The sequence below is a fragment of the Oryx dammah genome, unplaced genomic scaffold (genome assembly GCF_014754425.2).
Source record: "Oryx dammah isolate SB20612 unplaced genomic scaffold, SCBI_Odam_1.1 HiC_scaffold_29, whole genome shotgun sequence".
In the NCBI taxonomy this organism is placed as follows: Eukaryota; Metazoa; Chordata; class Mammalia; order Artiodactyla; family Bovidae; genus Oryx; species Oryx dammah.
The window spans coordinates 22,957,292-23,101,470 of NW_024070213.1; the positions used below are offsets into that span (position 1 = coordinate 22,957,292).

Consider the following 144,179-nt stretch of genomic DNA (forward strand, 5'->3'; position numbering starts at 1 on the left):
GAGGAGCCTGGTGCAGGGTACTGTCCATGGGGTCACAAAGAGTCAGACACGACTGAGCGACTTCACTTTCACTTTTCACTTTCTCCCTCTTATTCCTGATTTTGTTTATTAGTTTTTTCTTTCTCTTCTTTTTGTTATTGTAAGTGAATGTTTACCAATTTTGTTGATCATTTATGTGAACCAGCTTTTGGTTTTCACAGATTTTCTGTATTGTTTTTCTGATTTTTATTTCACTTATTTCTTCTCTGGTTGTTATTGTTTCTTTCCTTTTATTTACTTGAGGTATGAAATGCTCATATTTATCTAGATTCTTGAAGTGGGAGCTTAGATTGTTGATCTTAGATCTCTTTCCTCTCTAATATAAGCATTTAAAGTGGTTAAGTACCCCTCTAAGTACTGCTTTACCTACATATCATTTAATATTTTGATATGTTATTGTTTGATATGTTAATAGGTTTTCATTTCAAAGATCTGTAAAAAAAAAAGTCAAGCCTACCAATTGTACTTCTAATAGCAGTCCCAGGAAGAATGGAGAAACACAAAGGGAAAATGTTTATTGAAGAAATAATGACCATAAACTCCCCAATTTGATGAAAATCCTCAATCTATATGTTCGAGAAGCTCAATAACCACCAAGTAGACTAAACATGAAGAGATCCACACATAGACCCATGATGCTAAAAGCTCCAGAAAGCTGAGACAGTCTTGAAGCAGCAAGATAACAATAACTCATCATGTATGGAGAGCAATACAAGTAAGGGCTGACTTCTAACACAAATGTGGAGTCTGTTAGTAATGGAAGAACATATCTAAAGTTCTAATAGAAAAAAATGACCAATAAAGGCTGTTAATCAAGAATTTTCTATCTAGCAAGATCATCTTTCAAAATGAAGGCAGAATAAAGATCTCCCCAGATAAAAATAGACCACCCTATAAGACCACCTAAAGGCTATCCTTCAAGCTGATATGTTAGGTTTTGATATGTTAGGTTTTCATTTAAATCCAATTAAGCACATTTTCTAATTTACCTGTGATTTCACCTTTGACTCATGTTTTTTCAAAAGGATATTGTAAAATTCAAAATATTTGGGAAATTTCAAATTACCTTTGTTGCTGGTTTCTTATTTAATTTTGTTGCAGTCAAAATAGTTTGACTCATTTTGTTTCCAATAATATAGTTAATATGGAAAGACTTCCCTGTGCACTTGAAAAGAATGTTTATTCTGTTGTTGGATGGAACATTCTGTGTCACTTATATCTAATTGCTTGCTTGTGTTTTTAAGTCTTGAATATTCTATCTAGTTCTATCAGTTACTGACAGGAATATTGAAATTTTCAACTACTATAATATTGAATTGCTACCTATCTTTCAATTCTGTCATCTTTGCTACAAGTTTTTGGTGCTCTGGTGTTAGGTATGTATACACTTATAATTGTTACTTCATCCTGATGTATTGAAAATTTTACCAGTATGAAACGTTTCCATTTGTCTCTAGTAGTATTTCTTCTCTGAAAGCCTATTTTTTTATATTAATATAGCCATTCCAGTTCTTTAATAATTATTGTTTGCTTTTTCATCCTTTTACTTTGAAACTATTTGGGTTTTTAAATATAAAATACATTTTTATAGATGGTATTTAGTTGGATCTTGCTCTTTCCTCTAATAATAGTTTAGAAAAACTGTGAAAACTGTTAGTCTGACTCTTTGAGACCCCCATGGACAGTAGCCTGCCAGGTTCCTCTGTCCATGAAATTCTCCAGGCAAGAATACTGGAGTGGGTTGCTATTCCTTTCTTGAGGGAATCTTCCCAATCCAGGGATCAAACCCCAGTTTCCTGCATTAAAGACATATTCTTTACTGTCTGAGTCACCAGGGAAGCTCTATTAATGATTTGCCTGTTTTTTTCTTAATTAAGAAAAAATTAAATTAGCCTCCAATTAAAATAGGAGGCTAATTACTTTACAATATTGTGGTGCTTTTTGCCGTACACTGACATGAATCAGCCATGGATGTACATGTGTTCCACCATCCTGAACCCCTCCCACCTGCCTCCCCACCCCATCCCTCTGGGTTGTCCCAGAGCACCAGCTTTGAGTTCCCTGTGTAATGCGTTGAATCTGCACCAGTCATCCATTTTATATATGGTAATATACATGTTTCAATGCTATTCTCTCATATTGTCCCACCCTTGCCTTCTCCCACAGAGCCCAAAAGTCTGTTCTTTACATCTGTATCTCTCTTGCTGTCTTGTATATAGGGTCATTGTTACTGTCTTTCTAAATTCCATATAGATATGTTCATATACTGTATTTGTATTTCTCATTCTGACTTACTTCACTCTGTATAATAGGCTCCAGTTTCATCTACATCATTAGAACTGATTCAAATACATTATTTTTTATAGCTGAGTAATGTTCCATTGTGTATGTACCACAACTTCCTTATCCATTCCTCTGCCAATGGACATCTAGGTTGTTTCCATGTCCTGGCTATTGTAAACTGCTGCAATGAACATTGGGGTACACAAGTCTCTTTGAATTCTGGCTTCCTCAGTGTGTATGCCCAGCAATGGGATTGCTGGGTTGTATGACAGTTCTATTTCCAGGTTTTTAAGGAATCCCCACACTGTTCTCCATTGTGGCTGTACTTGTTTGCATTCCCACCAACAGTGTAAGAGGGTTCCCTCTTCTCCACACCCTCTCCAGCATTTATGGTTTGTAGACATCGTGGTAGTAGCCATTCTGACCGGCATGAGATGGTACTTCATTGTGGTTTTGATTTGCATTTCTCTGATAATGAGTGATTTTGATATGTTTGTTAGCCATCTGTATGTCTTCTTTGGAGAAATATCTGTTTAGTTCTTTGGCCCATTTTTTGATTGTGTCATTTATTTTTCTGGTATTGAGCTGCATGAGTTGCTTGTATATTTGGGGGATGAATTCTTTGTCAGTTTCTTCATTTGCTATTATTTTCTCCCATTCGGAACCTCAAGAAACAAGAGAAACATCAAGTAAACAACCTACCTTTACAGCTAAAGCAACTAGAAGAAGAAGAAAAGAAGAACCCTGAAGTTAGTAGAAGGAAAGAAATCATAAAAATCAGAGCAGAAATAAATGAAAAAGAAATGAAGGAGACTATAGCAAAAATCAACAAACTAAAAGCTGGTTCTTTGAGAAGATAAATAAAATAGACAAACCATTAGCCAGACTCATCAAGAAAAAAAGGGAGAAGAATCAAATCAATAAAATTAGAAATGAAAATGGAGAAATCACAACAGACAACACATAAATACAAAAGATTTAGCTTTATTTTAAAATTTATTTTCTTAATAGTTCATCTAAATATTACAATACATACCTTTAACTCATTACAGTCTGCTTCATAATAATCACAGTAACAACAAGAATAGTATAGCAAATTTTCTCTGATATATTTTCATTTTCCCTCTCATTTTAATGCTAGTATTGTTATACATATTACATCTATCCATGCAACAGCTCCACAAAATAAAGCATTATAATTGTTGCTTCACAAAGTCTTTGTTTTTAAAGAAATTAGGAGGAAGCAATAAGCATTCTTTTATGTTTACTCACATATTTAACATTTTCAGTGCTCTTCATTCCTTCCTGTTGAGGTGAGTTGAGTCATATCTGCTATCATCATTTCCTTTCAGCCTGAAACAGCCTTTAGGATTTCTTAAGGGTGGTCTATTTTGTTTACCTGGGAAGATCTTTATTCTGCCTTCATTTTGAAAGATGGTCTTGCTAGATAGAAAATTCTTGACTAACAGGCTTTTTGGGTCATTTTTTCCATGAGCACTTTGGATTGTTCTTCCACTACCTTCTAGACTCCATATTTGTGTAAGAAGTCAGCCCTTACTTGTATTGCTCTCCATACATGATGAGTCATTTTTATCTTGCTGCTTCAAGACTGTCTTGGCTTTCTGGAGCTTTTAGCATCATGGGTCTATGTGTGGATCTCTTCATGTTTAGTTTACTTGGTGGTTATTGAGTTTCTCAAACCTACAGATTAAGGCTTTTCATCAAATTGGGGAGTTTATGGTCATTATTTCTTCAATAAACATTTTCCCTTTGTGTTTCTCCATTTCTCCTGGAGCTATTATGAGTACATTGATAGGCCTGACATTGTTCTACAGGTCTTTGAGTTGCTATTTTCCTTCAATCTTATTTTCTCTTTATTCTTTGATTAGATGATGTCTATTGATCTCTCTTCAAGTACACTGGCTGTTTTCTTCTGTCTTTTCAAGTGCTCCACTGCCCCTTCTTTACTTTTCAGTTACTGTACTTTTCAAATATAGAATTTGTTTCTTTTCTGTAGATTCTATCTCTATTTAGATTTCCTATTTTTTGAGTCATATTCACTATATTTCCCCACTTTGTGTGTAGCTCCTTTCTACTTAGGTTTTTTAATTATGTTTTTAACATGATTATTCAGCTTGTCTCATTAGGGTTCATCCCTATGTCACTAATACAGCAGTGGTCAGCTAACGATCTATGCAGAGGTTTCCTAAAGCACCTCAGGTCCCAAAGTACTTCCACCCTCTGTCAGTCAACCTGTGTATAGTTTGGGAAATGCATTCGACATTCAGTTACTTCTCAAGTAAGCCTTTGCTTTTACTTTCCACTACATTCTTTTTGGGCTGCTCTGGCATGAGCTCAGTCGTGTCTGACTCTTTGTGACCCCATGGACTATACAGTCCATGGAATTCTCCAGGCCAGAATACAGGAGTGGGTAGCCTTTCCCTTCTCCAGAGGATCTTCCCAACCCAGGGATCGAACCTAGGTCTTTTGCATTGCAGGCAGATTCTTTACCAGCTGAACCAGCCTACATGGCCCATATTGGAATTTCTTCCTCCTGGGGTTTTTGTTGTTTTGTCTCCATTTTGAATGCTGGGGGCCCCCTTGGGTCGAATTTTCTGAAGAGGAAGCCATGTGAGTTCGGTGGATCCATCTGGGAAAATACAAGCATACCCCTTTCCCTGTAAGATTAATTTCCCAGATTTCCATTGTTTATTGAACACATCTTGATACCAAATGGGCAGAGGAAGAGAAGTGTCCTTCAATTCCTCAAAATGTTTTTCTGCTTTTGTCAAGATTTTTCCTTGTGTTTTCGCACATTGAAGGACAGGAAGGGTGGCGATGAGGAGATATCCCTCATCCAAGCTAAAGAACAGTGGCTGCACTTTGCTGGAGCAGCCATGAAGAGATACCCCATGCCCAAGGTAAGAGAAACCCAAGTAAGATGGTAGGTGTTGCAAGAGGGCCTCAGAGGGCAGACACACTGAAACTATACTCGCAGAAAACTAGTCAATCTAATTACACTAGGACCACAGCCTGTCTAACTCAATGAAACTAAGCCATGCCATGTGGGGCAACCCAAGACGGGCAGGTCATGGTGGAGAGGTCTGACAGAATGTGGTCCATTGGAGAAGGGAATGGCAAACTTCAGTATTCTTCCCTTGAGAACCCCATGAACAGTATGAAAAGGCAAAATGATAGGATACCGAAAAATGAACTCCCCAGGTCAGTAGGTGCCCAATATGCTACTGAAGATCAGTGGAGAAATAACTCCAGAAAGAATGAAGGGATGGAGCCAAAGCAAAAACAATACCCAGTTGTGGATGTGACTGGTGATAGATGCAAGGTCCGATGCTGTAAAGGGCAATATTGCAAAGGAACCTGGAATGTCAGGTCCCTGAATCAAGGCAAATTGGAAGTGGTCAAACAAGAGATGGCAAGGGTGAACGTCAACATTCTAGGAATCAGTGAACTAAAATGGACTGGAATGGGTGAGTTTAACTCAGATGACCATTATATCTACTACTGCAGGCAGGAATCGCTTAAAAGAAGTGGAGTAGCCATCATGGTCAACAAAGGAGTCTGAAATGCAGTACTTAGATGCAATCTCAGAAATGACAGAATGATCTCTGTTCGTTTCCAAGGCAAACCATTCAATATCACGGTAATCCAACTCTATGCCCCAACGAGGAATGCTGAAGAAGCTGAAGTTGAACAGTTCTATGAAGACCTACAAGACCTTTTAGAACTAACATCCAAAAAAGATGTCCTTTTCATTATAGGAGACTGGAATGCAAAAGTAGGAAGTCAAGAAACACCTGGAGTAATAGGCAAATTTGGCCTTGGAGTACAGAATGAAGCAGGGCAAAGGCTAATAGAGTTTTGCCAAGAGAATGCATTGGTCATAGCAAACACCCTCTTCCAACAACACAAGAGAAGACTCTACACATGGACATCACCAGATGGTCAACACCAAAATCAGATTGATTATATTCTTTGCAGCCAAAGATGGAGAAGCTCTATACAGTCAACAAAAACAAGACCAGGAGCTGACTGTGGCTCAGATCATGAACTCCTTATTACCAAATTCAGACTTAAATTGAAGAAAGTAGGGAAAGCTGCTAGACCATTCAGGTATGACCTAAATCAAATCCCTTATGATTATACAGTGGAAGTGAGAAATAGATTTAAGGGCCTAGATCTGAGAGATAGACTGCCTGATGAACTATGGAATGAGGTTCGTGACATTGTACAGGAGACAGGGATCAAGACCATCCCCATGGAAAAGAAATGAAAAAAAGCAAAATGGGTGTCTGGGGAGGCCTTACAAATAGCTGTGAAAAGAAGAGAAACAAAAAGCAAAGGAGAAAAGGAAAGATATAAGCATCTGAATGCAGAGTTCCAAAGAATAGCAAGGAGAGATAAGAAAGCCTTCCTCAGCGATCAGTACAAAGAAATAGAGGAAAAGAACAGAATGGGAAAGACTAGAGATCTCGTCAAGAAAATTAGAGATACCGAGGGAACATTTCATGCAAAGATGGGCTCAATAAAGGACAGAAATGGTATGGACCTAACAGAAGCAGAAGATATTAAGAAGAGGTGGCAAGAATACACAGAAGAACTGTACAAAAAAGATCTTCATGACCTGGATAATCATGATGGTGTGATCACTCATCTAGAACCAGACATCCCGGAATGTGAAGTCAAGTGGGCCTTAGAAAGCATCACTACGAACAAAGCTAGTGGAGGTGATGGAATTCCAGTTGAGCTATTTCAAATCCTGAAAGATGATGCTGTGAAAGTGCTGCACTCAATATGCCAGTAAATTGGGAAAACTCAGCAGAAAAGGAAAAGGTCAGTTTTCATTCCAATCCCAAAGAAAGGTAATGCCAAAGAATGCTCAAACTACCGCACAATTGCACTCATCTCACATGCTAGTAAAGTAATGCTCAAAATTCTCAAAGCCAGGCTTCAGGAATACATGAACCATGAACTTCCTGATGTTCAAGCTGGTTTTAGAAAAGGCAGAGGAACCAGAGATCAAATGGCCAACATCCACTGGATCATGGAAAAAGCAAGAGAGTTCCAGAAAAACATCTATTTCTGCTTTATTGACTATGCCAAAGCCTTTGACTGTGTGGATCACAATACACTGTGGAAAATTCTGAGAGAGATGGGAATACCAGACCACCTGACCTGCCTCTTGAGAAATCTGTATGCAGGTCAGGAAGCAACAGTTAGAACTGAACATGGAACAACAGACTGGTTCCAAATAGGAAAAGGAATACGTCAAGGCTGGATATTGTCACCCTGCTAATTTAACTTATATTCAGAGTACATCATGAGAAATGCTGGACTGGAAGTAACACAAGCTGGAATCAAGATTTCTGGGAGAAATATCAATAACCTCAGATATGCAGATGACATCACCCTTATGGCAGAAAGTGAAGAGGAACTAAAAAGCCTCTTGATGAAAGTGAAAGAGGAGAGTGAAAAAGTTGGCTTAAAGCTCAACATTCAGAAAACTAAGGTCATGGCATCTGGTCCCAACACTTCATGGGAAATAGATGGGGAAAACAGTGGAAACAGTGTCAGACTTTAGTTTTTGGGCTCCAAAATCACTGCAGATTGTGATTGCAGCCATGAGGTTAAAAGACGCTTACTCCTTGGAAGAAAAGTTATGACCAACCTAGATAGCATATTCAAAAGCAGAGACATTACTTTGCCAACAAGGTCCGTCTAGTCAAGGCTATGGTTTTTTCAGTGGTCATGTATGGATGTGAGAGTTGGACTGTGAGAAGGCTGAGCACCAAAGAATTGATGCTTTTGAACTGTGGTGTTGGAGAAGACTCTTGAGAGTCCCTTGGACTGCAAGGAGATCCAGCCAGTCCATTCTGAAGGAGATCAGCCCTGGGATTTCTTTGGAAGGAATGATGCTAAAGCTGAAACTCCAATACTTTGGCCACCTGATGCAAAGAGTTGAGTCATTGGAAAAGAGTCTGATGCTGGGAGGGATTGTGGGCAGGAAGAGAAGGGGACGACAGAGGATGAGGAAGTTGATGATGGACAGGGAGGCCTGGTATGCTGCGATTCATGGAGTCGGAAAGAGTCAGACAGGACTGAGCGACTGCACTGAACTGGCATGAGCATAGTTCATAGTCCCACTCAGCCAGGAATGTGTGGAAAGCTTATAGAGTCCTTTTATGTCTCTCTTACTTCTAAGGATTCACAATGGCAGGTGGATTCTTTATATACTGTGTCACCTGGGAAGCCCCACCTTGGATGGTGCTGGCCTTTAAATAAAGAAGCAGGTAGTAGATATACATTCAGTCTTAAGCCTGAAGCCAAGCTCAGCTGAGCTCAACCATGTTCAGCCAAACTCTAGCTGATACCCTACTGACCCACAGACACATGAATAAGAAAATAAATATTTGTTATTAGGAGCAACTGAAAATTTTGACATTACTTTTCATGCAGCAAATGTATGCAGTCACCTAATAACAGACAGCATCCTATCTAACCTGTTCCATATGACCAATAAAGGAGTGTAGTGCCATGATCTGCTCTGTACAACCTTTTCAAAGGATCCCAGACTGAAGGGTAATGTTTAGGTTACAGGCGTCATCAGATGACATGAGGAGATAAGGAAGCAATTGGCCTGGATTTATCATGAAATTCCTTACAGAGTTAAGAAAGAGCAATGAGCTGGTGTAAGCCTAAAGAAGCCATTTACTTCTAAGGGTTACTGACAAAGAAGTAGAGAAATATATGAAAATGCCATTGTGTCTTTTTGAGCCTGATAGACCAAGTTGAGAGGTAACCCAGCATTACTCTCTTATTCTGCATTATGAACTGAGAGTTCATGAGCAAGAATGCATTTAAACCTGCTTTGTTGAAATCTGTGCATTCTTTGCACACCTTACAGAGCCTCTTGAGCAGTTTCATTGGTTCGGTTCAGTTCAGCAACATCTACAGCAGAATACCTACAATACTCTGAGAGCAGCCCAAGGCATCCTAGAATCCTTCACTTGACTGATAGAACTTACCAATAAATAGAGGTTTCTAATAGGATGTTATATGGGTTATAAGATTAGATGTCTATGTGTTAGGGAACAGTACTATATTCCAGATCTAAGAATGTTAACTTAAAAATCCGATCTCTCACCAGTATCCTAAGAAATATTGTCAGTCTTGGCACTGAAATAATCCTCATATTGACATGCCCCTGGAATGTGTGTATGCAGAGAATGCAAGACAGCAGGATGCTCAAGGACCTATTGTGTATGATAGCTGAGGCTGGAAAAATCACAGGCAAGGAAAGCAGGATAAATGCTATAAGTACACATCAGAACACAGCATCAAGCAATGCAACAGAGCTTTGGACTGCTGTGAAACAGCAGCGACACACAAAACAGCCCTAGCTCAGCTGTAAGGAATGAAGAGAAAGCCTTCAGCTGAATAGCTAAACAACAATAGGCTACATCCGCTAACAGGTTCACATTTCACATGAACGTGGTTCATTCTGCTTAGCCACACTTGAACACAGCAGTTGTGGTTTGGACCCACAACACTGTCTAAAAAAAAAAAAAACAAACAAACAAGTCAACAGAATAATTCTAGCTATTGCCTATCAATCCCTTATATATTTTATATAGTTATCTCAACAATTGTATACATAAATTCTAAAGTCATCTGAAAATGCCACTGGTCCATGGGATTCTCCAGGCAAGAATACTGGAGTGGATTGCCATTTCCTTCTCCAGAAAATGCCACACTGCAGGTAATAGATTAGTGGGAAGACTTCTGGCAGCCACCGATATCTCATCCAGAACATGTAATCCAGAAGCCAAAAAGATCAGTGCCTTGCAAGAGAAGCAGCTGAAATAAAATCCATAGACTTTATCTATAGAAGAAGCAGACCTACGATGGGCACTCAGACCTACAATTCTATAAAAGTTTACAGACCTCATAAGTTGCTTGTCTGCTTTTTCTAGAAAACTGTTCAGTTCAGTTCAGTCACTCAGTCGTGTCTAACTCTTTGTGACCCCATGAACTGCAGCATGCCAGGCCTCCCTGTCCATCACCAACTCCCAGAGTTCACTCAGACTCACATCCATTGAGTCAGTGATGCCATCCAGCCATCTCATCCTGGGTCATCCCCTTCTCCTGCTGCTCCCAATCCCTCCCAGCATCAGACTCTTTTCCAATGAGTCAACTCTTCGCATCAGGTGGCCAAAGTACTGGAGTTTCAGCTTTAGCATCATTCCTTCCAAAGAAATCCCAGGGCTGATCTCCTTCAAAATGGACTGGTTGGATCTCCTTGCAGTCCAAGGGACTCTCAAGAGTCTTCTCCAACACCACAGTTCAAAAGCATCAATTCTTCGGTGCTCAGCCTTCTTCACAGTCCAACTCTCACATCCATACATGACCACAGGAAAAACCACAGCCTTGACTAGACGGACCTTTGTTGGCAAAGTAATATCTCTGCTTTTGAATATGCTGTCTGGTTTTCTTAAATTATAAGGGACATACAGGTTGCATTAGAAAGGGCATAAATGTATCCTTAAGAAGCACTAACAAGCACTGGGGAAAACACAGCCAACATTCCTGACTATGATCATACATGAATCAGGGGCCATTTTATATGAGAGCAATAGCCCTATAAGCTTAATTAACTCATAAGGGCATCAATAAAACACAAGATAAAAAAATATTAAGCTCCATAAATGATGATATTGACTTATCAAGGAAACGTTATATTAAGTTGCTTTTTCTGATTAAGAAGATGTAGAAGTGTAGTATGTGTAAGAAGACTTTCACAAAAATAATTGACACGGTGAACATTTAAATGTATCTGGAAAATATAAACATGTGAATCACTTCAACACACGATGGCTCTGGATAACCACTGCTCAGCAGAAACAAAACATTGAGCCAGCAGTGGAAGCCACCTATGTAATTTTAAGTTTCTAGCAGATATATTAAAAGAGTTTTCAAAAGAGTAAAATTAATTCCAATAATAAATATAATTTAACCCAAAGTAGTCAAAAAACTACGTTATTATAGCACTTCAATATACAAACAACATAAGAATTATCAAGGACATTTTGCCACATTTCGTTTGTACTAAGCCTGTGAAATCTGGTATATGTTACACTATGGCATGTCTCAACCCAGACTAGACACATTTCAAGTACTCAGTGGACACACTTGGCTGATGACCACCATACTGAACAGCACAGCTCTCAACACATGAAGCTTTACTGAAGAACAACTGAAATTAATGCAAATGCAACTGGAGCATTTCAACCCAGTATTCAGAACTACTAGAAGAAATGCAGATATCAAGCCACCTATGTTCTCTCAGTTTCTCCAAAGATCCATAAACAAAGTCAGAAGAATTGAATATGTGTCTCTAATAACCATTATCAAGGCAAAAAAAAGGTTAGTACTAACTCCTAGTAAGAGGAAGGAAAGAGTCATAGACTCTTCAAAAATGAGATTTATGACGAAATTTTCTTTGTCAGATTTCCTTGAGCACTCAGAAATGAAGTGTTATCTTTGATACCACAGTCCTGGCATCTGGAGAGGAGGAAGGAGAATTGTAAACACCCAAAGCTATTTACATAGTCACTTCTGAGATTAATAAGTTCAATCTTCAAAGCTGTAACTTTGAACTTTCAAAGATTGTTCCAATGTATGTCTAGATCACAGTAAGAAAGGCTCTATTAAATACATCTAATAAAAATATTTTAAGTAAGTCTTTTTTTTCACGTGTCTATCAATATAGGGTCATTTGACTGTATATAAGTTTATATTATAGTTCGGTGCTATTAAAAATCACATGTAAATCTCCTTGTGTTTCACTGCACTTTCTAAAATAAAAACAAATTTTAAAAATCTTACTAATGCAACATTAAAATTAAACTTTTTAATGATCAAATGACAACAAATGCAAAGAAAATGTATCTTAGGGAAGTAGGCTTTCAGATCTTGTGTCATTCCACATTTTTCTACAAGTCCTGGTCCACAGGACAATGCCTTGTGAAATTTTTTGCTTAGCCACCTCCCTCAAACCAAAAAGGTGGAGGGAATGTCTTTTTTTCTCATTGGATGAGAGCTAGGGCAAAGTTTAGCAAAGAGCCAGGTGAACTGTAGGCTTCCACTAGGACAACCCTGTGTGAAGGAAAATTCTTCAATGTCAGGTCCTAAGAAGGAGATGGAGAATAAATCTGTACTCTTTACCCTACAAGGTGGTAATTAAGAACCATTGGAAGATGCAGAGGTTTGGGGAGGCAAGGTGTATTGGTATGGGAAATGATGCTCGAGTTAACTGAGGACTCAGAGGAAGAAGGATGGCAAGAATAAAGCTTATAAGACTATTGCCTATAAGGTTTTATGTACTGTGGACTTTGTGGGTTTAAGTGTATTGATTTTGAATGAATTATAAGTTTATTATATTTTTATACAATAATTATGTAACCATTTTCTACAAAGGTCTGCTGATTCTGCATCTTTTCATCTTTCTTCACGATTTTCATCTGATACTTGATTACTCTTACATGAATTTTCTCAACATTTTCTTTTCTCTTCTGAGGTGTTGAGGATTTTAATACAACTCACAGTACATATGAAGAGTCTAACTACAGCTGAAGTGCAATAAGTGGAAAACTCATGGTCCTAACATTAACTAGCTCTTACAAAAGATCTTTGCATCACAGTTTGATTTTTAAAAATCAGACTATTAATGCATGCTCTTTTTGATCTGTCTTTGGCCCTCCTTAATCCCATATTCCCTCCTAGCTTTGGAGGATCCTTTTACAATCAGGATGATGAATGCACTTTATAGTAACCATGTGTAATAGATTTGATACTATTATCCATCAGTTAGTTAATAGGAAAAAAACTGAAGTGATTGCTTAAGGACAGATATATGAGGTAATCTTAGGCTTTCACTTTAAGGTTTAGCTTCAAGATCCACTCATCACTCATCTCTCAAAGTCCTCCAGGCGACTCTCATGATATCCGACCACCAGAACAAGTACATGGTGTCCAGAATTCATTATTATTTTCCACCATCACTCAAGTAGTAAAGTTCTGGCTACCCTTTCCTTTATAGATGTTGGTGAGTAGACAGGCATTCAAAAGTAAATGGAAGTTTGGGTGACAAATAGATCAATTCACACTAACTAACTAAAAGCCACATGAAACAAAAGTAAACATCAAAGGCTGATGTGTTAATTTACAGTGAGAAATATAACACCGCATGCACAAGAAATACCATGTTGGCTTGATCAAAGCATTTTTTTTTTCTTGGGGTCCAACCACATGAAAATCAAAAGATGGTTTCGTGAGCACGGACTCAAAACAACAGGAGGTAGAGAAATCAAGTCTTCAATGCAGCCTTTCCCAAATGTGCTGTGTGCTGGGAGACACTTTAATAGATCTTTCAGCAACAGAAGGTTCAGCGATCAAGTGAGGTTGAGAAGCGCTGGATTAAACCAAGGAAAACAGCTTTCATAACTGCACATTTCCTTTGGTCTGCAGATGTACATTGTGGAGTTGTGAGCTCAGATAGGCAGCTTTTCTGGAATAAATTTAGCTCCTGTCTTTATAGAATATCTCAGAGAACAATATTATTTTGCAGATACAGTTTAGGATTAACTGACCAAATTCTTGCCATAAGGACAGATTTTCAGTGGTCTTAGTGTACTTGGAATGCAAGGACTAAAGTCCTGCATCATTCACCCTTCATGGACCACACCATGAAAGTGAAATGCGTTAGTCACTCAGTCGTGCCTGACTCTTTGAGACCCCATGAACTGTAGCCTGCCAGGCTCCTCTAACCACAGAATTCTCCAGGCAAGGATACTGGAGTGGGTTGCCATTTCCTACTCTAGGGGATCTTCCTGACCCAGGGATCGAACCTGGGTCTCCTGCATTGCAGACACATTCTTTACCATCTGAGCCACCAGGGAAGTTTTTTTAAATAAAAAATTTAAAAATGTTTTTAAAATAACAATTTAAAAAATAAATAAAAAAGAAAAGAGAGACTCAGAACCAAGAGAAATGAATAATCAATACCAATATCTGAGTCTCCCTTTTCTTTTTTCCTTTTAAATTTTTATTAAAAAACAACAACAACAACAACAACAAAACATTTGCGGCAGCACTGTACGGCATATGCAGTCTTAGTTTCTCAGCCAGGGGTCAAACCCAAGCCCTCTGTATTGGAAGTGCAAAGTCTTAACCACTGAACCACCAGGTAAGTCCCATCCCTTTTCCTTTTTAGTGTTTGGGTGAGTGCTGCCAATACATATCTACATTATTGTTCTTTTTCTTCAATTTTATTTAATTCTACCATTGATATTAAGACATTAAAGAGGTTACAGTGAAGGCACTTGCCTACAAGTAATTTCATCTTCTTCAGATGGTTTTTCTCTATCTTTGTGGTAAATTATATAATCTTTAAATGAATCCTTTTTCTTTATTTTCAATTTTTAGAGTCCCACCACACTACAACCCCTAAGTGCTTATAGAAGGAACTTTCCTGACACTCCAGTGATTAAGACTTCACCTTCCAATGCAGGTGGTGTGGGCCCAATCCCTGGCTGGGGAGTTAAAATCCCACATGCTTCGGGCCTAAAAGACCAAAACATAAAACAGAAGCAATATTGTAACACATTCAATAAAAAGGTTGTGGACCTTTTTAAAAAGAAGGTCCAGAAAAAAAATCTTTCTTTAAAAAAAGTATATAATCAGAAAATAATACAACCATGGGAAATAGATTAATACCTTCCACTCAAAACTCTATCTCCAACCTCTAGAACCTGCAAACATGTTAACCTTGTATGATAGAAGGAACCTTGCAAATGTGATTAAGTCAGGGATCTTGAGATGGAGAGATTATTCTGGATGACTTGGGTGGGCCAGTGTAATCACAAAGGTTCTTATAAGTGGAAGAGGGAGGCAGGAGAGTGAGAGGAGGAGATGTGATGATGGAAGAGAGGTCAGAGTGACACAACTGCTAACTGGAAGGGGGCCACAAGCCAAGAAATGTGGGCAGCCTCTAGAAGTTGGAAAGGTCGTGAAAAGGAACTTTTCTCTTGCTGGCACCTTGATTTTATATTAATTTTTAAAAATTCCTTACTGAATTTGTTGCAATATTGTTTCTGCTTTATGTTTTGGTTTTGTGGCCACAAGGCATATGGGATCTTAGCTCTCTGACCAGGGATCAAACCCATACCCCACTGCACTGGAAGGTGAAACCTTAACCACTGGACCACCAGAGACGTCTCACTGACACCTTGATTTTGAACCCATGTAATGGATTTCAGGTTTCTGACCTTCAGAACTATAAGGTAATAAATTTGCTTTGTTCTAAGCCCCTAATTCTGTACTGATTTATTTAAAGCAACAACAGGAAAGGAACAGAACAGCCAACATTTTGAAGTCACTTGTCCCCTGTCCACTTGGTCTCAATTACCCATATGCAACATGTAACCCTCTGTGTTCAACCTTGAGTGATAACTAATACCCTGAGCACAGTGTCTATTTGTCCTCTAAAACTTAGCTGGAGACTCATGTGAATGTCATCCCATAGTGCTTAAGAAGTTTCGACAAGCATGAAATAAATCATTGAATGCTGCAGAAAGAGACCAATGTAGTTAGAGAGTAAAAAGCTGAAACTTTTAACTGAAGATGACAACTACTTGAGAAATGTGTTTTCAGAGCCCCGACAGTAGAATGAACTCAGAACTGACCCATGTTAAACAAACTCACAAGACACTTGAAATAACTGTCAGGGTTCTCCAGAAAAACAAATCCAATAGGATGTGTACGTAAATAGCAAGAGGTTTATTTTAAGGAATTGGCTCACATGATTATGGAGGCAATCTGAATGGTGAGCTGTCAGGCTAGAGACCCAGGAAAAGCCAATGTTGAGTTGAAGTCCTAAGGCTGCCTGCTGGCAGAACTCCTTGTTTGGGGAAAGGTCAGTATTCTGTTTTATTCAGGCCATCAGCTTATTAGATGAGGCCCACCCACATTATGAGGGCAATCTGCTTCAGACTCCACCAATTCAAATCTAAATCTCACCAAAAAAAAAAACAGTTCCACAGAAATATTCTGAATAATGTTCAACCAAACATTTGGGCACACAAAATTAACCATCACATAAACCAAAATGTCAATTTATTAATTTAAATTTGGGACATTTCTTCCCATTGATTAAAGTATCTATGTCTTCTAACCAGACAACTTTAGTGTCAAAGCATCTGACAGAGTAAATTTAAGCCCTAAACTACTTGTTGGGTGTGAATTAGAACAAAGTTAGTAGGACAGCTGTGGGGAATAATTCACTATACTGGTCAGGTTCTGGCAGGTTGCTATAATTTTACCATCCTTCAAAGAAGCCTGCAAGTTCTTGGCTTTTTGAAACTTTCCTTGTCAATAGATTTGTATCATTTGTTCCACGTGATGGAAAACCATCTAGAAGAACTACCATCTAGAGGTCTAAGAGCTGGCCTTGTATTGATTGCATGTAACTTAATAGGTTCATTTCTCCTTGAGATTTTGATTATGAAACATACGGAGAGAGAGAGAAAGAGAATAAGTAAAAGCTTTAAAACATAAGAAACCACATCTTGGTAGAAGCAATATAGAAAAAAAAATGGAGATATATTGTTGTTCAGTGGCTAAGTCATGTCCAACCCCATGAGCTGCAGCACACCAGGCTTCCCTGTCCTTCATTATCTCCCAGAATTTGCTCAAACTCATGTCCATTGAATCAGTGATGCCATCCAACCATCTCAACCTCTGTTGCCCCCTTGTTAGTTTGGCAAATATAAAACAAGTACAAGTAGAAAAAGAAGTAAAGTCTGAAGTGCTGAATCATGGCTCTTCAGCCAGTGAGAGTTACTCAGGTGCTCTGGTTATACACCACTTTCTAGTTCTCCCATGTATCTTACAACAAACCCCATTTGTGAAGCCCAACAGTAAACACATTCACCCTGGGCCCCAGGAAAAGTCCATAAACATTTACTATCTCACCATAAATTGCATCTCTCCCAAGACCAGAGAATTCCTATGCCCTGGTCTGGTATCTAGATCCTAGGTTCTTTGGATAGTGTTGGAGACTTAAAACCTCTGTAGGCTTGTGACCTCCATCTCAACATATATTACAACATACAAGATGCATATGTTTGATGTATGGTCAGGTCAGAGCTCTGACCTTGTTATTACCGCAGAATACGATCTTATTGTTTATCTGTTTCTAGTTCTAGGTGAACTAGAAAGAACACATTTCTAGTTCTCTCAAGCTTTCAAAAATTGTGGTACCATCTCATCTTCCTAAGACCATACCCCAGTCTTGGTCTATATACCACGCTATTGTCCTCTAGACGCCAAGTTCTTGATTATTCCTGAAGGTGTGTACATTTTAAGGATGGCTGACCTCATCCACTCTATGTGGCCTTTCTGAGGTTTATTGTCGCAAGTCAACCTTATTTTCTGATTCCCATGTGACATCTGTCATTTCCCCTCTTTGTGCTGATAATAGCATCACACTTATTCAAATCTATCAGTGAAAAATTAAGAGATTTAAGATTAATTACACAGTAAACCTTAGGCAGGGGCAAAATTATAATGTGAAAATCCAGGCTTATTTAATCAATTTTAGTGGACTCATTTTCCAGGGAGGAGCAAGGAATCTAAAAGCTGATGTCGGGGGATTCTCTGACCTTCTGGTAAGTTCCTTACTCTGCAGATAGGTGAATGATGACAGAATCTGACTGTCCAGAGGAGGCAGGAATGGGGGTCTCTGAGTTGAAACAATCTGGCAGCTGCTTCTGGCTAAGGCCCACAAGCCCTTAAGACCAAGTGTCAAGTCGTAGCAGGAGGATTCAGCAGATGCTGTGGGCTCAGGCAGCTAAGAGGAATCTTGACTAAGAGCAGAATGAGAGCCAGTGGCAGAATAAGACAGTACGGCAACTCTGTCAAACAGGCAGGGGTCCTCTGGTCCCAGCGCAGTGACCCTCTGCCCCCTGCCCAGCCTTAGGGTTGGCTCGGTAGCCTGTGGGAGACTCTGAACTTCTAAGGCTTGTTTCTAACTAGCAAGAAAGCGTTGGTCTACAGATGCATCGCAGGCCTGGATGATGCCTGGGCACAGAGCTCAGCTTGCCCCACTTTCTTGTCACAGGAAACAAGCTGCCGCAGAAATGCCTTAGAACAGTGGTGATTCTTTTCCTAATGGTTAGTAAAACAACCTTTGTTCAAGTGAAATTTTTCTGTGGGATGTTAAATATATAAAAATAGTTGAAAGCATATCAGCTAGGAACAGCGCAGAACCCAAACACAAGGCTTCCCCACTGGGCCCCGCCCCCACGGCAGCCTCTGTGGCCCCGCCCCCAGTGGGCCCCGCCCCCACGGCCGCCTCTATGGCCCCGCCCCCCACTGGGCCCCTCCCCGACAGCAGCCTCTATGGCCTCTCCGCAGATCTGTTGGCACTGGCGGGACACAGTTTGAAAGGCGCTACTTCAGAATGCCACGTGGTGTGCCTCTGAAAGCCTGCAAGCATAAATTTAGGCAAACATGAAATATAAAAATCATGCATCACGCCTACAACTTAGAAAACCTATCAAGGTTGAATCAACTGGTCCCTGGAAAACTCTGTGTCAAAGGCATCTTTGAATTCTACCACAACTGCAGTCTGCTGCTGAAACACCCTTACTGGGAAGGCTCCTGAAAGGCCATGCATTGCATGGAAAGTGTCACTTGTGGTCCTAAACCTTAGATATGAGTCACAGCTTTGAGACTTACTAACTGGGTGACCTTGAGAAAATGTTCTAAACCCTCTGAGCCTTGATTTTCTCAACAAGAGAAATATCATGCGTTTTTTACTCACCTTACATTGTTATGATGATCAAACAAAACAATGCATTTAAGAGGTCTATAAACTGTTAAACTTTGTTCATGAAGATTGTTGACATTATAAAAACCTGCTGCCTGCTGTGTCATTCTTTCACTCTGCAAATTTTTATTGAATAATATTCTAGCTAGTGTAAGACTAATAAATTGAGCTAATTTGGGTGTGACTTCTCTGTATCCCATGGACAGAGGAGCCTGATGGGCTACAGTCCATGGGGTAGCAAAGAACTGGACATGACTGAGCACTAGCACTCTCTCTCTTTGTATATCCCACTGAACAGGGCAATGCTCAGGAGTGGCAACTCCCTTCTAGGAGCAATGATGGGATCCTGCTGCTGAAGAGGGTCCCTCCCCACTCTCCAACCCCCCTCCCCCATCAGGAGCTCCCTGAAGCGAGTGAAGCTATCTCATGGGAGAGTCTACTCCTGTCACTCACTGTCACCTCCACGGGAGCTGGGGCCCTGAGCTTCCTGATCTCCACCTCTATACAGAAAATTCAGAGCTAGTGGACTAGCCTGACAGATAAACCTCACTTTCGGCAACCCCTGAGATTCTGGCAGCACTGCCCAACAGAACTCTGTGGTGATGGAAATGTTCTGTATACGTACCGTGTAGAAGACAGCTGCCAGTCACATGTGGCCATTGACCCCTTGATTAGCAATCCTGAAGGAGTAACCTAAATAAATTTTTTTAGTTAAAAAGATATATGTATTTATTTTATTTGGCTGCTCTGAGTCTTAGTTGTAACATGCAGAATCTTCAGTTTCAGCATGGGAACTCCTAACTGTAGCATGTGCGGTCTAGGTCCCTGACCAGGGATTGAACCCTGCAGGAGCCCCTGCATTGGAGGAGCACCGAGTCTTAGCCACTGGACCACCAGGGAAGTCCCTTAACTTAACCAATTCAAGTAGCCCAATTTGGATAATAGGGCTTCTCTGGTGGTTCAGACAGTAAAGAATATTCCTGCAATGCAGGAGACCCAGGTTCGATCCCTGGGTCAGAAAGATCTCCTGGAGAAGGAAATGGCAACCTGCTCCAGTAATCTTGCCTGGGAAATCCCATGGATGGAGGAACCTGGTCGGCTCCAGTGCATGGGTTCACAAACAGTTGGACATGACTGAGTAACTAACATTCTCACACTTTCATTTGGATAGTAAACAGCACAGTACTAGAGGAATGGAACAGAGGTCAAGCCTGATCTTTCCAATAAAATTTTTTTAAAGTGTAGTAGTTACATCCCTGTTATTTTTAAAAATAAAAACATTGCTAAATAAACAAGTAATGATGTCACCATATTCATGTGCTCTTGTGAGGAGCAGATTGAGTTCCCTGTCCTAATTCAATCTCCAGTAGTGCTTCTAATTATTGAAGGTGGTGAGCAGAGGCCAATGTCAGACAAGAAGACAGCATGCATCTATGAGACTTAGAACTGTGATCAAATAAAACTTACAATAGCCTTCATCTGACACTTATTAATGATGTGCATAATAGCTGTGGTGCATGCTGTAATTAGTTATAAAGGGTAAGCCACTCTCATAAATTACTAAAATTAGCATAATCTTTATACTATTTGTTCTCTGGTATTAACAAATTACACCAATATCCCCAGCTTTCCTCAATTCTCTGTACATGTTCATAGATGGCCCATCCCCAGCATCACTAAAAGAACAGTATTTCAACTCCAAAGCTGTTGCTCCATGTTCTGTCTCCATGTTCATTCCCTTCCCAAATAGTCCACAGTTGAGGGGTTGGGTGCTCTTGGCCCTATTGCCAAGTTCTCCCCATCCCAGCCTTGAGATACTGGTAAACAGGGTGATTTTCATCCTTCGCATCTTAAAGTTTTTGCTCTGGAGGACAGTGGCAGAAACTCTGAGGCAGATTGTGGATGGAGACCTCTATTTGGTCACCATGCAGCAAAGAAAAGGGAAGGAAGAGAGGAAAGAACAGAGGCCAGGAAGGAAGTCAGACACTGGGCAAAGGTGCCTATTGGAGGAGCCAGAGGAAGTGCTGGAGGTGGACTCTGGGTACTGGATGGATCGCAATTTGGTGGGCGGAGGGGAAGAGCATGGAATAAAAGAAGACAGTGCAGCAGTGAGGTGAGAGGACCTGTGCTTGCAAATGCCATCCTGGTCCTGAAGCCACATCCAACAGAAGCCAAAAGACATGCAGACCAGGTGGCTTCTGGACACATGCAGTGCTGAGCGGTCCTGGTAATGTGCTTCTAGTGATTCTCGTTCTGACACAGTTTCCACACTGAAGAACACAACTAGCATCACTGCAGTCTTGACCTCATGGAAGATAAGAGGCAGCACAGGGGTAGTAGGTAAGAGAGAGGATGGGGGGAGGAGAGGGGTTGCAAAGCCCCGGAAAGAGAAAGACTGCATTCCTTCATGACTGGAAAAACCTGCAGGAATCCTGCCACATTCACAGGAAATAATCATGTCCATAGAAAGCATGGACATGGATTATAAATGTCTCAAATCAACCCTAGCAAGCCCTACGGGCAGACTACCTGCTTTCCAGGAGTCTGGTTTCCAGACTACCTGCTTTTGCAGAAGCCAGGGCTTTGAGGGGAGCTAAATGGTACAGCTTCCCTGGTGGCTCAGTTGGTAAGACGAATGCTCGCAATGGGTTCAAACCCTGGGTCAGGAAGATTTCCTGGGGAAGGAAATGGCAACGTGTTCCAGTATTCTTGCCCAGCAGAGCCCATGGACAGAAGAACCTGGTGGACTACAGTCCACGGGGTCGCAAAGAGTCAGACACAAGTGAGTGACTAAACCGTAAAGGGTCCTGATGTCATCCTGCTCCATGTGCTTTCTCAAAGGCAGAAGCTGTCAAGCACTGGTTTGTTTTTCCAAGGTCCAAAAACACAAAGGAGTCGGAGGAGCTCAGCAAGGCTTGTACTAACCACATCCTTTTCTCTCCAAGGACCCTCTCTGTCTTCACAGTTGCCAGTTGTTTACTTTAAAACAAAATACCAGTAACAACTACAAACCCATCATGGAAGCCTTTATGTGAGCTGCAGGCAGTGTTCCCACCTCGGCTCGGCCTCCCTCTCTTTTTCTCTCTCTCAAGACTACTGTACAGCTCTTAACACCTTCATTCACAGAGCCAGCTCAGATAGAAACCAGCAATTTCTGTTCTCAATTTAAACTCACTGGGAGGAAGAATTACCTAGTTCTGCTTGAATTAAAAATCCATCTTGGCTGAATCAATGGATACCAGAAGCTCGGGTAAGTAATGGGGTCCCATTTGAGGGAGAGAGAGGTTGACTGCCCCCACAGAAGAGACATGTGAGCTGGACAGACAATTGGGAACGTGTTTATTGCAGTGCAGCACTTGAGTGTTGTTCATCTTAGACTGTCTTCGAACTTTAGGAACTTGTCATCACCGGAGGTGAGGAAATTCTGAAATGCAGTATGCAGTAACTTCTAACTGCAGCATGGTCTACCTAAGACTGTCTCAGTTACCTCCAACTGACCATGTAAAATGGGTTTAGGTAAGGTAAGGTAAGGTGAAGTCGCTCAGTCGTGTCCGACTCTTTGCGACCCCGTGGACTGTAACCTACTAGGCTTCTCCGTCCATGGGATTCTCCAGGCAAGAATAATGGAGTGGATTGCCATTTCCTTCTCCAGGGGATCTTCCCGACCCAGGGATCTTCCCGACCCAGGGATCGAACCCAGGTCTCCCACATTGGAGGGAGACGTAAAGAACACTCCTGCCAATGCAAGAGATGTAAGAGAGATGCTGTTTTGATCCCCAGGGACAGAGGCGCCTGACAGGCTACAATCTATAGGGCTGCAAAGAGTTGGACAAGACTGAAGTGATTTGACATGCACACACATAGGACCAGATAAATAAAAGCTGTGTCCAGAGAAATCTAGCCTTGCCCGATGGCAAGTACAAGGGAGGTACCGTCACAATCTTTTGGAAAAAGTGCCTCGGAAGGGAAATACTACTGAAATTAAAGTCCTTGAGCTGGGAGATTATTGTGCCCCCTTCCTTTCAGAGAGTCAGAAAACCTGGCTGGGGACAAGTGGCTGAGGTGGCAGGACATGGGGCAACTGTGAGACTATATGGAGAGAATGAGCTTCTGTTCCTGTTCCAGCGATAGGTAATTAAGATGTCTACTGCAGTTAGTATTAAGGAGTTACCTTTATTAGGCTCCAGCAGAGGAAATAAGGATCAAAGACCAGATGATCAGGCTTACCTTTGGCAACCGCTGATTGAAAGTAATTCTGAGCTGCATCTATGATGGTGAACCCCTTATGACTAAGAAGAAGACACCAATGCAGAAATCCTTCTGTGGAAAAACTTTAAATACTTATCTCCTAGGAAACCAGTTCACTCCTCCTCATTTTCTGTTCAGAAAGGTGGCCAGCTTTCCCTTTTCCCTTCCCCAATCCCATCCCCATTTCCTTCTTCAAAAGCTCACAGTTTATCAAAGCAAGCAAGCATCCTAGATTTATATATATATAAATCTGAATTGTATCCAGCTGTATTTAAAGCTGAATTGTATACAGCCAAGTTCCAACATCATTTCCAGATTCAGAATCCGTTTTAAAAAGATATTCGGGATATAAACTCACAGGCAGGTGCTGAATAATCACTTAGATATGACAAGGAAATCAGGCCTTGAATCAGAACACAGCTAGAACCTACCTATATAACCTTGTTTTCCATAGGGTAGAAGTTAGTGAGTAGTATCTCTATTATAAAGGACCTGGTTCCTTATATCTCTCATAATTTTAGTGGCGCTATGGCCTCAAGGCACAGTGCCTTATAGAAGCTTTCATCCACTCATTCATTCCATGTGAACTGAGCACCTATTATAAGCGAAACACTAGGCAGGGTACTAGGGAGGTAAAGGTTAAGAAAAACAAGGAACTCAAAGTGTCATAGACGAGGCAAGCACAGAAATGAATATTGCATCTACTAAATAAAGACGCAAGCACAAAGCACAGTGCTGGTACAAGAGAGGGTCAGTTCTATTAAGGATAATCTAGGAAACGTCACAAAAGAAGAGCTCTTTGCATTGAGGGTCTTAAGGATAAATAGAATTTTGCCAAGAAAGCTACTGCATGGGAGGGTAGGAAGACCTCCAGATCTGGGAAGGTATGAGACATGAAACTCTAAGGAAGTAATTCAAGAAAATCAGCACCAAGGAAGACAGTGGAGTGCAGGGAAGTGACTGGAGTCAGGAAGGCTGTGTTTGGTCATGGCTGAGGGGAGACTGTACCAGATTGCCTGTGGTCCTCAGAACCATTCCCACTCCTCCTAAGCACTCTCCTGTATCTCAGGAGTTGGAAACCTGGGAGTACACTTCCTGAATCTCTTGTCAGCAGTATTCCAGTTTCAAGTCCACTAATTTAGAATCCTGCCTAATTTAGAAGATAGACTGAAATCAAAGGCCACCATTCCTCCTCCAATAGTAGCACAGATGTGTGAGCTTCAGTAGATTCTAGGTTTTGCTGCATGTTCAGTACCCACTTTGGCGTGTCAGACAGCTCTGAGCTTCAGCAGTGGTTTCTGAAGTCCTTAACCCAGGTGACAATGGCTGCTTTCTCATCCCCGAAAGCTTGCTGTCACATTGTAGACCTACTGGTAAACTGCAGAGCCATCGACGACCTTCTCTGACCTACAGTCCAACAACTTTTCCAGTGTTTTATAAGCATCATTTAGTGGTTTTAAATCCACCCTTGCTTAAAATACTTCATGTGGTTTCTATTTCCCTGATCCAAACCCTGACTGGGGCAGTTTAGTATGACCCTCATGGCTTCGTGAAGAAAGCACTGAAAGAGGAAAGGACTAGGGCCAGGGAGATCAATAGATGGATTATTTCAACAATATAAAGGAGAGTTGATGAAACAAAATTATTAATATGGCAATAGATATAGAAGAGGAGAATGACTTTAAAAATATTCAGGACATATAACCACTTGGATGGAGGACTAAAATAAAAGGAGTTTAGGAGGCACTCACTGCAGTGTTCTTGCCTGGAGAATCCCAGGGATGGGGTCACACAGAGTTGGACACGACTGAAGTGACTTAGCAGCAGCAGCAGATTTCTGGTGTAGGTGATGGCACTAATGATACAGAAGACAGAATATAAGACAGGGAAGAGGGGGAGGGTGATACTCGACCAGCATTATAGATGATGAGTTCAGTTTAGAATGTATTAAATTTGTGGTCTGGATATTAAGTAGGCAGTTGGCTTAGTAAATCTGAGGGTGAGGGGGCTGAGGCTGAAGGTATTCATTTTGAAGACTAGGAGCACAGAAATGGTCATTAAACCGCGAGAGCAGGTAAAATTGATTAAGGGAAATGTGTAGCGTGAAAAAAGTGGAAAGTTTAAAAAAAAAAAAGATCCCTGGAAAACATCAAAGGTTAAGAGCAAATACTAGAAGAGAATTTAGCAAAAGAGATCAAGAAGTAACCAAAAAAGATAGAATAATCCAGACGGTATGGTATTAAGCAGGAAGAGGTTATCTGAAATCATGGGTAAAGACATGAAGATGACATAAATGATAACTGATGGGAGACATCCATTTAAAAACACAAGAAGGATTCCAAGTGACTACTCACATTCATTCAAATGTCATTATTTAATGCTTTTCCACATGGGTGTGGTTTTATACAACGAGAAGAAGAAAGGATGTCTTTTTCAGCTTCATCTTTTCACTGGCTTTCATCTCTTCTGCTATCTTCCTCCTCCATCCTAAAGGCAACTTTCCTTTTCTTCACTGTTTTATCTCCTCATTTCATTCCCTTTTTTCTCATGGAGCTTCCCTGGTAGTTTAGGTAAAGAATCTTTTTCTTCTCATGGTGAAGCCAATACATTTCTGCTTTTACAGATGAGTTCATATCTCATATCTCCCAGATACCTAATCTGCATTTGTTTAGCCAGGAAATCTGAATCAAAGACTTGTGGATCTGATGCCCATGCCAAGTTTGGATGTGGCCATTCACAGACTTATGGGTTCAAAAACTGTAAATAGACTTCTAGTGCTGTGTTGAAATCAGTTTAACTGGTCACGACCAGACTGCTTTTTAAATGAAATATAAGAGAGTAAAATGGAATGGAAAACACAAGCATATGTTACTGGTAGTGAAGATAAATATTTTCTCATGGAACATTTGTGATAGGTTATGTGTGTATTTCATCTTTATGCACGGTATGTGTGAAGAGTCACAGAGTAACAGCCCAGAGCAAAGCCTCATAAATGTAAGACAAAAGAGCTAGCAAGGAGAACAGAGTCCTGTCTTAGTCTTAGACTCCCTTTACAGACAAGGTCCCAGGCGCAGATAGTTTCTTTGGAAAGTAATCCTAGGAAACAAAAGGGAGGAAGTAGGGAAAAGAGAGGAAAGGAAGGTCAGAGCCCATAAAGTGTGCGTAACGTACTGGCTACCACTGTGGGCAGCCCATCTCCATCTTCTGGTAATCAACTGAGGAACTGTCTCAGAACTGTATGCCTCAGAACTGACCCACTTAGAGGGTTATTTTCAAGTATCTTTTGATACTTATTTCTAACATAGTCTGTAAGAGAACAGACTCTGTAAGATTTCAATACCTTTAGACCATGAAAAAAATTTTTTAATCAAGGTGGGGTTTTTTCTTTTTTTTTTTTTATTGAAGGATAATTGCTTTACAGAATTTTGTTGTTTTCTGTCAAACCTCAGCATGAGTCAGCCATAGGTATACATATATCCTCTCCCTTCTGAACCTCTCCCATCACCCAACCCATCCCACCACTCTAGATTGATATAGAGCCCCTATTTGAATTTCCTGAGCCATAAGCAAATTCCCATTGGCTATCTATTTTACATATGGTAATGTAAGTTTCCATGTTACTCTTTCCATACATTTCAGCCTCTCTTCCCCTCTCCCTCTATGTCTATTCTCTATGTCTGTTTCTCCACTGCTGCCCTGTAAATAAATTCTTCAGTACTATTTTTCTAGATATCATATATATGCATTAGAATAAGATATTTATCTTTCTTTTTCTGATTCACTTCACTCTGTATAATAGGTTCTAGGTTCATCCACCTCATCAGAACTGACTCAAATGTGTTCCTTTTCATGACTGAGTAACATTCCATTGTGTATATGTACCAGAACTTCTTTATCCATTCATCTGTCAGTGGACATCTAGGTTGCCTCCATGTTCTAGCTATTGTAAATAGTGCTGCAGTGAACAATGGGATTCATGTGTCTCTTTCAATTTTGGTTTCCTCAGGGTATATGCCTAGGGGTGGGGTTGCTGGGTCATATGGTGGTTTTATTCTTAGTTTTTTAAGGAATCTCCATACCATCTTCCATAGTGGTTGTATCCATTTACATTCCCACCAATAGAGCAAGACTCTATAGAGCAAGAGCATTCCCCTTTCTCCACATCCTCTCCAGCATTTATTGTTTGTAGACTTTTTGACGAGGGCCATTCTCACCTGTGTGAGGTGATATCTCATTGTAGTTTTGATTTGCATTTCTCTAATAATGAGCAATGTTGAGCATCTTTTCATGTGTTCATTAGCCATCTGTATGTATTCTTTGGAGAAATGTCTGTTTAGGTTTTTTCCCACTTTTTGATTGGGTTGTTTGTTTTTCTGGCATTGAGTTGTATGAGCTGCTTGTATATTTTGGAAATTAATCCTTTGTCAGTTGTTTCATTTGCTATTATTTTCTCCCATTCTGAGGGTTGTCTTTTCACCATGCTGATAGTTTCCTTTGCTGTGCAAAAGCTTTTAAGTTTAATCAGGTCCCATTTGTTTACTTTTGTTTTTATTTCTTTTACTCTAGGAAGTGGGTCATAGAGGATCTCGCTTTGATTTATGTCATTGAGTGTTCTGCCTATGCTTTCCTCTAACAGTTTTATATTTTCTGGTCTTACATTTAGGTCTTTAATCCATTTTGAGTTTATCTTTGTGTATGGTGTTAGGAAGTGTTCTAATTTCATTCTTAAACATATAGTTGTCCAGTTTTCCCAGCACTATTTATTGAAGAGACTCTCTTTGCCCCATTGTATATTCTTGCCTCCTTTGTCAAAAATAAGGTACCCATAGGTGCATAGCTTAATTTCTGGGCTTTCTATCTTGTTCTATTGGTCTATATTTCTTTTTGTGTGTGTGTGCCAATACCATACTATCTTGATGACTGTAGCTTTGTACTATAATCTGAAGTCAGGAAGGTTGATTCCTTCAGCTCCAATCTTCTTTCTCAAGACTGCTTTAGCTATTCAGGGTCTTTTGTGTTTTCATATGAATTGCGAAATTTTTTTTCTAGTTCTGTGAAAAATGCCATTGGTAATTTGATAGCGATCTCATTGAATCTGTAGATTGCATTTGGTAGTATAGTCATTTTCACAGGATTGATTCTTCCCACCCAAGAACATGGAATATCTCTCCATGTGTTTATGTCATCTTTGATTTCTTTCATTCAGTTCAATTCAGTTCAGTTGCTCAGTCGTGTCCGACTCTTTGCGACCCCATGAATCGCAGCATGCCAGGCCTCCCTGTCCATTACCAACTCCCAGAGTTCACTCAGATTCATGTCCATTGAGTCAGTTCTGTGTAAGTTCTTTTGTCTCCTTAGGTAAGTTTATTCCTAGATATTTAATTCTTTTTATTCCAATGGTGAATGGGATTGATTCCTTAATTTCTCTTTCTGATTTTTTATTGTTAGTATATAGAAATGCAAGTGATTTCTGTGTATTGATTTTGTATCCTGCAACCTTGCTAAATTCACTGATTAGTTCTAGTTATTTTCTGATAATATCTTTAGGGTTTTCTGTGTACAGTATCTGGAGAAGGCAATGGCACCCCACTCCAGTACTCTTGCCTGGAAAATCCCATGGATGGAGGAGTCTGGTAGGCTGCAGTCCATGGGGTCACGAAGAGTCGGACATGACTGAATGACCTCACTTTCACTTTTCACTTTCATGCATACCATCTGCAAACAGTGAGAGCTTTATTTTTTCTTTTCCGATCTGGATTCCTTTTATTTTTTTTCTTCTCTGATTGCTGTAGGTAGGACTTCCAGAACTATGTTGAATAATAGTGGTGAAAGTGGACACCCTTGTCTTGTTCCTGATCTTAGGGGGAATGCTTTCAGTTTTTCACCATTGAGAATAATGTTTGCTTAAGCTTATCATATATGACCTTTACTATGTTGAGGTAGGTTCTTTCTATGTCCATTTTTAAAAAAGTTTTAATCATAAATGGGTACTGAAATTTGTCAAAGGCTTTTTCTGCTTCTGTTGAGATGATCATATGGTTTTCATCTTTCAAGTTGTTAATATGGTGTATCACATTGATTGATTTGCATATATTGAAGAATCCTTGCATTCCTGGAATAAACCCAACTTGATCATGGTGTGTGAGCTTTTTAATGTGTTGCTGAATTCTGTTTGCTAAAATTTTGTTGAGGATTTTTGCATCTATGTTCATCAGTGATATTGACCTGTAGTTTTCTTTTGGGGGGTTGTCTTTGTCTGGTTTTGGTATCAGGGTTATGATAGCCTCGTAGAATGAGTTTGGGAGTGTTCCTTTCTCTGCAATTTTTTGAAAGAGTTTTAGAAGGACAGGCATTAGCTCATCTCTAAATGTTTGATAGAATTCTCCTGTGAAGTCATCAGGTCCTGGGCTTTTGTTTTTTGGGAGATTTTTTGATCACAGCTTCAATTTCAGTGCTTGTAATTGGGTCATTCATAATTTCTATTTCCTGGTTCAGTGTTGGAGGATTGAACTTTTCTAAGAATCTGTCCATTACTTCCAGGTTATCCATTTTATTACCGTATAGTTGTTCATAATAGTCTCATGATCTTTTGTATTTCTGCATTGTCTGTTGTAACTGCTCCTTTTTCATTTCTAATTTTGTTGACTTGATTCTTTTTTCTTTATTTTATTTTATTTTATTTTTTTAATTAATTAATTTATTTTTTATTTTACTTTACAATTCTGTATTGGCTGCCATACATTGACATGAGATTCTTTTTTTCTTGATGAATTTGGCTGAAGGCTTGTCAATTTTGTTTATCTTCTCAAAGAAACAGCTTTTAGTTTTATTAATCTTTACTATTGTTTCTTTCATTTCTTTTACATTTATTTCTGCTCTGATCTTTATGGTTTCTTTCTTTCTACTAATTTTGGGTATTTTTTGTTGTTCTTCTTCTTCTTTTTCCAGTTGTTTTAGGTGTAAAGTTAGGTTGTCTATTCAATGTTTTTCTTGTTTCTTGAGATAGGATTGTATTGCTATAAACTTCCCTTTTATTTTTTATTATTATTTTTTTAAATTTATTTATTTATTTATTTTTAATTTTTTACTTTACAATTCTGTATTGGTTTTGGCATAGATTGACATGAATCCACCACAGGTGTACATGCGTTCCCAAACATGAACCCCCCCCACCCCCCTCCCCACAACATCTCTCTGGGTCATCCCCACGCGTCAGCCCCAAGCGTGTCATATCCTGCATCAGACATAGACTGGCATTTCGATTCTTACATGATATTATACATGTTTCAATGCCATTCTCCCAAATCATCACACCCTCTCCCTCTCCCTCTGAGTCCAAAAGTCCGCTATACACATCTGTGTCTTTTTTGCTGTCCTGCATACAGGGTCATCATTGCCATCTTCCTAAATTCCATATATATGTGTTAGTATACTGTATTGGTGTTTTTCTTTCTGGCTCACTTCACTCTGTATAATCGGCTCCAGTTTCATCCATCTCATCAGAACTGATTCAAATGTATTCTTTTTAATGGCTGAGTAATACTCCATTGTGTATATGTACCACAGCTTTCTTATCCATTCATCTACTGATGGACATCTAGGTTGTTTCCATGTCCTGGCTATTATAAACAGTGCTGCAATGAACATTGGGTTACATGTGTCTCTTTCAGTTCTGGTTTCCTCTGTGTGTATGCCCAACAGTGGGATTGCTGGGTCATAAGGCATTTCTATTTGCAATTTTTTAAGGAATCTCCACACTGTTCTCCATAGTGGCTGTACTAGTTTGCATTCCCACCAACAATGTAGGAGGGTTCCCTTCTCTCCACACCCTCTCCAGCATTTATTGCTTGCAGATTTTTGGATCGCAGACATTCTGACTGGTGTGAAGTGGTACCTCATTGTGGTTTTGATTTGCATTTCTCTAATAATGAGTGATGTTGAGCATCTTTTCATGTGTTTGTTAGCCATCTGGATGTCTTCTTTGGAGAAATGTCTATTTAGTTCTTTGGCCCATTTTTTGATTGGGTCATTTATTTTTCTGGAATTGAGCTGCAGGAGTTGCTTCTATATTTTTGAGATTAGTTGTTTGTCAGTTGCTTCATTTGCTATTATTTTCTCCCATTCGGAAGGCTGTCTTTTCACTTTGCTTATGTTTTCCTTTGTTGTGCAGAAGCTTTTAATTTTAATTAGATCCCATTTGTTTATTTTTGCTTTTATTTCCAGAATTCTGGGAGGTGGATCATAGAGGATCCTGCTGTGGTTTATGTCGGAGAGTGTTTTGCCTATGTTCTCCTCTAAGAGTTTTATAGTTTCTGGTCTTACATTAGATCTTTAATCCATTTTGAGTTTATCTTTGTGTGCGGTGTTAGAAAGTGATCTAGTTTCATTCTTTTACAAGTGGTTGACCAGTTTTCCCAGCACCACTTGTTAAAGAGATTGTCTTTACTCCATTGTATATTCTTGCCTCCTTTGTCAAAGATAAGGTGTCCATATGTATGTGGATTTATCTCTGGGCTTTCTATTTTGTTCCATTGATCTATATGTCTGTCTTTGAAGTTTTAGCCACAGCAATCAGAGCAGAAAAAGAAATAAAAGGAATCCAAATTGGAAAAGAAGAAGTAAAACTCTCACTGTTTGCAGATGACATGATCCTCTACATAGAAAACACTAAAGACTCTACCAGAAAATTACTAGAGCTAATTAATGAATATAGTAAAGTTGCAGGATATAAAATCAACACACAGAAATCCCTTGCATTCCTATACACTAATAATGAGAAAGTAGAAGAAGAAATTAAGGAAACAATTCCATTCACCATTGCAACAAAAAGAATAAAATACTTAGGAATATATCTACCTAAAGAAACTAAAGACCTATATACAGAAAACTATAAAACACTGATGAAAGAAATCAAAGAGGACACTAATAGATGGAGAAATATACCATGCTCATGGATCGGAAGAATCAATATAGTGAAAATGAGTATATTACCCAAAGCAATTTACAAATTCAATGCAATCCCTATCAAGATACCGGCGATATTTTTCACAGAACTACAACAAATAATTTCAAGATTTGTATGGAAATACAAAAAAACACGAATAGCCAAAGCAATCTTGAGAAAGAAGAATGGAACTGGAGGAATCAATTTGCCTGACTTCAGGCTCTACTACAAAGCCACAGTCATCAAGACAGTATGGTATTGGCATAAACTTCCCTTTTAGAACTGCTTTTGCTGCATCCCATAGATTTTGAGTTGTCATGTTTTCATTGGCATTTGTTTCTAGAATTTTTTTGATTTCTCTTTTGATTTCTTCAGTAACCTGTTGGTTATTTAGAAATGTGATGTTTAATCTCCATGTGTTTGTGTTTCTTACAGTTTTTTCTTGTAATTGATATCTAGTCTCATAGCACTGTGGTCAGAGAAGATGCCTGATACAATTTCAATTTTCTTAAATTTACTGAGGTTTGATTTGTGACCCAAGATGTGGTCTATCCTGGAGAATGTTCCATGTGCATTTGAGAAGAAGATGTATTCTTCTGCATTTGGATGGAATGTCCTGAAGATATCAATGAGATCCATCTCATCTAATGTATCATTTAAGACTTGTGTTTCCTGATTAATTTTCTGTTTTGATGATCTGTCCATTGGTGTGAATGGGGTGTTAAAGCCTCCTACTATTATTGAATTACTGTCAATTTCTCCTTTTATGTCTGTTAGTGTTTGTCTTATGTATTGAGGTGCTCTTATGTTGGGTGCATAGATATTTATGATTATTATGTATTCCTCTTGGATTGATCTCTTGATCATTATATAGTGTCCTTCCTTATCTCTTGTAATAATCTTTATTTCAAAGTCTATTTTGTCTGACATGAGTATTGTTACTCCAGCTTTCTTTGGCTTCCCATTTGCATGGCATATATTTTTCCATCCTCTCACTTTCAGTCTATATGGGTCTTTAGGTCTGAAGTGGGTTTCTTACAGACAGCATATATATGGGTCTTGTTTTTATATCCTTCAGTCAGTCTGTGTCTTTTGATTGGAGCATTTAATCCATGTACATTTAAAGTAATTATTGATACACATGTTCTTGTTGCCATTTTCTTAATTGTTTGGGGTTAACTTTGTAGATGTTTTTTCTTCTCTTATATTTCTTGACTATATAAGTCCCTTTAACATTTGTTGTAAAGCTGGTTTGGTGGTACTGAATTCTCTTAACTTTTACTTGTCTGAAAAACGATTTTGAATGAGATCCTTGCTGGGTACAGTAATCTTGGTTGTACATTTTTTCCTTTCAGTACTTTAAATATATCCTGCCATTCCCTTTGGCCTGCAGAGTTTCTGCTGAAAGATCAGCTATTAAATGTATGGGGTTTCCCTTGTATGTTACTTGTTGCTTCTCCCTTGCTGCTTTTAATACTCTTTCTTTGTGTTTAGTCTTTGTTAGTTTGATTAGTATGTGTCTTGGCATGTTTCTCCTTGGGTTTATCCTATAGGGGACTCTTTGTGCCTCTTGGACTTGATTGATTTCCAAGTTGGGGAAATTTTCAACTATAATCTCTTCAAAAATTTTCTCATATCCTTTCTTTTTCTCTTCTTCTGGGACTCCTATAATTTGAATGTTGGTGCATTTTATATTGTCCCAGAGGTCTCTGAGACTATCCTCAGTTCTTTTCATTCTTTTTACTTTATTCTGCTCTTCAGACGTTATTTCCACCATTTTATCTTCCAGCTCACTGATTCGTTCTTCTGCTTCAGATATTTGGCTATTGATTCCTTCTAGAGTATTTTTAATTTCAGTAATTGTGTTGTTTGTCTCTGTATGTTCATTCTTTAATTCTTCTAGGTCTTTGTTAATTGATTCTTGCATTTTCTCCATTTTCTTTTCAAGCTTTTTGATCATCTTTACTATCATTATTCTAAATTCTTTTTCAAGTAGTTTGCCTATTTCCTCTTCATTTATTTGACTTCTGTGTTTCTAGTTTGTTCCTTCATTTGTGTAGTATTTCTCTGCCTTTTCATTATTATTTTTTTTAACTTATTGTGCTTGAGGTTCTTTTCCCAGGCTTCAAGGTTGAACTCTTCCTTTTGGTTTCTGCCGTATTGAGATTGGTCCACTGGTTTGTGTAAGCTTCATGTAGGGTGAGATTTGTGCTGAGTTTTCATTTTTTTGTTTTTCCTCTGTTGGGCAAGGCTGAGAGAAGTGGTGATCCTGTCTGCTGATGATTGGGTTTGTGTTTTTGTTTTGTTTGTTGTTTAGATAAGGTGTCCTGCACAGGGTGCTACTGGTGGTTGGGTGATGTCAAGTCTTGTATTCAAGTGGTTTCCTTTGTGTGAGTTCTCACTATTTGGTATTCCCTAGGGTTAATTCTCTGGTAGTCTTGGGTCTTGGAGTCAAGACCCAAGGCTCCAAAGGCTCAGGGCTTGATGTCTGAGGTTTTTTCACCTTAATAATCCAGGTGGGCAGAACAATAACAGCAGTGTGAGCCCCCAGGGAGCAGGATTCCTCAAATGTGATGCAGCATGAAGCAGGTCAGCTTATTGTGAAATGCCTGCTTGCACCAGAAGAGCTGATAGCTACAATCTCTCTACTCTGGAAGGAGAAATTTTGCTGGAAGTCAACATAGAAGGAAATTTTTCCCATTGGAGCAGATCTCAAATTAGACCATGAAAATTTTGCACCTTGTTTTATGTCCCTAGATATGTTCCACGGAGGAGCCTGGTAGGCTGTAGTCCATGGGGTCGCTATGGGTCAGACACGACTGAGCGACTTCACTTTCACTTTGCACTTTCATTCATTGGAGAAGGAAATGGCAACCCACTCCAGTGTTCTTGCTTGGAGGATCCCAGGGACGGGCAAGCCTGGTGGGCTGCCGTCTATGGGGTCGCACAGAGTCGGACAAGACTGAAGCAACTTAGCAGCAGCAGCAGCAGATATGTTCCAATGTCTCCTGGTTTATAGTCTATGGGAACTTGAAAAGAATTTGTATCCTGCTATTGTGTGAAAATTGTATAAATCTTAATTATGTTGAATTGGTTCATAGTGCTTTTTAGGTCTACTATATCTCTCTACTTTTCTCTCTATTCATTCTGTTAGTTTTTGAAAGTTTGATATTGAAACTCCAACTAAAAATCATTATCTGCTTAAAAAATTGTAATATATAGTAGAACTATTTGTAACTTAGTTCTGTATTTTACAAGTTTCCTGTAAATGTGTTATCATACTTTTATAATTTAAAAAAGAAAGAAAAAAAAAAAACAAGAACTGAACCACTAAGACAGAGATTGGCAAAGATTTCCTGTAAAGAGTCCAATATTAAATATTTTCCTCTTCACAGACTGTGCAGTCTCTGGTAACTATTCAACTCTGCCACTGTAGCATGAAAGTAGCCATTGACAATATGTAAACAAATGGGTATGACGGCATTCCAGGAAAACTTTATTTACAAAAATAGACGAATTGGATTTTGCCCACAGGCCAGAGTTTGCCAACCTCTACACTACAGTGATAGCTTCTTTGGTGGCTCAGTGGTAAAGAATCGCCTGCAATGCAGGAGATGTGAGTTTGATCCCTTGGTCAGGAAGACACACTGGAGGAGGGCATGGCAACCCTCTCCAGTATTCTTGCTCAGAGAATCTCATGGACAGGGGAGCTTGGCAGGCTACAGTTCATAGAGTCACAAAGAGTTAGACACGACTGAAGTGATTTAGCATGCACACACCCACACTAGAGCAATAATCTTCTTTCCATTGCTGAGCTGGCATAGACAGTAAGAAACCAACACAAATGGATACCCCATGTGTTTGATGGAGAACCTTGGCCTGCAAGGATAGATGGGAGTATCCTTGTGTGCTGGAGTCAGACAGACTCAGGGGATGTGATAGAGTGCCTCCCAGATGCTGCAGAGAACCAGCTGAGATCACAAAGTTCTAGACAAAATATTACCATACTCTTTGCTGAAATGGCTGCACAAGTCTCTCCTAAGTCCTAACGCATCCAGCCATACCACTTTTTTCTCTGGAAATGATAAGACTTGGTGTTTTTATATTCAATATGACCTATTCCCTAAGGAAATGAGTAGCTGCATTTCAGAAAAGTTCTTTTTCTTTTACTTCTTCAAAGTTAACTGTGTGTTCAGCTCTCATACCTAGCTTAGCACACACTCTACCATTTCAAATCATTTTCTCTTAAAATTGGCCACACAGAGGGGTTTCACCTAATTATGCTTACACAGCCTAAAAGACGCTGTCTCTTTATGCTTTTAAGCTCATTTTCTTTCCACACACTTTCCTTTTTCCCCCAAATGGATACATCCAATTATTCTCCTCTTGGGTGTTTTAATTTCACACATTTTTGTACACTTAGAAAGACCATAGATTGCACTACATTCACTGGTAAATCATCAAAAAAACATTTAGATGAAAGAAAATTCTTGTAAAAACATATCTTTTGTAGCAACATAAGCAGAAGATCATTCCTTGTTTTAAACTGCATAACTAGAGATGAGGAGGAAAACAAGATTCCATGATTTGAATTCTTTTTTAACAACTTTTTCATTTATATAGCATTTTTACAGTTCACAGAGCTCTTTCTCATTGAAGTTGTGTAATTTATACATTTCTTTATTTGACCTGTAGCAAAAATGAGACTCAGAGGTTAAGTGCTTTGTAAACTTTACACAGAAAATCAGTAACAAGACTGGGTCTACAATTCAATATCCCTTTATCTCAATTCAGTATGCTTTTGGATGGGAATTATTTATAACTTTCCTGTGAATTACAGAAATTTTAAGTTATTTATTTATTTATTTATGACTACTAACTTCTCACAGAGGCTTTATAATGCCGTGTCATTCAACTTTCTCCATGTCCAGATATTGGCTGTAACTGCTTGATTTTTTGTTTGTTTGTTTCTGTTGTAATGCAGATAGATCCTAAGCATGGTATGTGTTCACTCACCCATGTCCAACTCTCTGTGACCCCATGGACCATAGCCCACCAGGCTTCTCTGTTCATGGGATTCTCTAGGCAAGAATACTGGAGTGGGTTGCCATTTCCTTCTCCACTAAGCATGGTAGATTATTTGCAAAGATGGCTACAAAGCCTCTTACCCTTATATGCTCATGACTTTGCCATTCTTTCTAGTGAGAGATGGCATCTATTCCCCTGCTCTTGGGTCTGGGCTGACCTTGTGATTTGCTTTGAACAGTAGAATGCAGCAATGTGACATAGTGGAACTTCCAAGCCCAGACCTCAAGATGCCTCTTGGAACATGGTGATGCCATGTGAAAGAGTGTGGCTCTCTTGCTTGAGAATTAAGGGTCATAGGGAGAGAATTCCAGCTGAATGGCAATGCTGAATGGCAGGTGAATGAAGCCCCCTTGCACTATCCAGCCCTATTCAAGCCTCTAGGAGACTGAACCACACAAGTGATTCTAGATGACACCAGTAGAAGTAGATAACTAAGCTCATCCCAAATTGCTGATCCAGAAAATAAGGAGTGAATAAAAACTATTGTTGGTTTAAGCCATTAAGTTTGGGGGTGATTTGTTATGCAGAGTATACATAACTGATAAACAAGGGATGAGAGATTTCAGGGCTGTTATTTTGAGGAGGCAGTGGAGATTTCCCAAAGATTGGGAGCTACATTTAATGCCTCAGGGAATGAGTTTCCTCCATTTTTGCTGTATCAATTTCCCAGGCTTATTTCAGAGTAATTCTCATGCATACTCAGTTGTGTCTGACTCTTTGCGACCCCATGGACTGTGGCCTGCCAGGCTCCTCTGTTCACATAATTTTCTAGGCAAGAATGGGTTGCCTAGAAAATTGCCTGGAGTGGGTTGCCATTCCCTTCTCCAGGGGATCTTCCTGAGCCAGGGATCGAACCTGCGTCTCCTGCATTGGCAGGTGAATTTTTTTACCACTGAACCACTGTGGAAGCCCTAACAGATAAAAAGCATATGCCTATTATATTAAGTTCTCACAGACCTGCTCAAGCTCTCCATAGGAGTGATCTCTGGTAGCAACTTTCTGTTGCTTGACTCTTCGCTATCAGCCATATCTAATTTATCCATGAGTGAATATCCAAGAACGGATACTATTACAAGTTGGGCAAGTTTATCTCTCTGTGGTGAGTCTGAAATACTGAATGGAAATCTAGAGACTAGAAAACTTTGAGAAATAAGTATCTTTAACACTATGGCTCTGGAACAAAGGCTCAGACTACTGAGGTCCCCAGAGACACACCAGTCCCCACCCTTCCTAAAGAAGTGGCTGTTCAACTCTTCATTAGACTCTGTGACATATTTTAATATTCATCCAATAAACCCCCTTTCTCACATAAGCTTCCTTGAGTTGGCTTTTGTTCCAAGTAAGTCTAAATGCAAGTCCCAATCCCCGCTTTGCTGAGTGGAAGCTCAAGGCTGGGGTTCCTGTGGGTTTCTTAGGGGGTTGTGCACCTCTCCCTGCTCATCTGCTGTGTGGGAGATAGAAGGAAGCAGCTGCCTAGGAAAATAACCTCATTGTATAGTGAGATCAGGGGAGCTGGTATCTTACCTTTCTTCCCAGTTCCACCTACTGCTCAGATCAGTACTGACATCAGATACAAGCAAGTCTCTGTCAATAATGATTTCACTGATGAAAGCTCTCCCTGTCCCAATCACTGCATGCTCCTATCACATGGACATCAACCCTGTGCTGTCCAGTTCAGCCTTGGTGATGGCAGTAGGAAGAAGCAAGTGTAGATGATGACACCTACAACTAGTTTCTCAGGAACCTGGGTTTTTGGTAGCTGGTGGTGCCAGGTACAAGGTCTTTCTCCACTGCCCACCTGGGCAGCTCAGACCATTGTATCCCCTTGTTCCCTGTGGCCTCTATAAATTACTATAATATACTAATTTTATTTAAGAAATCTTAGTTAAAAGAGCAGGGATCTTACATAATTACCACAATTCAGGGCCCAGAAAAAAGACTGCAGGTTACACAGTCATTTTCTATTATATTTGTTCAGGGAAAGGTGAATGCTGCCAAACAGCTCCTGAGGGCATCTTGTTTTCAATAAGAGCTCACAGTCACGTGGCTAAATTTCACCTATTTCATTCAGGACAAGTCTTGGAATTGATTCAGTTTTGTTACTGAAAAGGGAAAACGGTCTTAGTAAATGTCCAGCAAATAAGGCTTACCAAACTCTACAACATCATGACAATTTTTGCAAAGGCTAAATCAAGGATAAAAGTTAGACAACCCGTGGCCAGATGTCCTAGTACCTGGGTCTCTTTTTGATTCTCTGAAAAATATGAATAAGGTCTTCGAGTGAATTTAAATCTGAGGAAGTTGGTATCTTTTAGTAAACAGTTTTGGTCTTCTCCGATGGCTCAGCAGGTTCTTTACCTGCTGCAGTGCAAGAGATACAGGAGACACAGATTCAATCCCTGGGTCAGGGAGGATCCCCTGGAGAAGGAAGTAGCAACCCACTGTAGCCTTCTTGCCTGGAAAATCCCACGGACAGAGAAGCCTGGCGGGCTACAGTCCAAAGGGCTGCGAAGAGTTGGATATGACTGAGCACACACACGCATGGTTGACAGTTTCGGGTTGTGGTCTGAAACCACAGATTGATTCAGTTTCAGATTGATAGTGATGACTCCTGTTTAGATAAGACCAAAATCCTTGGTTCTTGATCATATTCAAATCTCTTCCTCCATTTTCAGAAACCAAAGAGTTGAAGTTTCAACAAAAGTTAGTGGTCTAAGAAACAAGTCAGTTGATTCCAGTTTCTTGTGACGTGGAAAAAGGAAAAAAGGGGCAGAATTATACAATGTAAAAATGGAGATGATCTCTTAATCCCACTCTATAAATACCAACTGGCCTAGGTGGTTCTAGTTTTAGTAATCCTAGAGAAAACACATTGCCTATGTAAAACCTCTATTCAAATTAAAAAAACAAAATTTTTTTTAAAATCCCTAAACTAAAGCTTTAGTTTAATCTAAACTAAAGTTAGAACCACTTCCTTAGAAAGGAGTAATTACCTACTGGTAAGACCTCGTGTACTGAGTACGTAAGCATCTGTGCTTGAGTACAAAGAGTACATAGGTAGAAGAAGATGCCAAGAAAGGAGTCTATTTGGTCACTGGAAACTGCCATTTTTTCAACAATCTATACTCATGACCTCTGAGTCATTTTTCTTTCATTCACTCACTCCTTCATTCATTCAATCCTTTGCTCACTCATTCATTCACTAGTATAAATGCAGTGATGACTGTGGTGTACTAGGTAGGCACTGTGCTAAACACTAGAGAGGAAGAGAATGTTTATATAATACAGCTCCCAGCTTCAAGAAGTTTACACTCTGATCTTGGAAATTCTCCATTCTCTTATCTTTTGCATCCAACTGTGAAAATCAATATAAACCTCTTTTCGTTTCATCTCTTCCTTGCCTCCACCGTGATTAATCATTAGTTGATGACTGAATGGTTATAGTTGTTTCCTGTTTGGAATTCCTACATCTGGCCTCTTCTCTTTCTGCAAATTCTTTTTACCACTGCCTAATTCATTTTTGAGACCTCATGGACTATACAGGCCATGGAATTCTCCAGACCAGAATACTGGAGTGGTTAGCTTTTCCTTCTCCAGGAGATCTTTCCAATGCAAGGATCAAACCCAGGTCTCCCGCATTGCAGGTAGCCAGGTGAATCAAGCTGGAATCGAGATTGCTGGGAGAAATATCAATAACCTCAGATATGCAGATGACACCACTCTTATGGCAGAAAGTGAAGAACTAAAGAGTCTCTTGATGGAAGTGAAAGAGGAGAGTGGAAAAGTTGGCTTAAAACTCAACACTCAAAAAAACTAAGATCATGGCATCCAGTCCCATTACTTCATGGCAAATAGATGTGGAAACAATGGAAACAGTGACAGACTTTGTTTTGGGGGGCTTCAAAATCACTGCAGATGGTGACTGCAGCCATGAAATTAAAAGACGCTTGCTCCTTGGAAGAAAAGCTATGACCAACCTAGACAGCATATTAAAAAGCAGAGACATTACTTTGTCAACAAAAGTCGTCTAGTCAAAGCTATGGTTTTTCCAGTAGTCATGTATGGATGTGAAAGTTGGACTATAAAGAGAGATGAGCACCAAAGAATTGATGCGTTTGAACTATCATGTTGGAGGAGACTCTTGAGAGTCACTTGAACAGCAAGGAGATCCAACCAGTCCATCCTAAAAGAAATCAGTCCTGAATATTCATTGGAAGGACTGATGCTGAAGCTGAAACTCCAATACTTTGGCCACCTGATGCAAAGAACTGACTCATTGGAAAAGACCCTGATGCTGGGAAAGATTGAAGGCAGGAGGAGAAGGGGATGACAGAGGATGAGATGGCTGGATGGCATCACCAACTTGATGAACATGAATTAGAGCAAGCTCTGGGAATTGGTGATGGACAGGGAAGCCTGGTGTACTGCAGTCCATGGGATCGCAAAGAGTCAAACATGACTGAGTGAACTGACTGACTGGGCTTCCCTGTTGGTTACTTGGTAAAGAATCTGCCTGCATGCAGGAGATGTGGGTTCATTCCCTGGGTCAAGAAGACCCCTTGGAGAAGGAAATGGCAGCCCACTCCAGTATTCTTGCCTGAGAAATCCTATGGACAGAGAATCTTGGCAGGATACAGTCCATGGGGTCGCAAGAGTCAAACACCATTTAGCAACTAAACACCTCCACTGAAGGCTCACTATGTTCCAGGAACTGTGCTAAAGACTTTCTATGCATTACATCATTTACTCTGCATGACAACCCTTTAAGGCAAGAATTATTATCTTCATTTTATAAAATAGAAAAATAATGCTAAGAGGTGATCACTAACTTTCCCAACGTCACAAAGAAAGTACATAGATGACCAACTCCAAAGCCCCCACTCTTTTTTTCCCCTAAATATTTGCTTTTAAAATTTATTTATTTGACTGTGCCAGGTCTTAGTTGTAGCACGCAGGATCTTAGATCTTCATTGCTTCATGTGGGAACTTTTGGTTGAGGCATGTAGGATCTAGGTCCCTGACCAGGGATTGAACCCAAGCCCCCTGCATTGAGAGCATGGAGTCTTAACCACTGGACCTCCAGGAAAGTCCCTCAAATCGCATGCCCTTAACCACTACCCTGAACTGCCATTCTGCTCCTGAGCCAGTTTCAACCCTGTCCAAACATGCTTCTGCACCTTTGTTCCCACTGGGTCCCCTACATGATACTGTCTTTCTCCTGCCTTCCGAGCACTACTGACACTCATTCTAAGCAAAGTTTAAATTCCCTCTCCTCAGTGAATTCTTCCTAGAGCACGTTAGTCTGCATGGACCTCTTCATCCTCTGAGTTCTAACAGGGTGTATTTCTACCACTCATTTGGCATTGAGATGTCCCATATGATATTTTATAGAAATATCTCATATGTCTCAGGTGCTGTGCTGTGCTTAGTCGCTCAACTTAGTCATGTCCAACTCTTTGCTACCCCATGGACTGTAACCCTCCAAGCTCCTCTGTTCATGGGGAATTCTCTAGGCAAAAATACTGGAGTGGGTTGCCATGCCTTCTTCCAGGGGATCTTCCTGACCCAGGGATTGAATCCACGTCTTCCACATTGCCGGTGGATTCTTTACATCTGCGTCACCAGGGAAGCCCATGTCTCAGGTACAGCAATTGAAATCCCTTGGAAGCACATGATCTGCAAGATACTTAATAAATACATGTTGGTTTTGTGGTGTGTACACTTAATTGGTGGTGGTGGTAGTTTAGTCACTAAGTCGTGTCCATCTCTTGTGACCACGTGGACTGTAGCTCTCCAGGCTCCTCTGTCCATGGGATTCTCCAGGCAAGAATACTGGAGTGGGTTGCCATTTCCTTCTCTAGGGGATATTCCCCACCCAGGGATTGAACCCAGGTCTCCCACACTGTAGGCAGATTCTTTACCAACTGAGCTACGAGGGAAGCTTGTGTGAGAAAGTAAGAGCTTGGACAGTAAAACAGTGAGGAAGCCTGTCAGTATGAATGGTAACAGTGCACATACCATTCTCTCGCCATGGTGAATGGAACAGGGTGAAGTTGGAAGTGCTGCTTCTCCCTGTCCCAGCATGCCATAAGGAACAGGAAGTTATAGGGGAATCATAAGTGTGCCCCAAATCTCGCCTGAGTAGTTAGACAAAGAAGTATTTTGAAAATCCTTGACCTGATCTTTTATTTAAATAAGATTTACATGGAACTTAAGTCCCAGAACCTTGCCAAGTTCCATTGTAGAAATGATGAACTTCTCAAACATTTGGCAGCAAGGTAGTCTGGCTAAGACTGGGTGGTGTAGATGCTGAGGACACCCACCCTCTTCTCAAGACACAAGAAATTATTTTAATTCTGGTCTAATCTAAGTCACATGGAGCATCCACAGACCTCTTCAGCCCCCAGCCATGTCCTTCCAGTGCATGGCAAGATGTGATGACCCTACTCAGTGCATGGCAAGATGTGATGACCACCCAACGTGTCGTACCTGGAGGCTAGCCAGAGAGAGACTGCCAACTGGATGGTAATCTCCAGTGAGAAAGTCTGGCTGCAGGCAACCTGTGACTGACTGCTTGATACCATTATTTCCTTTAGGAATCAGTAGCAGAGCAGGGTCCATGCCTTCACTTCTTTGCTAAGGATAAAATGCCACCTGACTCGGCAATGGATGATTCTCAGCAGAGCCTCAAATGCCTTCAAGTAAGCATCATAATGTTCGAGGGAAGAGAAGAAACAGAAGAGCTTGTGACATGATGGACGTACATTCTCTGGAAAAGAACTGATAGTATGCTATGTTTGGAATTAGCCTTTTCCATTTTTAAAGGGGGATTTCATAAGTTTCCATATAGCTTCAGCCTCTCATCAACCCTAGGAGATGTTGCAGGCAGCTGTAAGCATCCTCCATTGTTTATACATGGTAACAGCAGCCCAGAGTCTGGTCGGAGGTCCCCTTGCTGGTGACAGGCAGCACCAGGGCTAGACCCTCAGTGCCACTCACCCTTCCTCTAGTGCCCTGCCCGACTTGGCACACTGTTCTTTCCCCTGAAGGAACTGGAATATACAATTTCTTGGTTTGATTTGGTTGGCTTGGTTCTTTTGTTTTTTTTTTGTTTGTTTGTTTTTTTGCTTTTTTGCTTCCATTCCTGTTTTGACTTTGTTCACTTTCTATCCCTTTCTTTCCACTTTCACTTCTCTCTCCCTCCCCACCACCCCTACACTCTCAGATGCTGCCTCACTGGCCAGCCAGCCTCCCATCTTCACAGCCAACATTTGGAGCCTGCAGATTACAGAGCCATGTCCTCAAGCTGCCTGTTGCTCCTCCTCTTGGTTAGATCATTACTTTTTTAATGGAGGGGGGGTGTTAGAGAGGAAAAAGAAAGAAGTGAATAATTACTGAATGAACAGTGATTGGTGCTTACCTAACAACATCACTGAGACTCCAAATCATCTCAGTCTAACTCTTCAGGGTTATGATGAACAAAGTTAGGGGTCAAACACCCAGGGTTAGATTCTTCCATTGTTTTTAGATAGCTGACTGGTCAACATCTTGTTGTTGTTGTTCAGTTGCTAAGTTCTGTTCAACTCTTTGTGACCCCATGGACTGCAGCCCACCAGACTTCCCTGTCCTTTACCATCTCCTGGAGTTTGCTCAAACTCACATCCATTGAGTCAATGATGCCATCCAACCATCTCATCCTCTGTCACCTCCTTCTGCTCTTGCCCTCAATCTTGGCATATAATAATCAAAAAGACTCTAAACAGAGATCTTGAGTGAGAATCCCCCTCACTGATTGCTAAGTTGTGGGTGAGAGACACCAAAGAAGGTGCAGGATGTGCTGGGAGCTGTCAATCTGGCCTCTTACTGGCACTAAATTCACACAAAGCACAAATGAGCAGTGAAGAGAGAGCAAGGAGAAATCAGAGGGCTATGTTGTCATTCTACTCAGAAGCAAAAGTGTTCTGAAATTGTGAAAGGGAAGGTCCCACTCTGGGCCTCTTTTTATTCCACAACAAAATTGTTTGGGCAACTCTTGCCATGACAAACTCTTCCACTGAGCTCACTGGGGGAAAGCAGAGACTTAGACCTCCAGTGCTTTGCCCATAATAAAGATTTTACCAGCTGCATGGAACATTGCTGTGGAATCCAGCTATGGCTGTCAGGCTAATAAGAGAGAAGATTCCCTGTTGTGAATTGAGTAAATAAACATGCCTGGGAAACACTATGGCAGCAGATAACACTGAGAAGAGAAATGAGAATTGGTACTATTTTTAGTACTAGCATTCTGATTCTAATTGTACTTGAAGAGCAACTAGCATGAACAATATAAAGGCAAAGTTAATTTCAGATCCTGAGCTTGCCGCACCGTTCTTGGATGATTTGAAACTCGATGTGATCTACAGTCATTTTTCAGCTATGTGACAAGGAAACTTGGAGATGGCTAAGTAGCTGCTGGGTGGCTCATGGACAAATGGGAGTTGAGTATATCTCATATCATGTACCCCATTCTCCCTTATATGCTAACATTTTCTGAGGACTTATAATGTGCTAGGTACTGTGTCAATTGCTCTCATGAGAATTATCTCATTTAATTATTACAACAACTTGTGTGGTGGGTACTGTTATTGCTTCCATCAGATAGAAGCCGTACAGCTTGAAAAGATAAAGTTAAACTTTGAACCCAGTCCTCTGACTCTAGAGCCAAATCATTGCACTACTGTAGATAAAGAAAGGAGATGGGACTTCCCTGGTGGTCCAATGGTTAAAAATTCACCTGTCAATGCAGGGGACGTTGGTTTGATCCCTGGTCAGGGAAGATTCCACCTGCTGAGGGGCAATTAAGCCCATATACCCAACTTCAGAGTCTGTGTGCCATGACTAAGACTTGAGGCAGTCAAAAATAAATAAATAAACTTTTTTTAAAAAAGGAGATAACTCATCCTTCCACTTTCTGTCCTTTGATGAGAAAAAGAATCACATCCCACTACCATCACTGACCTGCACATGTGTGCATGCTCGGTTGCTTTAGTTGTGTCTGACTCTTTGTGATGCTATGGACTGTAGCCCACCAGGCTCCTCTGTCCATGGGATTCTCCAGGCAAGAATACTGGAGTGGGTTGCCATGGCCTCCTCTAAGGGATCTTCCCTACCCATGCATTGAACTCACATCTCTTATATCTCCTGCATTGGAAGGGGGATTCTTTACCACTACTGCCACCTGACTTGCACACCCATCACTAATGACAGCAACTATGGTTGCTGCCCCAGTGATGTAGAAAGAAAACAGCAGCTATGCCTTCCCAACACACCTGAAGCACCTCCTCCCATGGATCTCCAGAGGGGGAACCCTCTCCCCAACTAAGTCCAAGCCTCCTGACAAAGCTACTCTCTTCTCTCTCCCCAGATCAGAACACTGAGAAGCAGACACTCAGGTCCAGCTTTGAATCACTGCTCTCTTACCATCATCCAGGGAAGCAGAATGGAAGGCAGTCATTTCCATGACTTAACATCACTCAGTGTCTCCTTTCTTTTCCTGCCATGGAGCTACAAAGTAACCAGGTTCAGACTCACTAAATGTGTGTATGAAAACAACTTTCATTCCTATACGCTGTACCAAATGCTGAGCTTACAAGATCAGTGAAGTGAGGAACAAATTTGTCCCACATTTTGTGATACTCTGAGTGCTAAAGTACTAGGTGTACATGTGCACGGCAATATCTACAGATGGAGCTCATTGTTAAACACTGCAGGTCTTCAGACTAAAGAAAGATGAAAATCAAACCAAGTTGCAAGCATAGGATTAAGAGAAATCCTCATTAACTGGAAAACATAGCGTGTTTGCTGACTGACCACAAGGTCCAGAGATATGGTGGTCAGTTCAGTTGCTCAGTCATGTCTGACTCCTTGCAACCCCATGGACTGCAGCATGCCAGGCTTCCTGGTCCATCATCAACTCCCAGAGCTTGTTCAAACTCATGTCCATTGAGTTGGTGATGTTGATGTGGTGGTACTGATGTCATTTCCAAGTTTGTGGAAATGTTTCTTCAGTTCAGTTCAGTCGCTCAGTTGTGTCTTACTCTTTGCTACCCCATGAACCACAGCACACCAGGCCTCCCTGTCCATCACCTACTCCCGGAGTCCACCCAAACCCATGTTCATTGAGTCAGTGATACCATCTAACCATCTCATCCTCTGTCATCCACTTCTCCTCCTGCCTTCAATCTTTCCCAGCATCAGGGTATTTTCAAATGAGTCAGCTCTTCGCATGAGATGGCCCAAGTATTGGAGTTTCAGCTTCAACATCAGTCCTTTCAATGAACATCCAGGACTGATCTCTTTTAGGATAGACTGGTTGGATCTCCTTGCAGTCCATGGGACTCTCAAGAGTATTCTCCAACACCACAGTTCAAAAGCATCAATTCTTTGGCACTCAGCTTCCCTCATAGTCCAACTCTCACATCCATATATGACTACTGGAAAAACGATAGCCTTGACTAGACAGACCTTTGTTGGCAAAGTAATGCCTCTGCTTTTGAATATGCCATCTAGGTTGGTCATAACTTTCCTTCCAAGGAGTAAGTGTCTTTTAATTTCATTGCTGCAATCACCATCTTAAGTGATTTTGGAGCCCAGAAAAATAAAATTAGCCATTGTTTCCACTGTTTCCTCATCTGTTTGCCATGAAGTGATGGGACTGGATGCCATGATCTTAGTTTTCTGAATATTGAGTTTAAGCCAACTTTTTACTCTCTTCTTTCACTTTCATCAAGAGGCTCTTTAGTTCTTCTTCACTTTCTGCCATAAGGTTGGTGTCATCTGCTTTCTTAGAGAATGCTTTATAGTGGGAGTTAATGGGACAGTAGTTTTGCCTTTAAAGAAGAGTCTTATACAGATAACTTGACTAAAATACATTTGAATCAGTTTAAGAACGTTTTGCTTCCCTGGTGGCTCAGACAGTAAAGAATCTGCCTGCAATGCAGGAGACCCAGGTTTGATTCCTTGGTCAGGAAGATTCCCTGGAGAAAAGAATGGCTATCCACTCCACTATTCTTGCCAGGAGAACCCATGGAGAGAGGAATCTGGTGGGCTATAGTCCATAGGGTCACAAAGAGTTGAACATGACTGAGTGACTTACATTTTCACTTTCAAGAGTTTTTCAGTTCCAAATGAGACAAGAGCCAACTCAAACTAGCTTGGGTAAAACGGGCCCTTGTTAGCTAAGTAACAGGCCTAGAGCTGGCTTCTGGCACAGACCAGCCCAAGAGTTCACACTCCGTCACCAGAGCCTGTTCTCTCCACACTGCATTCCTCCTTCCTTCATGTTGCTTTCCTTGTCGTTGTCCACTTGGTGGCAGAAAGGACGATCAGCAACTTCCTGTCCTACACTCTGTGGAGCTGGAGGAGACTTTGAAGGATAAATGTTCTGGGCTCCACTCTGATTGACCTGACTTGTTTCAAGGACTCATCCTTGATCATATCCCTGTGAATTTGAGTGTGTCCTTTGGCCAAGTTGAATCACATGTCTGCCTTCCATAAGGGCTATGAGAGGAAGGGAACAGAAATTCAAGGAATTACTTCCAAAAGAAGGGAAAGAAGGCCTGCAATCAACAGATGTCCTCTACAGCCATAACACAGAAGTCCTTGTGTTCTTTTATTAAAAGTATTCAGTATCAACAACACTTGACTGTGAGTATACTTAAGTACCGCCCCCCCTCCCCAGATAGCATCTTGCTGTTGTTGTTCAGTTGCTCAGTCAGGTCCAACTCTTTGGGACCCCAAGGACTGCAGCACTCCAGACTCCCCTGTCCTTTGATATCTCCAAGAGTTTGCTCAAATTCATGTCCACTGAGTCGGTAATGCCATCCAACATCTCATCCTTTGCTGCTCCCTTCTCATTTTGCCCTCAATCTTTCCGAGCATCAGGGTTTCTTCCAATGAGTCGACTCTTCACATCAGGTGGCCAAAGTATTGGAGCTTTAACTTCAGCAACAGTCCTTCCAATGAATAGTCAGAGTTGATTTCCTTTAAGATTAATTGGTTTGATCTCCTTACAGTAGATTAAACGTAGCATCTTAGATGGACCTAAAATATTGGCACATGTTTTAAAGCTTTAGCTGCCCATTGGTATGAATATGATTGCAAAGCTTATACAGGTCTAAAATTAAAACCAAAGATCAAGGCCAAAGAATCTTGTATTTCTATCTCAGACTGACCTCTGAGTCATAAAATGTTATCCTGATAAATTCAAGTAAACTTTCTGTACTATTTTTCCACTAGGTATTATGCAAGGGGATTCATTTGGGGGAAGAAAACTGGTAAAGACTTTACAGTTGCTCAGTAACCAGAGAACAATTACCTGGAAGCATTTAGCCCACATCCCATCAGAAGCAAGGACCACTGTCTGGTCTGGTTCTATGAGCATGCTCTAGAAGAGCTGACTTACCCATATTTGCCTGTTCTTTGCTAGATCAAAAGACATTTTTTGTTTATAAAGAGGAGGAGTTGGACTGTTACTGTAGATGATATAGTGAACAACAAAAATAGAGTGAAGAGGGGAAAACAGAGATTATGATCCTCAAACCCCCCGTACCTCTATTTGTATCAATATTCCTGTGGGTAGCTCACTCTCCTTCTGGCTCCGGTAGGGGAACTACTTAGAAAGTAGAATTGGTTATGCTCTCCCTGGTCTGCAAATCTCTGCTGCTGTTTGTCTATTTTTTGTTTTTAATTTTTTTTAAAAGACAGTGATAAGAGAACCAAGGAATGAGAGAACATACTCATTTCTTACTGGCCCTTGGTCTTTCCTAAGTCCGTGTTTTGTTTTTTTTCAATTTGTTGACCCCATCTATGGCAGCTGCTTTCAGTCGCCCAACTGAGTCTGAATTTTAAGGAAAAGTGCTTTCCTCTTCCTATTCAGTTTAAGATAATTGTTGCCCAGGTAAATCATTATAATTAAATTCAATTTAAAAGTGAGAACCCACCTGCAACCATATGTTAAATCTGCCTTTGGTTAAGGAAGTTGGTATTTTCACTTTGTATTTAAAGTAAAGTTGGGTAATGGTAAGATTCTCAATGGTGATGTTAAAAAGATTTGCTTATTTTTTAAATGATTAATTGCAATTCACCTGTACCTGAAAGGATATTACTTGACTCTTAGGACATTTTCATTAAACAGAACTACCATTGAGCAGGCTTCTATCAAGTGGATTTGGTATTGATGCAGAAAAATAAATGGAAATAAGATGCTTTCATTAGATATGTGAAATGAAGCTGAAACATAGGAGGCTCCTATATAAAACATGTGGTATTGTTTGGCTGCCCAGTGTCCTTTCCGTTTCCTAAGAGTGTTTTGAAATTCTTTTGAAAGAAACATTTCTCATCCTTATCCAGAGTTTGGAAGAATTAGATCCTCCCAAACCAAGAGCTGGTATTACTTCAGCCAGTCAGATTAAGCCAATCAGCCTAACCCATTCCTCCCACCATTGTAACCTGACTAGAAATCAGAGTCAGCAAGATGCTATGTTGGAACTTATGGGAAGAAAAAAATTCCTCTCTCTTCTTCAAGAGTTACTTAAAGAGATGCTTTTCTCTAGAATGTATAGTTTAAAGATGCAAGATCTAGAAATGTGATGCCATTTTGCAAGCTGGAAGGAAAACCCAGAGTGGTTAGGGCCCTCTAGGCATGAAGCTTTTACCTAGGAAGGCAGAGCAATGTGATTGCCTTGGTGACATCATTGAAGCCAAGAGACCAAACTAGTGCTACCCCCGATTCCTCAGCCATGTGAACCCACCTTTATGCTTCAGCTAATTGAGGTTGACTTTTCTGTCATTTGCAGCCATGAGAATCCTAGAGGAGTGAGACAAAAGTCAGACAACCTCCAATCTGTGATAGGGTAGACAAAATGCCAGTGCCAGTGCATTAGATCAGGAGTTCCTGGGTCTGGATAATCATCTGAGTCACCAGGAAACTTAGCAAAAATACCTGGGAAGGGCTTCCCTGGGGGTCTAGTGGTTAAGAATCTGCCTTCCAATGCAGGGGACACAAGTTTGGTCCCTGGTCCTGGAAGATTTCAAATGCTGTGGAGCAACAAAGCCCATGTGCCCCAGCTTCTGAGCCACACGCAGAGCTACTATAGCCCCCATACCCTAGAGCCCTTACTCTGCAGCAAGAGAAGCTGCCATAATGAGAAGCCCATGCACTGAAACTAGAGTAGCCCCCACTTGCCACAACTTCATTGTACAGCAATGAACACTCAGTGCAGCCAAACATTAATTAAATAAATAAATCTTTTTAAAAAATATGCATCAAAACTTGAAGATCAATGATTTTAGGAAATTAGTTTTTAAAAATAAGTGAATTGATAAACAGAACTAAGATAAACATAATTAATGAACTGTGTCTAAAAGAGGAGAGAGAGAATGATGGGAGATATGGACAAATGTTCATTCTCTTATTCAACTAATATCTATTTAAAGTCATTTAATGGCCAAGTATGGTGATAGAACTTGATAGAGATGATTACAAAGCCATGTAAGAAAACTACATCCCCACAAAGAATTTTTTAATGTAATCAGTTCAGTTTAGTTCAGTTCAGTCACTCAGTCATGTCCGACTCTTTGTGACCCCATGAATCGCAGCACGCCAGGCCTCCCTGACCATCACCAACTCCTAGAGTTCATCAGACTCATGTCCATTGAGTCAGTGATAGGAAAGCTAAACATGTATGCTCGAAGTCCACTGCAATCCAGTACAAGGCAAGTGCTGAGAAGTTATTTCTATATTCTTTAGCAGCTTACCAAGCATATTCACACTCATTATATCATTTGATTCTCACAACAGCTCTTTGAGATAGGCAGTGGCACTTCTGTATCTGGCATAAAGAAACTGAGACTCAGAGCACACAAAGATAAATATAAATGAATGTCGCAGGGGCATTATTTGAAAGAGAAGAAAACTAGAAACTGCATAAATAGCCAGGAGTAGCGGAGAGGCTAAATACATGATGTCTCTCCGTACAAGGGACGAGTAGGCAGCTGGTAAAGATAATAAGACAGGGCTTCCTTGCTGGCTCAGTTATAAAGAATCTGCCTGCCAATGCATAAGACATGGGTATGATCCCTGATCTGGTAAGATCCCGCATGTTGTGGAGCAACTAAGCCTGTGTGTCACAGCTATTGAGCCTGTGCTCTAGAGCCCAGAAACCACAACTCCTGAGGCCATGTGCTGCAACCACTGAACCCTGAGCGCCCCAGAGCCTGAGCTCAGCGGCAAGAGAAGCCCTCGCACCACAGCTGGAGAGTAGGCCCTGCTCGCTGCAACTAGAGAAAAGCCCTCAAAGTGGTGAAGACCTAGCACAGCTACTAAATAAATTCAGAAAATAATTAAAATTATTTTTTAAAAGAAATATCTTTTAAAACGTTAATAAAAATGAATTATCATTAAGGATCTGAAGCAAACTTTTTATCACAAGAAAATGTTTTAATCTTTTCATACACTCTGTTCACTTATTCAATAACTATTTATAACTTGGCAAGTATTCTGGAAGGAACCAAGGACATAACAGTCAGTGATAAAACCACTGCTGACTAATAATATTAAAAATATACGACATGTGTCCAGTGTACATGCCAAGTGAGTTACATCAGTTTTTTGCTTAAAGAGGTGATGAGAGCTGCCCGGGCTATTCCAGCTGAGAAGTGGAATAGTGGACTTCTTAGCTGTAATTCTTGCCTGGAGAATTCCATGGACAGAGGAGCCTGGGGGGCCCCAGTCCATGCGGTCACAAAGTGCCAGGCACAACTGAACGACTCACATAGTAGCTGTAATAGGCAACATTCTGGTTTGGTTGTCTTTAGAGCCCGAGCTCTTAACCACAGAGCTATCAGGCTCTTCTGGCAGATAATGTTTGTTAAATTACAAGTGTGACAAATGAAATAGTAAGTAAATCTAAGGCACCCAAACTTGCAGGTGGTCAGAGGAGACCATCATGGCTGTGACATTTTAGCTGAATAAGAGTTAGCTAAGGAAAGCTGGAGGAATTGAGGAGATTGTGCAGAAAAGTAGAGGAAAAGTAGGGGCAAGATGCAGAGAAACTAAAAAACAACAACACACTGCCACCCTCCCCCACCCCACACACACAAAGACAAAATAAAACTTGCATGGCTAAAATCAAGTGGTGGGAGGATGGAGAAAGGGCAAATTGTAAGATGCAGGCTTACTGATGACCTTTATTAATAACACAGAACTGGATGTAAGTGCGAAGGCTCAAAATCCTACCACCGAAACACAGATTGCCTATGTTTGAAGAAAATTCTTAACAGAAGTAGAAATGAGGAGCAGAAAATCTTACTTATATAGAGTGAATTTTAAAATATTTGTTACAATTTATAATATTGTTTAAGACTCATACAATGAGAGAAACTGAGGCTCAGGTAAGAGAGAATGATGGAAGATATGGACAAATGTTCATTCTCTTATTCAACTAATATCTATTTTTTGAACAAGTAACTTGTTCAAACTAATACAGTGACAGAATCAAAAGGATTCTTACACATGCCTGATGACACCACCCTTATGGAAGAAAGTGAAGAGGAACTAAAGAGCCTCTTGATGAAAGTGAAAGAGAAGAGTGAAAAAGTTGGCTTAAAGCTCAACATTCAGAAAACTAAGATCATGGCATCTGGTCCCATCACTTCATGGCAAATAGATGGGGAAACAGTGGAAACAGTGTCAGACTTTATTTTGGGGGGGCTCCAAAATCACTGCAGATGGTGATTGCAGCCATGAAATTAAAAGACGCTTACTCCTTGGAAGGAAAGTTACGACCAACCTAGATAGCATATTAAAAAGCAGAGACATTACTTTGCCAACAAAAGTCTGTCTAGTCAAGGCTATGGTTTTTCCAGTAGTCATGTATGGTTGTGAGAGTTGGACTGTGAAGAAGGCTGAGTGCCAAAGAATTGATGCTTTTGAACTGTGGTGTTGGAGAAGAGTCCTGAGAGTCCCATGGATGCAAGGAGATCCAACCAGTCCATTCTAAAGGAGATCAGTCCTGGGTGTTCTTTGGAAGGAATGATGCTAAAGCTGAAACTCCAATACTTTGGCCACCTCATGCAAAGAGTTGACTCATTGGAAAAGACTCTGATGCTGGGAGGGGTTGGGGGCAGGAGGGGAAGGGGATGCAGAGGATGAGATGGCTGGATGGCATCACCGACTCTATGGATGTGAGTTTGTGTGAACTCCGGGAGTTGATGATGGACAGGGAGGCCTGGCGTGCTGCAATTCATGGGGTCACAAAGAGTTGGACCCAACTGAGCGACTGAACTGAACTGAATGTTCTTTTCAATAAATAACAATGAATTCAAAAAAAAGTTAGGAAAGTGAACTTTCCTGGTAGTCCAGTGGTTAAGACTTTCCCTCCAAGGCAGGAGGCTTGAGTTTGATCCGTGGTCAGGGAACTAAGACCTCACATACCACACTGTATGGTAAAAAAAAAAAAAAAGTTAGAAAGAGAAGACTGGGGTTTGGGAAAGAGTGTGTTAAGGAAGAGATATTTGGGGTCATACCTTAAAGGACAGAAAAAATTTAAAAGGTGGAGATAACGGGAAAATATTTTTGGTAAAGAGACTCAAGTATAAGCGTAGGGGCAGGTTCCAGGTTATTTAGATTGACTATATAACTATACATATAGCATTAGTATAAGGTGATGCAGAGATGTTACAGGGCCTGAGAGCTTTATAAACACTGTATGGGGTTTGGGAATTGGGAATAATTAATAACACATTAATAGCCTTCAGAGAAACCAGATGAGATTAAGCCATCTTAGTTTAAGGATGGACAATGACTAGCTGTGATTTCCAGAATAAGTAGTTAGTTCCCAAAAATATGTTTCAAAATTTAACTGGGTTTATTTGCAGGTAAACTTATGTTCAGCCCAGTTAAAAAATGATGTTTCACCTGTATAAGGTTTAAAAGAATCTTTGGTGCTCTGAAAACTGAGAAGCATCCTGACATTATCCTTCTCATCAGTTATTTAGCAACAATCTCAGCTGTTCTGGGATGCTTATTTCCAGAGCATTCTGGCCCATAATAGTAACCTTTTGCCTACACTATGTAATATATTAAGGAAAGATAAATCGTAAGTCTAAGGGTTGTTTGGGGGCAGGATGTCCCAGTCTACCAGCAATGTTTACTAATTGGATTTAAGATTTGTACTTGGTTTTGGTGCACCCAGGCAAGTTTGACAATTAAGTGGTCCTGAAATCTGGAAGTCGGTTTTGCTTCTCTTTTCCTGGCTCTCGAGAGCTTCCTCCCCTCCTCAGGTTGGGTGGGAGTGTACAGACAGAAGTCTCAGACGAGCACTCCGCTGATGGACACACTGCTCATCATCTTTGATTTCTCATGCCTCTTATTCTCGAGTTTCCCTGGTGGCTCAGCAGTAAAGAATCCGCCTGCAATGCAGGAGCCGCAGGAGACGTGGGTTCTATCCCTGGGTCAGGAAGATCCCTTGGAGGAGGCCTTGGCAAGCCACTCCAGTATGCTTGCCTGGAGAATCCTATAGACAGTCTATAAGGTCATGAAGAACTGGTCATGACTGAAGTGACTTAGCACCCACACACACCACACACACCAGAGTAACCTGGGTTCTGGTTTACAGGACAGACAAGTACAAGAGACTGAGGGTGGAAATGGAAAAATGGGGTAAAAAATTAAAAAGAAGAAGAAAACAGTAAGAATCAGCTGGCTGACCACCAAAACCTAGAAAGTAGGCAAGAAGAGAAATTGAAGAATAACAGATGCGCTGTGCTTTGCTTAGTTGCTCAGTTGTGTCTGATTCTTTGCAACCCCATGGACTGCAGCCTGCCAGGCTCCTCTGTCCATGGGGATTCTCCAGGCAAGAATACTGGAGTGGGTTGCCATGCCTTCCACCAGGGGATCTTCCCAACCCAGGCATTGAACCCAGGTCTCCCACACAGATGGCTTGAATGAAGTCCTTGTTTGCAATTGGCGTTTGTTTTATTGCTCAAGTGGGAATGTTTAGCTCCATATTTGACGGTAGAATGGTGACAAGGGTCTCCTCTCACTCTGCTTTCCTTCATCTGAGGACTACCTCAAGGGAGTCTGTTGGAGGCTGATGCCATAGACTGTTCCTCCATCTCCCGGTGTATTCTCTGCACCACGTCATTGGACAGAACACCCAGAAAATCCCAGCCTTGCCCTTTCACAAGCTGCCACCAAGCAGGCAGGTGGATTTCTTGGCTCTCTGCCTCCTTCTGGCAAGTTCTTTAGAAATCGAGAAGAACCCTATAATTCCCATTCTTTTTAGACATTCAAATCAGACTGGCAACTATTTTATAGCAAGAATCATAGGCAGCCATAGCAAATAGGCCACTTTCTAGTTTTGAGTTATTTCTAGATGCTTTGGATATGATTCCAATGAGAATGGCATCCAACGAACAAGACAATGCTTTTAGTTACAGATAATTTATTTAAAACTAGTGTGTTGATTGGATAAATTCAGGTAATGTTTGTGTAATGAGAAAGACAATCTTGTTTTGCTCATATAAATAATTCCTGTGGGAATGACTCTCGAGTATGTGCTGTGAGCTATGCATCACAGAAGTTGACTCTCCATGAGCATTTAGAAATCTAGAAGAAAACCGTAGCTTCTGTAACTTTTAATTGGAACTGTTTATTGTGGTTTTTTCCAAGCCAAATATATGACCTGCGATCAATAAAGAGGCCAAAATTTTAGCTATTTCATCTACAAGAAGAAATCTGTTTTGTTTTGATATATTTCTAGGTACATGTTTTTAGTCATCTGAGCATAAGGGTGAACAGTGGCCACAAAGGAGTAATGTTTTAACCATTATTTTATTATATTAAACCATAATGTTTTAACTATTATTTTACCAAGCATGCATGCTAAGTCACTTTAGTTGTCTTCAACTCTTTGCAACCCTATGGACTATAGCCCTCCAGGCTCTTCTGTCCATGGGATTCTCCAGGCAAGAATACTGGAGTGGATTGCCATGCCATTTTCCAAGGGATCTTCCAGACCCAGGAACTGAACCTGTGTCTCTTATGTCTCCTGCATTGGCAAGCAGGTTCTTTACCACTAGCACCATCTGGGAAGCCCATTATTTTTACCATACCTGCTCAGATTGTAGAGTTGTCCTATTATAGGAATTGGGAAGCATGAGGGGAAAGGGATGACTCATATGAGCATTAAAGATGAGAGTCCTCAGCAGTTCCCTTCATACCCCAGTACAATCTATTGGATTCTCAGGAAGGCATTCTTAGCCCTCCATGGAAGCATTTCATAGTTATATGTGGTTAATCTTGGGCTTCCTTTTAGTTACAATGGCCTTCAGTTCCTACTATGTTTCTTGTAGGTACCATTCTTATACCATGATCTTCCTCTCCTTTCTGAGAGAGTTTGTTAGGGCTTTATATTTAAGTTTCAGCTCAGTTCAGTTCAGTTCAGTCGCTCAGTCGTGTCCAACTCTTTGCGACCCCATGAATCGCAGCACACCAGGCCTCCCTGTCCATCACCAACTCCCAGAGTTCACCCAAATGCATGTCCATCGAGTCCGTGATGCCATCCAGCCATCTCTCATCCTCTGTCGTCCCCTTCTCCTCCTGCCCCCAATCCGTCCCAGCATCAGAGTCTTTTCCAATGAGTCAACTTATATTTAAGTTTACTTATTAAAAAAAACAACAACGGGCATGAGGGCGTCTCTGGGTGGCTCAGTGGTAAAGAATCTGCCTGCCAATGCAAAAGACAGGGGTTCCATCCCTGGTCCGGGAAGATCCCACATGCCACAGGGCAAGTAAGCCCAGCACAACAACTATTGAGCCTGCCCTCTAGAGCCTGGGGGCCACAACTACTGAAGTCTGGGCACCTAAAGCCAGTCCTCCGGGATAAGAGAAGCCACCACAACAAGCGGCCCATGCACTGCACGGAGGAGTAGCCCTTGCTAGTCCCAGCTAGAGGAAAGCTCTCACAGCAATGAAGACCCAGCACAGCCTAAAAAAAAAAAAAAAAGAATGGGCATGAACTATCAGGGAGGAGCAAAGAAAGAAAAAGGAAGAATAAATCCAAAGAAACAGAAATATGATATTGATTATAAATTTTAGTCAATAGAGAGCTATTTAAATAAATTACAATAACTCGTGCAACTAAATTACTATATAGTCTTCAAAAATAAGAATAACATTTTTTTAGGTTTTTTAAAAGTTTATTTATTTTTAATTGAAGGATAATTGCTTGACAATATTGTGCTGGTTTCCTCTCTAGATGCTAATAAAGAAAAATGTCCACCACAGTACACATATCTATACTGTTAGTCCTAGAAGAAAACATATGTCTGTGTCCAACACATGTGTCTTTATGATCCAGACAATGAAGCAGAAACTGGATTTGAAGAAATATTGGTAGCAATTAAAAACAAAAAACAGATTAAAAACAGAAAATTGTTGAAAACATAAAGTCTTAAAAGCAGCCAAAGAATAAGACTATCTTCAAAGGAGTAACAATTTGATGTATGACTTCCCAACAGAGATAATAGAAAGTAAAAGGTGAAGGAGTTACATCTTCAAAGTGCTGAAATAAATAAATAGCAACCAAAGATTTATAGCCAGAAAAATCACCCTTCAAGAATTCAGATGCTCATTGCTGCTGCTGCTAAGTCGCTTCAGTCGTGTCCGACTCTGTGCGACCCCATAGACGGCAGCCCACCAGGCTCCCCCGTCCCTGGGACTCTCCAGGCAAAAACACTGGAGTGGGTGGCCATTTCCTTCTCTAATGCATGAAAGTGAAAAGTGAAAGTGAAGTCGCTCAGTCGTGCCCGACTCAGCGACCCCGTGGACTGCAGCCTACCAGGCTCCTCCGTCCATGGGATTTTCCAGGCAAGAGTGCTGGAGTGGGTTGCCATTGCCTTCTCCAGATGCTCATTAATAACCCATTAATAACTACTCAGAAATAGTAAGAAGGTAACCAAGCTAATAGGGAGAGGGGAGGCAAAATAAGAAAAGCTATTTAATACAAAAGGAGTCAAGAAAGGAAAGAAAAGAGAATATAGGATAAGTGAAATAAATAGAAAAAAAGTAGTGAGATAGAATAATAAAACTCATTGCATACCCACACTTAGATTAAATGTAAATGATCTAAATGTTTTAATTTTTTCAAAAATATATTTTTAGGATAGATTTAAAGATAGAAACTATACAGTACTTACAACTAACACATGGAAAATATAAGGTTACATGTGTCCTCTCCCCAGTGAGCACACCTTCCAATATTCATGCCCTTTTGTACTCTCCTCCCCTTGAATCTGGGATGAATTTGTGGCTTGCTTTGCACTAATAAAATATAAGTGCTGCTTTGTGACTTCCAAGTCTAAGTCAAAATAAGCTTTGTATCATGTATTTAATTTCTTAGAAAATATGCCTTGGGGAAAGATAGTCACCATGCAAGAAGTACGAATATTCTAAAATTACCATGCTTTGAGAAATATAGATTGAAAGGAACTGTGCCCAAGTGATACAGCCAAAAAGCCTCATCTGTACCTGGACATAATTCATATAATGAGATCCTGGACTTCAGGAAGGAGCTTAATGCCACAGTAGAATGAGACTTCAGGGACCTCGATGGATAGATTCATGTGGAAGAGGTAGAAACCATTGCAGGCCAGAGAGCAAATTGTGGTAACTAAGTTTTCAAAAATAGCCTTTAGTGAATCATACTCCCAGTATTTACACTCTTGTATAGTCTCATCCTCCTTGAATCTGATTCAACCCTCTAACTCACTTTGAACAAACAGAATACAGCAGAGTGGTGCTACATGACTTCCATCAGTTCAGTTCAGTCCATTTCAGTCACTCAGTCGTGTCTGACTCTTTGAGACCCCATGGACTGTAGCACTCCAGGCTTCCCTGTCCATCACCAACTCCCAGAACTTGCTCAAACTCATGTCCACTGAGTCGGTGATGCCATCCAACCATCTCGTCCTACATTGTCCCCTTCTCCTCCTGCCTTCAGTCTTTCCCAGAATCAGGGTCTTTTCCAGTGAGTTAGTTCTTTGCATCAGGTGGCCAAAGTATTGGAGCTTCAGCTTCAGCATCAGCCCTTCTAATGAATATTCAGGGTTGATTTCCTTTAGGATGGACTGGTTGGATCTCCTTGCAGTCCAAGGGACTCTCAAGAGTCTTCTCCAACACAACAGTTCAAAAGCATTGGTTCTTTAGCACTCAGCTTTCTTTATAGTCCAGTTCTCACATACATGACCATACATGACCACAGGAAAAACCATAGCTTTGACTAGCCAGATCTTTTTCAATAATTGAATGTCTCTGACTTCCATAGCTAGGACATAAAACATCTGTAGCTTCTTCCTTAGTCTCTTGGATCATGCCCCCTGGAGGAAGCCAGTCATCTAGAAAGAAATCCAACTACTCTGAACTTGACGTGCTGTGAGAAATCCTGAGCTAGCCATATATAGAGGTTCTGTGAAGAAAGGGTGATGATTGATCATCCCTCAGCTACTTCAACCATTCCAGCTGAGATGCTAAATAAGTGAGAAAAGAAGATATATTGGCCATCCAGTCAAATCAAGTCCATACACGATTCCAGCATCAGCTGCCATATGACTGAAACTACATGAGGGACCCCCTTCCAAATGAGAACTACTGAGCTGAGGCGTATGAACCCACAGAACCATGAAAGATAATAATACATTGTTGTTTTAAGCCACTAAGATTTGGGTATCATCAACGGATAACTTAAACAGGACTAAAGAGGCCAAAATAAAGGGAAGTAACATAAATATACTACACAAACACAAAAAAAGAGCAATAACTATATTAACACCAGACAAAGTAGATAAAATGAGAAAACCTTTACTATAGATTAACAGGAAACTTTTGCAATGATAAAAGATTTAATCCACTAGGAAGATGAAGATGTTAAATATGTGGACACCTGATAACACATCCTTGAAGTACATAAAGTTAAAATAGAACTCTAAGGAGAAATAGATAAATCCACAACTACTCTGGGCAATTTTAACTACCTCTCTCATTAACACATAGATTAGGCAGAGGAAAACTATCACAAAGGATAGAAGATTTGGGAGTTCCCTGGTGGCGCAGAGAATAAGAATCTGCCTACCAATGAAAGGGACAAGGGTTCTATTCCTAGTCTAGGAAGATTCCACATGCTGTGGAGCAACTAAGCCCACGAGCCAGAATTACTAAGCTCACACACCTAGAGCCTGTGCTCAGCAGCAAGAGAAGCCACTGCAATGGGAAGCCCGAGCACCACAACTAGAGAGTAGCTCCCACTCACCAGAATGTGAGAAAGCCCACCCCAAAGCACTGAAGATCCAGCACAGGCGAAATAAGATAACTGAGTAAAACATAGAAGATTTGAACAATAATATTAACTTGACATACAATATTAATTTGACATACTAGACATAGATAAAACACTGCATTCAACAACTATAGAATATATATTACTTTCTACTGTGCATAAAACATTTGCAAAAAAAATTGATTGTAAGCTGGGCCACAAAATAAATACAAAATATTTCAAAAGATTGATACATAATACATCTAATACCACAGTGCAATTAAGCAATAAACTGACAAGAGAAAGATATCTAAAGATCATATCTTTATAAATTAAGAATGTATGTAAATAAAATCATAATAGAAAATATCTGAACTTACTAATCATTAAGATATTACACTTTGAAACTTGTAAGATACAGTTAAGCCATGCTTTAAGGGATATTTATATCTTTAAATGCATATAAGAAAGAAAAATTGCTGAAAATCAATGATCTGAGAATCCATTTCAAGAATTAGAAAAACAGCTGAAATTTAAAGCTTAAAAAAAAAAGTAGAATAGGGGAAACAATTAGGAGAAAAGAAAAAAATTAATGAAATAAATTTCAAATGTACAATAATGAAAGTTGGCGTTTGGGAAAAAAACTAAAAACAAACACCAAGAACTGAGCTATGAACACTCTGAAATTTAATTAAGAAAAAAATCCCCTTACAATATCATCAAAAAGAGTAAACTAATTTAGAGTAAACTTAACCAAAAAATTACAAAATGTGTACACTGAAAACTATAAAACATTGTTGAAAAAAGTTAAGAAAGCTTTAATTAAATAGAAAGATATTCATAATCATAGACTGGAAAACCGTATTACTACGATACCGATACTACCCAAACTGATGTACAGATTCAATGCAATTGCTATCACAATCCCAGCTGGCTTTTCACAGAAATCAAAAAACTGATTGTAACGTTTATCTATTCCATGTATATGCAAGGTTCCACTCACAGAAAAGGAATCCAGAGAAGACAATCTTAAAAAAAGGACAAAGTTGGAGAATACATATGTCTCATTTCAAACTTATTACAAAGTTCAGTAACCAAGACAATGCACTAATAGAATAAGATATCAATGGAATAGAATTGAGAGTACAGAAATGATTCCATACATTGTGGTCATTGATTTTTAAAAATTCAGTGGAGCTTGTGGAATAATCTTTTCAGTGAATGATACTGGAACAACTGGATCAGTTCAGTTCAGTTCAGTTCAGTCGCTCAGTCGTGTACGACTCTTTATGACCCCATGAATTGCAGCACGCCAGGCTTCCCTGTTCATCACCAACTCCCAGAGCTTGCTCAAATTCATGTCCATTGAGTCGGTGATGCCATCCAGCCATCTCATCCTCTGTCGTCCCCTTCTCCTCCTGCCCCCAATCCCTCCCAGCCTCAAGATCTTTTCCAGTGAGTCAACTCTTTGCATGAGGTGGCCAAAGTATTGGAGTTTCAGCTTTAGCATCATTCTTTCCAAAGAACACCCAGGACTGATCTCCTCTAAAGGAGGAGATGGACTGGTTGGACCTCCTTGCAGTCCAAGGGACTCTCAAGAGTCTTCTCCAACACCACAGTTCAAAAGCATCAATTCTTTGGCACTCAGCTTTGTTCATAGTCCAACTCTCACATCCATACATGACTACTGGAAAAATCATAGCCTTGACTAGATGGACCTTTGTTGACAAAGTAATGTCTCTGCTTTTGAATATGCTATCTAGGTTGGTCATAACTTTCCTTCCAAGGAGTAAGTGTCTTTTAATTTCATAGCTGCAATCACCATCTGCAGTGATTTTGGAGCCCAGAAAAATAAAGTCTGACACTGTTTCTATTGATTCCACATCTATTTCCTATGAAGTGATGGGACCAGATGCCATGATCTTTGTTTTCTGAATGTTGAGCTTTAAGCCAACTTTTTCACTCTCCTCTTTCACTTTCATCAACAGGCTTTTTAGTTCCTCTTCACTTTCTGCCATAAGAGTGGTATCATCTGCATATCTGAGGTTATTGATATTTCTCCTGGCAAACTTGGTTTCAGCTTGTGCTTCTTCCAGCCCAGCGTTTCTCATGACGTACTCTGCATATAAGTTAAATAAGCAGGGTGACAATATCCAGCCTTGACGTACTCCTTTTCCTATTTGGAACCAGCCTGTTGTCCCATGTCCTGTTCTAACTGTTGCTTCCTGACCTGCATATAGGTTTCTCAAGAGGCAGGTCAGGTGGTCTGGTATTCCCATCTGTTTCAGAATTTTCCACAGTTTCTTGTGATCCACACAGTCAAAGGCTTTGGCATAGTCAATAATGCAGAAGTAGATGTTTTTCTGGAACTCTCTTGCTTTTTCGATGATCCAGTGGGTGCTGGCAATTTGATCTCTGGTTCCTCTGCCTTTTCTAAAACCAGCTTGAACATCTGAAAGTTCACGGTTCATGTATTGCTGAAGCACATCTGGAAGTTCACAGTTCACGTATTGCTGAGGCCAGCAATATGTGAACAACTGGATATTGACATGTAAAAGAATAAAGTTGGAACCCTCCCTCACACCATGTACAAAAACATTAAAATGGATCATAGATCTAACTGTAACAGTTAAAACAGTAAAACTGTTAGGAAAAAAATAGGAGTAAATCTTTGTAACTTTGGATGATATAATGGTTTCTTATACATAATACCAAAAACCCAAGTGATTAAAGAAAATATAGACAAATGAAACTTCATAATTAAGGTTTATGTTTCAAAGTACACCATCAAGAAAGTGAAAAAACAATTAACATATGAGGAGAAAATATTTACAAATCATATATCTGATAAGAGCTTTCTACCTAGAGTATTTAACAAACTCTTACAACTCCATTATAAAAAAAATTTTTTTAATGGAAAATGGTCTGAATAAACATTTTTCCAAAGAAGATATAAAAATAGCCAATAGTTATATGAAAAGATGCTTAACATCACCAGTTATTTGAGAAATGTTAAGCAAAACCACAATAAGATACTACTTCATACCCACTCACTAGGATGGCTAAAGCAAAAAAAGATAGACAACCAGTTTGGTGAGGATGTGGAGGAACTGGGACTGTTAAACATGCTGGTGAAATTATAAAATTATGCATTCACTTTGGAAAACTATTTGACAGTGCTTCAGAGTATTAAACATAGAGTTACCATATGACCCAAGCATTCCACTCTTAGATATGTACACAATGAACTGAAAACAAATGTATATACAAATCTTGTATACAAATGTTCATAGTAGCATAACAGACAAAAAGTAGAAAACAAACCCAAATATCTGTCAACTAGTGAATGGAAAAACAAAATGTGAAGTATCTGTACAATGGAGTACAGATCTTCCTCTACTTAAAAATGGGGTTACATCCCGATAAACCCATTGTAAGTTAAAAATACATTTAGGGCAACTAGAGTAGCCTGGCCTACATTACATGTGCTCAAAACACATTAGCCTAAAGTTGGGTAAAATCATCTACCACAAGCCTATTTTATAATAAAGCATTAAACATCACGTGTGATTTATTTGACCCCATACTGAAAGTCAAAACCAGAATGGTTGCACGGGTACAGAATGATTGTAAGTATATTAGTTGTTTACCCTGGTGATTTTGTGGCTATAGCTTGCTGCCACTGCCCAGCACCATGAAGGAATATCTTAACTTACTGTGTATCACTAGCCTGGAGAAAAGATTAAAAATCAAAATATGAAGTATGGTTCCTACTGAATACATACCATTTTGTGCCATTATAAAGTTGAAAAATCGTTAAGTCAAACCAGTATAAATTGAGGACCATCTGTATTATTTGGCAGTAAAAAAATCAATGAAGTACTGATACATGCCACAACATGAAAAAACCTTGAAAACAGTATGTTAAGAGAGAGAACCCAGCATGATTCCATTTAAATGAAATGTCTAGAATAAGCATATTCATAAGGATGCAAAGTAGATTAGTGATTGCTTAGGGCTTAGGTAGGAAGAAATGGAGTCTCTGTTAATGGGTGCATTAGCAGGGACTAATTTGGAGTAATGAAAATATTCTAAATTAGATATCAGTGATGGTTGCACAACTCTGTGAATATACTAAAACCCACTGAATTGTACATTTTTCAATTTTGTGGTATGTGAATTTTACAGTCTGAATTCTGTCTCAATAAAGCTGTTATCAAAAATGAAATGCTTAAAGACTAAAAGTCTAAAAGAAGAAGTCATATATAACCATATATATGGTTAGAAGTCATATATAACTAAAAGAAGTCATATATAACCAATACTAATAATAAAAACAGGAGCACTGTCTTATATCCCCAAATATTAAAAATACAGTAAAATAGGAGGACATGAAAAACTTTATACTAATAATTGAAATTTTTGATGAAATGAATCAACTCCTAAGGGGAAAAATATCTTACCCAGAATAATATGAGAAAATCCTATAGCTCTTTAAAAATTTTAGTCTATAACTTAAATCCTTCCTAGAAACAGATATTTTGCAGGTAAAGTTAAATTACTATATACGAAAACTGTTGCCATATTTACACATACGTTTTCCCAGAAAATACTTTTCAACATATTTGGGGCCTATATGTTCTTGATATCAAAACTTTAAAAAGACATTGTAAGAAAGAGAAATCATAAATGTATATGCACAAACCTGAAAAGAATAAATCAAGCAATATACAAAATTGATAACACCAAAATTTAACGGCTACTGTTGCTAAAGCAAAATTCTTTAAATAAACCAACTATCATTAATAAGGAAAATAATATTATATAATAATTACAATGGATACAAAGAAAGCAATGTGTTTACTTCAACATTTATAAGAAATATGCTCTTAGTAAACGGAGAATGAAAGTGAAAGTGGTTCAGTCATGTCTGACTCTCTGCGACCCCATGGATCCATGGAATTCTCCAGGCCAGAATACTGGAGTGGGTAGCTTTTCCCCTCTCCAGGGGATCTTCCCAATCCAGAGATCAAACCCAGGTCTCCCACATTGCAGGTGGATTCTTTACCAGCTGAGCCACAAGTGAAGCCCAAGAATATTGGAGTGGGTAGCCTATCCCTTCTGCAGGGGATTTTTCTGACCCAGGAATCAAACCTGGGTCTCCTGCATTGCAGGCCAATTCTTTACTAACTGAGCTATGAGGGAAGCCCCAGTAAACGGAAAATAGAAGGGAGTTTTCTTAATGTAATAAAGTATATCTAAAAAAGTTATCTAGTGTCATCTAGCCAGGATCTAATGTTAGTCGCTCAGTCGTGTCTGACTCTTTGCAACCCCATGGACTGTAGCCCACCAGGCTCCTCCATCCTTGGAATTCTCCAGGAAATAATACTGGAGTAGGTTACAGCAGATATCTTATTTAATGATGAAATCCCAAATGCTTTCCCTCTGAGATTAGTAAACTTAGGGCTTAGACAATGCAGTGAGGCAAAAATAAATAAAGGAAATTTATTATTTATTATTTGCAGATAATATGATGTGTATTTAGAACACTCAAATAAGCTATAGAAAGATTATTGAATTGTGAGTGTAGCAAAGTTACTAAATACATAGTGGAGGTGGTGGTTTAATCACTGAGTTGTGTCTGACTCTTGCAACCCATGGATGGTAGCCCTCCAGGCTCCTCTGTCCATGGGATTTCCCAGGCAAGAATACTAGAATGGGTTGACATTTCCTACTCCAGGGGATCTACCAGATCCAGGGATTGAACCCACCTCCCCTGCATTGCAGATAGATTCTTTACCAATGAGCCACCAGGTAAGCCCTAAATACATGATCAATATAGAAAACATAATTATATTTATATACACCAACAATAAACACTAAGAAAAATGAATTTTTATAAAATCATCAAAAAATTTTAAACTAGAAACAAATTTATAAAAGCATGTGAAAGAACACGATCCATAAAACTAAAGCATTTCTGAAGTGAAGACACCAAAATGGAAAATAGGAGACCCCAGCCTGTCTCCTATCTTTGATCAGCAGTTAGTTATTCACAAACAAACAAACAAACAAACAAAAAACATGTCTGGGAGAGCTCTAGAGTCCACTTGAGAAATTTTAGCAACACAGTAGAACAGAGAAACCTGAGAATAACCATTCAAGAAGAGAATAAAAAAAACAGTTTCAATTTGCCTACATCATCCTGTCCCCCTAGAAAGCATGGTGTAGTGCTAAGAGGTAACTTTCCCAACTTTTCTTTCTCACCAAGAAAGAAGAGCAACATGAGTGACCAGCTTCTCCAGCCTTAGACTGCAGCAAATGAATTTCCCACCTTAGTTTTACCCCCACCCAAACCAGCAAACCTGAGCTAGGAACAGGGGTAAAAAGCAGGGGCTACCAATAGCAGTCATGCAGCAGGAGCTATTACAGTTCACAGTGGTTTGCTGTACAAACCCAACAGCCTCAGCCACTGAAGAAGTAACCAATGGTGAGCAGAACTGGTGCAGACTCCCTGCAGATATACCAGCTTTGGTCCCCAAAGTATTTATGTTTGATAAGTCAGCTGCCTAACTCTCAGCCCACTCTCTAACCCTAATACCCGCTGACTCTGGGAACCACTGGTAGCCATCTCAGACCTCTGCAACTGCATCAGTGCAAGACAGGAGCCCGGACATGAGCGACTCTCACTGTCATAGTGCAGATTTGCGCTTGAGCATCACTGACCCAACACCTGTCCCCAGCCTCCATTGCAGTGCACAGGCTGGGGGCAGGGGGTAGAGGGTGGAATTTGCACAGCCTTGGAAGAGCACACTGACAGATGCACTATGTGTGTGTCTGCAGTTGGCCCCACCACTGCATAGACACCTATAACTGGTCCCAACAGCCAAGCGTGTGCACGCTACCATCTCTGGCTGCTACCACTGCCTGCCATGGTCCCTAGTGCTGCGCCAGGACGTGCCACTGAGGACCTACCAGCCCTTATAGCCACAATGTCTGCCAAAGGCCACACAGTCATCGGTGCTATGGAACTCTGTGACCTGAGCTAGGAGAGACATCACGCACCCCTGGGTGCAATACCACCCATACCTCTGCCCTTGGCACCCTGCACCTCTAGATCCTGAGTCACAGAACACTCCTGGGTGCCCCAGTGCACAGGTAAAAGTCTTCCATTAACAAAATTACTCTGTAAAACCTAGAGGAGATGACTGTTTCTTCAAATGTATAGACATCTATGCGAGGTTACAGGGAATCACAAAGAATCAGGAAACACATTTCCATTAAAGGAATACAGTAAACCTCCAGTTGTTCTAAATAAATGGAAATTTGGGAATTTCCCAACAAAGAATTCAAAGTAGATGTTCTAAACAGTCTCAGAGAGCTACAAGAGCACATAGATAAAATTCTCAACAAAATATTAGAAAACTGAAATCAATAGCACATTAAAAGGGTCACACACCATGATGAGAATAAACATCTTGCAATGCAAAGATGTTTTGATGTAAAGAAGTCAGTTGATGTGGTACATCACATTAAATAGAATGAAAAATAAAAATCATATGACCACCTCAATAGATGAAGAAAAAGCATTTGACAAAAAAATAACATCTTTTCATGATAAAAAAAACATTCAATAAACTGGAACAAACTTCAGCTTAATAAAGGCCATATACAACAAATCCAGAGTCAACATCATCCTCAACAATGAAATGCTGAAAGTTTTTCTTCTAAAATCAAGAATAAGACAAGGGTGCCCACATTTGTTACTTTTACTCAACATAGTAATGGGAGTTCTAGCTAGTGCAATTAAGCAAGACAAAGAAATAGAAGACATCAGAAAAGAAGATATAAAATTGTTATTATTTGTGGATGATATGATTTTATATGTAGAAAATCCTAAAGATGCCACAAAAAATTATTGGAATTGATCAATAAGTTCAGTAAAGTGGCAGAGTATAAAATCAAGATATAGAAATCATTTGTGTTTCTACATAAAAGTAATAAAATATTTGAAAAATAAAGAAAACTCTCCCGTTCTCTCTCTCTCTCACACACACACACACACATACACACACACACACACACACACACACACACAACATTAGGAATAAATTTACCCAGAAAGATGAAAGATTTGTGCGATGAAAACTATAAGATCCTGACAAAAGAATTGAAGAAAATACAAACATGTGAATAGATATCCCATGTTCTTGGACGGAAAAATTAATATTGGTAAATGTCTATACTACCCAAAGCCAGCTAAGAGTCAGTATAGTCCTGTCAATATTCCAAAGGTACTTTTTACAGAGATAAAAAATAATCCTAAAATTTATATGGAATCAAAAAAGACCCTAAACAGCCAAAGTAATTCTAGAAAGAATAACAAAGTTGGAGGCATCACACTTGATTTTCCACGATATTACAAAATTGTTATAATCAAAAAAGAATAATATATTTACAAAAGTAGACACATAGGCTGATGGAATAGAACTGAGAGCCCTGAAACAAACCCAAGCATACAAAATCACCTATTCACGTGGGGAAAGGACAGTCTCTTCAATGAATGGTGTCAGCCAACTGGATAACCACCTGCAGAAAAGGATAACCGGGCCCTGATATTACACCATTTGAAAAAATTAACTTGAAAAGGATTAAAGACTTAAACGTAAAAACTGAACCATAAAATTCTTAGAATGAATCATGGGGGAAAAACTTCATGCTGGTGTTGGCAACAATTGTTTGGATATGATGACATTTTTTTAAAAAGCAACAAAAGCAAGAATGAACTAGTGGGACTCGATCAAACTAAAGTCTTCTTCAAAGCAAAAGAAAAGATGAGCAAAATGAAAAGGCAACCTACAGAATGGGAGAAAATATAAAAATACATATTTAATAGATATCTATATAATAAGCAGTTACTATCCAAAATATATAGGGTTTTCCAGGTGGTTCAGTGATAAAGAATCCGCCTGCCGGTGCAGAAGATGCGGGAGGCCAGGATTCGATCCCTGAGTCGGGAAGACCCCCTGGAGGAGAAAGCGGCAACCCCTCTAGTATTTTACCCGGGAAATCCCCTGGACAGAGGAACCTGGTGAGCTGCAGCCCACAGGGTCTCAAAGAGTCAGATACAGCTGAGTGACTGAGCATGCGGCACAAATCCAAAATATAAAGAAATATAAAATCCAAAATATAAAGAACTTATACAAATCAATATCATACAAAATTCAGTTAAAACATGGGCAATGGGACATTTTTCCAAAGAAAACATCAAATGGCCAATAGGTACATGAAAAAATGCTTGACATCAGTGGTCATCAGGGAAACGAAAACCAAAGTAATAGTGAGCTATACTACCTCACACCTATGGAATGACTAACATCAAAAAGAGAGAGAGAGAAATGCTGGTGAAGATGTGAAGAAAAAAGAACCATTTATACACCATTAATGAGAATGTAAATTGGTAGAGCCACTGTGCAAAACAGTATGAAGTTTCCTCAAGAAATTAATAATAGCACGACCATATGTCCAGCAATCCCATTTCTGGATATATATCCGAATGAAATGAAAACAGAATCTCAAAGAGATCTGCACTCTCATGTTCATCGCAGCATTACTCACAATTACCAAGATATGGACACAACCTAAGTATCCATCAATGGATGAACAGATAAAGAAGATGTGGTATATACATATACAATAAACATTAGTCAGCCATCAAAAAGAAGGAAATTCTAACTTTCAACAACATGGATGGAGCTTGAGGGTATTATACTAAGTGAAATAAGTCAAGCTGAGAAAGACAAATACTGTATGTGGCATATTTATATGTGGAATCTAAACAACTAAAATCATAGAAACAGGCAGTAGAGTGATGGTTACCAGGGGTAGGAGATGAGGGCAATGGGAAAATGTTGGTCAAAGGGTACAAGACTCAAAAAACTGGAAATAGAACTGCCAGATGACCCAGCAATCCCACTGCTGGGCATACACACCGACGAAACCAGAATTGAAAGAGACATGTGTACCCCAATGTTCATCGCAGCACTGTTTACAATAGCTAAGACATGGAAGCAACCTAGATGTCCATCAGCAGATGAATGGATAAGAAAGCTGTGGTACATATACACAATGGAATATTACTCAACCATTAAAAAGAATGCATTTGAATCAGTTCTAATGAGGTAGATGAAACTGGAGCCTATTATACAGAATGAAGTAAGTCAGAAAGAAAAACACCAATACAGTATATTAACACATATATATGGAATTTAGAAAGATGGTAACGATGACCCTATAGGCAAGACAGCAAAAGAGACACAGATGTAAAGAACAGACTTTTGGACTCTGTAGGAGAAGGCAAGGGTGGGATGATTTGAGAGAAAGGCATTGAAACATGTATATTATCATATGTGAACTAGATCGTCAGTCCAGGTTCGATGCATGAGACAGAGTGCTCAGAGCTGGTGCACTGGGATGACCCTGAGGGATAGGATGGGGAAGGAAGTGGGAGGGGGGTTCAAGATGGGGAACACATGTACACCCATGGCAGATTCATGTCAATGTATGGCAAAACCACTACAATATTGTAAAGTAATTAGCCTCCAATTAAAATAAATAAATTTTAAAAAGGGGGTACAAGACTCCAGTGATAAGATGAATAAATTCTGGGGATTTCATGTATAATATGGTAATTATAGTCAGTAATACTGTATTGCATACTTGATATCTCCTGAGAGTAGATTTTATATGTTCTTACCACAAAAAAAAAAAGAAATGGTAATTATGTGATATGATGGATGTGCTAGCTAATGCAATAGTGATAATCATTTTGCAATGTGTAAATATCAAATCAGCATGTTATACACTTTAAAATTACCTAACAGAAGCAGAAGATATTAAGAAGAGGTGGCAAGAATACACAGAACTGTACAAAAAAGGTCTTCATGACCCAGATAATCACAATGGTGTGATCACTCATCTAGAGCCAGACATCCTGGAATGTGAAGTCAAGTGGGCCTTAGAAAGCATCACTACGAACAAGCTAGTGGAGGTGATGGAATTCCAGTTGAGCTATTTCAAATCCTGAAAGATAATGCTATGAAAGTGCTGCACTCAATATGCCAGGAAATCTGGAAAACTCAGCAGTGGCCACAGGACTGGAAAAGGTCAGTTTTCATTCTAATCTCAAAGAAAGGCAATGCCAAAGAATGCTCAGACTACCATACAATTGCACTCATCTCACATGCTGGTAAAGTAATGCTCAAAATTCTCAAAGCCAGGCTTCAGCAATACATGAACCGTGAACTTCCTGATGTTCAAGTTAGTTTTAGAAAAGGCAGAGGAAACAGAGATCAAATTGCCAACATCCACTGGATCATGGAAAAAGCAAGAGAGTTCCAGAAAAAACATCTATTTCTGCTTTATTGACTATGCCAAAGTCTTTGACTGTGTGGATCACAATAAACTGTGGAAAATTCTGAAAGAGATGGGAATACCAGACCACCTGACCTGCCTCTTGAGAAATCTGTATGCAGGTCAGGAAGCAACATTTAGAACTGGACATGGAACAACAGACTGGTTTCAAATAGGAAAAGGAGTACATCAAGGTTGTACATTGTCACCCTGCTTATTTAACTTATATGCAGAGTACATCATGAGAAACGCTGGACTGGAAGAAACACAAGCTGGGATCAAGATTGCTGGGAGAAATATCAATAACCTCAGATATGCAGATGACATCACCCTTATGGCAGAAAGTGAAGAGGAACTAAAAAGCCTCTTGATGAAAGTGAAAGAGGAGAGTGAAAAAGTGGCTTAAAGCTCAACATTCAGAAAACGAAGATCATGGCATCCGGTGCTATCATTTCATGGGAAATAGATGGGGAAACAGTGGAAACAGTGTCAGACTTTATTTTGGGGGGCTCCAAAATCACTGCAGATGGTGACTGCAGCCATGAAATTAAAAGACACTTACTCCTTGGAAGAAAAGTTATGACCAAACTAGATAGCATATTGAAAAGCAGACATTACTTTGCCAACTAAGGTCCGTCTAGTCAAGGCTATGGTTTTTCCAGTGGTCAGGTATGGATGTGAAAGTTGGGCTATGAAGAAGACTGACGACCAAAGAATTGATGTGTTTGAACTGTGGTGTTGGAGAAGACTCTTGAGAGTCCCTTGGACTGCAAGGAGATCCAACCAGTCCATTCTGAAGGAGATCAGCCCTGGGATTTCTTTGGAAGGAATGATGCTAAAGCTGAAATCCAGTACTTTGGCCACCTCATGCGAAGAGTTGACTCACTGGAAAAGACTCTGATGATGGGAGGGATTGGGGGCAGGAGGAGAGGGTGACAACAGAGGATGAGATGGCTGGATGGCATCACTGACTCGATGGACGTGAGTCTGGGTGAACTCCGGGAGTTGGTGATGGACAGGGAGGCCTGGCGTGCTGCGATTCATGGGATTGCAAAGAGTCGGACATGACTGAGCGACTGAACTGTCTGCTATGCCAACTATATATCAATAAAGCTGAGGAAATAAAATAATTCTAAAACATTTCTAAAAGATATTAAATGAGATCTAAATCAATAAAAAGATAGTCCCTGTTTATACACTTGAAGACCCAAAACTGGAGATATTAACTGTCCCAAAAATGATTTACGGATTCAAAGAAATATCAGTAAAAACCCTAACCAATAGTTGTTGTTGGCAAATAATCAAGTCAATTCTACAACTTCCATGACAATGCAAATCCAGATGCACTTCAAAAAGAATCAGTTTGTAGGACTTGCTCTGCTAGATATCATGACTTTATAAATCTGCTATAATTAGGATAGTATAGATACTAGGGCAGGGATAGAAAATTAGACCAAAGGAGCAAAAAATGGACCCCTATATGTAGACACACACACGTGTATGCATATGTTACATACTTGTTTTATGAGAAAATTAGTACTGCAGAACAATGAGGACTTGACAGCTTTCAAACCTGCCCTTCACTAACTGCAATGTCCATGTGAAAAGTAGTTCATTCTGACCTCTCCCTGATGCCACATAAAAATTAATTATAGGTGAATTGCAGACCTAATGTGCAGGCAAAACAATGGAACTTCTAGAAGATAATATAAGAACACTTAGTGTCTGTGGAGTAGAAAAGATGTCTTTAGCAGGCACAGATAGTATAATATGTTTTCACATATAATATTATTACTAAGGAAGAAATTCATTAGATTGAATTACATTAAAATTAAGAACTTATATTCATCAAATAAATATTAAGAAACTGGAAAAGAAAGGTACAGAGTGGAAGAAAGTATTACATCGTATATAAGTGACAAAGGACTTGTATCCTGAATTTATAAGGACCTTCTACAAATTCAACAACAATAAAAAGACAGAGAGACTTGAGGAGGTACTATATATTGGAGTAATTTTTAAATGGAATTAAAGGGACAATGGAAAGAATTGATTATTTCTCAGACTATCTAACATGGAACACTTGGTTATAAACTTTCTCTGTAATACTGAACATGCTTCACTGAAAACTGTGACTGATGCTAGTAACACACAGCCCTCCTTTTGTTCCCCCACCGTCTGATTGATGGACCACACATCATTTGAGGGATAAAAGAACAGCTATTGAGACTCGTCACTGATGGAGTTTGCAATGCGAGTAAAAACCAACTTAAATTTAGACAGTGCTTTTAATTCAAAAATTACACAGACAAGAATACATTAAAGAACCTTTTAAAGAGGCTGATAAAATATGTTCATCTTTAAGCTTTAAACCAAATATTTTTAATGGTCCCAGTACACTTTTACTAACATTAAAATAAAAACTCAAAAACTATCCCTGGTTATTTTTCCTAAATGGATTTGAAGCAAATGAATGGGGAAAATGTATTTACTTATTACGTAACACGTTTGTTCTTAATGCAGCCTCTTACATATTTAGGCAATTTAATGGAGTTTAAATTTCTCTCATGATTAGTCTGGGGCCCTGCCTATCCCTTGAAATAGAAAGACACTGACATCTGTGTTCTCAAGAGGGACCTTAAATAATGAATAAGAATCTCTACACATCAATTCAGCTGGAGTAAACTATATCGAGATAAGTACAAAGAAAGAAAGAAATTTTAAATATGTTTAATTAGAAAAACTCTAACTCATAAATACTGTGTTTCTTTGGAAGTTGAAATAACTATAATAATATTGGATGCTCCAGGATATGAACGTAGGCTTCCCTTGTGCTCAGCTGGTAAAGAATCTGCCTGCAATGCAGGAGACCTGGGTTTGATCCCTGAGTTGGGAAGATCCCCTGGAGAAGGGAAAGGCTACCCACTCCAGTATTCTGGGCTGGAGAATTCCATGGACTGTACAGTCCATGAGGTTGCAAAGAGTTGGACACAACTGAGCAAATTTCACTTCATTTAGGATACAAACTTACAACTGCTCCTGAGACATCCTTCACTCAAGTGCAAATATATGTATGTTTCAATACTAGAGATGATTATGCCACACATTTGATTAAAATGAGAAATATCTTCCTCAGACTAGTAAAAAGCAAAAGAGGAGTTCTACCACTTGAATACATAAGAGAAGAGCCAGTCTTTGGCATAAGGAAAACATGTATTGAGCTGATACCACAACAAGCACTACACATGCTCTAATCATTAAACTTGATTTTCACAACTCTACGCAAGAGATAATATTAACCCTTTTAATAGATAAGGTTTATGGAGCTGAAGGGAGTTGACCAAGATCACAAAGATATGGAAGAGTCTGGATTCCAATCCAGTCCTGTGGTTTCAGTCCTATGATCTTCTTAGAGGACCAAGGAGAATGATTCCCATTTCGCACAGTCCAGTCCAGCTGAGGTTCTGAGCCCCTTCAGTGTGAGGGATATGATAGTGACTGAAAGAAGCTGGATAGATTAATTGCATTGATGGCCCCAGGCGTAACCCTGAAAAAGTGCTTCTGCTCTTAGGCTTTGGCTGCTGGCATGAGGATGTGCCTGGGCTCACCTGCAGAAGCATGAGAGCCTAGGGTCTCATTGCCTCAGCTAACAGTCAGCTGATCACCTGCCCGTTCAGAGAAACCAGCTGAAACTGCAGAATTGTCCAGACGTGCAGCCTCTGACCTGTAGACTCGTGAGTGAGGTAAATGACCGTTGCTTTCAGCCACTGTGAGTTTTGGGGTGGCTTGTTTTCCCGGCGGTAGTTAACTGACACAGACACCTTCTCACAATGAGAGGAAAGGAACACTAATTCTGGGGGAAATATATGGTTGGTGAGTACACAGAGGCCTTCAGAACACAAAATGAATCCCTAACCACAACTGCAACAAATCAGAAAATGCCAACCTCTAAACTGAAAGCAAGTTAAAACAATGAAAGTTCATGAGAAATAGCTATAAACTATACCATTTCCCCACTCTCTAATGCTTCGGGTAACAAGGAGGGTGTAAGGACTAGTCCCCACTTGTCACTAAAAATGAGCCCCCTTGGATGAGATACCCACCCCATCCTGAGAGACTGACATTATCCCTTGCACAAATTTTTATATCATAATTATATACAGAATTATCAGTTCACTTCAGTCGCTCAGTCGTGTCCAACTCTTGGCAATCCCATGAATCGCAGCACGCCAGGCCGCCCTGTCCACCACCAACTCCAGGAGTTCAGTCAGACTCACGTCCATCGAGTCCGTGATGCCATCCAGCCATCTCATCCTCTGTCATCCCCTTCTCCTCCTGCCCTCAACCCCTCCCAGCATCAGAGTCTTTTTCAATGAGTCAACTCTTTGCATCAGGTGGCCAAAGTACTGGAGTTTCAGCTTTAGCATCATTCCTTCCAAAGAAATCCCAGGGCTGATCTCCTTCAGAATGGACTGGTTGGATCTCCTTGCAGTCCAAGGGACTCTCAAGAGTCTTCTCCAACACCACAGTTCGGACCTTGCTTCTATCACCAGTCACATCCACAGCTGGGTATTGTTTTTGCTTTGGCTCCATCCCTTCATTCTTTCTGGAGTTATTTCTCCACTGATCTCCAGTAGCATATTGGGCACCTACTGACCTGGGGAGTTCCTCTTTCAGTATCCTATCATTTTGCCTTTTCATACTGTTCATGGGTTTCTCAAGGCAAGAATACTCAAGTGGTTTGCCATTCCCTTCTCCAGTGGACCACGTTCTGTCAGACCTCTCCACCATGACCCGCCCGTCTTGGGTTGCCCCGCGAGCATGGCTTAGTTTCATTGAGTTAGACAAGGCTGTGGTCCTAGTGTGATTAGATTGACTAGTTTTCTGTGAGTATGGTTTCAGTGTGTCTGCCCTCTGATGCCCTGCAGAATTATCAGTAGCTTCTTAAAGAAAAGAGGTGGGAGCATCATCTCTTTGGGTGACAATTGCTACCTTTGATAACGACCAGAGTGTACATAGGACATACTTTTCCTCTTTCACAATAATAATGACAAGAATCACAAAGGGTTCCAAAGGTGTCCTGGGGAAAAGAAAACATAGTCCGCATGTTTTAACGAAAGATGAGTGAAAGTCTGCCATGAATCAAGCATAAGAAAGACAGCATGTGGGATGGAGGGCCATGGAGATCAGCGAGCTATTATTCTGGAGTACAGGGATGTACAGTCTGTGGGGGAAGACAGATGTGTAAGCTGCCAACTGTAACTCAAGGTCAAATGCAGCAAGAATTCTGTCAAGTTACAAGCTGTGGAAGATACAGGACACCTAAGTAAATTTAAACAGATATTACAAGGGGAAGAAAGAGAATTATTTAAAAATTTTTTAAAGAAGAAGTCAAACTTTGTTTAAATGACACACTGATTCTTCATCGCATCATGTATATTTTGCTTTCTCTAAATATAAAGCATTAGGAATAACTCTAAATTATTCTGATTTTCATGTCTGGGTGTCCCTACAATGAAGTTATACAAAATGGTGGGTGAAGAATCATTTCTTTACAGCTTCTCAGGAGAGAGTTGACGCTCTAGGCCTATCTCTTATCTAGATTGTATCCTCCTCCAGGGAGGAAAATGTGCCTTGTATTCTCTGTATTTCCTGGTTGGCAACAATGTCTAGCCTATGAGCAATTTTTGAGTTTCTAGTGAGAGATTAATATTATATAGAAACAGGCCTTGATTTATAAATTAGCTGTTTTAAAGGTCCTGTTTAAAGTCTGTGATTTAATCTCAGAATGCATTTTCCCACAGAAACACAACTATTAGTGATAACAAGCTTCCTAGGTTAGACTTCCTCCTGCCTCCCTGTTATACAAACAAAAAAATTCATCAATATAACAGCAGCATATCCTTGAATTAGACAAACAGCTCTGAAAACTCTTCAGTAGACTACTGACATCTCCCTCTGCCAACATTTGGATCTGACACCTCCCTGCCTCGTTCTCTCCCCAGTTCCACCTACTAAGCAGTCCAAGTGCAGGACTCTGCTAAATCCAAGCCACTCTTAACAGGCCTTAAGTATAGGATAGGAAGGTGATAAGAGGTCATTGTTTCATTCACTTGCTCATTTACTCATTCTTGAGCACTTAATACATGTGATTCACTTTTATTTTGAAAATAGAAGAGTAAATAAACCGGACATGATGTCCGCCTCATGGAGCTTACATTCTAGTGGAGAAGTTTTAAGTAAACAAAAAGTTGCATAAGAGCTACAAAAGAGATGAGTCAAGAGCTGGGCCTGAGGCTAAAAGTGTGTGCATGTTTGAGCTCCAGTGATCAGGGGAGGCCCCTGTGAGGAAGTGGCATTTTGTGAGTCCCACAAAATTATCTCCCAGAGTGTCACCTGATGGGTACAATTTAAAATAAGCCCCTGCATTGCTCAGACTAGTGGGGCTTGGTTCTCCCCACCCCTTGGGATATGCCCATGGCCTGCCCATAGGGTACACCCATGACTTCTCCAATCTCACCCAAGTAACTAGATTTCCTCAGTCTCTTAAGCCACTTCAAGTCACACTGTACTCCCATTTCAGTCATTAAAATGACTATTCCTATATTTATTGAATATTTATTCTTGTGCTAAGCCCTAGGTAGGATGCTAGAGGTACTAAACTAAATAAGAAAAGATCCCTTCACTCAAAAACTCCTATTCTCACCAACTAACAACTAATAGGCAATGCAATTAAGAAATCATTCACCATATCTATGTTTTGGCCACGTAATTCATCTTTCTGTGCTTTACTGTCCTCATCTATAAAATGGGATACTAATAATGCTTACTGAGCAGGCTGGTGAAAATAGAAAAATACATATTTGTAAAGGCCCTAGAACACAATAAATGCTCAATAAACAATAGAACAAAAAACTAGTCCTGTGTCATTGTCAAAATTCTGTATTTCAAGCTTATATTAAAAGTAGAAGAATACAATGACCACTTTCTATCCATCACCTAGATTTAAAACAATTTTACAACTATACGGCTATACTGGTGCATTCAGGCAGATTACTGGTCCTCAATCCAGGCTGAAGAATGGGGGATGGGAGAAAACAGGGAGGAGGACAGTGAGGTATAGTGTGTGCTCATCAAACATTCCATGTACAGCTCCCTTCATTCCCATCCTCCCTTGCATATGTCTTCTCTTAGCCAGTGAACATCAGAGGAAGTGATGTGTCATTTATGGGTCAAAGCAGATAAGAGACATTACACCTCTTCCATTCCTGTGTTCCCCTGCCATTGGATGACGGAGGACCACCTCTCCTACATAGGCTGTATGTAAACACAAACAGAATCAAAGCTGTGTTAAGCTGTGTTAAGCCGCTGGGATTCAGAAGTTGGTCTGTACCCAGGGTTAGCTCATATACCTGCCCTGCAAACAACAGGGAAGACCTTCATGGCTGGCAGTGCTGTGAGTTAGCATCCCTGCTCCCTGGGACTGGCAGGGGTTGAAGACGTTTCCTCTCATGGCATTTTCATGAGCTCTTCAGAAAGGCTCCCACACACCATCGGAAATAGCTTACCTTCAGTTCCGTTAAAGCAACAAATACACATCCTCAGATGGTCATTCACATTTCCTCCTTCCGGGGTTGGACACCTGACATTACACTTTCTGCTGTGATTTCCTGCCCCTTGCAAGTTACCCTCTGTGTGGTGTAAAAGAAAAACCCAGCCAGTTTTCTCTCTAAGCAAAGCACCTATCTTGTATGCATATGATTCATAGAAAGCCCTCTCTTATCCTTTTACTCTGACCAACTCTGCCTCCTTCTCCCTCCAGCCTCTCATGAGCCACCTTGTATTTCTCTACTGACCCAGAGAGCACCTCCAGCCTCATCACTTGTCTTCATGTATCACAAGCAGGGAGCAGACACAGTCCATAGCATTTCTGCTGAAGTCCCTTAACTAGGCCTGAGTGAAGGGGAAACACCCTTGCTCCTTCTCCCTCGCAGGTGGGTGAATGGGTGGCTGTTCAGGTGTACAATGCCAGTTCTTATACTCCCACTTAGGGGGCTGAGCTCTTGTTCTCATGTTAGAAAGTAGAGATACTTTTGGCCTATTATTTTCAGGTCTATTATCAACCTACTTTTTCAGTTCAGTTCAGTTCAGTTGCTCAGGAATGTCTGACCTTTGGCAACCCTGTGGACTGCAGCACACCAGGCCTCCCTGTCCATCACCAACTCCTAGAATTCACTCAAACTCATGTCCATTGAGTTGGTGATGCCATCCAACCATCTCATCCTCTGTTGTCCCCTTCTCTTTCCACCTGAAATCTTTCCCAGCATCAGGGTCTTCTCAAATGAGTCAATTCTTTGCATCAGGTGGCCAAACTATTGGAGTTTCAGCTTCAGCATCAGTCCTTCCAATGAACATTCAGGACTGATCTCCTTTAGGATAGACTGGTTGGATCTCCTTGCAGTCCAAGGGACTCTCAAGAGTCTTCTCCAACACACAGTTCAAAAGCATCAACTCTTCTGTGCTCAGCTTTCTTTAAAGTCCAACTCTCACATCTATACATGACTACTGGAGAAACCACAGCTTTAACTAGCTGGACCTTAGTTGGCAAAGTAATGTCTCTGCTTTTTAATATGCTGTCTAGGTAGGTCATAACTTTTCTTCCAAGGACTAAGCGTCTTTTAACTTCATGGCTGCAGTCAACATCTGCAGTGATTTTGGAGCTTCCTCAAAATATAAAGCCCCAGGTAAAACACACATTAAACATGTCCCATTTTTATATTCTGTTAAACTAGAATGGTCAAGAATGCACTTCTCTGGGTTGGTTCTGGATCAAGGTAGGCAAGAAAGCCAGGCCTTGTGGAGATAAGGCAAGACATCATCATCCATTCATTCAAGACTGGTGGTATGTATCATTCAAGACTGGTGGTATGTATCATTGAGAGGGGTCCTGGGCATGTTTCTAGATGCTTGTGATGCTGCTGCTGCTGCTGCTGCTAAGTCGCTTCAGTCATGTCCGACTCTGTGCTACCCCATAGACGGCAGCCCACCAGGCTCCCCCATCCCTGAGATTCTCCAGGCAAGAACACTGGAGTGGGTTGCCATTTCCTTCTCCAATGCATGAAAGTGAAAAGTGAAAGTGAAGTCGCTCAGTCATGCCCGACTGCAGCCTACCAGGCTCCTCCGTCCATGGGATTTTTCAGGCAAGAGTGTTGGAGTAGGGTGCTGTTGCCTTCTCCTTCTAGATGCTTGTACAGAAGGGTAAATAAAGCAGACAAGGGACCACAACTCTCCTATTCCTTATAAAGAAATGTGAGAGACAAACAATAAACAAACGAACAAGACAGATTTGCAGAGACATGAGTGATACAAAGAAAACAAAGATAGGGTTACAAGCTAAAGACTGACATGGGGAATGACAACTAGAGAGTGGCAGGTCAGATGCACTGTCATCAAGGAAACAGCCAAGAAACAGACCAAGTAGAGGACACACACACACATTCTTATTTTAAGGAATTGGCTTACGTGGTTGTGGGGATTGGTGAGGTCAAAATCTGTGGGGCAGACCAGGATCCTGGATCAACCAGTCAGGAGCTAATGCTGTAGTCTTGAGGCAGAAGCTCTTCTCCCAAATGGAAAGCTCAATTTTGTTCCCAAGTCTTTTGAACTGTTTGGATGAGGCCCACCCACCTTATTGAGGAAAATCCTTTAATTCAAGTCGACTATTGTCAATAGTTTGGATGTGAGAGTTGGACCATGAAGAAAGCTGAGTGCCGAAGAATAGATGCTTTCAAACTGTGGTGTTAGAGAAGACTCTTGAGAGTCCGTTGGACTGCAAGATCTGACCAGTCAATCCTAAAGAAAATCAGTCCTGAATATTCACTGAAAGGGCTGATGCTGAAGCTGAAGCTCCAATACTTTGGCCACCTGATGCGAAGAACTGACTCATCGGAAAAGCCCCTGATGCTGGGAAAGACTGAAGGCAGGAGGAGAAGGGGACGACAGAGGATGAGATGGTTGGATGGCATCACTGACTTGATGGACATGAGTTTGAGCAAGCTCTGGGAATTGGTGATGGACAGGGAAACCTGGTATGCTGCAGTCCATGGGGTTGCAAAGAGTCGGACATGACTGAGTGACTGAACCGATTGTCAGTATTAACTGCACCTACAAAAGACCTTCACAGCAACACATATATTACTGCTTGATTGATTAACTGGGCACTCGAGCTTAACCAGGTTGATGTATAAACTAACCATCATGTTGAAATCTGGATGACAAAGCAGAGTCAATCATAAGAAGACCTGGGGATGGGGCATTTTTGGCAGGAGGAAGAGCTAGTATGAAGATCCCAAGGCTGATATGACCTGAACACATTTTTGTGGACTGAAAATTTTTGTCTCCCCAAATTCATATATTGAAATTTAACCCACAAGCTAATGGTATTTAGAGGTGGGAGTGGAGGGTTTTTATGGGTGATTAGATCATGTGGATGGAGATAATGAATGGAATTAGTGCCCTTGTAAGAGGCCAGACAGTTAGCTCTCTCCCTCTCTCTGCCATGTGAGGATAAAATGACAAGACAGTCATTTGTGAACCAAAAAAGACGGCCTTCACCAAAACCTGGCCGTACCAGCAGCCTGATCTCAGACTTCCAGCCTCTATGTGTGTGATTGCGTGCTAAGTCACTTAAGTCATGTCTGACTCTTTACTGTAGGCTGCTCTGTCCATGGGATTCTCCAGGCAAGAATACCAGAGTGGGTTGCCATACCCTCCTCGAGGGGATCTTCCTGACCCAGGGAGTCTTCTACATTGGCAGGTGGGTTTTTTACTACTGTGCTACCTAGGAAGCCCCACTATAACTGTGAGGAATAAATATGTTGCTTAAATAACCCAGTCCATTGCCATTATTACAGCAGCCCAAGCTAATAAGATACATATCAAGAGGCAAATGGATTCCACATATAAGGGATATCATAAGATATTTGTCTTTCTATGTCTGACTTACTTCACTCAGTATGACAATCTGAGTGACATCCATGTCACTGCAAATGGCATCTAAAAAATTAAACAAATGAAAACAGAAATAGAGTTACAGGTGTAGAAACCAAACTTATGGTTTCCAAGGGGGAAAATGTTGGGAAGAAGGATAAATTGGGAGACTGGGATTGACATATACACACTACTACATGTAAAACAGATAACTAATAAGAATCTACTGTGTAGCACAGGAAAGTCTATAATGACCTATATCAGTTCAGTTCAGTTCAGTTCAGTCTCTCAGTCATGTACGACTCTTTGCAACCCTGTGAACTGCAGCATGCCAGGCCTCTCTGTCCATCACCAACTCCCAGAGCCTACCCAAATTCATGTTCACTGAGTCGGTGATGCCATGCAACCATCTCATCCTCTGTCATCCTATTCTCCTCCTGTCCTCAGTCTTTCCCAGCATCAGGGTCATTTCAAATGAGTTAGCTGTTCACATCAGGTGGCCAAAGTATTGGAGTTTCAACTTCAACATCAGTCCTTCAAATGAACACCCAGGACTGATCTCCTTTAGGACTGGTTGGATCTCCTTGCAGTCCAAGGGACTCTCAAAAGTCTTCTCCAACACCACAGTTCAAAAGCATCAATTCTTCTGTGCTCAGCTTTCTTTATAGTCCAACTCTCACATCCATACATGACCACTGGAAAAACCATACCCTTGACTAGATAGATCTTTGTTGACAAAGTAATGTCTCTGCTTTTTACTATGCTATCTAGGTTGGTCATAACTTTCCTTCCAAGGAGTAAGCGTCTTTTAATTTCATGGTTGAAACCACCATCTGCAATGATTTTGGAGCCCCCCAAAATAAAGTCTGACACCATTTCCACTCTTTCCCCATCTATTTGCCATGAAGTGATGGGACCAGATGCCATGATCTTAGTTTTCTGAATGTTGAGCTTTAAGTCAACTTTTTCACTCTCCTCCACTTTCATCAAGAGGCTCTTTAGTTCTTCTTCACTTTCTGCCACAAGGATGGTGTCATATGCCTACCTGAGGTTATTGATATTTTTCCCGGCAATCTTGATTCCAGCTTGTGTTTCTTCCAGCCCAGAGTTTCTCATGATGTACTCTGCATAGAAGTTAAATAAGCAGGGTGACAATATACAGCCTTGACGTACTCCTTTTCCTATTTGAAACCAGTCTGTTGTTCCATGTCCAGTTCTAAATGGTGCTTCCTGACTTGCACACAGGTTTCTTAAGAGGCAGGTCAGGTGGTCTGGTATTCCCATCTCCTTCAGAATTTTCCACAGTTTCTTGTGATCCACACAGTCAAAGGCTTTGGCAGAGTCAATAAAGTAGAAATAGATGTTTTTCTGGAACTCTCTTGCTTTTTCCATGATCCAGCAGATGTTGGCAATTTGATCTCTGGATCCTCTGCCTTTTCTGAAACCAGCTTGAACTCTGGAAGTTCACAGTTCACATATTGCTGAAGTCTGGCTTGGAGAATTTTAAGCATTACCTTACTAGTGTGTGAGATGAGTGCAATTGTGCAGTAGTTTGAGCATTCTTTGGCATTGCCTTTCTTAGGGATTGGAATGGTCAGTACCTTTCCAGTCCTGTGGCCACTGCTGAGTTTTCCAAATTTGCTGGCATATTGAGTGCTGCACTTTCACAACATCATCTTTCAGGATTTGAAATAGCTCTACTGGAAGTCCATCACCTCCACTAGCTTTGTTCGTAGTGGTGCTTCCTAAGGCCCACTTGACTTCACATTCCAGGATGTCTGACTCTAGGTGAGTGATCACACCATCATGATTATCTGGGTCATGAAGATCCTCTTTGTACAGTTCTTCTGTGTATTCTTGCCACCTCTTCTTAATACCTTCTACTTCTGTTAGGTCCCTACCATTTCCATCCTTTATTGAGCCCATCTTTGCACGAAATATTACCTTGGTATCTCTAATTTTGTTGACGAGGTCTCTAGTCTTTTTCATTCTATTGTTTTCCTCTATTTCTTTGCATTGATCGCTGAGGAAGGCTTTCTTATCTCTCCTTGATATTCTTTGGAACTCTACATTCAAATGGGTATATCTTTCCTTTTCTCCTTTCATTTTCGCTTCTCTTCTTTTCATAGCTACTTGAAAGGCCTCATCAGACAGCCATTTTGAGTTTTTGCATTTCTTTATTGGGGGGATGATCTTGAGCTTTGTCTTCTGTACTGTGTTATGAACCTCCATCCATAGTTCTTCAGGCCTATATGGGAATAGAATTTGAAAAACAGTGGGTATATATGTGTGTTGGTGGTTAGGACCCAGGAGTGGTGTGGTGTTGGGCAGCAGTGCATAAGTTGAGTTCTGGCTTCCATTCTCAAAGGTGTCATTCCATTTTAACTACAAGAAAAAAGCTGAACAAACTGAAAGATCAACAGCTCTTCTTAGATCCATCAGGAAAGTGATATCACAGGGTAAACTCTTCCCCACTGCCCCCCCCCAAAATAAGAGAGACAAGTGAATAAAGACAATCACAGCTTTTATGAGTAGAAACCCATGAGCAGAAAATCATGAACAGAAACTTATATAACCAATACTGGGGTACAAAATCTTATTTATCATTGATCAATTGAGGAGACTCAGTATGGACAAGTCTGAAAGTTAAAAACAACCAAGGGAAGCAGTCATGAGGGGCCTCTACACTTTTGTGAGTTTTACTGCTAGGAGTTCTACCAGGGTGAATACTGGAGGGGAATTTTTCCTTGTTCTTCTGGAAAAGGGATGAGGAAATAACCATTTTGAAATACTCAAGAAGATTCTGTCTTTAACAGGGCCTGCCTCCAAGAGAAACTATTTAATCAAAGCCTAATCTGCTGAGGTTTTATCAGAGCCTAAGTAACCAGGGATAAAGGAAATACCCAACTCCAGCCCACTCTATCATCCTGTCCCATTGTGGGGGAAGGGGGAGGGCCAGGGTACTGAGACCTAATCATAGGACTAGAAAATGCTCCTCTGTCCATAACAACTTAGATCTCTTTACTGAAGTTTCTTTTGCTCGGTACATCTTGTCCAGCTATCAAGAAAAACTACAAAGCATACTAAAATGCAAAAACATAGTTCAAAGAAACAGAGCAAGCTTTAGACCCAGACTGATATGGCAGTGATATTGGGATTATCAGACAGGGGCTTTAAAACATCTATAACTAATATAGTAAGAGCTGAAACAGGTAAACCAGACAACATGCAAGAACTGATTGGCAATGTAATCAGAGAGGGAAATTCTAACAAAGAATCAAAAAGAAATGTTAGATATCAAAACACCATACCAAAAATGAAGCAAGCCTTTGATGGGCTCATTAGTAGACTAGGCATGGCTGAGAAAATCTCTGAGCTTGTGGATATGTCAATACAGACTCTTAAGATGGAAAAGTAAAGAGAAAAAAAAAAAAACCCTGAAAAATAGAGAATAGGATGGAATATCCAAGAGCTGCAGGACAACTACAAATGCTGTAACATACTTTTAATGGGAATACCAAAGAAAGACAGACAGGAATAGAAGGAACATTTGCAGTAATAATGACTGAAATTTCTCCAAATTAATGTCAGACATCAAACACAGATCCAGGAAGCTCACAGAACACCAAGTGAGATAAACTCCTCCAAAATAATAAAGAATTACATATGATGTCACCTCAGAAACCAGGCAAACAAGAAGAGAGTGGAGTGAAATATTTAGAGTGTTGAAAGAAAAAACCACCAATTTAGCATTCTGTACTCTGTAAAATTATCCTTCAAAAGTGAAGGAAAAAAGATACTTTCTCGGACTAGCAACAATTGAGAGAATTTTTGGCCAGTAGAACTGCCTTATAAGATATGTTAAAAGAAGTTCCTCCAAGAGAAAAATGATACACATCAGAAACTCTATCTACATAAAGAAAGGAATATCACCGTAGAAGGAATAAATGAAGGTGGAAAAAAACCTTTTATTTTTCTTATTCTTAACTGAACAGATAACAGCTTGTTTAAAATAAATAGCAATAATGCATCCAATATTGAGCATGTGTGTGTGGTATGTGTGTGCCTGCACTTATGCATAAGTGCAATGAATGGACACAAAGTTTGGGAAGGAGAAATAGCATTATTCTGTTATTGGAAGGTACTTGCACTGCCCATGAAGAGGTATAGTGTTATTTGAAAGTGTACTTGGACTCATCATAAATGTGTATTATAATCTCTAGGGCAACCAATAAATGCTGGAGAGGATGTGGAAAAAAGGGAACACTCTTGTATTGCTGATGGGAATGTAAACTGATACAGCCACTATGGAAGATGGTATGAAGACTCCTTAAAAACCTAGGACTAAAACCACCATATGACCCAGCAATCTCACTCCTAGGCATATACCCTGAGGAAATAAAAACTGAAAAAGACACATGTATCCCAATATTCATTGCAGCACTATCTACAATAGTTAGAACATGGAAGAAACCTAGATGTCCATTGACAGATGAATAGATAAAGCAGTGATATATATGTACATTGGAATACTACTCAACCATAAAAAGGAATGCATTTGAATCAGTTCTAATGAGGTGGACAAAACTAGAACCCATTATACAGAGTGAAGTAAGTCAGAAAGAGAAATGTAAATATCATATACTGACACATATATGTGGAATCTGAGGAGATGGCACTGATGAATTTATTTTCAGGGCAGCAGTGGAGAAACAGACATAGAGAACAGACCTATGGACAAGGTGGAAGGAGAGGAGGGAGAAGGGGAGATGTATGGAAAGAGTAACATATAAATTTACAATACCATGTGTAAAACACATAGCCAATGGGAATTTGCTGTATGACTCAGGGAATTCAAACAGAGCCTCTGTGACAGGCTGAAGGGTGGGGTGGGGAGGGAAATGAGAGGAAGGTCCAGAAGGGAGGGAAAATGGGTGTACCTACGGCTGATTCTTGTTGATGTATGAGAGGAAACCACAAAATTCTGTAAAGCAATTATACTTCAATTAAAAAACTTAAAATATATATATAATCTTAAAAAGAAGAAGAAGAAAAAGAAGTGTAGCTGAAATGCACAGAATGGAAAAAAAGCGTTCATATAAAATGCTTGTGCGTGTTCAATCTTGCAAACTCTTTGTGACCATATGGACTGTAGCCTGCCAGTTTCCTCTGTCTATGGAGTTTTCCAGGCAAGAATATGGAGTGGGTTGCCATTTCCTACTCCAGGATGTTTTCCCAACTCAGGGATCAAACCTGCATCTCTATGTTTCCTGCATTGGGAGGTAGATTCTTTTACCACTGTGCCACCTAGGAAGCAGTTAAAACCAAAAGAGGTGGAAAGAATGGAAGACAAAAATAAAAACAAACAAAAAAAAGAGAAACAAATTAAAAAGTTACAGTAGAGATTAATCCAACTATATTTGGAGTTCAGGAAGATATCAGGGACAGAGATATAAATAAGGGAGCCATCAGCACATAGATGTTGTTTAAAGCAATTAAATTAGATATGATTACACAGAAAGAGGGGGTAGGTAAAAGATAGTCCATAGTCTGGAATCAAGCCTGACATCATTCCAGCTTTTACTCCAGTTAGAGTTGAAAAACAAAGAATTGCTGTGGAAAGAGGGAAGCAAATAAGCAAGGTAAGGAAATCCAAGTTGAAGGAGGAAAACAGGTTTGACCAGGCCACCCAGCTGGGCCAGTCTTAATCCAGGGGATATTTGTTCACTTACAAATAAAGTTGGTGATGGCCACTGTTAAATGTTATTGTCAATATTTTTTTTAAAGAGGGCTAAGTCAGTTCAGTTTAGTCACTCATTCATGTCCAACTCTTTGAGACCCCATGGACTGCAGCACACCAAGCTTCCCTGTCCATCACCAACTCCCAGAGCTTGCTCAAACTCATGTCCATTGAGTCAGTGATGTCATCCAACCATCTCATCCTCTATTGTCCCCTTCTCCTCCTGCCTTCAATCTTTCCCAGCATCAGAGACTTTTCAAATGAGTCAGTTCTTCCCATCAGATGGCCAAAGTATTGGAACTTCAGCTTCAGCATCAGCCCATTCAATGAATATTCAGGACTGATTTCCCTTAGGATTGACTGGTTGGATCTCCTTGCAGTCCAAGGGACTCTCAAGAGTCTTCTCCAACACCACAGCTCAAAAGCATCAGTTCTTTCATGCTCAGCTTTCTTTATGGTCCAATTCTCAAATCCATACATGACTACTGGAAAAACCATTGCTTTGACGAGATGGACCTTTGTCAGCAAAGTAATGTCTCTGTTTTTAATATGCTGTCTAGATTGGTTATAACTTTTCTTCCAAGGAGTAAGCATCTTTTAATTTCATGGCTGCAATCACCATCTGCAGTGATTTGGGAGCCTAAGAAAAGAAAGTCTGTCACTGTTTCCATTGTTTCCCCATCTATTTGCCATGAAGTGATGGGACCAGATGCCATGATCTTAGTTTTTGAATGTTGAGTTTTAAGCCAGCTTTTTCACTCTCCTCTTTCACTTCCATCAAAAGACTCTTTAGATCCTTTTCACTTTCTGCCATAAGGTTGGTGTCATCTGCATGTCTGAGGTTATTGATATTTCTCCCAGGAAACTTGATTCCAGCTTGTGCTTCTTCCAGCCCAGAGTTTCTCATGATGTACTCTGCATAGAAGCTAAATAAGCAGGGTGACAATACACAACCTTGACGTACTCCTTTTCCTATTTGGAACCAGTCTGTTGTTCCATGTCCAGTTCTAACTGTTGCTTCCTGACCTGCATACAGATTTCTCAAGAGGCAGGTCAGGTGGTCTGGTATTCCCATGTCTTTCAGAATTTTCTACAGTTTCTTGTGATCCACACAGTCAAAGGCTTTGGCATAGTCAATAAAGCAGAAGTAGATGTTTTTCTGGAACTCTCTTGCTTTTTTGATGATTCAGTGGATGTTGGCAATTTGATCTCTGGTTCTTCTGCCTTTTCTAAATCCAGCTTGAACATCTGGAAGTTAACGGTTCATGTATTGCTTGAAGCCTGGCTTGGAGAATTTTGAGCATTACTTTACTAGCATGTGAGATGAGTGCAATTGTGTGGTAGTTTGAGCATTCTTTGGCATTTCCTTTCTTAGGGACTGGAATGAAAACTGACCTTTTCCAGTCCTGTGGCCACTGCCGAGTTTTCCAAACTTGCTGGCATATTGAATGCAGCACTTTCACAGCATCATCTTTCAGGATTTGAGGTAGCTCAATAGGAATTCTATCACCTCCACTAGCTTTGTTCATAGTGATGCTTTCTAAGGCCCACTTAACTTCACATTCCAGGATGTCTGGCTCTAGGTGAGTGATCACATCATCGTGATTATCTTGGTTGTGAAGATTTTTTTGTACTGTTCTTCTGTGTATTCTTGCCACCTCTTCTTAATATCTTCTGCTTCTGTTAGGTCCATACCATTTCTGTCCTATATTGAGCCCATCTTTGCATGAAGTGTTCCCTTGGTATCTCTAATTTTCTTGAAGAGATCTCTAGTCTTTCCCATTCTGTTCTTTTCCTCTATTTCTTTGCATTGATCACTGAGGAAGGCTTTCTTATCTCCTTGCTATTCTTTGGAACTCTGCATTCAGATGCTTCTATCTTTCCTTTTCTCCTTTGCTTTTCACTTCTCTTCTTTTCACAGCTATTTTTAAGGCCTCCTCAGACAGTCATTTTGCTTTTTTGCATTTCTTTTCCATGGGGATGATCTTGATCCCTGTCTCCTGTACAATGTCATGAACCTTTGTCCATAGTTCTTCAGGCACTCTATCTATCAGATCTAGGCCCTTAAATCTATTTCTCACTTCCACTGTATAATCATAAGGAATTTGATTTAGGTCATACCCAAATGGTCTTGTGGTTTTCCCTACTTTCTTCAATTTCAGTCTGAATTTGGCAATAAGGAGCTCATGATCTGAGCCACAGTCAGCTCCCAGCCTTGTTTTTGCTGACTGTATAGAGCTTTTCCATCTTTGGCTGCAAAGAATATAATCAATCTGATTTCTCTTGTGTTATTGGAAGAGGGTGTTTGCTATGACCAGTGCATTCTCTTGGCAAAATTCTATTAGCCTTTGCCCTGCTTCATTCCATATTCCAAGGCCAAATTTGCCTGTTACTCCAGGTGTTTCTTGACTTCCTACTTTTGCATTCCAGTCTCCTATAATGAAAAGAACATCTTTTTTGGGTGTTAGTTCTAAAAGGTCTTATAGATCTTCATAGAACCGTTCAACTTCAGCTTCTTCAGCGTTACTTGTGGGGCATAGAGTTGGATTACTGTGATATTGAATGGTTTGCCTTGGAAACGAACAGAGATCATTCTGTCGTTTTTGAGATTGCATCCAAGTACTGCATTTCGGACTCTTTTGTTAACCATGATGGCTACTCCATTTCTTCTATGGGATTCTTGCCCACAGTAGTAGATATAATGGTCATCTGAGTTAAATTCACCCATTCCAGTCCATTTTAGTTTGCTGATTCCTAGAATGTCAATGTTCACTCTTGCCATCTCCTGTTTGACCACTTTGAATTTGCCTTGATTCATGGACTTAACATTCCAGGTTCCTAGTCACTCAGTCATGTCTAATTAGTCACTCAGTCACGTCTAATTCCTTGCAACTCTTTGGACTGTAGCCTGCTAGGCTCCTCTGCCCATGAGGCTCCTCCATCCATGGGATTTTTCAGGCAAGGATACTGCAGTGGGTTGCCATTTCTTCATCCAAGGGATCTTCCTGATTCAGGGATCAACTCACATCTCCTGTGTCCCCTGCACTGGAGGCAGATATTTTACCCAAAATACATAACTAATAAGAATCTGCTGTATAGTACAGGGAACTCTACTCAATGCTCTGTAATGATCTATATGAGAAAGATATCTAAAAAGGAAAAAAAAAAAGAGTAGATATATATGTATGTATAACTGATTCACTTTACTGTACACCTGAAACTAACAAAATACTGTAAATCAACTTATACCAATAAAAATTTTTTAATGTATATATTTTTTTAAGTCAATATGGGCCTTGCTCCTGGACCACCAGGAAACTCTGGGCCTGGCTCTTAAGGAACAAATAAATTTTCTTCTAAATACAAGTGTCAAAAAATTTTCACCAGCATTTACAGTTACAGGATAGACAATCTTTAGATCAGGGTTCTCTCTGACTTAAAAAGTGTTAAAATATTGCTTCCTCTCTGAATAACCTGACTTTGAAAGTGCCCAAATCTATAAAGGCCTTATTATTCCCAAAGAAGTCTATACCAAGATACATCATGGTCAAACTTGTGAAAACTAAAGACAAAGAAAAATCTTGAAAGTAGCACCATATCAATAGAGGAAAAGCATTCAAAATACACTGGATTCCTCATCAAAACCATAGCGGTTAGAATACAATGGAACAGCATTTCTCATATACTAAAAGATAAAGTTGTAAATCTAGAATTCTATATCTAGCAAAAATATTTTTTAATAATAAGGGAAAAACAAGACATTCTCAGATGAAGAGAAACTAAGAAAGCCTGTTGCCAACAGATCTATTCTTTTTTTCAGTGGATTTATTCTAAAATAAGTTATTTAAACAGAATAAAATTATTAAAAATATAAAGATAGATGGAAGAAAGAACACAGAAAAAATAATATAGTAGACTTTCTCCTTTTGAATTTCATAGATTATGTCTGATGATCAAAACAAACAAAAAAAAATAACATGGCCTGATTTGGTTCTGAATATATATAGAAGAAATATTTAAGAAATTATGTTATAAATGAGAAGGGGTTAAAAAAAACAAAAGGGAAGTAAGGTTTCTACACTTCACTCTAGCTGATAATATGATGATAGAAGTACACTGCAATAAGGTATGGATGTGCAATGTAGTAAAACTTAAAGAAACCACTTTAAAAATCTATGCAAGGAGATTAAAAACATTATAAGTAAATCAAACTGAAATTCTAAAGATGTTCAAGTAAACCATGGAAAGGTAGAAAAAAAAAAGCAGGGAAACAAAAAACAATGGAGAGAACCAACAGAAACAAGAAACACCAAATGACAAATTTATTCCCTAATTCATCAACAATTATTTTAAATTTAAGTGGTCTAAATACACCAATTAAAAGATAGAGATTACCAAAGTCCATTAAAATATGACCTAAATAATTCTATGCTGTCTTAAAGAAACTTCAAATGAAATGGTATAGGAAAAAAGTAAAATGGTATGGGCAGTAAATACAAAAAAATAAATGGATAAAGATGTATCATGCCAACATTAATCAAAGGAAAGCCTGTATGAAATATCAGGTAAAGTAGATGTTAAAGCAAAGACAATTAAAAGAGATAAAGAGGGATATTATATAATGATAAAAGGATCAGTTGACTAAGAAGGCATAGAAATCCTAAATATATATGCACAAAACCAAAGAACAGGAAAGTGTGTGAAGCAAAAACTAACAGAACTGAAAAGATAAAGAGATAAATCCAAATTATAGTTGGAGATTTCAACACCCCTCTCTCAATAATTAATAGAGCAATTAAATACAAAATCAGCAGGATATGGAAGAACTCAATAATACCATTGACTAACAGGATCAGGAATCATCTATAGAACACTCCATTCAACAACAACACAATAAACATTCTTTTCAAGTGTTCATGGAACATATATTAAGATAGAACAAATCTGGGCCATGACACAAACCTCAAGAAATTTAAAAGAATCTAAATCAGAGTGTATTCTCTGACCACAAGGGAATCAAACTAGAAATCAATAACAGAGAAAAAGAAAATTTCCAAATACTTATAACCAGAACAAGACACTTTTAGGTAATATGTGGGTCAAAAAAGAACTCTCAAGGAACAATTTAAAAAATACATTGAACTGAAGCAAAATGAAAATAGAACATACCAAAATTTGTGGGACACAGCTAAAGCAGTGCTGAGAGAGAGATTTATAGCATTAAATGCGTATATTAGAAAAGAGAAAAGCATCACATCAATAATTTTAGCTTTCACCTGAAGAACTTAGAAGATGAAGAGCAAAATAAATTCAAAGCAAGTAGAAGAAAGGAGATAATAAAGATAAATGCAGAAATCAATAAAATTGAAAACTAAGACAATAGAGAAAATCAATTATAAAAGACTTTTTTTTTCTCAAAAGTCAATAATATTGACAAGCCTTTACTAAGACTTACAAAGAAAAAAAAGAAGACTGAATTATCAGGAACAGGAATGAAACTGGCTATACTACTACAGATTCAGAAGATTTCAAAAGAATAATAAGGCAATACTACAAACAACTCTATACATACATTTGACAACTTAGGTTAAAGGAACCAATTCCTTAAAAAAATGCACAAACTATCATAGCTTATACAAAATTAAATGTGTGAATAGTCCTAGAGTTATTAAGAAATTAGAGTTCACATTTTGAAAAATTTCCAAGAAATGAATCTCTAGGCCCAGGTGGCTCCATTTGAGAATTATACCAAATATTTAAAAGAGAAACAACACCAATTCCACCCAATTTCTTCCAGATAATGCAAGAGAAGGAAACAGTTCTCAATTCATTTTATGAGGCTAGTGCTTAGTATTACTAAAACTAGAAAAATAAACAATTGGGAAAAAAAAACAAAAACTAAAATCCAATGTTTGTCATGAATGCAGACACAAATATCCTTATTACCAAATAGAACTCACACTAAACGGGACCTTGGGGGACTTCTGGGCACCAAAACCTTTTCTGTGTCTCCTATTTTCTTTTTGGACATGCCACAAGGCATGCGGGATCTTAGTTCACAAACCAGGGATCAAACCCATGCCCCTTGCAGTGGGTTAACCATTGGACAGCCAAGGAAGTTCCCCCACCTACCATTTCTTCATTAGAGGAAATAGGCTTCCTTCAGCCTCCTTGACCTTCCCTGAGTTCCAACAAGCAGAAACGTTTGGGAAGCAAGGGGATGCAGAAACAAAAGAGGAACAGACAAGAGACAATGGTGGAGCACTGGAGCAGGGTCCAAGTTCCCCCTCAAGAGATACTCATAATAATATCTATGGGCTGATTTGCAGATATTGAAACCTCTACTACACGGGAGAAGTTAATTGTATGCTGCCCACAAGCTTTGTAGACCCCAGATTGGTTGGAACCAGAAGATGATGATGCTAACTCCCACTTATCTCACCACTAACCAATCAGAAGAATGTCCCCCAGCTGATCCTGCCTTCTTTGAACAATTACTATAAAATTCCTCACTACCCGCTCTATGTCAGGGCATACAGTTTTGAGGGCATTAGCCCACTGTGGGCTCTTTTGCCTGGCAAAGAAACAAAGATATTCCTCTCTACTTCTCCTAAACTCTGTCACTGAGATTTATTTCAGTGTCAGGGTACAGAGGCTAGATTCAGCTTCACAACCAGAAATATTTAAAAACAATTATACAGCATGACCAAGTAGGGTTTATTTCAGGGATGCAAGACTGGTTCAATATTTGAAAATCAATAATGGTAATTCATCAAATTATGCTACACACAAAAAACCTCACATGACATAATCAATGCATAAAAAGTATTTGACAGAGTTCAACATCATCTACGAAAACAATAGCAAAATAAACAAAAAAAAAAAACTCAGAAATATGGAGTGGAAGGGATCTCCCTCATTCAATAAAGAACATCTACCAAAAAAAAAAAATCAAAATTACAGTTAATGGTGAAAGACTGAATGTTTTACCCCTAAGATCAAGAACAAGCCAAGAATGCTCACTCTCACTGCTCTTATTCAGTGTAGTATTTTAAGTTCTAGCTAGTATAATAAGGCAAGAAAAAGAAATAAAAGGCATGCAGATTAGAAAGAAATAAAGCTGTCCTATAATCAGATAACATGATTGTGTGCATAAACAACCCCAAGGAATCTACAAAAACTTCACCTAGAACTAATAAGTGATTCCAGTAAGGTCACAAGACACAAGATAAACATACAAAATTCAATTGTATGTATGTATACTAGTGGTCCAGAGAAGGCGATGGCACCCCACTCCAGTACTCTGCCTGGCAAATCCCATGGACGGAGGAGCCTGGTAAGCTGCAGTCTATGGGGTCGCTAGGAGTCGGACACGACTGAGGGACTTCACTTTCAGTTTTCACTTTCATGCATTGGAGAAGGAAATGGCAACCCACTCCAGTGTTCTTGCCTGGAGAATCCCAGGGATGGGGGAGCCTGGTGGGCTGCTGTCTATGGGGTCGCACAGAGTTGGACACAACTGAAGCGATTTAGCAGCAGCAGCAGCATACTAGTGGTCATGTATGGATGTGAGAGTTGGACTGTGAAGAAAGCTGAGAACTGAAGAATTGATGCTTTTGAAACTGTGGTGTTGGAGAAGACTCTTGAGAGTCCTTTGGACTGCAAGGAGATCCAACCAGTCCATCCTAATGGAGATCAGTCCTGGGTGTTCATTGGAAGGACTGATGCTGAGGCTGAAACTCCAATACTGTGGCCACCTCATGAGAAGAGTTGACTCATTGAAAAAGACCCTGATGCTGGGAGGGATATGGGGCAGGAAGAGAAGGGGGCGACAGAGGATGAGATGGCTGGATGGCATCACCGACTCAATGCACATGAGTTTGGGTGAACTCCGGGAGCTGGTGATGGACAGGGAGGCCTGGTGTGCTGCGATTCATGGTGTTGCAAAGAGTTGGACATAACTGAGCGAATGAACTGAACTGAACTGAACTGATACTAGTAATGAACAAATAGATAACAAAAATTAAAAATACAGGGACTTCCTTGGTGGTCCAGTAGTTAAGACTCCATACTTCTACAGCAGGAGGAACAGATTCAATCCCTAGTTGGGGGAACTAAGATCATACATGTCTGCAATGTGATCAAAATGTTTTAAAATTAAAAATACAATATTATTTAAAATTGCTTTAATAGAAATAGAGTTACAGAGGCAGAAAACAAACTTACAGTTACCAGCAATAAATGGGTAAGGATAAACTGCAAAATTGGGATAAACATATACACACTACTAATAAATACATATATAATAACTAAGAACTACTGTATAGCACAGAGAGCTCTATTCAATACTCTGTAATGACCTATATAGGAAAAGAATCTTTCAAAAAGTAGACATATGTATATATATAATAACAGATTCGTTTTGCTGTACACCTGAAACTAACATGATTTTTTGTTGTTGTTTAGTTGCTAAGTCATGTCCTACTCTTTTGTGACCCCATGGACTATAGCCCTCCAGGCTCCTCTGTCCATGGGATTCTCCAGGCAAGAATATTGGAGTGGGTTGCCATTTCCTTCTCCAGGGGATCTTCATGACCCAGGGATTGAACCCAAGTCTCTTGCATTGGCAGGCAGATTTTTTACCCCTGAATCAATGGGGAAGCCCTAATCAACTATACATCAATAAAAAAATTTTTTAATAACTATAATCTTATGGTAATGACCTAAAAAAATTATTTTCAAAAAAAAAATATTTACATGTAGATCTTATATGTACAGAGCTTGTATGCTGAAACTAAAAAACACTTATGAAAAAAATAAAACAAGACCTAAATAAATGAAGAGATGTATTTTGTTCCTGGATGGAAAGACTCAGCATGGTAAGGATGTTAATTTTCTCCCAAATTAATGTAATTCCTATCAAAATCTCAGCAATGTTTTTTTAGATATAGACAAGATTATTCTAAAATGTATACGGAAAGACAAAGGAACTGGGATAAGTTAAAAATTGTTTGAAAAAAAAGATTAAAGTGAGTATATTAGTCAGTAGGGCTTCTGAGGTGGTGCAGTGGTTAAAAAAAAAAAAAAATCCTCCTGCCAGTGCAGGAGATGTAAGAGACGCCGGTTCGATTCCTGGGTCGGGAAGATCCCCTGGAGAAGGAAATGGCAACCCATACCAGTATTCTTGCCTGGAGAATTCCATGAACAGAGGAACCTGGCAGGCTACAGTCCATGGACTCACAAAGAGTTGGACACGACCTGAGCACACATACTGGCAGGCAGCGCTCCCATAACAAAAGAGCACAAACTGGGTAACTTAACAGAAATTCATATTCTCACAATTCTAGAGGCTAAAAAGTCCAAGGTAAAGATTCCTGCAGGGTTCAGTTTCTGATGAAAGGCCTCTTTCTGGCTTGTATATGGATTGCTATGTCTTCACCTCTCATGGCCCTCATGGTGTCAGGGTAGAGAGAGAGAGAGCTCTCTGATGTCTCTTCTTATAAGAACAATAATTCTGTTGCATCAAAGCCCTATGCAAAGATCTCACTCAACCTTAATTACCTCTTTAAAGAGAGGTAATCAACATATACATTTGGGCAGTAGTGGGGACAAAACCATTCAGTCCAAATCATCGCGAGAAGTCAGTTTATGTGATTTCATTATATATTAGGTAGCAGCAGTAATCAAGACTGTAGTTTTGGCAGAGAGATAGACACACAGATCAATGGAGCAGAACAGAGAATGCAGAAACAGACCCACATGAAAATACCCAAAAGATTTTTGACAAAGGTACAAAAGCAATGCAGTAGAGGAAAGCTACATTTTTCAACAAATGGTGCAGGAGCAATTAGATATCCATGGAGGAAAAATTTTCCTGGTAGCTGGTAAAGAATCTTCCTGCAATGCAGGAGACCCCAGTTTGAGTCCTGGGTCAGGAAGATCCCCTGGAAAAGAGATAGGCTACCCACTCCAGTATTCTTGGGCTTTCCTGGCAACTCAGATGATAAAGAATCCACTAGCAATGTGGGAGACCTGGGTTCGATCCCTGGGTCAAGAGGTGGGTATGGCAACCCATTCCAGTATTCTTACCTGGAGAATTCCCATGGACAGAGATCCTGGTGGGCTACAGTCCATGGGGTCACAAAGAGTTGGACACGACTGAGCAACTGAGTACAGCATAGCACAGGGGAAATGTATAAATTTTGATCTAAGTCTCACTTCTTACACAAAAGTAATTCAGAATGGATCACACAATTAAATGTAAAACATAAAACTATAAAACTTTTATAAGAGAAAATCTTCAGGATCTAGGGCTAGGCAAAGAGTTCTTATACTTAACACCAAAAGCATAATCCACAAGGAAAATGGATAAATTTGGCTTTATCAGAATTAAAAATTTTGCTCTGTTAAAGACCTTGTTAAGATGAAAAAGCAAGTTATAAGCTGGAAGAATATATTTGCAAACTGCACATCCAACAGAGGACCAGTATCTAGAATGACTCAAATCTTCAACATGCAAGTATCCTTTGACCCAGTCAATTGTGATCTGGGTATTTACAGCAGAGAAATAACACATGTTCACACAAAAGCTCTGGACATGAATGTTTACTGCAGCTTTATTCATAATGGTCCCAAACTGGAAACAACCCAGATGTCTTTCAATAGATAAAAGGTTGAACCAACTGTCATACTATCATACCATAGAATACAATTCAGCACTGAAAAAGAACAAACTATTAGTACATATAGTCTCCAGAGAATTATTCTAAGTGAAAAAAAAAAAAGCCAATCCCAAGAGGTTACATACTGTATGATTCTAACTACATAATATTCTTGAAATGACAAATACCAGGTTTCTGGAATGGTTTCCAGGGATTAAGGAGGGAGTGGAGCAGAAGGCAAGTGAGCATGTCTGTAAAAGGGTGACATGAAGGACCTTGTGGTGATGAACACCTTCAGTATCTTGACTATATCACTGTCAATAACCTGATAGGCACAGTAGTGGAGAAAGCAATGGCACCCCACTCCAGCACTCTTGCCTGAAAAATCCATGGACGGAGGAGCCTGGTAGGCTGCAATCCATGGGGTCGCGAAGAGTCAGACACGACAGAGTGACTTCCCTTTCACTTTTCACTTTCATGCATTGGAGAAGGAAGTGGCAACCCACTCCAGTGTTCTTGCCTAGAGAATCCCAGGGATGGGGGAGCCTGGTGGGCCGCCGTCTATGTGATCGCACAGAGTCGGACATGACTGAAGCTACTTAGCAGCAGCAGCAGGCACAGTAGAGTATTGTTTCCTAAGATGTTACCATTAAACTAGGTAACGAGTACACAGAATTTCTCTGTATTATCTATCACAACTCATGTGAGTCTAAAATTCTCTTAGAATTAAAATGTTAATTAAAAAATGAATGCTCAGACATTTCTAAATGTCCTTATGAATCTGACATTCTAATTGTCACCATGAGTTGTGTAGATATCTCTCTAGCAGTACTTTTCAAAATATAATCTATGGAACAGGGGTCCACTTCAAGATGCTAGTAAATAGTGAGTGGTTAAGAGGGTTGTTTCTACTGTCAAATATGTATAGAATGAACATTAATGTAATAATGAGAACCAAAACATTTTAATAACTTTAAGTCATAATTTCCAATCTAAAACATGGCCAGAGTCCTTTCCCTTCCTTTTGTTTTCCCTTTCTTTACTTTTTTAAATATTTATTTGTATTTAGTTGACTATGCTGGACCTTAGTTGCAGCACTCAGGATCTCTGATCTTCATTGCAGCATGCAAACTCTTAATTGAGGCATGTGGGATCTCCCTGACCAGGGATTGAACCTTGGCCCCCTGCACTTGGACAGCAGGGTTTTAGCCACTGGTCCATCAGGGTAGTCCCTCCATTCTTTTCATTTTTCCTTGGGAGGACCTAGTAGCATCAACTAGGGGTCCACAAAACCCAGTTTGAGACATGCTCCTATTATAAACTGTCAGTTCCTTTGGCACAGGATGCAACTTTGCATTTTCACCTTCAGCCTTCTCTCTGACCCTCTCTGACTGTGGAGGTAAGTTCTGATTGGTGCCTTCCATTCCACCTTTTTCTCTTTGGTTCTCAGTCCTCCCTTCTGCATTCAGAGCTCCCTGAGGGCAAGAGCGTTGTCCTCTTCCTCAGAGCTAAGCAAGCACTTGTTTCCACCCGCCTCTCCCTTTCTCCAGCCACCCTTCTGACTGGGCCAGCATTACTCATCTCAGTCACTCTTCTGAGGTAAGCCGCCGTTGCTCCAGCCTTCCACCACCGTTCCACTCTCCTTTGGTGATACAAGTCATGTCATTCTGGTGACTGTCACCTCCTTGACATGGGACACACAACATGGTCAGAGAGGACCCCATTTCTCCTGGCCAAAGTGAGTGTAACACCCAAACCAAGCTAACCAAAGTTTGTCCCAATTTGGAGTTGGAAGAGAAGGAGTCTTGCCTCTTAGGTCATAGAAGCTAGAGAGATGTAAATCTGAGCCATGTTATCAATTTTGAGAAAGTCTGTCTGTGGTAAGCAGAAAATAAAGCCACTCACAGACAATCAGAGTTAATGAACATAACCAGTTCTGACACCAGTCATTCGGATCTCTGGGATCCTGTGGACAGCTCCACTCCTGGACTTCCCAATGACTTTAGCTAATATATTCTTTTTCCTTAGGTGAGCTCAGGCTGGATTTCCAACACTGCAACAAAAAACAATTTCCAACTAATACCTCTCATTCAGCTTCTCATTCATTCCTGATCACCCTAATAAATAGCAAGGATTGGAGTTTTTCATGCACCATTTTACTCTATTTGGATACATTGAATACACTTTTACATTTTGATTTAAACCTGATGAGCTATCCAGATACCTCCTGTATTCTTTCTTCATGAATGGGATTGAGAACAGATGTGTTCTGATGAAAAGAAGTCAGGAAAGGACTGAAGCTTGGAGGGATGTCATGTGAGGACGTGAGGCAGCCGATGAGGAGACTAAGTGACTGTGAAGAGTCAGGTGGAAAAGGTCTCTTAACAGAGAGTGTGACCCCTCAAATGCATATGTAGTTGTTATTGCTTAGTTGCTAAACTGTGTCCAGCTCTTTTTCGACCCCATGGACTGTAGCCTGCCAGGCTCCTCTGTCCATGGGATTTCCCAGGCAAGTATACTGGAGTGGCTGCCATTTCCGACTCTAGGAGATCTTCCAGACCCCAGGGATCAAACCTACGTCTCCTGCGTTGGCAGGCAGATTCTTTACCACTGAGCCACCAAGGAAACCCAAATGTATACATTGGTTCTTCCAAAACACTATACAGGATTGAGCTGGTTACAGTCAACCAGAGCTCAACAACAGCAGGGAAGGGGAGAAGCAGGTAAGAATGGACAGGGAAACCAGGGAAGAAGTAGGAGAGATTAACATTTTAGCCAGTGCCTAATAACGTGCCAGACACAGGCTCAAAAATGTCGAATGATGATTAGCCCAAGGTGGGTTCAGGATTCAAACAAGGGTCTGTTTGCTTCCAGAGCCAGTGCTCTTTACACGCTGATGTGGAGGGAAGAGGGAAGGGTTTCCTGGATCCCAGGATCTGCTGATGGGGTGAGAGTGAAGCTGGCTGAGATGACAGCAAAACCAGGTCCGCTTCAGAGCCACTTCCCTGACTGACCTGCACACAAGGCTGCCTCTCTCCTCTCTGGAACAGAAGAAAGCTCCCGGCGGTAGTCTCCTGGTGGGTTGTTGGAGCCTAGGGCATTTGAGGACCTGATCGGAATTGGGATGGAGGGGGTGGAGGCAGATATTTCTATGGAACTAGGTTGTCAGAAACTGGAGAAGTGTTCAAGAAAGGCACTACTGTACGCGGAGATGGGGATGGATGTGATCATAATCTTGTCTCTTAGTCCCCAGCAAAGCCAATGACCCAAGGCTGTTGGCAAGGGGGTGGGGAAGTGAAAAGGAACAGCATTTTCACAAAGAGTCCGGAAGTGAGGAATCGGGTTCCATATTACATAATCTAAAAATGCCCCCACCACCCACCCCCACCCCCACGCACAGGAGAAGGAAAGGGGAAAAAAACTCCCAGAAATCACACAGTCAAGGCAAATGCAGCGAAATGGCTCATTGGTTACTGTGGCAACCGACTCTTCCCTGCTCCTGCTGCTTATCCCACGATCCCTCTGTCACCCTATTTTTAGACTGAAGGCAACGAATGAAAACGGCTTTAAAATATTTTTTTTTCTTTTCTGTATGTTGAAGACATGCATAACCTTTAAAAAAAAAAAAAAAAGATCCAGAAAGCTGAGCTCCAGTATAGTGGCAAGTCCTCCAGTCCTGATATAAGGTGACCCTCATTTCTCTGAGACTGGAGCACCTCCGTGGAGGAAGGAGGGTGCTGTGTTTCCTAGGAGTTAAGGGGCAGCAAATAAGGAGGAGAAACTTGAAGAGACTGTAAGGAGTATTAAGAGTATAGCCACACATGCAAAGCAAGGTGGAGAAACGAAGTCATTAAAAATATATAGAATAACAGTTTTTGAGGAATGAGAGGAGTTTTGAACCATCTGGCTAAGAGTGACTATGTAACTCACTTCACCTCCAGATTTACCTGTCCTCATATGGAAAATACTGGAGTGGGTTATCTCCTACTCCAGGGGATCTTCCCAACTGAGGGATCGAACCCAGCCCAGGGATCTTCCCAACCCAGGGATCGAACCCACATCTCCCGTGTCTCCTGCCTTGGCAGGTGGAGTCTTTATCACTAGCGCCACCCGGGAAGCCCATATGTAAAATAAAGGGAATGGTGGTCTTTCTGAATCTTAATAACTTCCAAGATTCTGTAAACCTCTAACATAAATGATCGTATCATTTTTAAATTAGCTGCAAAGGAGCTTAACCTTGCAAAAGAGCCAAATTGTAAGAATCCACTAGATTCTCCCTGAGAAACAGTCCCAAATCTTGTTACTATATTTGGTTTTATTCCAATTGTGATATTTGAGGAATGTCATTGTGGACTATCTCTGTCTTTTATTCTCCTGGAAAGAAACTTTAAAACAAACAAACTTTTTGCACTGAGGAAGATGAAAAATGAAAAAAATATGTCTTTTCCTCCTAAAAAACCATGAATGAGTGCAACATACACTTAAACATACTTTCAGAAGAAAAGTGGCCTCCTACAATTCAATGGCCACTAATTTATCAACTAAAATGCAGAGCAATAGACATGGTCTGTGGCAAAAGATAGAGTAGGGTGAGAGGAGGGGAAAAGTGGAGAAAGCTAACTGAAGGAGGAGAATATCTAGCCTAGATATAAGCAACATGCTTGATTTAGTTGATTCCTCACAGTGGTAGAAAGGGGTCCACGTGTCCACAGGGTGGGAAGGCTCAGTAATAAGAGCCTCCTTTCCCCACCTGCCACCCCATCCCAGTTCAGGGCTGAGTGGAGAAAACAGAAGGAGAGTTTTCCCCACAAGTGGTTGATGGGGAGACCGAGGTACAATCCATCACGCATGAGCATTACTGCAGTGCTTGTTAAAAGTCCACATGCTCGTTTGCTTAACATCTGTCTTCTACACTGGACTGTAAGGACTGTGACCTTCATATAGGACACGCACCACATCTGTCTTACTCATCCATCTATCCTGAGGACCCAATGCCAGGCCTAGCACACAGTATCAGGCCTAGGAACAGTAAGAATGTGTTGAATGAAAAAACATTATAAAGCATGTCCGTACCATGTTGAATGAAGTTCCCCCCAACCAAATTCATCAATTCGAAAGCATCAGATCTTGAGCTTTGCTGGTGGCTCAGACGGTAAAGAATCTGCCTGCAATGCAGGAGACCTGGGTTCAACCCCTGGGTTGGGAAGATCCCTAGGAGAGCATGGCTAGCCACTCCAGTATTTCTTGCCTGGAGAATCCCCATGGACAGAGGAGTCTGGTGGGCTACAGACCAGGGATCACAAAGAATTGGAAACTACTGAGCAACAATGCACCCCCAAATTCATGGCTGCTTTGGAACCTCAGAAGGTGACCTTTCTGGGTCAGGACAGGTTCTCAATCCAATGATTGGTGTCCATACAAGAAGATCACATGGGGAGCTTCCTTAGTGGCCCAGTGTTAAGAATCTGCCTGCCAATGCAGGGGACACAGGTTCAATCCTTCCTTTGGGAAGGAAGATCTCACCTTGCCGAAGGGCAGCCAAGCCTGTGGGCCACAACTGCTAAAGCCTGCATGCCCTAGAGTCCATGCTCCGCCCTGAAACTTGCGCTCTGCAATAGGAGAAGCCATCACAATGAGAAGCACCACAACTAGAGAGTAGCCCCCACCTGCCCCAACTTGCCCACACAAAGCAACCAAGAGCCTGTGCGCTGCAATGAAGACACAGCACTGCCAAAAATTAATTAATTAATTAATTTTTAAAAAAAGAAAAGAGGGTCATATGGATGCAGAGGCAGATATTGGGGTGCTGCCTCTACACTGAGTCTTGAAGATTGCCAGCAGCCAGCAACAGCTGGCAGAAGGACATGGAACTGACTCTTTCCCCAGATCTCCAGAAGGATCCAACTCTGCTGATGGCTTGATTTTGGAGTTTTGGCCTCCAGAGCTGAGAAAGTGTAAATTTTTGTTGCGGAAGTCACCCAGATTGTGGTCATCTGTCTTGGCCACCCTAGGAAACTAATACAATATCCTGTGTGTTCTGGCCACACTTTCACTCACTTATTACTCCTTTTGTTTAGTCTCAGAGTCTCCTACATTCCATTCATACCACCAAAATTCTCAAATTTTCTACTCTAATTAAGCAGTTAGAAGTAACAGAAACCCAAATTGGTTTTAACGATAAAATATTTATTGCTCACAATCTGTAAAATACAGAGTGAGATGAGCTTCAGTGATGATAATGAGGAATCACGTTCTTTCCAGCCTCTCCTGCTTTGCCTTCCAAACTGTAATTTCACCTCAAACTGGCTCCTTCCTGTGGTCACAAGATGCCTACTTACAACTCTCCAAGCTACAATTTTTTTTCTCTTATGTATTATTTATATCTGTGTAACAAGTTACTTTAAACCAATGATAATTGTTTATTATCTCCCAAAGTTACTGTGGAATTCTGAAGTGGTTTAGTTATTGGGTTCTGGTTAGGCATTTCTCCTGAAGCTATAGTCAGATGTGAGCCGAAGTTGCAGACACAAAGGTCTGCCTACAGCCGAAGGACCCACTTCCAAAGTGGTCTGTTCATATGGCTGATAGGCTGATGCTGGCAAGTTAGCTCCTCTCCATGTTGACTAGCATGCAGAACTACAAGCGTCATCATGACCTGGTGGCTGGCTTTCCCCAGAAGCAAGATGTCAAAGAGAGCAGGAAGGAAGCTGCAATGGTTTTAGCCTCCAAACTCATGCACCATTTCTTGCATGGTATTCTATTATTTTGTTGTTCACACAGTTCAACCATGATTCAGTATGGGAGGAGACTATGTAAGGCCTGGATCCCAGGAGGCCGTTTGAGGAACGGGCTACCACATCTCTGTCCTAGAGAAGCAAGTCTGAGTCAAATCCTAGAGTTTGCTCAGAAGGATAAGGAAACTTCTTTTCCAGAAATCTCCAGAAAACTTTCTTTCTCCCTAATTGGTCCATCCTCAAACTAGAAAGTGTAGCTAAGACTTGGGATTGAGCTAATCTAAGCCTGTGCTCAGTTCAGCTGAGTCACTCAGTCATGTCCGACTCTTTGTGACCCTGAAGACTGCAGCACACTACATACCCTGTTACTGGGGCTACACAGAGCATGGACACACGGAAATCTGGGTGGGTGCCAGGAAAATCTGGAGAGACACCATAATCTTTGCCAGATCCCATGGCTTGACCCCAGGAACTTCTACGTCAATAAATGCTCTAGTGTGTACGTCTGGGGCTTCCCTGGTGGCTCAACCCACTGCAGTATTCTTAGCTGGAAAATCCCATGAACAGAAGCGTCTGGCAGGCTACATTCCATAGGGTCATAAAAGAGTCAGACATGTCTTAGTAACTAACAGCAACAATCTATGTCTGAAAAAATAAGGACTTATTTAAAAACTGAGTTTCCCAGGTGGTACAGTGGTAAAGAAACCACCTGTCAATGCGGGAGACTTAGTGACGCTGATGCTGTTGTTCTCAGACCCATACTTTGTGAACCTCTGCTTTAGAACACGGTAGTTTACAGAGAGGCTTTGACATCTGAAAACCTAAGATGGAATTCTGCCATATGCCAGCTGAACAGTCTTGGGAAACTACTTGACCTCTCCAAGCCTCAATTTCTTCATCTGTAAAATGGGTAATAATAATGCTCACTTTAGATACAGAGGTAAAAGGATTAAATGATATCATGCATGTGCACTTTAATATTGAGCCTTGTGAATTGTCAATATTTGATAAAAGGTAGTGGTGTTAGTATAACAACTATAATTATCAACATTATTATTTCTTTGCAGGTTTTATAGCTTGAAATCAGGCCATAAGTTACTGTAACATAACAGTAGAGAGGACTCCCCTGAGAAATCTACAACCCTAGAGATATGAGTCTTTGGTCGAGTTGTGTCTGTTAACTATTTCAAAATGAAAAATAGGAAAGAAAATGGAGGAAAGTTCTGTTCCTGTTCAGAGCTGACGGTTTTCTTCTAAACAGAGCAGTGAGAAACTCAGCCTTCCTACCACAAACACCACACCTGCCTCAGAGATGCTCAGTAACTTTTCCCAGGACTACAGAGGAAAGGAGTCATCTTTCATCCATCAGAAGAACAGTTTTAGCTCAGCACAGGCAGTGCAGACACAAAGACAAGTGGACCAAAAAAATCAAAGACATTCAAGAAAAAATAAAACTAGTGGCAATGAGTATTTTGGAAATAGAATTAAGAGTATTTTTTTAACTTTACCAGTAATTATGAATAAATGCTGAGGATTCCCTGGGTCACTGTAACTTCCTTGTTGCTACCATTACTTGATTTAACTGCCAGCCCAAAGCAAACTGAAGGGGACTTAGGCCAATTTGGGGGAAGATAAGACTAAAGAGATGGGAATACCAGACCACCTGACCAGCCTCTTGAGAAACCTATATGCAGGTCAGGAAGCAACAGTTAGAACAGGTCATGGAACAATAGACGGGTTCCAAATAGGAAAAGGAGTACGTCAAGACTGTATATTGTCATCATGCTTATTTAACTTATATGCAGAGTACATCATGAGAAACGCTGGGCTGGAAGAAGCACAAGCTGGAATCAAGATTGCTGGGAGAAATATCAATAACCTCAGGTATGTAGATGACACCACCCTTATGGCAGAAAGTGAAGAGGAACTAAAGAGCCTCTTGATGAAAGTGAAAGATGAGAGTGAAAAAGTTGGCTTAAAGCTCAACATTCAGAAAAACTAAGATCATGGCATCCGGTCCCATCACTTCATGGCAAATAGATGGGGAAACAGTGGAAACAGTGAGGGACTTTATTTTGGGGGGCACTCCAAAATCACTGCAGATGGTGATTGCAGTCATGAAATTAAAAGACACTTACTCCTTGGAAGGAAAGTTATGACCAACCTAGACAGCATATTAAGAAGCAGAGACATTACTTTGTCAACAAAGGTCTATCTAGTCAAGGCTGTGGTTTTTCCAGTAGTCATGTATGGATGTGAGAGTTGAACTATAAAGAAAGCTGAACACCAAAGAATTGATGCTTTTGAACTGTGGTGTTGGAGAAGACTCTTGAGAGTCCCTTGGACTGCAAGGAGACCCAACCAGTCCATCCTAAAGGAGATCAGTCCTGGGTGTTCACTGGAAGGACTGATGTTGAAGCTGAAACTCCAATACTTTGGCCACCTGATGCGAAGAGCTGACTCATTGGAAAAGACCCTGGTGCTGGGAAAGATTGAAGGCAGGAGGAGAAGGGGATGACAGAAGATGAGATGGCTGGATGGCATCACCGACTCAATGGACATGAGTTTGGGTAGGCTCTGGGAGTTGGGGATGGACAGGGAGGCCTGGCGTGCTGCAGTTCATGGGGTCACAAAGAGTTAGACACGACTGAGCAACTGAACTGAAGTGAAGACTGAAGAAAGGAGGAGACAACACAGGAACAGTCATAAGACTTGAGCTAAGATTAAAAAGAGGTTACTAGTGCCTAGCAAGGAGGGGCAGGAGGTTAATGAAATATATATTTATATATACATGTATATATTTATATATGTTAAATACGGAAATTCTAGAAACTTCTGTTGGGGAAGTAGTACAGAATAACAGGTAAGAGTAAGCAGGTCTAGGTTTCAATTGTGTTTCTGCTATTCATAGGCTGTATGCCCTTGAAGAAGCTCTACAATCTCTCAATCTCAATTTTTCATATATAATGATGACAATATTATTGTTATTACTGTTGTCATTTTGACAGGTATGTTTAAGGATTGTATACCCCATCCACGGTCTCTTCTACTCTCATGACTCTCATTCAAGCTGAAGAATATAACTCCCAATCATAGTGGTTGTAAATAAAGTAAAGGAAAAATAAACTTGCCAGTTGGAGCAAACACTCTTAGAGGTAATGAACGTAAGGAATCTGCCTTAAAGAGGCAGCTAAAGAGGAAGGAAGATTAAGGCACTGATGACTTTTAGGAAGACTGTCGAAAGCAGTAAAGAGTCTGGGATTTTCTCCTACCTTCCAGCTAACCATGTAGTCCACCACAGTTTCATGGGCAGAAGACAACAGACTTCAGGGTCAGAGACAAAGGACTTTTTACTCACAGCACAGTGAGTAATGTGAACATCAGCGGATTTGCCTCAGATTTGCCTCCTTGCTGTCAACTCCAACAGGGTTGCCATGATGGAACCAAAGACACCTGCACACACATTGGGTCGCTTTACAGGAGAAAAATCCGTGGCCTACAGCCAAGCACTTTTTTTCTTTTAATGTGGACTATTTTTTAAAAGTCTTTATTGAATTTGTCACAGCATTGCTCCTGTTTTATGTTTTGGTTTTGGGGCCACCAAGCATTAGGGTCTTAGCTCCCAGGGGTGGAATCTACACCCCCTGCACTGGAAGGTAAAATCCAAACCACTGGACCACCAGGGAAGTCCCAAGTCCAGAATTTTTTGATCAAGAAGCAAATCATACAGCAAGCAGGAAATAAGGATATTTAAAATGAATTTTAAATAAAAGAAACACTTATGGGTATTTTGAAGTTAGTCCCCTTTCCTCTAAAGAGTAAGGTAGTCACATTGTGGTCACTTAGGCAAGAGAGTTCCAGAAAAACATCTATTTCTGCTTTATTGACTATGCCAAAGACTTTGACTGTGTGGATCACAATAAACTGTGGAAAATTCTGAAAGAGATGGGAATACCAGACCACCTGACCTGCCTCTTGAGAAATCTGTATGCAGGTTAGGAAGCAACAGTTAGAACTGGACATGGAACAACAGACTGGTTCCAAATAGGAAAAGGAGTACGTCAAGGCTGTATATTGTCACCCTGCTTATTTAACTTCTATGCAATTTACATTATGAGAAACACTGGGCTGGAAGAAGCACAAGCTGGAATCAAGATTGCTGGGAGAAATATCAATAACCTCAGATATGCAGATGACACCACCCTTATGGCAGAAAGTGAAGAGGAACTAAAGAGCCTCTTGATGAAAGTGAAAGAAGAGACTGAAAAAGTTGGCTTAAAGCTCAACATTCAGAAAACGAAGATCATGGCATCCGGTCCCATTACTTTATGGGAAATAGATGGGGAAACAGTGGAAACAGTGTCGGACTTTATTTTGGTGGGCTCCAAAATCACTGCAGATGGTGACTGCAGCCATGAAATTAAAAGATGCTTACTCCTTGGAAGGAAAGCTATGATCAACCTAGATAGCATATTCAAAAGCAGAGACATTACTTTGCCGACTAAGGTCCGTCTAGTCAAGGCTATGGTTTTTCCAGTAGTCATGTATGGATGTGAGAGTTGGACTGTGAAGAAGGCTGAGTGCTGAAGAATTGATGCTTTTGAACTGTGGTGTTGGAGAAGACTCTTGAGAGTCCCTTGGACTGCAAGGAGATCCAACCAATCCATTCTGAAGATCAGTCCTGGGATTTCTTTGGAAGGAATGATGCTAAAGCTGAAACTCCAGTACTTTGGCCACCTGATGCGAAGAGTTGACTCATTGGAGACTCTGATGCTGGGAGGGATTGGGGGCAGGAGGAGAAGGGGACAACAGAGGATGAGATGGCTGGATGGCATCACTGACTTGATGGACGTGAGTCTGAGTGAACTCCGGGAGTTGGTGATGGACAGGGAGGCCTGGTATGCTGCGATTCATGGGGTCACAAAGAGTCGGACACAACTGAGCGACTGAACTGAACTGAACTGAGACCTATTTAGTTTCCTGTGTAGCTAACTCTGAAAACTGTTCAATGTCAGAAGATGGATAAGCCTTGCAGGCTGGTATGCTCAGCAAGAATGTCTAGAAAATTCAAGGCCCATGGCAGATTGCCTCTACCAATAGAGCACTCACACTTCCTAAGGGTCTTTTAAGTCCCAATAAGTCTGCTGAGGCTCTATTCATATTTTTATAAGTATTTTCATTTATTTAGAGTTGGAGTGGTCTATCATCAAGATAGGAAGATAAGCCAGTTTTTAGAAAGTATAATAAAATATTGACTTGCCACATCTCCAATGTATATGAATATTATTTCAAATAACACAGGATATATGGGGTTCAGATTCCTACCAGTAACCTCAATTCTGAAGTATCTTTTATAAGTTCCTAATAAAAACCCAGTGAAGACTGCTGATGCTCAAGAAAGATAGACTGTGGTAACTTTAACTTTTTATTGTCCTTGTATTTCTTTTAGAATTTCTAGGCTATATCATGTCATCTCAACAGAAACTTATATATCTGAATACTGCTCTAGCACTTTATAGAAGTAGTTTTACAAACTAAAATTTAATATCATGCCCTCTTTTTATGAATCAAAACTTTGTATAGACAGAATTAAATAAAGAGCATCTTATTTAGTTGAAGATATGCCTACTTCATATCAATGTCTTGATCAACATTCCCAAGGATCCACAATATAATTTTTTATTTACGATTTAGCTCCAGGAAGACATTTTTCCAATATGCTTTTTCATAATAGATGTAACAGAGATATAATCATAACCTTGGCTATGGGAAAACCTGAGACTACGTCTTGAACTTAAAAGTAGACATTTCCCTCAGTCCAGGTTTTCTAGAATAATTATTCAATGACTTTCATTGCTTTGTCTTCATCCTTATATTTTTATTTCAGTGGTTTTAAAGAATTATGGTACATTGTCTCAAATCATTTTTTGAAAGTAGGCAAAGTAATAAATGAAGGAACAAAACTACCCAGGGTTTGGTGGGGGGGTTAATTTGTTATTGTTAGTGTTTTGCCAAAATACCCACAGACCTTTTTAGTTTAAGGCATAATCCTCAAATTAGTTTAAGATTTATAAAATGTAAATTGAGCTTCCAAGAGTTAGTTAGCATGCCTTATATTATGAATTTTCCTGACTGTGCTTTTATTGGGGTTTAATCAGAGACCATTGTAAGAAATTCTAATCTGGGTTCTAAGCATTTGACATTATTAAACAGCTGAATGGAAGAGAACATAAGAATTGCAAAGTAGAAAATACATTTATTTTTAAATTGAGTAACATTATAAATGTAAAAACATTGAAATGCTAAGAAGCATTAGGCAGCTCCATCAGTTCCTGTTTCACAGGCCTTAATGCAACTGGAGAGCAGTGTCTGAGGAGCCAGGGGGTAAGGATCTTCTGTCTGTCCCAGGGCAATTCCCTGGAATAACTGGACAGAAGTTCCATGTACAGTTGAAAGACTCTCGGAGGACTATGCTGCTGGCTATTGGGTTTGCCCAAAACACATCAGTGATAACAGAATGGCCTTGGGCCAGTCATACACAGACACTCTCATCACCATGGCAAGGCCTAAAAGGTGCCTGGAACTACTAAGATGGGCCGGGAAGGCCCCTTTCCTTGGGCAAAACATCCAGGCCAGCCCCTTTCACCTAGACTCTGCCTTGAGCTAAGTTCTTCCTGAAGACCAGAGGAACGAACACTTAAGACTGTGCTCAGCCAGAGAACACACAAATCCTCAAAGGCATACAGCCTTTTCCTGGGGCCCTAGATCAGCCCCTGCTCTGTGGGCAACCTGAGTGAAAGTGAAGACGCAGCCATAGTAAAGGGCAGCAAATGTACCTTCTCATTATCAAAGGAGGTCAGTCGATATCCCATCCTGTTTTCTGGCATCACCTGACTCCTTCACACCATCTGAGAATTTAGAGGGGGAGGGAGTTAGCTTCCCAAAAGTAATCTTTAATTAACTTTAATAATTTTAGCTTTTAATTTTAAAAATAAACATTTGTCATCCAATAATCTGTTGGCTCAGATGGCAATCTGCCTCCAATGCAGAAGACCCAGGTTTGATCCCTGGGTTGGGAAGATCCCCTGGAAAAGGGAATGGCTACCCACTCCAGCATTCTTGCCTGGAGAATTCCATGGACAAAGAAACCTGGCGGGCTCTAGTCAATGGGATCGCAAAGAGTTGGTCATGACTGAGTGACTAAGACTTTCACTCTTTCTTTTTTCTTTTCATGTGGGTTACACTGCGGGTGTGCTCAGCGGCTCAGTCGTGTCCGACTCTTTGTGATCCCATGGACTAAAAAACAACTAACTTTGTGGTTAACTTCAGAGCAGTAACTTTGGAGTGGTTGAGAAAAGACCATCCTTTGCTGGGCAAAGGTGTCCCTACAACCCGCCTAGTGGGGCTGAAGCTGAAGGCAGGCGAGTGACCCTCTGGGCTGCAATGGTCACCAGAGTAGAGTGACTGTGGCAGCCTCATGGCTAGTTCTCCAGCTTTGGACGTGAACTCAAGAAATACTCAGGTGGAAAAGAGAAAAAGACCAGGAAGCCAGAGCAAATGTGAGAGGACAAAGGGCACTTTTCTGCTTCCCTCTCCTGTTGGTGGCTGCTCCCAGTGCGGGGTCACTGAGGCGACCAGGCTACAGTTTGCACTGGCTGTTCCCTCCTGCCCTGTCACCACCTCCCTCCCCACCTCCACTCCAGACAGAGGACCTCATTCTAACAGGAAACTGCCTACTTTTGTAGCTCTTTCTACTGAAATATTCATCCTGCTAAGGGGCCAGCAGATGAGAGATAAGCTACAGCTTCTCCCTGAGACATCTGGATTTCAAAAGGAGCATCTTGTAAGATAAATCTTCAGTCTCTAGTGAGAAGGGGTTTGGATTTTTCTGAAAAAAGACCATACTTCCTGGGGAGAGGTTTTCCACACACACCTCAAATTAAGGTTGACCCTTCAACAGCGCAGATTTGAATCATGTTGATCCACTTATACACACATTAAAAAAAAAAAACCCGCAGCACTATAGAACTGCTGCTGCTGCTGCTGCTAAGTCACCTCAGTCGTGTCCCACTCTGTGCGACCCCATAGGCGGCAGCCCACTAGGCTCCACTGTCCCTGGGATTCTCCAGGCAAGAACACTGGAGTGGACTGCCATAGAACTGAAGTTGGTTGAATCCATTAATGTGGAACTGCTCATATGGAGAGCCCATCATGAGACTTAAGCATCCTCGGATTTTGGCATCCACTGGTGGGTCCTGGAATCAGTCCCAGACCATGGACACCAAGGGACAACTGTAGATTGCCTTGGGTGAAAGTGAAAAAAGAGTGAAAGTGTTAGTCGCTCAGTCGTGTCCAGTTCTTTAGGACCCCATTGTATGTAGCCTGCCAGGCTCGTCTGTCCATGGAATTCTCCAGTCAAGAATACTGGAGTGGGCTGTCATTCCCTTCTCCAGGGGATCTTCCCAACCCAGGGATCGAACCCAGGTCTCCTGCAGGTTGATTCTTTACCATCTGAGTCACTTTCAAATGACTTTGTTCAGGTCAGACTTAGGACGACAGAACACTCCAGGGTCAGCAAACAATAGCCTGAAGAAATAATAATCCCTGTCTCTAGCTCAGAGAAGTACAAGATCTTAAGGAAGAATGATCAGTATTGGGAAAAAGATGCTTTATCTAATTTTGGAAATGACATAAAGAGTTGGTTGATCCAACTTGACAAATATGTATGAAGACCCTCTTGGGAACTCTATCATGAGATACTGGAGTATGCAAACAATGGATAAGACACGATGCTTACCCTCAAGGTGCCCAGTCCAATAGGGGAGACAGGTGTAAATAGTACAAAGTGGCTGGTACCTGCTATAATAGCTTCCCATGAAAAGTGCCATCCGGAGAGAGGGGAGAGGGAGGCAGCCTGCTTCAAATCTCAGTAAGTGTGAAAGAGATGTCTTCACTCTAGAAACGCTGAGATCTCAAACAATTTTTTTTTTTTCAATGAGGCTACTAATAGATAAGGGGAAGAAATGGAGAAATGAAGCAAAAATGAGGTCTGTGATTTAAATAGGACTTATTGCAAAAGGATTTTTGCTTTTGCCTTTTAAAGTAGAAACTATTTCAGACACATAATTATGAACTGTATTACAAGAATAAAAAATAAACAGAGCATGGAAGATGATACTGCAAGTTAATATTAGAACTTAATATCCATGAAACTGTGGCCATTCAAGTACATTTAGGGTTAGGGCAAGGGAACCGGAAAGTGAACAGAAAGAGAAAATTATAACATAGAAGGAAAATCAGACGAAAGCATTGCTGAATATTTCAATAGAAGTGGAACTAAGGCAATGGCACAAAAAGGCAGAGCTGCAGAGGTAGATGATTTATTAACAGAGCTACTAAATTCTGCGTCAGGGATAATTCCAAGTTACAAAGACTGAAGTTAAGAGAGACTGAAGCGGAAAGTACAGAGAATGGAAAGTTTAGAGACCAGGGTCTGGCCTTAACTCTACTGCAAGCAAATAAGGAGCCCTTTCTAGACCTTGGCTTCCCCATCTTTAAAGAAATAAAGTGCAGTGAGGCTCTCATCTCATTTGAAAAAAAAAAGGGGGGGGCATGGATCGAGTGTAATACTCATCCATTCATTTCTTCTCAACAAAGTGAGCATGTGACATGTGCCAGGCACAGAGGGACAGAGTGGAGAAGAAGAGAATTACACTGTGGTTGGGAAGATCAGCTGGGATGAGGAAGTGCTGTTGAGCACTGTGGTAACCAACCTCGAAATGGCCCAAATAATCCCTGTTTTGGGTATTTGCACTTCTGCGGAACTTGTTCCCGTGTTGTACTGGTCTGGTCTCCTTGACTGAAACCATGCAACTCAGATTGGGACTTGAACCCAAGATATTTTCATGATCACACCTGATCTCAGGACTTAATGGAGTTCAGGTTCTTAATGTCTCATCACAGAAAGAATTCAGTGAGAGACAAACTGATGGGTAAGAAGTGGATTGATTTAGAGAGAAACACACACCTCACAGATTGCAGGCTATCGCAGAAGGCAAGAGGCCCTGAAATATGGTGTGGTTAGTTTTTATGAGCTGGGTAATTTCATAGGCTAATGAGTGGAATGATTATTCCAACTATTTCAGGGAAGGGAAGGGGATTTCCAGGAACTGAGCCACTGCCCACTCTCTGGCCTTTTATAGTTAGCCTCAGAACTGTCACGGCATGAGGGGCATTTCATTAACATGCTAATGTATTACCAATAGCATATGATAAGGCTCAAGGTCCACTGGAACTTGAGTCTTCCACCCTTGAACCTAGTTGGTTCTAACCAGCTTATGTTGTGTCCTATGGCTGTGTCATTCTTTAAAAAGTTATCCCCTGCCCCCTTCCCTCCTGTTTCATGACCCACAGTCCACAACAGAAATGATGGCTGACCTCCCAGGTGGCGAGAGTGGTAAAGAACCCGCCTGCCAATACAGGAGACAGCAGAGATGCAGGTTTGATCCTGGGTGGGGAAGATCCCCTGGAGGAGGGCATGGCAGCCCACTCCAGTATTCTTGCCTGGAGGATTCCATGGACAGAGGAGCCTAGTGGGCTACAGTCCATGGGGTGCAAAGTAGGACCTGATTGAAATGACTTAGCACCATACACACACTTCCAAGTTTGCTAGACAATAAAATATTTGAGCCCAGTCTTGGGTTTCCTCTCCCCAATCCCCATCTGTCTGTAAGTATGTCTCCAGCTCTGCCTTTCTTAGTTCTCTTGCTCTGAGGGAAGCCAGATGCTATGCTGTGAGCCTCTCTATGGTAAAGAACTGAGGCTTCCAGTCCTTAGCCACTGAGGAACTGAGGCCTGGGGTAATCACTTGAAGGAATTTGGAAGCTCAAGCTTTTCTAGCCCCAAAGTGACCTCAAGATGACTGGATCTACAGACTGGATCTACAGTGTGACTGCAACCCAGTGAGAGACTGAGTCAGAAACTGCACGGGATCATAAACATTTGTTCTTTAATGCTGCTAAATTTGGGGGTGACTTACTATACAGCAATAGGTACTAATCCACACATGTACACATATATACATGCACAGTTTTAGCTATTCAAAAGTTTATATACATAGAATTTTAGAACTGAGGCTTAAGGAGGTTAATACCACTGACTGACAATAGAGCAGGGACTAGGACCAGCGTCTTTTGACTGATGTTCAACACTCCTTCTCTATAGTGTGCTGAGTCTCCATAATGGGTTAATCTCATGGATAAAGAAATAAGGTCCAAGTGGATTAAGTAATTTGCTCAAGATTTTACAGCAAGCAAGTAGCTGAGCCTCTGCACTAACCTATTGAACATGATTCCATTCTTTATAATAATCTTTTTCCTGTTCTCAAGCCTCACTGACCTTGAGATAATTGAAGATTAAAGAAACAAGAGCTGTCCTAAAAGGGTAAACTGGGCTCTTGCCTTGGGCCTTTACATTCAAAGTGAGCTCCATGTTGGTGATTTATGCTTGGCAATAGGGTCATCTGTTTATTCAGCAAGTATTTTTTTGATACCTGGTTTAAACCTAACAAAATCTATGGGTTATTAAAAAAAATATTAGATGTTAGGACTTAAAAATCTAATTAGGGATAAAACACAAATGTGATGAAAAATTACAATAAAGTCAGTATATGTCTGCCTGCTGAATGAACAGTAGGAACAATACATGCAATAAGCATTAAAAAAAAAATCATAGACCAAAAAAATGAAATAATAAAGGAAACCCACTGATTCCCCAGTTAAAGTCATACCCCACCCTCAGGTAATCTAGACTTAGAAATCTAGACTTAAGAATCTAGACTTAGAAATCCCCATAATCATTCCCTAAAAGCTTTCTTCTCCCCAAAGATAATTCAAACTGTCAAGGGCCTCTGCTTCCTTCTTCACTGCTTTGGGTGAGACTTGGTTCTCAGGCTGGGCTTCCCTGGTGGCTCAGATGGTAAAGAATATGCCTGCAATGAGGGAGACTGGGATTCAATCTCATCGGGAAGATTGAGAAGTTGGGAAGATCCCCTGGAGAAGGGAATGGCAACCCACTCCAATATTCTTGCCTGGAGTAATCCATGAGGTCGCAAAGAGTCAGACACAACTGAGCGACTAACACTCTTGCTGGTTGTCAAGCTATGGAATTTAAACTCCTTTTATATAATTGCTGAAAATTTTTTGAGCTAAGGTTGCATAAAGGATGAGAGCTGATTGGTGTCAGAGGCAGGGGGAGTCATGTCAGCAACCACAGGCTCACACAGGTCAGCTGGGCAGGGCTGCCACCTGGTGATAGGCATGGGCAGTGTGCCCTCTGAAGTGAGAGCCTGGAAACTAGAGGTGAGTGTGGGAGCTTAGCAGTGCTTGACTGGCTGAAGTCTTTTTCATGTCTGTCTTGAAGAGACCTTGTTCTAGCTTGATAAAGAGAAAACAGAGACAAGTATGGGCCTTTTAAGAAGATCAATATGACCCTAGTTATCAATACTTTTAGCTATTTAGCTCTCTTGTCACAATAAAGATACCAGAGGGAATTCCCTGGTGGTCTAGTGGTTAAGGCACCAAGATTTCACTGCCAAGGGCAGAGATTCCATCTCTGGTTGGGGAACTAAGATCCTGCAAGCCACATAGCGTGGCCAAAAGAAAAAAAAAAAAAAGGAATAAAATTTTTTTCTTTAATTTTCTCTTATTAAATTACATTTCCTTTAATTAAAGGGGAAAGTTTCCTAAAATTAAAATTAAATTTCTTTTAATTTTCCTCTTTATTCTTTTCTTTAAAAAAAGATACCAGAAACTATATATTTATACATCCAAGGATCTGCGTATGTTCAAAATCATGAAGAAAAGATTTGCAAGAGTAAATAGGGCAAATTTTGAGCAGCAGTGAGAAACATATTTAAGCTCTGTGTGTTCTTCAAGTCAGTAGATAAGCAAGAGTCCCTCTACCCCTAAAGGCCCCACAAGGAGTATGAATTTAATATGCGTATGTGCATGCTAAGTCACTTCAGTTGTGTTCGACTCTTTGTGACCCCATGGGCTGTAGCTGTCCCCACTTCCTCTGTCCATGGGATTCTCCAGGCAGAATACTGGAGTGGGTTGCCATGCCCTCTTCCAGGGGATCTTCCCAATCCAGGGATCGAACCCACGTCTCTTATGTCTCTTGCATTGACATGCAGGTTTTTTTTTATCACTAGTGCCACCTGGGAAGCCCCAAATTTAATACATCCTCCCCAAAATATTATTCATATTCTCCTTAGTACCTGTCCTTCCTTCTGTGTTCTATGATTTGGTGAATGATATCACTCAAAGCTGGGGAGCCGTCCAAACACTCTCTTCCCTTCTTACCTCCCCCTCACCTCCCAGCTGCACTGTCAGTTCTCCTTCCTGAGTATCTCTGTAGCCTGTGACCGTCCTCTTCTTCATATTTGCTGCCAGTCTTCGTTCAAACTCTCATTCCCTCTGCCCAGATTGAGCATGCTCCTTGAAACCTACAGATATTTCTCAAGAAGTTTCCATAATTGCATTAATCAGGGGCCCAGCAAGAAGCTGGGTCACATTCCAACATGGTAATGTAAGATACTTGAATGCAGGGACTTTTCACAAAGGTGTAAGGATGTTACCTGAAAACTGGGTTCTCCTCTTGGTGGGCGTCAAGCCAAAAAAACCCAACCAAGCCAAAGAGAGGGAGAAGGAAGGATCTATTATTACTTGCGGCAAGTAAGAACACCAGGGATCTTTCCCAAAGCAGTGCCTCCTTGAACAACAAAATGGGGAGGTTTTATGCTAAGAGTACATGCATATTTATGAAGGGGCTTGGGCAGTCTGGCTAACAGAGTTCAAGCTTTGGCTGACTGAAGTCACTGAGGGCCAGAAAAGGTCAACATCCCTTAGGCTCCAATTGTTCTAGGAGTTGAGTGCCCAGGGGACTTAAATTCTGTGAAACAGCTCAAGAAAATGCTTCAGGTTCGTCTTTACTTCTGAAACAAAACCTGAGTCTTTGCAACTAGTTTGTTACCTTTGCTACCATTAGTGACTGAACAACAAATTTTTACTTCTCTTGCTTGATAACAGATTGTTCTTTTGTTCCCTTAAAATCCTTATTACTGAGACATGTTCAAGGGCAAGCACTATAGCCAGGCTTAGATTACAAATGGCTTAGGCCAAAAATGACTTTTCTTATGTCAAGAAAGTCATGCCTGGTTCTCTTTCTCTGGGGACCCTCTACCCTATCTGCTTACCAGCAGGCTAAGGAAACTAGTACGAGATGGTGATCCTGTCCTAGATTAGTGATAGCAGGAAGGCGTTGCCACTGCTGAGTCTATCGGAGAGAACTCTAGCTCTAGAACCCAGAACAAGCTGTGGCTATAGATAGGAACCACCCAGCTAGAACTGTGACCTCAGGTAGTACACTCAGTCGCTCATTCACGCCAGACTCTTTGGAACCCTTTGGAGTATGGCCCGAGAGGCTCCTCTGTCCATGGGATTTTTCCAACAAGAATATTGGAGTGGGTTGCCATTTTCTCCTCCAGGGAATTGTCCCAATCCAGGGATCAAAGCTTTGTCTCCTGTGTCTCCTGCATCGGTAGGTGGATTCTTTACCCACTGAGCCATCGGGGACCCCAGGGAGAGTACTGACAAATCAAGACCCCGTGGCAGGGTTTGTAAACTTCCTGTCCAGTCTCCCAAAAAAAGCGACGTCGCTCAGTCATGGCCAACACTTTGAGACCCCATGGACTGTAGCCCACCAGGCTCCTCCATCCATGGAATTTTCTAGGCAAGAGTACTGGAGTGGGTTGCCATTTCCTTCTCCAGGGGATCTTCCTGACCCAGGGATCGAAGCCGGGTGTCCCGCATTGCGGCAGATGTTTTACCATCTGAGCCACCAGGGAATCCCGTCCAGTCTTCCCAACCTACTGTCAAATCTCCTGTGAGTGCCTCCCACTGACTGAACCCAATGAGATACCAAAAGGCAGGGGATGTTTTCAGACCATCAGCTTCCTAGGATAAGGGTAGAGAGGGTGGTGTGTGGGTCTGGAGGGGCAAAGAGAGCACGTGTGTGTGTGTTTAGTCACTCAGTGGTGTCTGACTCTTTGTAACCCTATGGACTGTAGCTGTCCAGGCTCCTCTGTCCATGGGGGTTCTCCAGGCAAGAATACTGAAGAGGGTTTCCATGCCCTCCTCCAGGGGATCTTACCAACCTGGGGATCAAACCCAGGTCCCCTGCATTGTCGGTGGGTTCTTTACTGTCTGAGCCACCAGAGAAGCAACAAAGCCATCTCACAGCGTTCATTCACACATTGGCAATGCATACGTGCATGCTCAGTCATGTCTGACTCTTTGTAACCCGTGGACTGCAGCCCACTAGGCTCCTCTGTCCATGGGATTCTCCAGGCAAGAATACTAGAGTAGGTTGCCATTTCCTCCTTCAGGGGATCTTCCCCACCCAGGGATCGAACCCAACACCTCTTGTGTCTCCTGCTCTGGCGGGCAGATTCTTTAGCACTGTACCACCTGCAAAACCCCATTCACACATTAGACATTTTTAAGAGAAATCTGGCAAAGAAATCTCTTCAAATTCATTTCACTGTTTTCCTGGTCTTTCTCCATCTGATCTTGCCCAGCTGTTTCTACTTCCTCCTAACTGCCACTAGATGTGCCTTCTTAAAGCACAGATCTTAGCAGGTTACCCCCATGCTTCTAAATCTGTCAATGGTTGGCATCATTCTTTGAATGAACGCACCTCCCTAACTTTACACCATAACCCCATCCCCGGTGCACACAGATACCACAGCATCAGACTCCTACTCACCATTCTGATGTCATCTCCCTCCCAACAGTCTATACTCTGGGCTTCCTGAGCTGCCGTGGATTCATGACTCCATGCTATCCTTCTACGTGGAATGCCTCAGTGTTCCTGAGACCTGCGTTAACTTGATCATGTGGCTCCTTCTCTAGAAACACTTTCTGATGCACCAGACTGGAGACACCTATTTTTGTGCCCCTGCTGTACTTGAAGCCTACATCTGTTAGAACATTCCTCCATCACACAGTATTAACTGTTTTTATATTTGTCTCCTCTTTGAGGCAGAAGAATTTCTCGAGGTTAGCGGTCATGATAAATATATCTTGGCACAATAGGTACTCAGTGAATATTTGTTGAATTAAGTTCCTCCTCTAAGGACCACATGGGTGGTTAGAAATCAGAAATGCTATCTTTCCATGACACACACCCTAGTCGTAAGCAGAGGAGATTTCAAAAACATCTACAGTGTGGGTTCCTTGCATTTGGTCTATCATTCCTGCTTAGAAAAGACAAGGGATTAAAGTCAATATCTTGATTCATAGATAATTTATTTCTTGAATAACTCCTAAATATCTGTCTGTAAATGCCAACACCAGGAATTCTGACTCCTTTCAAAGAGATCAGAACACAAATGTCCTGAGGAAAGATTGTGTTTCCACAGTCTGCCTTTCTCTGCACTTCTTGCACAAGACTGATTGCAAATGCCGATTTTCTCAGGTTAACCTCTGCCATGAAACAGCTGGCCTGTGGGGTCATATGTGGGTCCCCACAGCTCCAGATGTCCTGGAGGCATGACTACCCTGCTGCAGACAGCTCAGAAAGGGTGGAGAGTTGTTGCCACAATTGACTGCTGGCCTCACTGTAGGGCAGTGATGGGAAAGCACTGGGCTGCTGATCAGACAGAAAAAGGGTGCAGGAATGTTTAAAACCCAACTCTGCCCCTTCTTGGCTGGGTAACTTGGCCAAGTTACTCCACACTCCTAGGTATGTTTCCCTATCTGTGAAATAAGATCAAGACCTTCCTCAGCAGATTCTTGTCAGGACTGAGATAAATCAGAAGGAGATTTTCAGGAAGGACCCAGGAAATTTTTCTTTCCCCTTTTACCATCTTAATGATCTCCTCCTTTGAGAGGCTGCCTTTCTAATTTTAGAGGGAGGCAGGTGAGGTGCAGTGAGGTATGCTACCTTGTTTGTTTAAATTTTTAAAAAATACTTAATTTCAAAGCTTCCTTATGGCAATACTGTGACAGAAATAAAACTAGGCAGTTGTTGCTATGCGACATCAAGTAGTTTGCCGAGAGACTGGATATATCTCTGCTGTTACTTATCTTTAGTTGAATTTTGAGCAACATTTTTCTGACTACCCAGCATTACCCTATTCTTATTACGTAAGAGGAAGCTCTTGCGATGGGAAGTCAGGGAGGCAATGCTGGGCTGAGGGTCACTGGATAATGGCCTCCTTGATACTGGGCACTTTGTGTCCTCTTTTCATTTTTTGTTCTTTTCCCTTAATCTGTTTTGCCTCCTATTTTCTTCACCATAATAAATGAAGATAAAATGTTTCTTTTAGCCCTTTTTGGACAGTAGCTGGATCAGTGTTGGTCGGGGATTGAATTTGTCCCTCTTGGAGCAATAAAGATTAGAAGTTATCTAAAAATTTATTTATAGCCAATCCCCCCAATAAATGTCTCTACTTTTCACTTAATAAAAGACATATCAAAATTAATACAAGGCCTTTTGTTAAATATTTCACTTTATGCTCTTGAATTATTAGCCTTACCCTGTATGCTGGTGTGTAATCCTTATGCCTCGTATTTTCTTTCAGAAAGCTCCCTCTTAAAATTAAAAAAAAAGTCCACAGTACAACAGACCTGTAGTAAAATGCCTAAGCTTGTCTTTTTCCCCAGCCCTCCCTCCCAACACTGGCTCTTTGATTTCTCCATTCCTCTTTTCCATCCAGAGTGCTCACTGACCTGCCATTTTTATTACTCTTCGCTGACTTGTCTGCTCTCATCAAAGTATATGCTAGACTTCATCTGATCCTTCTGCTATCTCCCATTCTGATCCCACTGGAGCTAACGTGTTGAGATTCTGGAAAGGTGCAGACACAGAGACCACAAGACTTCTGGAGGACCACATGACTAAGGAGGAAAAATTTCCAGGCTTAGGGGGCATCTTGGGGAAGGGGTTTTGAGCTAGAAGCAGCTACTCTGTGCTGAGAGAAATGTTAGAGAACAACAACAGGACAGTCTAGGATTTTCTTGGGTTTTTTTTGACCAGGCCGTGTCCCTTTTGAGTCCTGATCCAGGGATGGAACACAGGCCCTCTGTAGTGGGAGCACAGAGTCCTACCTACTGGACCGCCAGGGAAGTCCTGGGACACCCTAGTTTTGAAGGAATGCTAGGGCTTTCATGCTGATCCCTGTCCCACCCTACTTCTGCCCCCTCTGCTGCCACCCTGAAATATACTTGCCTGTCCTTTGCCTCATCTGGCTTTCCCAGGATCAGCTGTGTAGAAGCTAAGCAGTCAAGACCATGAGGAACCTCAGAATATGACATCTACCTCCCTGATTCCAAAACCTGAAGCCCAGAGTCTGCTCAAGTCACACAGCTTGTCGGAGTTCTAAGGAGAGAGAAACCTGGTGTCTCAGGCCCTGGATCTCCAATTAGTGGACTGATTGGCTAAACCAGAGGTCAGAGTGTGGTCTGTTTTATTGTCTCATTCATGTCTAATTAATGGCTAGAGAACAGAGAATTGTTTTAGTCATGGATGGAGGGGATGAAGACCCAAAGCAATAATGGGTATAGTTCTAGGTTACAGGGATTGTTGGTGTGTTTTAAATGACAGTATGAACAAGTTCCTGCTTCTCTTATCAGTATATCTTGCCCTGTGGTCTTCCACAAGTATTCATGTGGCAAACATATTGAGCACCTGCCGTTTCTACCCATGCCACTGGGCATTAGGGTGCAGAGAGACGAGGAAGAGTATGATTCTTGCTCAGCCCTCAGAACCTTTGAAGACTAAATGTTCAAACAAAACAGAACAAAACAAATGACAGAATCATGTGGGAATGCTTATTTTCACAGAGACACAGAGTAATTAATCCTCCTCATGTGGAAGAAGAGGTCAGAGATGGTTTCACAAAGGAGGTGGTGTTTGGGTCTTCAAGGATAACTATGAACACAGCAAGCAGGCAGAGAGGAGGGAGCAGGGCATCCACACAGCTGAGGCAGGACCAGCAAACAGAGAGAGGCCGAGCCTGGTAGGGCACCTGTGGTTCCAGGTGAGAAGGACTGTGCCTGTGGGTGTGTGGGAACCGGAGGCAGGAGGTCAGCCAGAATGCACAGACCAGGGCTGAACCATAGTGGGCCTTGTACATTCATGATAAGGGCTTGATTATCAATCTTATTTACATATTTATAGTCTACTTGGCCAGGAAAAAGATTTGCAGCTGTGGCATTTGGACTTTATCCTGTGAGCCATGGGGAGTAAAAAGGTTTTTAATAATAAGAGCATTGTTACTGGATTTGTATGTTAGAAAGATTTTCAGATTTTCATGACTGACCTTTCATATGCTAGGTGAAATGAGTAAACGCTGCAACTTTCTGAGGCTGAAAGAACTGTAAAAGCTAAGCTATATTTACAGAGTAAGGAATATCTCAAGAAGACTTAGCTTTTATGTCTGTTGAATTCTAAGTAACAATGGTTATGGGTTAGGATAAGACCTGAGGATGAAGAGCACATCATCGTTTACTCTGCAGGGCCCTTTGAATCTCTCCTAAGCTTCTAGCTTCTTTAAACCTTACAAAGGCTTATTTACAAGGTACAAAGTGACCACCCACCTAGACAGCCAGATAATAGCAATCACTAATATTTGGATAACTCTCTATATTCATTAAAGACTTTAATTCCACTTCCTGTCTTGATTTTCACAACAGTTGGACAGACTGTTATTTTTGTCTCTACTTAGCAGATGAGGAGACTGTGAATCAGAAAGACAGAGCAACTCACCTAAGGTAGCAGGGGCAGATGGGGGAATAGGGTGATGTTCTTTCCACTGCAGCTTGCTGGCCATCAGTGGGGTGAGAGCCAGATCACCTTCACAGGGACTGTGATCTGCACCAAGATGCCCCCAGCTGACTGATGATCTTGGTCATGCCTTCACCCATCCAGTAGGAATACTCACACCTCACTGAATGTAAGGATGTTGTAAGAATATGATACCACTTTGCAGAGTAGAGTACTAGATAAGCAAAATGGTCCTCTGCATTCACTCAGTATCATAGCCTGATCCCCCAAAGTTGAGAAGTCATCCATAAGTTAAAATTGATAGCAATCGTTTTCCCTTGAATCTGCCTCTGTGACACGGGGAAGGGAAAAGAGAAATAGTCATATATCCGTAATCTTCCAGATTACAAAAAGGGAAGGCACATTTTACAACCACTCATAGTTACACATAAACCAGGCCTTGAAAAAAATAAGTTTTATATAGATTTTGTTCAAATTTCACACAAAAATCAATTTTAAACTAGCAATTTATGTTGGGCAAAGTTACTTCACTTTTCAGGACCTGTGAAGCCATATCTGTGAAATGTTGAGGTTGGACCTGATGAACTCTAAGGTCTCTTCCTATCCTAAGACTAAATTATTCTATATGTAAGTGAAGGAGGCTCATATAAAATCCGGTTAATATCATTTTGAACGTCCAGAGATGAATACTGAGAAAGCATTTTTGAAAGCCTGCTTCTTGGGGGAGGGAGGAACGAATTGGGAGACTGACATATATACACTACTATGTAAAAAATATGTAACTAATGAGAACCTGCTGTATAGCTCAGTGCTCTGTGGTGGCCTAAAAGGGAAAGAAATCCAAGAAAGAGGGGATATATGTATATTGTTGTTGTTCAGTCACTCAATCATGTCCGACTCTTTGCGGTTCCACAAACTGCAGCATGCCAGGTTTCTCAGCCCCTCACTATCTGCCTGAGTTTGCTCGAACTCATGTCCAAAGAGCCTCTTGATGAAAGTGAAAGAAGAGAGTGAAAAAGTTGGCTTAAAGCTCAACATTCAGAAAACTAAGATCATGGTAGCCGGTTCATCACTTCATGGCAAATAGATGGGGAAACAGTGGAAACAGTGGCTGACTCTATTTTTCTGGGCTTCAAAATCACTGCAGATGGTGACTGCAGCCATGAAATTAAAAGACGCGTCCTCCTCGGAAGGAAAGTTATGACCAACCTAGACAGTATATTAAAAAGCAAAGACATTACTTTACCAACAAATGTCCGTCTAGTCAAAGCTATGGTTTTTCCAGTGGTCATGTATGGATGTGAGAGTTGGATTATAAAGAAAGCTGAGCAATGAAGAATTGATGCTTTTGAACTGTGGTGTTGGGGAAGACTCTTGAGAGTCCCTTGGACTGCAAGGAGATCCAACCTGTCCATCCTAAAGGAAATCAGTCCTGAATATTCATTGGAAAGGCTGATGCTAAAGCCAAATCTCCAATACTGTGGCCACCTGATGCAAAAAAAACTGACTCATTGGAAAAGATCCTGATGCTGGGAAAGACTGAAGGCAGGAGGAGAAGGGGATGACAGAAGATGAGATGGTTGGATGGCATCACTGACTCTATGGACATGAGTTTGAGCAAGTTGCGGGATTTGGTGATGGACCGGGAAGCCTGGTGTGCTGCAGTCCATGAGGTTGCAAAGAGTCAGACACGACTGAGCGACTGAACTAAACTGAAGCCTGGCTTGGAGCATTACTTTGCTAGTGTGTGAGATGACTCATGCCATCCAATCATCATATATATATATATACACACACACAGACACACATATAAAGCAGAACTATATGTTTTTCTGGAACTCTCTTGCTTTTTCCATGATCCAGCGGATGTTGGCAATCTGATCTCTGGTTCCTCTGCCTTTTCTAAAACCATCTGGAACATGTGGAATTTCATGGTTGACATATTGTTGAAGCCTGGCTTGGAGAACTTTGAGCGTTACTTTGCTGGCGTGTGAGACAAGTGGAGTTGTGCAGTAGTTTGAGCATTCTTTGGCATTGTCTTTCTTAGGGATTGGAATGAAAACTGACCTTTTCCAGTCCTGTAGCCACTGCTGAGTTTTCCAAATTTGCTGGCATATTGACTGCAGTACCTTCACAGCATCAGCTTTTAGGATTTGAAATAGCTCAACTGGAATTCCATCACCTCCACTAGTTTTGTTTGTAGTGATGCTTCCTAAGGCTCACTTGACTTCACATTCCAGGATGTCTGACTCTAGGTGAGTATCACAACATCGTGATTATCTGGGTTGTGAAGATCCTTTTTGTACAGTTCTTCTGTGTATTCTTGTCACCTCTTCTTCATATCTTCTGCTTCTGTTAGGTTCCTACCATTTCTGTACTTTTGAGCCCATCTTTGCATGAAATGTTCCCTTGGTATCTCTAATTTTCTTGAAGAGATCTCTAGTCTTTCCCATTCTATTGTTTTCCTCTATTTCTTTGCATGGATCACTGAGGAAGGCTTTCTTATCTCTCTTTGCTATTCTTTGGAACTCTGCATTCAAATAGGTGTATCTTTCCTTTCTCCTTTGCTTTTCACTTCTCTTCTTTTCACAGCTATTTGTAAGGCCTTCCCAGACAGCCATTTTGCATTTCCTTTTCTTAGGGATGGTCTTGCTCCCTGCCTCCTGTACAATGTCATGAACTTCTGTCCTTAATTCATCAAGCACTCTGTCTATCAGATCTAGTCCCTTAAATCTATTTCTCACTTCCACCGTATTATCTTTAGGAATTTGATTTAGGTCATACCTGAATGGTCTAGTAGTTTTCCCTACTTTCTTCAATTTAAGTTTGAATTTGGAATGTTAATCAACCATAATAAAGAATGAACTTCTGATATACGCTACAATGTGGATAAACCAAGAAAACATTATGCTAAGTAAAACAATCCAAACAGGAAGAACAAATATGGTATGATTTCCCTTATATGAAATACCTAGACTAGGCAAATTCAAAGAGACACAATGTATGAATAGATTCAAGGTTGTTGGGGATTCAAGGGAGACAAACAGGGATTTTTTGCTTTAATGGGTACAGAGTTTCAATTTGGGTGATGAAACAGAGCACAACACTGTAAATGTATTATAATTAAGGTCACTGAATTAAACACTCAGAAAAGATTAAAACAGCAATTTTTTATTTATATATTTTACCACAATAGAAAGAAGAAAGAGGGACCAGGAATTGTTCTCTTTGAGGGTACAAAACAAAGAATGTTGCTCACCATCCTGTTCTCCAAGGATCAATTCATTAGGGACTGCAGTTGCTGACCTCCAGTATGCCCTGAAAGGAATTCAAGACAAAAAAAAAAACAAAATAAGGCACTCTGTGCTCTGGAAAAACAGTCCTTTAGATAGCTAGAGATACTTTGGGAAAAGAAAAACTTTTGTGAAAGATTTTGTGTTTGTTTTTTTTTTTTAATGTGGACCATTTTTAAAGTCTTTATTGAATTTGTTACAATATTACTTCTATTTTATGTTTTAGTTTTTTGGCCAGGAGGCATGCAGGATCTTAACTCCCCACCCAGGTATCAAACCCCCACCTGCTACATTAGAAAGTGAGGTCTTATTAACCACTGGACAACCAGGGAATTCCCTTGGGGGGGGAATTTTAATGAACCCAGATTCCTGCATCTTCCCATACATATAAACTCACTAAAACTATTAACTGAGAAATCTGCTTCTCATGATATATACATGACTGCATGCATTCCCTAGCCAAGAGTTTATATGCTGCTGCTAAGTCGCTTCAGTCGTGTCCAACTCTGTGCGACCCCATAGACGGCAGCCCACCAGGCTCCCCGTCCCTGGGATTCTCCAGGCAAGAACACTGGAGTGGGTTGCCATTTCCTTCTCCAATGCATGAAAGTGAAAAGTCAAAGTGAAGTCGTTCAGTTGTGTCCGACTCTTAGTGACCTCATGGACTGCAGCCCACCAGGCTCCTCCATCCATGGGATTTTCCAGGCAAGAGTACTGGAGTGGGGTGCCATTGCCTTCTCCAAAGAGTTTATATATATGTGTGTGTAAGTATATATATATATATATATATGTATGTATATAGTGGTTTCTTCTCCCTCTTTGGAGCAATACCCTCAGAGCTACTGAGAGACTGTTTCTCAGGCAATAATCCTCAGTAAGGTCCCTGAGTAAAACTAAAACTCACAACTCTTAAACAGTACATTTTTCTTTCAGTCAACAGATGTCTAAGCAGTCTAAGGCCATCGGGCTTGTTGACCTGCCTCCAGTGCAAGAGAAAGAGCATCATAGAGCAGGGCACGGGTGCATAGCCAGGTTGAGAGGGGCATACAGTCTCCTTGGGTTCCTGTTTTCTGAGGCATATAGAAGATAGATTCCACAGTGGCTATAGACCCTGAGTAGGGGGACGTGACTGGCAAATAGCCCTGAAACTTACAAAGGACTACCAATGCCAAGGGAACCTGCAGGATGGAGCCTCATCAGCAAGGCTTAGAGGAATCTCTACTGCTTCCACTGGACCTTCAAGCAATGAGCCAGAGCAGTGAGAATGGTCAGAAGAAAGGAAGGTGTCACATCTGTGTCCCTCATGCGTGTCCCTGACTCAGTCTTACAGAGGTAATTAGGAGGAGGAAAGAGGAAGATGAAAGGGAGCAGGTGATGCCAGGTACCTTCTAGACCCACAGAACTACCAACCCAACCTGAATTGGGAAGAGGAGGAGGAGAGTTGTAATTTAAATATAGTTTTGTTTTGTTTTGTTTTTTTAACTGCACTATGTCTTCATTGCTGCCTGCAGGCTTTCTCTAGTTGTGGCAGGCAGGGCTACTCTCTAGGTGCTGTGCGCGGGCCTCTCTTGTTGAGGAGCATGGGCTCTAGAGCTCATGGGTAGTGGTTGTGGTGCACGGCCTTAGCTGCTCCACAGCATGTTAGTCTTCCCACATCAAGGATCAAACCTGTGTCCCCTGCACTGGCTGGAGGATTCTTAACCACTGGACCACCAGGGAAGTCCTATATAGTTGTTTTTAAATGAAAAGATCGGGAGCTCACAAATTAAAATGAGAGTGTTCTGAATAGCCCAAAGTGACTAAGTTTCTTCATTTGCTGCCACATAAATAGGAATTATTATTCACATCCTAGACATGGAGATGCTGACACTTAAAGAAATTAAGTAACTTGTCTAAGGTCACACAGTATCTATAGTGAATGTGTTAGTTGTTCAGTTGTATCCAACTCTTTGTGACCCCACAGACTGTAGCCCGCCAAGCTCCCCTGTCCATGGGATTCTCTAGGCAAGAATACTGGAGTGGGTTGCCATGCCTTCCTCCAGGGGATCATCCCAACTCAGGGATCGAGCATCTGTAGAGCCATGATTAAAAACCCAATCTATCTTACTCCAGAGCCGTGCTCTTAACCACTACCCACCATGCTGGCTTAAAAGTTCTTGCAAAGATCTACTTGTGTGGAGATCTGGGATAGACTGAACTGCAGTAAAATTTCATAGGATTTTAATGATATATACAGAAGGGATTTGTTGGCGTTGGGTGGTGATATTTTGTAATTAATAAAACAACAAAAGTTGTATTGGGATTTGATCTCTTGGCTACTATATCTCATATTATAGGTCTACAATGCAGTTGTTTAAATAAACTGTAAATAATTAATTCTCAGTCTGCTTATAAATAAAGAAATGCTGTACTATAATGTGAACCCAAGGATATGTTGGAAGATAGCCACTAAAAAATATATAACATTGAGAAAATGCTGTGATAACAAACCTACAATTCTGGCCAAATAGAGCACATAAGTTGTTACTTGTGATAAGTCTCATAAAGCAGATTATTTGAGCTTATTTGTATTGCTATGTGAAAAGAAAATTTCCTCTGACAAGATTTTAAAGTTTCACTACCATTGATAAAGAAGCTGAAACAAACATTAAATTGGAACATTAAAATAAAACATTTACCTTAAGTGACCAATTAGTCTATATATACTAGTTAAATCTTTCTGAGAGAGTGCTGATTCTAATTTACTGGCACTGATTCAGAAAATGGTTTTTAGGAATATTCATCAGAGAACCAAAAATTCCTTACATTGAGTCCATGCCCTAGTACAGAGATTGTCATATTGTAGATATTTAATAAGTATTTGACAAATGAAAGAATAGGTTGATCAAGGTGAACTGATGGTGATTGGGTGGATGAATGGATGGATGATTGAATAGGAGAAAGTGAATGCTACTTTACCAGTTTCAAACAATTTTTATAGGTATTCTCTCACTTGATCTTCAAAAGCATCCTCTGAGAAATATACCTGAAATGTCCCTCACTTGTATTCCCCCTTCAACAACAACAATTTGGCATAAACCCATTTAAAAAAATGCCTTTGTGGGAGCTGTGGGATCCAGCTCCATATGCCAAGGGACTTGGGAGAGGTACCACCTACCCTTGCATTACCTATATACCCAGGTAACAGGCATAGACTTTGGTCCCAAGATGTGAACTCTGCAGTAGCCCCCGGACTGACTCAGCTATGGTTCAGGACCCCCTGGAGAATATATCTTAGATAATCACCCTTGGTTGAGAGAGCCTTTGTGCAAGTCCAGATGTCTGGTAGAGAAGTTTCAGCAAAATATATATGTACAGACATATATGAATTCGGATACACTGGAGAGGGTAAAAGGAACAACTTGACTTTACTCATGTCACCCCTTCTCCAAGATAGCACAGCTCAGTGCCAATAGAGACCATCTATTTCCTATTGACAGGGAAGAGAGAGAGTGTCTGAGTGAGAACCTGGCTTCCTCAGAAGTGCAGACTCTGCCAAAGAGGTCTATTTCTCTCTCAACCCATCCAGAGTACTGAGTCATGACTTCTATGACTAGGAGGTATGAAGGGGCTGAGAGAGTGGCAGATGGCTGTGAGGGCATTAAAGGGATGAAGATCCTACTAAAGGCATCATGGACTCCATCAAGAAGCCCTCTCATGAGCCATTGGGGCACCTTTCCCATTGATCCCCCCCAGCTGATCCGTGGTACCCACAAAGCTCCATATGTCCGAGCTACACACATCGCTACCCTGTGGTCAGCTCTCTGTGTGTACTCCTGATGGCATCAAGAGCTTGCTTTGGCAGATAACTAGAGAGCACAACACAAAACTGATCTAAATCTGTAGACCAGGAAAAGACTACAAACTTAAACTTTAGCACTGCCCTCGGGAAACCAAAAGAACATTTTGAGTGCCTTGCCTGGTACATTGCTGGGTCAAGAGAAGGTATAAAACTTAAGAATTCTGCCACAAGAGGGAGCAAGTGAAAGGGTAGAGAAAGATACTCTATGCAAATGGAAACCGAGAGAGAAGGGATAGCTACACTTACATCAGACAAAATAAATTTTAACTCACAAGCTGTAATAAGAGACAAAGAAGGTCATTATATAATGAAAATAATAATAAAGGGGTAAACTCATCAAGAGGATATGATAATCCTAAATATATTTGCACCCAACATCAGACCACCTAAGTATATTAGGCAAATACTAATAAATCTGAAGGAAGAAATAGACAACCATACAATAATTGCATGATACATCAATAACTCTTTCAACAATGTATATATCATCCAGACATAAAATCAATAAGGAAATGTTGGCGTTAAGCAATACTTTAGGCCAAATAAACCAGAGATATATACAGAACATCCCACCCAACAGCAGCAGAGCAATACACTGCACATTGAACATTCTCTAGGTCACCTCACTGATAGATCACAAAACAAGTCCTGGCAAATTTAAGACTAAAATCATATCAAATATGTTCTCCAACAACAATAATATGAAACTAGAAATCATTGTAGGAGGAAAGCTAGAAAATTCACAAGTATGTGAAAACTAAACAACACATTTTTTGAACAACCAATGAGTCAAGAAGAAATTAAAGGGAAATAAAAACAATATCTTGAAAAGATGAACATGGAAATATAGTATATTAAAACCTATACAGAATGCACCAAAAGCAGTTTTAAGAGAGAATTTTATAGAGACTTGCCTGTGGGTGTCTGGGAGTCTCTGGCGAAGGCGTGGGTTGGTGGTGGCCTGCTGCAGGACTGTAGAGGTACATGCCTGGGATCTTTTGAGGGAAGTCACCATTATCTTCATTACCTCCACCATAGTTTAAGTGAAGTCATTCAGTCATGTCTGACTCTTTGTGACCCCGTGGACATAGCCCCCCAGGCTCCTCCGTCCATGGGATTCTCCAGGCAAGAATACTGCAGTGGGTTGCCATTTCCTTCTCCAGGGGATCTTCCCAACCCAGGGATTGAACCCAGGTCTCCCACATTGCAGGCAAACGCTTTAACCTCTGAGCCAGCCCCCACCATGATTTGGTCCCAGGTAAATAGCAGGGAGAGAACACAGCTCCACCCATCAACAGAAAATTGGATTAAAGATTTACTCAACATGGCCCAGCTCATCAGAACAATACCCAGTATCCCCCTCAGTCAGTCTATCCTATCAGGAAGATTTCATAAGCCTCTTATCCTTCTCCATCAGAGGGTAGACAGACTGAAAACCACCATCACAAAAAACTAACCAATCTAATCACATGGACCACAGCCTTGTCTAAATCTGTGAAACTATGAGCCATGCCGTGTAGGGCCACCCAAGACGGACGGCTCATGGTGGAGAGTTCTGAGAAAATGTGGTCCACTGGAGAAGGGAATGGCAAACCACTTCAGTATTCTTGCCTTGAGAACCCTATGAACAGTATGAAAAGGCAAAAAGATAGGACACTGAAAGATGAACTCCCCAGGTCGGTAGCTGCCCAGTTAGTTACTGGAGATCAATGGAGAAAAAACTCCAGAAAGAATGAAGAGATGGAGCCAAAGCAAAAACAACACTCAATTGTGGGTGTGACTGGTGATGGAAGCAAACTCTGATGCTGTAAAGAGCAATATTGGACAGGATCCTGGAATGTTAGGTCCATGAATCAAGGCAAATTGGAAGTGATCAAACAGGAGATGGCAAGAGTGAATGTCAACATTCTAGGATTCAGCGAACTAAAATGGACTGGAATGGGTGAGTTTAACTCAGATGACCATTACATCTACTACTGTGGGCAGGAATCCCTTAGAAGAAATGGAGTAGCCATCATGGTCAACAAAAGAGTCTGAAATGCAGTACTTGCATGCAATCTCAAAAACGACAGAATGATCTCTATTCGTCTCCAAGGCAAACCATTCAATATCATAGTAATCCAAGCCTATGCCCCAACCAGTAATGCTGAAGAAGCTGAAGTTGAATGGTTCTATGAAGACCTACAAGACCTTTTAGAAATTACACCCAAAAAAGATGTCCTTTTCATTATAGGGGACTGGAGTGCAAAAGTAGGAAGTCAAGAAACACCTGGAGTAACAGGCAAATTTGGCCTTGGAGTACAGAATGAAGCAGGGCAAAGGCTAATAGAGTTTTGCCAAGAGAACACACTGGTCATAGCAAACACCCTCTTCCAACAACACAAAAGAAGACTCTACACATGGACATCATCAGATGGAAAAGACAAAAATCAGATTGATTACATTCTTTGCAGCCAAAGATGGAGAAGCTCTATACAGTCAGCAAAAAAAGACTGGGAGCTGACTGTGGCTCAGATCATGGACTCCTTATTGCCAAATTCAGACTTAAAATGAATAAAGTAGGGAAAACCACTAGACCATTCAGGTATGACCTAAATCAAATCCCTATGATTATATAGTGGAAGTGAGAAATAGATTTAAGGGACTAGATCTGATAGACAGAGTGCCTGATGAACTATGGGCAGAGGTTCGTGACATTGTACAGGAGGCAGGGAGCAAGACCATCCCTAAGAAAAAGAAATGCAAAAAAGCAAAATGGCTGTCTGAGGAGGCCTTACAAATAGCTGTGAAAAGAAGAGAAGTGAAAAGCAAAGGAGAAAAGGAAAGATATACCCATTTGAATGCAGAGTTCCAAAGAATAGCAAAGAGAGAAAAGAAAACCTTCCTCAGTGATCTGTGCAAAGCAATAGAGGAAAACAGTAGAATGGGAAAGACTAGAGATCTCTTCAAGGAAATTAGAGATACCAAGGGAACATTTCATGCAAAGATGAGCTCAATAAAGGACCAAAATGCTATGGACCTAACAGAAGCAGAAGATATAAAGAAGAGGTGGCAAGAATACACAGAAGAAATGTACAAAAAGGATCTTCACAACCCAGATAATCAGGATGGTATGATCACTCACCTAGAGCCAGACATCCTGGAATGTGAAGTCAAGTGGGCCTTAGGAAGCATCACTACAAACAAAACTAGTGGAGGTGATAGAATTCCAGTTGAGCTATTTCAAATCCTAAAAGCTGATGCTGTGAAAGTGCTGCACTCAATATGCCAGCAAATTTGGAAAACTCAGCAGTGGCTACAGGACTGGAAAAGGTCAGTTTTCATTCCAATCCCTAAGAAAGGCAATGCCAAAGAATGCTCAAACTACCACACAACTCCACTCATCTCACATGCTAGTAAAGTAATGCTCAAAGTTCTCCAAGCCAGGCTTCAACAATATGTGAACTGTGAACTTCCAGATGTTCAAGCTGGATTTAGAAAAGGCAGAGGAACCAGAGATCAAATTGCCAACATCTGCTGGATCATGGAAAAAGCAAGAGAGTTCCAGAAAAACATCTATTTCTGCTTTATTGACTATGCCAAAGCCTTTGACTGTGTGGGTCACAAGAAACTGTGGAAAATTCTGAAACAGATGGGAATACCAGACCACCTGACCTGCCTCTTGAGAAACCTGTATGCAGGTCAGGAAGCAACATTTAGAACTGGACATGGAACAACAGACTGGTTCCAAATAGGAAAAGGAGTACATCAAGGCTGTTTATCGTCAACCTACTTATTTAACTTCTATGCAGAGTACATCATGAGAAACTCTGGGCTGGATGAAGCACAAGCTGGAATCAAGATTACTGGGAGAAATATCAATAACCTCAGATATGCTGATGACACCACCCTTATGGCAGAAAGTGAAGAAGAGCTAAAGAGCTTCTTGATGAAAATGAAAGATGAGAGTGAAAAAGTTGGCTTAAAGCTCAACATTCAGAAAATGAAGATCATGGCATCCGGTCCCATCTCTTCATGGCAAATAGATGGGGAAACAGTGAAAACAGTGTCAGACTTTATTTTTTGGGGCTCCCAAATCACTGCAGATGGTGATTGCAGCCATGAAATTAAAAGACACTTACTCCTTGGAAGAAAAGTTATGACCAACCTAGACAGCACATTAAAAAGCAGAGACATTACTTAGTCAATAAACGTCCATCTAGTCAAGGCTATGGTTTTTCCAGTGGTCGTGTATGGATGTGAGAGTTGGACTATAAAGAAAGCTGAGCACCAAAGAATTGATGCTATTGAACTGTGGTGTTGGAGAAGACTCTTGAGAGTCCCTTGGACTGCAAGGAGATCCAACCAGTCCATTCTAAAGGAGATCACTCCTGAATATTCATTGGAAGGACTGATGTTGAAGCTGAAACTCCAATACTTTGGCCACCTGATGTGAAGAGCTGACTCATTTGAAAAGACCCTGATGCTGAGAAAGATTGAAGCCGGGAAGAGAATAGGACGACAGAGGATGAGATGGTTGGATGGCATTACCGACTCAATGGACATGAATTTGAGTAAGCTCTGGGAGTTGGTGATGAACAGAGAGGTCTGGTGTGTTGCAGTCCATGGGGTCGCAGAGTTGGACACGACTGAGTGACTGAACTGATTGCTAAGCCTGGCGCTCATAGCAGCTGAAGGCTCAGTCATTTTCCTCTCACTCTTTGTCATGTTTATCCCAGTTAGCATCTCTACTTCATTGGAAAGGACTAGGATTCAACATTTTTATATTTTTCCTTTATTCACCATTGCCCCTTTCAACACCAACATTTCCTACTCTTTGTTAGTCCTGTGTAGACACATGTTGCATAGCACAACCGGTTGGGCATTTGCAGTCCTAGTGCATATTATCGCGTGTTTATACAGTAGCCCAGGTGCGACAGGAGGAACAAGAGAACTGCCAACAAAAGACTCGGGTTCACTCATGATTATCTGTGTGTGACCTTGGCAAGTCGTTTCATTCTTTTAATGTCTCCATTTATCTGTAAAATGAGGGACTCTAAACACATTCTCTCTAGGGACGCATTCAGAAATAATAGTTGATGTTTCTACACTCTACTTGTAAAGTACTTTATTCATTACTTGCCCTTCCTCTGTACTTCTGCAAAAAAGAAATCTCAAAACTACCTAATAATCATAACACGGAATGTTTAGATTGGAAGCCATGCTTTACAGAATTCTTGATTTCTTACATATGTATATTAAAAGGTTTTGTATAACTATCCAGAATAGCACTGACAGCCCATCCAGATTTCAGGGACAGAAGAGAAGGTGAGTATGGTGCTTTTGCTGAACTTGACAGGAACAGCTCTGAACCCTAGCAAAAACCATTTTCCCTTCAAGTCCACCAGGGAATTGGAGGCATTCTTGTGATGGTTAATTTTATATGCCAGTTTAGCTAGATTACCATACTTAGATATTTGGTCAAACATATTAAGATATTAAAGGTAATTTCATTACCTTTTAAATTTTGTTACATTTTATTTATTTGTTAACATTTAAACTGTGAGTAAAGTAGATATTTAAACTACTGTTGCCATTTAAACTTTGTTACCATTTAAATTTTGAGTAAAGTAGATTATTCTCTCAGAGAATGGGCCTCATCAAATCAGTTGAAGGCTGTAAGAAAAACACCAGGGTCCCTGGGGAAGAGGACATTCTGCCAGCAAACTGCCTTTGGACCTGAACTGCAACATCAGCAAGGATTCTTCCCAGCTCCACAGTCATGGCAGCCAATTTCTCAGTCTGCCTCTGTCTCTGTCAAACCTGCCATTGCTGATTTTAAAGAGAAAAGTGGGCCACGACCAATGAATGTGGGCACCTTGAGAAACTGAAAAAGGACCAGGACCTTGAGTTATAACACTGGTCTTGTGCAGGAGAGTGATCTGTGGTAACACAGATCCCTATATGGTGTGGTTTTCAGGAACACATTGTAGACATAAACAAGGGTGGTTCCAGGAAGTGGAAATGACACAAACCAGTGAAATCTGAAACACACGTTCAACCAACCACTGGATCTGGGTTAAGACAATTCATAATTCCAAGGGAACTTGGGGAAGAGCCCTAAGTGGAATTTAATACATTGTTCCCTGAGTTATCTTTGTTTATGACTCTATAAGTGGTTAGCTGTTTTCCTCAGTCTTGTTGCAAAAAGAACTGGAAGAGAAAGGAAGTGCAGGAACACTTTGACCCTCAGTAAATTCTCAATAAAATTTATATATATGTCCCATATATGTACATATTTTGTGTATATATTGTATATATGTATTTTATGTATCCCTTATGGTTCTGTTTCTCTGGAAAACCCTAAGTACTATAACATCTTCCTTGACTTTTCTACCCAACCCTGCCCTTATCTCACGTCTTCTGATTAAGAAAGGACTAGTCGCAGTCAGTGAGTCCATCACTCAGTAATGAATGCAGGTGAAAGGGACCTACAAACTGTAAAATCTTGTGCACATGTATGCTAACGTCACCATCACCATCATTATTATCATCATTGTTATTATCATTTTAGACATTCGATTTGAAACACTAGATACAAGGTCTGCTCAGTATTACATAATGTGAAAGGCTGGAATCTGAGAGAGGGAAGAGCAGAGCACACAGGGCAGAGTGATACTGTGCTCTGCTTCCACAGCCCACCAGCCCAGCCACACATCAGATTATTAAAACCACTTCTGGGAAAGAACAGAATTCGTTGATTATGCATTCATCCCACATAGCTCTTGGCTCCAGCAATTCTCTACACCTCCAGAGACCTCTCATCTTACTCTTCATCTACATTATCCAGAAAAGAAAAAAAGCCAGCTGTCAGAGGGAGTGATCCTTTTAGCACTTTTCCAATCAAAACCAGCCTTTGCTGACTTCCTAGAATAAATCCTGCTCTGCTCTCCAAAAAGCCTGATAGCTTTTCAGTGCACTGGCGCCACCTAGCGACTGCTATCAAGAATGCACCCGAATCTTCTCAGCTTGGATTGTAGATAAAATTGACAGCTAAAAATCAGACGATGTATTTACAAGAGTAGTCAGACCTAGATTTCAGTTCCAGAGATTTCCAGGGAACACTATACATGCTTATTTTAGGAATGTCTAGCATAAGGTTAATAGTATGGACACTGAGTTCAGATCTCTGAGTTTTGTCTTATGTGACTTTGGACAAGTCATTTACCTTAGCCTCATTATTATTTCTTTTTTGGTAATAATTGGAGAAATTCTTATATAACTTTTAAAATTAGGTTAATTTAGCTACCTAAAAGGAATTTCTTAATAATTAATGTAAATATATAGAAGAATATCTAGTAGACTAATTAGCCTTTAATAAATAATAATAAATCATGATTATTTCTATTATCAGCTACTTGGAGGACTTACATAGAATATGGGATTTCTATATGGGTTGCTACTCCCTACTCTTCTAATTAAATTAAACAGGAGATGATGATCAATTTTAGAGTACTTACATTAGCACAGTTTAGGTCTCATTTCCCTGCAGGAATTATACATTCTTTGTTATCCTGCTGCCTAAAATAAATATTCTAATGATTCAATAAAAACACTGAATCTTTTTATTGAATGTGTGTCACATCTGTTCCTTTCTTTGATATTAGAATAAAAATTTGAAGTTCATTCTTTGATCTATGACCTTGGGAATGTAACCATTTCAATTATCTCTAATATCTATTCCCAAAATAAATATTCAACAGTATAACTTTGAGTCTGTCTTGAATGCAAAGACAAAACAAAGAGATACTTCCTAATGAATGGGCAATATTTTTTAAAGCACAAGTATTTATGATTAGTTGGTCATAATGTACCTTTGTTCAATTTTATAACCAAGTCTTACTTCTAGAATCGCTTAGTTTACAGTATCACTGTTAGGCAGAAGAACCCAGCCTTGCTCCTAACCCTGTTTTTTCCTTTTCTTTGGTTCTTCAGAAGTGAGTATTTTATATCGAGTTGCAACTTTCTCTGTCTTTAGTTCTGGATTTTTTTTTTTTTCCTCCACAGAGAGCTCTTTGTGATGGAGAGAAGAAAGCACTGGACTAAGAGCCATGGAACTTGCAAGCTCACCGCAACTGAGTCAAACTCATGAGACCCCACACACAGGCGACACCTTAAGTCTCTCTTTCCACATCTGAAAAATCAGGATACCTACTTACTTTATCCTACAGCATTGTGGTGAACATAATAAATGAGTGTAAATAAAAGACCTTTGTACATTATAAGGTGTTCTACAAATACAAAATGAGTATGTAATTATTGCCCAGGATGAGAACTACTGGTTTATCAAGATCCATTCTCAACCTTTTAAATGTGGAAACCCTGAGACACCAGTAACTGTATTTTTTCCTATGTATTGGCTGAGAAAATACAAATTTTCTTTGGATGTCAAACCCTTTACAATAACTTCAAGACCTCCCAGAGGGCCATGGGCATATGTTCAGATGCTTAAATCAATAAGGGCATCAATCAAGGATACATTGGGCTGCTTTCATCTTGTTTCTCAGTTCCTCTAAACCAACTACTTTCCTTTCCTAGATGTCTTCTACTGCTGGCTCTGACTCCTGGCCCCTGTTCTCTGCTGCTTCTCAAGGGCCTAAGCTCACCTGTCATTTCTCCCATAACAAATTTTTATAAATCCTTAACAGTTACTCCTAGATAAGTGTATCTACTCACATGCCTCAACAGAGGAAAATAAAATTGCTACACATAGGAAAGATCTGAGCCCAAAGTGCTGATAAGAAGTAAAAGTTAGTCCCCTCCTGCAGCCCTTGAGTGATTAATCATCGTGAGGTTGCAGCACTCAGGCATCTGTCGGATAAAAGAACAGACTAGAAGGAGGCAAGGAAATCTGCCCAGACCTGAGGCGGATGCTTCCTCTTAGATTTGGACCCATTAGCAATGCTTCATGTTCTGACTCTCCCACAGATTTTAGTTTCAATATCACATTTCTCTAATGAAGTAAAACAACTTCAGACTTCCCTGGTGGTCCAATGACTAAGAATCCACCTGCCAATGCATGGGACACGGGTTCGGTCCCTGGTCTGGGAAGATTCCACTTGCCACTTGCTGCAGCTAGAGAAACCCTGCCCACAGCAACAAAGACCCAGAGCAACCAAAATAAATAAATAAAAATAAGTAAGTAAATTGAAAACAACTTCAGTGGAGGTAGACTTTGAGTATAAGGAGTCCCAGGCATTATTGGACCACAACATTCAGTCATTCATTCAAAAGCATTAGCTGAGAACCTACCCAGTTAGCCCTCAGTTATCCTTGAGGCTTGAGAATCAGAGATAAAAGACAGATCTTGCTCTCCACAAGTGTTCGCTATCTACTGCTGCTGCCGCTAAGTTGCTTGAGTCGTGTCCGACTCTGTGCGACCCTATGGACGGCAGCCCACCAGGTTCCTCCGTCCCTGAGATTCTCCAGGCAAGAGTACTGGAGTGGGGTGCCATTGCCTTCTCCACTATCTACTGAGGGACTCGTTTACGATATGGTGGCTTCAACTCAATGGTACAAGGAACTCAAAGTGTTCTAGGGCACCTGGATCACCACCTAAACCAGGGATGAAAGGGGAGCCAGAGTGACTTCCTGGGGAAGGTGAGACCTAAAATAAGTTTTGAAACATAAACATAAGCTCATCAGGTGAGAAAGTGGTAACCTACTCCCCGTTAACCAACAGAGTTCGGAGACTCAGAGAGAGCTTGTGCTTAAGATGCCAATTAGAGGAGTTGGGAGATAGGAGAAAGATAGCTGAAAGC

At 40.6% G+C, this 144,179-nt stretch overlaps 1 pseudogene; it reads left to right on the forward strand.

Annotated features, from left to right (window-relative positions):
• The first annotated feature begins 21,153 nt into the window (after positions 1-21,153).
• LOC120857986 lies at positions 21,154-56,833 on the forward strand (annotated as a pseudogene).
• Positions 56,834-144,179: the final 87,346 nt, after the last annotated feature.